Below are 143,532 nucleotides of genomic sequence, written 5' to 3'. Positions count from 1 at the left end.
CTCATTGGGTGTTGTGGTGCTTCAATGAGGAGGGGGAGAACCATGTACACCAAATGGGGGAAAGGTGGGATATAAATGCAATAAGTGAACGAATAATAAATATTGAGGCAAAGCAAGAGCATCTCCCCATGGATTGAGTTCCAACCAAGGATCTGCAGAGAGGGAATGCCCAGTTGCATGCAAGACAAATCCCATGCTCCACCCCTGAGCTATGGTCTCTCTCTGGAAGCAGCTTCACATCAAAGATTTATGTTAGAGGCTGGAGGTGGGGAACCTCAGCCTTGGGTGCTCAATGCAGCCCTTCAGATCTCTCTGCCTGGCTCAAGCCACACCCCCTTCCTAGGCCACACCCCCTTCCTAGGCCACACCCCCTTCCTAGGCCACACCTCCCGCTGCCCAGCTCCACACACTCCTCTTGTGGTTTTCCCTGGCGGGAATGTGCTCTTGAGATGCAATGTTGCCTCGTTCTTGCCTCTGGCCAGAAGACGGAGAAATGTCTGCATCGGCTTGTGGACAGAAAGCAGCCAGTTCACTTTCTCCAGGCCACACCTGATTTTAGGCACCCCTTTCATGCCTCCTCCTAGCAGCCTTTTCTCTAGCTGAAGAAGTCCTGAATGTGGTACCCTTCCCTCCTGAATGAGCTGCTTCCACCCCATGGTCATTTTGTTTGTCCTTTTCTGAACCTTTGCCAGGAACACAACATCCTTTCTGAGGGGAGGTGACCTCCTGTTCTCCTTGCTGTTCTACTGCTAAGCTGTGGCTTCTCCTTAGAAATGCCTCCCAGATCAAAATGCTCTTTGAAGTCCAAATGAGGATCTAGTTTAGACCAAAGACCACCTTCTCTGTGCCATCGCTTTTCCATGGTGCCCACACCACCCCTTTGAGGTCTGTCTTCACCATAAGGACATAAGAAGAGGCTTCTGTTTTTTTTTTTTTTATAATAATTTTTATTGATTTTACAACATAAACAAAAAACAAACAAACATAATGCGACTTCCCCAAACCTCCCCTTCACTGCATCCAAATTTCAAAATTTTTAGCAATTCTTCATCCCATTTTTATATTTAATTCTCTTTAAAAAGAGTTTCTGCTTTATAAATTTCAATTTATAGCTGTAATTCTTTGTGTCCAATCCCCTGACATCTTAACATTCCGAAATTTTACAACAATTTTTAAGATAGATTTTAAATTTTTTCCAGTCCTCCTCCACTGTCTCTTTCCTCTGGTCACGGATTCTGCCGGTCATCTCTGCCAGTCCCATAAATTCAGTCACCTTGGTCTGCCATTCTTCCAGAGTAGGTAATTCTTTAGTCTTCCAATACTTCGCCAAAAGGATTCTTGCTGCTGTTGTTGCGTACATAAAAAAGGTCCTATCTTTCTTTGGTACCAATTGGCCGACCATGCCCAGGAGAAAAGCCTCCGGTTTCTTTACAAATGTCCACTTAAGGATTTTCTTAATTTCATTATAGATCATTTCCCAGTAGGCCTTAATCTTTGGGCAGGTCCACCAAAGGTGATAAAAGGTTCCTTCACATTCATTACACTTCCAGCAATTGTTATTGGGCAAATGATATATCTTTGCAAGCTTGACTGGGGTCATGTACCACCTATAGATCATTTTCATTATGTTCTCTTTCAGGGCACTACATGCCGTAAATTTAATACCTGTGGTCCATAACTGCTCCCAGTCAGCAAACATAATATCATGACCAATATCTTGTGCCCACTTAATCATGGCTGATTTAACCGTTTCATCTTGTGTGTTCCATTTTAGCAGCAGATTATACATTCTAGACAAATTCTTAGTATTGGGTTCTAGCAATTCTGTTTCTAACTTTGACCTCTCCTTCTGAAATCCTAGTTTTCTGTCCTGCTTAAAAGTTTCATTAATCTGGTAGTAATGTAACCAATCTCGGACTTTAGGTTTCAATTTCTCAAAACTCTGTAGTTTCAACTTTTCACCATCATATTCTATAATTTCACAATATTTTGGCCAGTCTGTATCCATGTTCAATCTTTTTACCGCCTTAGCTTCCATTGGTGACAGCCACCTGGGGGTTTTACTTTCAAACAAATCTTTATATCGATTCCATACATTATACAATGCTTTCCTAATAATATGATTTTTAAAATTTCTATGTACCTTTACCTTGTCATACCATAAATATGCATGCCAACCAAAACTATTATCATAACCTTCCAAGTCCAGAATGTCTGTATTCTCAAGAAGTAGCCATGGTTTCAGCCAGCAAAAAGCTGCTGCTTCATAATAAAGTTTTAAGTCCGGCAGGGCAAAGCCCCCTCTATCCTTTGCATCAGTCAAAATCTTAAATTTAATTCTGGGTTTTTTGCCCTGCCAGACAAATTTAGATATATCTTTCTGCCACTTCTTGAAACAGTCCATCTTATCTAAAATTTGCAATGTCTGGAACAAAAACAACAATCTCGGCAATACATTCATCTTAATTACAGCAATTCGGCCTAACAAGGAAAGTCTCAATCTTGACCATATATCGAAATCTTTCTTCACTTCAGCCCAGCATTTCTCATAGTTATCTTTAAATAGGTTCACATTCTTAGATGTTAAATTCACCCCCAGATATTTTACCTTTTTAGTAATTTCCAAACCAGTTTCTCTTTGAAAACTGTCTTTTTCCCCCACCGTAAGATTTTTTTCCAACACCTTTGTCTTATGTTTATTCAATTTAAAACCTGCTACCTGACCAAATATTTCAATAAGTTCCAGAACTCTTTTTGTGCTAGTTTCTGGCTGTTGTAATGTCAAAACTAAGTCATCTGCAAATGCTCTTAGCTTATAATGTTTAGTTCCGACCTGTATACCTTTAACCAGCTGGTCTCTTCTAATCATATTAAGGAAAACCTCCAGTACCGATATAAACAATAGAGGGGAAATTGGGCATCCCTGTCGTGTCCCTTTCTCTATTGGAATTTCATCCATAACCATACCATTTACAATAAGTTTAGCCTTTTGCTCAGAATAAATTGCACTTATACCATTTTCAAAGTTCTTGCCTACCCCCATTCCTTGGAGATTCCTCTTCATAAAGCTCCAACAAATATTGTCAAAGGCTTTCTCTGCATCCACAAAAATCAAAACAGCTTTTCTATTTATATCAGTTTCCAAAAGTTCTAGAATATCTATAATATTCCTCACATTGTCTGACAATTGCCTGCCTGGTAGAAAGCCTGTTTGGTCCCTGTGAATCTCCTCTAACAAAACTTTTTTGAATCTTTTTGCTAGAATGTCTGCAAAAATTTTATAATCCACATTCAAAAGTGATATAGGGCGGTAATTCTTAACTTGATGTTTCTCAGTTTCTGTCTTTGGTATAAGTGAGATGAATGCTTCCTTCCACGATTCGGGAGCCTTTTTCCCCTCCAAAATTTGATTGCAGACTTCTTTCAGTGGTTGTATTAACCAATCCTTCAATACTTTATAATATCTCGCAGTTAGTCCATCTGGTCCTGGTGATTTTCCCAGCTTCATATCCTGGATGGCACTCTCTATTTCTTGATCTGTAATTTTCTCATTTAAACTCCTTCTGTTGTTTTCAGAGATTTTTGATAGTCCGTATTTTCCAATAAATTCTTCTATCTCCTGTTCATTTTTTGGCCCTTGTTTGTATAATTTCTTAAAGAAACTTTGAAAACAATTACTTATCTCATTTGGTTTATTAATAGACTTCCCATCTACTTCGAGTGATGTCACTGTATTCAGTTTTTGTCTCTTTTTCAGTTGCCAAGACAGTAGCTTCCCACATTTATCTGCAGACTCAAAAGTCTTTTGTCTCATTTGTTTAATTTTCCATTCTATTTCCTGGTTCATCAATTCCATATATTGTGTTTGATAGAATTTTATTTCTCTTAATATCTCCTGGGATTTAGGCTTAGATCTCAGTTTCTTCTCCCCTTCTTTTATTAGATTCCAAATTTTCTCTTTCTTCTCATTCTGTTTTTTCCTCTTTATTGAATTCTGTTGTATTAGGAAGCCACGCATCACGGCTTTACTTGCGTCCCAAATGATTCTTTTTTCTGTGTCTGATCTCAAATTGATCTCGAAGTAGTCTTTAAGTGTTTTTTGGGCCTTTTTGCAAATTTCCTCATCTCCAAAGAGGGTGTCATTCATTCTCCATCTAAAGGTTCCAGCTGTTGTCAGTTTCATTTCCATCTTGACAGCATTGTGGTCAGAGCAGGTCTTTGGGCAGATTTCTGTTTTTTTTTAACCTTTGATGCCAGATTACTAGAAATCCATATTTGATCAATTCTAGTCCATGTCATTTTTGCTTCAGAGAAGAAGGTCCCCTCCCTTTCTAGAGGGTTCCTAGTTCTCCAAATATCAATCAGATCCATAGTGTCAGTCAGGTCAAAAAAAAGTCTTTGGTAGTCTTCCATCATTAGATATTGTTTGTCTTTGGGCCTTATCCATATTTGTAGAGACGACTCCATTCATGTCACCCATCATTATAATTTTAAAGTCCAAAAAGTCCATTAAAGTCTCATGCAACTTCAGTCGCATTATGTTTGTTTTGTTTTTTTCTTTATGTTGTAAAATCAATAAAAATTATTATAAAAAAAAAAAAAAAAAATAAAGTCTCATGCAACTTCTTAAAGAATTCAGCCTTCCCCTCATTTGGTGCATAAACTCCAACAATCAATATTTTTTCTCCATGAATTTGGATTTCCACTGCCAGGTATCTTCCTTGATCATCCTTAAAGATCAATTTTGGTTCAAATTTTTCCTTGACATAAATCACAACTCCTCTTTTCTTGACTCTATCTGATGATATAAATTCTTGTCCTAATCTCTTGTTTGTTAAAAGTTTTCTATGTATCCTGGCAATGTGGGTTTCTTGTAAACAGATTACATCTAGATGTTCCTTCTTTAATAAATGAAATACTTGGCCCCTTTTTCGAGGGTGGTTCAAACCATTGCAGTTCCAACTGAAGAGTTGCAGAGACATTTTGGTTACTGGGTAGATCTTCCACCGACTGCACCAAGTTGTTGTTCCTCCTCGGTCGGTGCTCGGTTCAATCCAAAAGATAGATTTGAGATGTCCGGTACTTCCTCCTCACTGACAGTTCCTTTCTGAAGATCCTCTTGATTTCTTTCCAAAAAGAACTCTTTATCCTGGTTTGTTTTTATTTTAATTTTCTTCCCTTTGAAGCTAAAGGACAGCCCTTGTGGAAATTCCCACCTGAATGGGATATTATTCTTCTTAAGTAGATCAACTAGTTCTTTAAATTGAGATCTAACCTCCAAAAAATATTTAGGAATATCCTTGAAGATTTGAATCTGAGAATTTTTAATGACCAAGGCCTTCTGGAAGTGTAGGTTCAATATTTTGTCTCTTTGTTCCTTTGATCCTAAGGTAATTAAACAATCTCTTGGCTTCTTCCCTTGCTTCCTGCCAATCCGAAAGGCTGAAGTTATCATAAATTCATCTTCCTCTCCATCTAGCTCATCATTCCAGAAGTCTTGAAATTTATCTGTGAGGAATTCCCCAAGCTTGTCCTCTTCCTCTTCTGGAACCAGTCTTAATTTCAGATTCTTACTTTTCCTTTCCAGTTCTAGTAGGGCTAATGCTGAATCATGTTCATGTACTTTTTTTACAATAGGCGCAAACTTTCCTTTGGTTTCTTCAGCAGTGGACCTAGCACTCTCAGCTATTCTCCTTGTTTCCGTAGATTCTTGAACCAAACGGTTTATAGAAGAGGCTTCTGAATCAGGCCAATGGCCCAACTTGTCCAGCACCCTCTTCTGTCAGTGGCTGACCAGATACATGTGGAAACCACAAGTGGGATCCAAGCACAAGGGCACTCTTCCCTCCTGGGGTATTCAGAAGCATCTACTGCCTCCAGCTGTGGAGATGGAGCACAGCTAACATGGCCAGTAGCCACTGATAGCCCTCTCTTCCATGAATTTCTGTAATCCTCTTTGAAGACCATCTAGGTTGGTAGCCATCACTGCCTTTCCCATTAAACCCATACCTGTATGTAGTCTGGTGGCTATTACTGCCTTTCCTATGAAACCAATACTTTTCTCTTGAATTCAGGCCAAGGCAGAAGCCCCTTCAGTCTGTCTTATCAAACACAGCCCCTTCTTCCCACCCTGTAGAAGTTTGGTTCATACCTGCAACAGCCATGTCAGCAACAACCAACATCACGATGGCCAAGGCAAGGTAGAGAGCTCTCATGGTGGAGTTCTGGTTGGGTTCTCTGGATGAACACAGAAGGACAGTGGATGAGCTGAGGACTCGGTGGTGCTTGCAGTCAGGGGCTCTGTTCTTTTATAGTGGGAATATCTGGTAGAGATGACATGTGGACATTCATGTGGCTTACGTAGCTTCTGCCCTTTTGGTGCATGCTTTTCTTATCTTCTCTTGCCCAGTACAATGCACACTGATGCAGTCTTTTCAATGGCCCTTGTTCATTGGGTTCATCCACTTTATTCTTTTTGTGATAGCCATGCTCACCTGACCACCAACCTGCCAGACTCCAAAGGAGGAACTCTCTGTCTTTATGATCTGCTGTGAAATGTATGACTCGCTGTTAAATCATAGTCAAGGCAGCCAAATTCAACAACTATTTGGGTGTTGACGGTGTCTCAAGATTAGAGACCCAATGGAGCCCAATGGCTGTGTTTGATAAGGCAGACTGAAGAGGCTTCTATTTTGGCCGTAATTTAGGAGACAAGTATCAGTTTCATAGAAAGGCAGTAATAGCCACCAGCCTAGATGACCTTCAAAGAGGATTATAGAAATTTATGGAGAGGGATATCAATAGCTACTGGCCATGTTAGCTGTGCTCCATCTCCACAGTTGGAGACAGTAAATGCGGGTTTCCCACAGGCATCTGGTCAAGCACTGACCGAAGAGGGTGCTGGACAATATGGACCACTGAACTAATCCAGCAGCCTCTTCTTATGTTCTTATGGTGAAGACAGAACATGCGCCTGCGCTTGTCTGAACTCAAGGGCGTGGTGTTGGCCCCATCGGAAAGCAATGACATAGAGGAGTCGGTTTTGGGTCTTGTTATTTAGAAGTTGGATGTAGTGACACCCTTCAACAATGTGTGTGTGTGTGTGTTTGTGTGTGTGTGTGTGTGTGTGTGTGTGTGTGTATGAGAAAGGTGTCATGGGCTTTGAAGATGCTCAAACTCAGGACGAAAGGGAGAAACATGCTAACAGGAAGGCGCATTTGGCAAACCCTCAACATGATCAACTCCCACCCGGAAACCAATGTTCCCATTGTGGAAGGATGTGTGGATCCAGAATTGGCCTCCACAGTCACTTACAGACTCATTGTTAAAACCGTGTTCATGGAAAACAATCTTACTCAGCTATGAGTGATCGCCAATGAAGAAGGAGAAGACGACGACTGCTCCTTTGCCTCTTAGTACCCCCTGAGTAGATTCCCCATCTCTCTAATGGGCATTACAACCAAACCTTGCAGACCAGTACTCAAAATAATTGGTTGCCTTATTGCTCCCTTTTCATTTCCACAAGGACCTTCAGACCCATTGCTGCTCCAATACCCAAATTCCTTGCTCCATTGGGCTCACTAATCTTGAGACACTGTCAACACCCAAATGGTTGTTGAATTTGGCTGCCTTGACTATGACTTAACAGTGAGTCATACATTTCACAGCAGATCATAAAGACATAGAGTTCCTCCTTTGGAGTCCAGCAGGTGGGGGGTCAGCTGAGCACGGCTATCACAAAAAGAAGAAAGTGGATGAACCCAATGAACAATGGCCATTGAAAAGACTGCATCAATGTGCATTGTACTGGGCAAGAGAAGATAAGAGAAGAATGCACCAAAAGGGCAGAAGGTACGTAAGCCACATGAATGTCCACATGACATCTCTACCAGATATTCCCTCTATAAAAGAGCAGAGCCCCTGACTGGAAGCACCACCAAGTCCTCAGCTCATCCACTCTCCTTCTGTGTTCATCCAGAGAACCCAACCAGAACTCCACGATGAGAGCTCTCTACCTTGCCTTGGCCATCGTGATGTTGGTTGTCACCGACATGGCTGTTGCAGGTATGAACCGGATTTCTACAGGGTGGGAAGAAGGGGCTGTGTTTATAAGAGAGAGTGAAGGGTCTGTTGCCTTGGCCTTAATTCAAAGGAGAGGTATGGGATTCATAGGAAAGGCAGTAATAGCCACCAGCCTACATAGATGACCTTCAAAGAGGATTATAGAAATTCATGGAGAAGAGGGCTATTGATGGCTACTGGCCCTGATAGCTGTGCTCCATCTCCACAGTTGGAGACAGTAAAGGCTTCTGAATATTCCAGGGGGGAAGATTGCCCTTGTGCTTGGATCCCCCTTGTGGGTTTCCCACAGGCATCTGGTCAGCCACTGACAGAAGAGGGTGCTGGATGAGATGGACCATTGACCTGATCCAGCAGCCTCTTCTTATGTTCTTACGGTGAAGACAGAAGGTTCTCCTGACCTGATCTGAACTCAAGGGGTGGTGTGGGCCCCATGGGAAAGGGATAGCATAGAGCAGTCAGTCTTGGGTCTAAACTGGAACCTCATTTTGGCTTCAAAGAGTGTTTTGATCTGGGAGGTATTTCTAAGGCTTAGTGGTAGAACAGTAAGGAGAACAGGAGGTGACCTCCCCTGAAAAAGGATGTTGTGTTCCAGGCAAAAGTTCGGAAAAGGACAAACAAAATGACCACGGGGTGGAAGCAGCTCATTCAGGAGGGAAGGGTACAACATTCGGGACTTCTTCAGCTAGAGAAAAGGCTGCTAGGAGGAGGCATGAAAGGGGTGCCTAAAATCAGGTGTGGCCTGGAGAAAGTGAATAGGCTGCTTTCTGTCCACAACCCGATGCAGACATTTCTCCGTCTTCTGGCCAGAGGCAAGAACGAGGCAACATTGCATCTCAAGAGCACATTCCCGCCAGGGAAAACCACAAGAGGAGTGTGTGGAGCTGGGCAGCGGGAGGTGTGGCCTAGGAAGGGGGTGTGGCCTAGGAAGGTGTGGCCTAGGAAGGGGGTGTGGCTTGAGCCAGGCAGAGAGATCTGAAGGGCTGCATTGAGCACCCAAGACTGAGGTTCCCCACCTCCAGCCTCTAACATAAATCTTTGATGTGAAGCTGCTTCCAGAGAGAGACCATAGCTCAGGGGTGGAGCATGGGATTTGTCTTGCATGCAACTGGGCATTCCCTCTCTGCAGATCCTTGGTTGGAACTCAGTCCACGGGGAGATGCTCTTGCGTTGTCTCAATATTTATTATTTGTTCACTTATTGTATTTATATGCCACCTTTTCCCCATGCTGTGTACATGGTTCTCCCCCTCCTCATTTAAGCACCACAACACCCAGTGAGTTTCATGGCTGACCAGGGATTTGCACCCTGGTCTTCCAGGGCCTAGTCCAGCATTCTAACCACTAAACCACACTGCCTTTCCTTTCCTCCTGCAGGAGCCTGTAAGGGGAAGCCCACCTGCGGGAAGTACAGTGGCACCTGTGGCACTCACTGCCTGAAGACAGGGAACTACGTCCAAACCTGTGACTGCGGTAGTGCCGTCTGCTGTTTACCTTACATGAAAGGCTGAGCAGCAGGCAGGCCGCCTCACGAGGAGGAGCTGGAGACCCTGTCCTTCACCTCTCAGCTGTGTAGAGGGGCCCACCATGGATGCTTCTCCTCAATAAAATGACATGAACGTCCTTGGCGAGTTCTGTGTGCTTCTTGCAGAGGGCAGGCAGGGAGGGAAAAGTGTAGGGCGGTGTCGGTAATATAGTCATTTCAGAAGCCTGGGGTTTCCAGAGCCTTTTCCCAGTGCACAAAGTCCTTTAAGGTAGCGTCCTTTTGCTCCTTTAGCTCTTCCCTAGCTCATAGGACACTCCCACCATATTATCATGGAGTGTGCTGGGCCCAGGGGTAACCCGGCTAATGTGGTCTAGGTCCAGGGCAGAGGCAGGAAACCAGGCAAGGTCAGGCACAGGATCACAGGCATGTTCTGGCAAGCAGCAACATTGCTCCTGCAACCTGCGGTGGGGTCCAGCAGCCTTTTATCTCTGTCGGGGTAACGGCCAGTCCTGATCCCCCGGTGACTCGCCTCCCTGTCTCGCCCGAAAGCGAGCACTTCTCCTGCAAGTACTCAGGTCTCTCCTTCTCTCAGACCTCAGTCTCTGCAGCTCAGGAGATGTCTGTGTTTTACTAGACCCAGAGGCCGTCTCAGCCTCTCTTTACCTAATTGGTAGTGGTGCAGCTTTAAGTGATGGCCCAGCTGAAGGCAACGAGGTCATCCCCGCATCTGGAGCCAGGGCAGGCTCAGGCCCCTGACTCAGCCCAGCTGGTGTTTGTTGCAGGGGAACCTGTGCAGACTGGGGCTCTTCAGGATCAGGACCCAGACTTGGTTCAGCTGCTGCCTGAGGAAAAGGATCCGGTGCGGACTGAGACTCCTCTGGCTCTGAGTCTGAGCCCGAGTCCCAGGCCATCACATGGAGCAGCGGAATGCAGAGGAGTGGGGAGAGGCACCAGCTGGGGAATCCCAGCTAGTCAAGATACCCATACATTATCTTCAGGATCATTGGGCACCCCTGAATGCCAGTCGCTAGGTAACAACACCAGGAAAGGGCTTTTGTGTCAATCAAAACAGGTGATGCTGAGACCCTGAACCTCCCCAACCCCCACAAGAAAAGAAAGGCAGGAATGTTTATCGCTTCCATGAACACAGACAAAATAAGCAACCAATGTATCCTCAAAACTGGACCCCATTTCTTCCCCTGCCCAAAAATAGGAGGTGGAGTTTTTGAGGGTACTGAGGTGCTCCAGATACCATGTTGCCCCCTCCCCCGATTAATAGAACCAGATGTCATGGACTGGCTGGATTCAGATGTGCAGAGATATCAGGGACAGGGCAGAGGAGGAATGGTGGAGACCACCTCCCCAATCTGACCCTTCCAGAGAAGAGGAAGACAGTTCAGAATTAAAACCGAGGTTTGAGGGAGGTCACAGCTCAGAGGCAGATGAGGGGGAAAGCTGGGAAATAAGCATTCCAGACCCCCCCCCGAACCTGGCAAGTCTTGAAAGTAGGAGAGCAAAGAGCTCAGAGACAGAGGACCCTAAGTGTCACCCAATGGGGAGGTGATGACAGTGATGAATGAGGAAGTGTGAGAAAGGGGGGGTTAAGAGTCACTCGGGACAACGCCATTATCCAAGAGGCTGTGTTCCAAAACTTTCTCTGTGAATATTGAATAAAAGCAGATGGTAAGACACATTGCTTGTGAGGGTGGGTCCTCTGCCGCCTGACATACAGTCCCTTGGGGGGGGATGAGGGGACTATTTAGGGGGTACTAAGAGGCAAACGAGCAGCAGGGGTAGCTGGAACTGTAAATGATGGCACACCAAGGCTCTGTGAGCTCCTCACTTCTGATATAGTAAAATAACCAGACAGGACAATGAGTGTAAGTGAAGAAAGGGTCAAATAGGCCACAACTTTATTGTTTATATGTGAGAAGGTTTGGCATTGCCATTGGGTATACCATTTTAAATCTAGCCCTTCTGCTAGATTTATACAATCCGTCTGGGATTGTATTCTAGGGTAAACCAACCGAAGGTGGGGGCCCGTATGATCTACATCAAATAGGGGCATCCCCTAGGGGTCGCCGTTGGAGGGGTGCTATGACCCAAATCCCCACCTGGGCATCTGAACAGAGGCATCTCCTCACAGATACCCCAGGCAGAGGCTACAACCTCCCTTCCATTCAAGACTAAGGCTTACCCAATGCCTAGCCGCACAAAGTTGTGACAAGTATTAAGAGCCAATTTGCTCAGCGGAAAAATGACTGCCCAACCCCAAATACTGCAGCCAAAAATGTCCATAGCAAAGTCAATTACCAGCAAATAGCCAATATTAGACCCAGGGCTGTCTTTAGCAGATGTGGCACCGGGGTGCAAATATCCACTGAGCATCCCCAAATTACCACGGATAGTGCGTGGGGAGGGGAAGCTGCGCACTGTCAGCCATGGGTGGGGGCACAACTCTCCCTCATGCTACTGCGGGAGAGCAATCCCCGCAGAGGCTTGGGAGGGAAGCTGTGCGCCTGCCGGCCATATGGTTGATGGGGCGCAACTGGCAGCCGTGCAGGGAAAGGGGAGGCCGCTGGCAAAGCAGCACTCCCCCACTCGCTGGGGCGCACCTGAGAGGCCGGCGCCCTGGTGCAACGCACCACTAAGCCCTATGGGAAAGACGGCTCTGATTAGACCTCAAAAGCTTGCTCGTTATTTTGTGACTTTTTTTGTTGCTCCTAGCAAACAAAGCAGGGACACAGGTGGCGCTGTGGGTTAAACCACAGTGCCTAGGACTTGCCAATCAGAAGGTCAGCAGTTCGAATCCCTGTGACGGGGTGAGCTCCTGTTGCTTGGTCCATGCTCCTGTCAACCTAGCAGCTCGAAAGCACATCAAAGTGCAAGTAGATAAATAGGTACTGCTCCAGTGGGAAGGCAAACGGTGTTTCCGTGCGCTGCTCTGGTTTGTCAGAAGCGGCTTAGTCCTGCTGGACACATGACCCGGAAGCTGTACGCCGACTCCCTCGGCCAATAAAGCGAGATGAGCGCCGCAACCCCAGAGTCGGTCACGACTGGACTTAATGGTCAGGGATCCCTTTACCCTTTACCTAGCAAACAAAGCACCCAGTGGTAGGGATGGGGCCAAACATTTGATTCAGTTCTCATTGATGACTCTACCCAGTTCAGTTTCTTAAAATGAGGAACTGAATTGGGAGATTCATCGATCCCTACTCAATGGTCAGTTTTTGGGGGGGAATGTTTCTTATGGACCAACATGACTTCCATTGTATTTTCATGTATCAGACATTGTGACTTTGCTATTAATCTCCTGTATGTTTGTTGCTTGTTTTTAAAGTTAATATTGGTGGACTGATTGCTGCCTTTAAAAAATGGAAAATTCTCCCACTTTTTGAGAGTTGCTGGATGCAACTTCCTCCCCAGTTGGAGACTTCTTTTGCTTCTGCCCCAAAGCGCCCACATTTTTTTAAAAAATTAACAAATCCCTTGCAACATTTTCAATGCTTATATGAGCTTGTGCCTTGCAATAAAAGCAGATTAAAATACCCTGTTCCCTTTGTTTCTGATTTTCAGTTGCTTGTAAAGCCAAAAAGGCACAATGAGAAGGCGGTGTCAGCAGGCATGGCTGTGCAGAAGCTCAAAATGTCACTAGGAAAGAAGCCTAAAAGGGGGAGAAAATCTCCAAAAACAATCTAGTGAGGAGGACTGGGCCACAATGGGGAGAAGGAAGAATGCCAAAATATGGGGGATGGAATGAGAGGGAGAGGGAGTTCTGTTCAGTTTGCATTTAAATGACAACCAACCTGATGTGCACTATTTGGAAAAACGCACAAATTGAAACATGGCCATCCTGCCAAATTCACATTTCTATGAATTTTGTGATGCAGTTCTCCAATCAAACAGTGTGTTCTTTGAAAAAAGTGTATGGTGAAGAACATCTGCACAGCTGTGCCGATATTCATGAAAACAACATACCAAAAGGAATAATAACAGGGAATGTGGCTTTGCAAAAAGTTGTGACTTCTTAAGTGCAGCACCAGTCCCTTGGATGTATAATATTTTATTAATTAGTTCAATCAAATTCCCAATAACTTTCAGATCTTGACACACACAACCCTCTCCAGCCTCCTCTTCTGTCACTGGTTCTGGACTGCTCCCTGCCACAGCCTCTCCCTGCTCACTAAACCACATTACAGTGGACCCTCTGGATACGAATGTAATTCGTTCCAGGGGTCCGTACGTACCCCGAAAAATCCGCAAGTAGAGGCACTGCTTCTGCGCACATGCACGGTGCGATAGACCGCTTCTGCGCGTGTGCGTGCGGTGAAACCCGGAAGAATACACTTCCGGGTTTCCACGTTTGCAACCCAAAAGTTATGTTACCCAAAGGTAACGTAACCCGAGGGTCCACTGTACATCTTCAGTTTCCAACAGCTCCTCCTCCCATTCTGCTGCTTTTTCTCCCTCTGACAACTCATCGTCATCCCACCACCGATCCCCTGGCTCTGAACCTTCTTCTCTTGGAGATTCCCCATCTGGTTCTTCCCACTACTCCTCTGAATCCAGCCAGTCCACGACATTTGGTTGTAGGGCCCAAGTACCTACGGGACCGCCTCTCCTGGTATGCCCCGCGGAGGACCTTAAGGTCCACAAATGACAACATTTTGGAGGTCCCAAGTCGCAAGGTGGTTAGATTGGTGTCAACTAGGGCCAAGGCCTTTTCAGTACTGGCCCCGACTTGGTGGAACAGTCTGTCACAAGAGACTAGGGCCCTGCGGGACTTGACATCTTTCCGCAGCGCCTGCAAGACAGAGCTGTTCTGCCTGGCCTTTGGTTTGGACACAATCGGACCCTTATATTTCCCTCCCTGTATGGTTTTGATCTATGAGCTACTATTAAAATGAGGCTGCATTTTAAATTGTATTTTAACCCGTATTTTAAATTGGTTTCCCCTGCCTATTACATTTTTTTTGTAATTTTCCTGTTGTTAGCCGCCCTGAGCCCAACTCTAGCTGGTGAGGGTGGGGTATAAATAAATTATTATTATTATTATTATTATTATTATTATTATTATTATTATTATTATTATTATTATTCCAGGGGGCAACATAGTATCTGGGGCACCTCAGTGCCTTCAAAAACTCCACCTCCTTTCCCCGCCCCCTTTTTTTTTTGCAGAGGATGGTGTTGGGGGACTGTTTTCGGGAGACATTTCCTGCTTTTTTTGTCTGTGTCCTATTTGTTCATGGAGGTGATAGAGATTCTTTGTCTGGTTTTTTTTTGTGGAAGAAAGTTTAGGGGTCTCAGCTTCACCTGTCTTTCTCACGAGAGAACAGAGAACCAGTCTGGTGTAGTGGTTAAGAGCGGTAGTCTCGTAATCTGGGGAACCAGGTTCGTGTCTCCGCTCCTCCACATGCAGCTGCTGGGTGACCTTGGGCTAGACACATTCTTTGAAGTCTCTCAGCCCCACGCACCTCACAGAATGTTTGTTGTGGGGGAGGAAGGGAAAGGAGAATGTTAGCCGCTTTGAGACTCCTTCGGGTAGTGATAAAGCGGGATATCAAAATCAAACACCTTTTCTTCTTCTTCTCCTGTGAAATGGGCATTTTGCAGTGGCCAGGGCAGCTCCTTAAATTTCCAGATGTGTCCCTGGGCCCTAAAAGTTTGATGCAAAGGCCTTCTGCTGGTATTGTTACCTGGCTACTGGCATTCAGGGGTGGCCTCTGAACCTGGAGGTTATCTACAGTCATCATGAATAGTTGGGGTTCCCCAGCTGGTGCCTCTCACCAGACTTCTGCATTCAGATGGTCCATGACAATATGGTAGGAGTGTCCCATGAGCTAGGGAGGAGCTAGAGGACGAAGGCTAGGATAGGCTACCTGGACAGGTGCTATGCAGAGGGGCACAGATGTTGCTTTCAGCCTCAATGTGACAAGTTGGAAACCCTTTTTTCTTTTTGCAGGTGAAAATATTTGCAGAAATCATAACAGGTTTTGGCTTAGTTCCTGTGCGGACAGTCTAGCCACATTAGGCTAAGGGAAGCAGGAATTGTAAAGGACTTTGTACACTGGGAAATGGCTCTGGAAACACCAAACATCAGAACTGAATATGTTGCCCCCACCACCCTATTGTTCTCCCTCCCTGCCTGCCCTCGGCAAGAAGCACACAGAACTCGCCAAGGACATTCATGTCAATTTATTGAGGAGAAGCATCCATGATGAGTACTCGCAGGAGAAGTGCTCGCTTTCAGGCGAGACAGGGAGGCGAGTCACCGGGGGATCAGGACTGGCCGTTACCCCGACAGAGATAAAAGGCTGCTGGACCCCACCCCAGGTTGCAGGAGCAATGTTGCTGTTTGCCAGACCATGCCTGTGATCCTGTGCCTGACCTTGCCTGGTTTCCTGCCTCTGCCCTGGACCTAGACCACATTAGCCGGGTTACCCCTGGGCCCAGCACACTCCATGATAATATGGTGGGAGTGTCCTATGAGCTAGGGAAGAGCTAAAGGAGCAAGCTTGACTGACGCTACCTTAAAGGACTTTGTGCACTGGGAAAAGGCTCTGGAAACCCCAGGCTTCTGAAATGACTATATTACCGACACCGCCCTACACTTTTCCCTCCCTGCCTGCCCTCTGCAAGAAGCACACAGAACTCGCCAAGGACATTCATGTCATTTTATTGAGGAGAAGCATCCATGGTGGGCCCCTCTACACAGCTGAGAGGTGAAGGACAGGGTCTCCAGCTCCTCCTCATGAGGCGGCCTGCCTGCTGCTCAGCCTTTCATGTAAGGTAAACAGCAGACGGCACTACCGCAGTCACAGGTTTGGACGTAGTTCCCTGTCTTCAGGCAGTGAGTGCCACAGGTGCCACTGTACTTCCCGCAGGTGGGCTTCCCCTTACAGGCTCCTGCAGGAGGAAAGGAAAGGCAGTGTGGTTTAGTGGTTAGAATGCTGGACTAGGCCCTGGAAGACCAGGGTGCAAATCCCTGGTCAGCCATGAAACTCACTGGGTGTTGTGGTGCTTAAATGAGGAGGGGGAGAACCATGTACACAGCATGGGGAAAAGGTGGCATATAAATACAATAAGTGAACAAATAATAAATATTGAGACAACGCAAGAGCATCTCCCCGTGGACTGAGTTCCAACCAAGGATCTGCAGAGAGGGAATGCCCAGTTGCATGCAAGACAAATCCCATGCTCCACCCCTGAGCTATGGTCTCTCTCTGGAAGCAGCTTCACATCAAAGATTTATGTTAGAGGCTGGAGGTGGGGAACCTCAGCCTTGGGTGCTCAATGCAGCCCTTCAGATCTCTCTGCCTGGCTCAAGCCACACCCCCTTCCTAGGCCACACCCCCTTCCTAGGCCACACCCCCTTCCTAGGCCACATCTCCCGCTGCCCAGCTCCACACACTCCTCTTGTGGTTTTCCCTGGCGGGAATGTGCTCTTGAGATGCAGTGTTGCCTCTTGTTTGCCTCTGGCTAAAGGATGGAGAAATGTCTGCATCGGCTTGTGGACAGAAAGCAGCCTGTTCACTTTCTCCAGGCCACACCTGATTTTAGGCACCCCTTTCATGCCTCCTCTTAGCAGTCTTTTAACTAGCTGAAGAAGTCCCGAATGTGGTACCCTTCCCTCCTGCATGAGCTGCTTCCACCCCGTGGTCATTTTGTTTGTCCTTTTCTGAACTTTTGCCTGGAACACAACATCCTTTTTCAGGGGAGGTCACCTCCTGTTCTCCTTACTGTTCTACCACTAAGCCTTAGAAATACCTCCCAGACCAAAACACTCTTTGAAGCCCAAATGAGGTTCCAGTTTAGACCCAAGACTGACTGCTCTATGCCATCGCTTTCCCATGGGGCCCACACCACCCCCTTGAGTTCATACCAGGTCAGGAGAACCTTCTGTCTTCACTGTAAGAACATAAGAAGAGGCTGCTGGATCAGGTCAATGGTCCATCTCATCCAGCACCCTCTTCTGTCAGTGGCTGACCAGATGCCTGTGGGAAACCCACAAGGGGGATCCAAGCACAAGGGCAATCTTCCCCCCTGGAATATTCAGAAGCCTTTACTGTCTCCAACTGTGGAGATGGAGCACAGCTATCAGGGCCAGTAGCCACCAATAGCCCTCTTCTCCATGAATTTCTATAATCCTCTTTGAAGGTCATCTATGTAGGCTGGTGGCTATTACTGCCTTTCCTATGAATCCCATACCTCTCCTTTGAATTAAGGCCAAGGCAACGGACCCTTCACTCTCTCTTATAAACACAGCCCCTTCTTCCCACCCTGTAGAAATCCGGTTCATACCTGCAACAGCCATGTCGGTGACAACCAACATCACGATGGCCAAGGCAAGGTAGAGAGCTCTCATGGTGGAGTTCTGGTTGGGTTCTCTGGATGAACACAGAAGGACAGTGGATGAGCTGAGGACTCGGTGGTGCTTGCAGTCAGGGGCTCTGCTCTTTTATAGAGGGAATATCTGGTAGAGATGTCATGTGGACATTCATGTGGCTTACGTATCTTCTGCCCTTTTGGTGCATTCTTCTCTTATCTTCTCTTGCCCAGTACAATGCACATTGATGCAGTCTTTTCCATGGCCATTGTTCATTGGGTTCATGCACTTTCTTCTTTTTGTGATAGCCGTGCTCAGCTGACCACCAACCTGCCAGACTCCAAAGGAGGAACTCTATGTCTTTATGATCTGCTGTGAAATGTATGACTCACTGTTAAGTCATGGACAAGGCAGCCAAATTCAACATCCATTTGGGTGCTGACAGTGTCTCAAGATTAGAGAGCCCAATGGAGCAAGGAATTTGGGTATTGGAGCAGAAATGGGTCTGAAGGTCCTTGTGGAAATGAAAAGGGAGCAATAAGGCAACTGATTCTTTTGAGTACTGGTCTGCAAGGTTTGATTGTGCTGCCCCTGGGCGGGGGGACTACTTAGGTGGTACTAAAGGGCAAACGAGCAGCAGGGGTAGCTGGAACTGTAAATGATGGCACACCAAGGCTCTGTGACCTCCTCCCCTCTGATATAGTAAAATAACCAGACAGGACAATGAGTGTAAGTGAAGAAATAGTCAAATAGGCCACAATTTTATTGTTTATATATGAGAAAGTTTGGCATTGCCATTGGGTATACCATTTTAAATCCGGCCTGTCTGCTAGGAGTATATTCCAGGGTAAACCCAAACTAAGGTGAGGGCCCTTATGACTTACATCAAATAGGGGCATCCCCTAGGGCAGTGGTTCTCAACCTGTGGGTCCCCAGATGTTGTTGGACTACAACTCCCATCATCCCTGAGCTCTGGCCTTGCTAGCTAGGGGTGATGGGAGTTGTAGTTCAACAACAACTGGAGCGGCACAGGTTGAGAAAAACTGTCCTAGGGGATCCCCGTTGGAGGAGTGCTATAACCCAAACCCCCGCCTGGGCAACCCTACAGAAATATGTCTTCACAGATACCCTTTATGTCACATAGAGGAGGAAGAAAGGTTGTTTTCTGCTGCTCCAGAGAAGCAGACACGGAGCAATGGTTCCAAACTACAAGAAAGAAGATTCCACCTAAACATTAGGAAGAACTTCCTGACAGTAAGAGCTGTTCGACAGTGGAATTTGCTGCCAAGGAGTGTGGTGGAGTCTCCTTCTTTGGAGGTCTTTAAGCAGAGGCTTGACAACCATATGTCAGGAGTGCTCTAATGGTGTTTCCTGCTTGGCAGGGCGTTGGACTCGATGGCCCTTGTGGTCTCTTCCAACTCTATGATTCTATGATTCTATGATTCTTTAACGGGATACCATTTCCTAGGGTGGGGCAGGCAGAGGCTACAACCTCCCTTCCATTCAAGACTAAGGTTTACCCAATGCCTAGCCGCACAAAGTTGTGACAATTGTTAAGAGGAAGGCCAAAACCACAGGACCAGAGCCAATTTGCCAAGTGCAAAAATTCCCTACTGGCCCAGAATATTGTAGCCAAAATGGTCCATAGTCAAAAACCAGCAAATAGCCAATATTAGACCTCCAAAGCTTGCTCGTTATTTTGTGACATTTTATGTTGCTCCTAGAAAACAAAAGTTTTTAAGGTTAATATTGGTGGACTGATTGCCGCCTTTGGAGAGAACTCATGAGAGTTCTCTCATGGTGTTCTGGCTGGATTCTGTGGATGAACACAGAAGGAAGGACAGAAGATTGGCTGAAGAATCAATAGTGCTTACAGTCAGGGGTTCAGCTGTGTAATATAAGGGAGGCCTGGAATAGATGTCATGCATGTATCAGCAAGCTGCTTGCATAGATTCTGACATTTTGTAGATGTTGTTTTTCTAGTCCTCAGAACACGGAATATAGAACATAGAATACATGACTTGCTATGAATCTGCAGCCAATGAAGGCCCAAACCAAAATCTATTTGACTTTGATGGTCCATCATGGTTAGAGATAGCCGGTGATAGAAGTTGGGTAGGAATCAGTGCCACAGAAGGATGTGTTAGACAGATAAAAACAAAGGAATAAAGCGACCTGTTTGTCTGAAAAACATGTATGGAATGATGCACCACTCACACTCCATATTTATATTTATATTTATATTTATATTTATATTTATATTTATATTTATATTTATATTTATATTTATATTTATATTTATATTTATATTTATATTTATATTTATATTTATATTTATATTTATATATATTGTCCAATAGCACCTTATAGAACTGGGACGCGGGTGGCGCTGTGGGTTAAACCACAGAGCCTAGGACTTGCCAATCAGAAGGTCGTGGTTCGAATCCCCGTGACGGGGTGAGCTCCCATTGCTCGGTCCCTGCTCCTGCCAACCTAGCAGTTCGAAAGCACGTCAAAGTGCAAGTAGATAAATAGGTACCGCTCTGGCGGGAAGGTAAACGGCATTTCCGTGCGCTGCTGTGGTTCACTAGAAGTGGCTTAGTCATGCTGGCCACATGACCCGGAAGCTGTACACCGGCTCCCTTGGCCAATAAAGTGAGATGAGCACCGCAATCCCAGAGTCGGTCACGACTGGACCTAATGATCAGGGGTCCCTTTACCTTTACCTTATAGACCAAGTAAATTTGTTATAACAAACGCTTTAGTGTGCATGCACACTTCTTCAGAAGAAGTGTCTGAAGAGATCTGAAGAAGTGTGCTTGCACACGAAAGCTTATACCAGAACAAACTTAGTTGGTCTATAAGGTGTAAGGTGCTACTGGACATTTTTTTTAAAAAAATTTTTTTATTATTTATTTCGACTGCGTCAGAGCAACACAGCTACTTACCTGAATCCATATTTATCTATGTTTAGCTCAACAGTTGCCCTCCAGGTGTTTCCTGTCTACAAATTCCATTAAGAAGAGTCCTGATGGATCAGACCGAAGGCACATTGGGGCCAGCATCCTGTTCACGCAGTGGCCAACCAGGTCCTTATATGGGTAACTCACAAGCAGCATCTCAGTCCTGACAACCTGACTATTTCGCCATTTTATCTGGGGCTGGTGGGAGTTGAAGTCAAGCCACATCTGGACCATCACAATCTCTCCATCCCTGGTTTAACACAATCAATGTGCATGGTGGTTCGCAAAGTACAGTGGGAGAAGTTGACACTCCTGGAGAGTTCACAGTCGAAAACTGAATACATTGTAGAACTCTACAGTTCTATGAAATCAGAAAATTAAGTTGACTAAGTCCTGGAGAATAAAATGAACATGGACCCCAGGCCTAGAACGGATCCTTGTGGCACCCCAGAACCAAAACTTTCCTCCTTGTTCTCCCTCCAAGCTGGATATTAAGGAAGAGAAGCGATTTTGTGCAATCAGCTGAGTCATAGTTGAACTAGCAGGGAGAATGTCCCATAAACAGTGGGAGGAGGCAATGAACAATAAGCATTGGAAATGTGGCAACTGGGAGGAAAATGCCTGTGAGCAAGTTCAGTGGGCCAGCATGACAGTTTGGAAGAGCAGGCAGGGAAAACCTGCTGACCCACGATCATCGGTCTTCCTGAACGACTCGGCTTCTGATAACTTTGCCAACTCAACACGTAATGAATCTGCTCCAAGTTCCGTCCAATAGAAATGCATTCTCCCTATTACTCCCATCAGCACTACTAAGAAGACCCCCATTCCCTCAATAAAGAATCTTCTTTTCTCCCTCTCCCTCCCTGCTAGAACTGTGGGGTAGCCAATGAACCTGGGTGTTAGAGGATTCGGTACAGATAAAAGAAAGTATTTATTCAGGCAGTGCATAGGGAAACTATGGGACTCACTCCAGCAGGAAGCAGATGGCTTTAAAAGAGTATTGGAAAAATTCATGGAAGAGAAGGCTATCATTGGCTACTAGGTGCAATGGGTATCTCCAGCTGGATACTCCCTGGTCTTGAATGGGGCAACTGTGCCCCTGAAGGACCAGGTGTGCAGCCTGGGAGTCATTTTGGACTCGCAGCTGTTCATGGAGGCACAGGTCAATTCTGTGTCCAGGGCAGCTGTTTACCAGCTCCACCTGGTACGCAGGCTGAGACCCTATCTGCCCGCAGACTGTCTCACCAGAGTGGTGCATGCTCTGGTTATCTCTCGCTTGGACTACTGCAATGCGCTCTATGTGGTCACCTTTGAAGGTGACCTGGAAACGACAACTAATCCATAATGCGGCAGCTAGACTGGTGACTGGGAGTGGCAGCTGAGACCACATAACACCGGTTCTGAAAGACCTACTTTGGCTCCCAGTACGTTTGTGCTGACCTTTAAAGCCCTAAATGGCCCTAAAGTGTTCGTGTTGACCTTTAAAGTCCTAAATGGCCTCAGTCCAGTATGCCTGAAGGAGCACCTCCACCCCCATTGTTCAGCCTGGACACTGAGGTCCAGATACGAGGGCCTTCTGGCGGTTCCCTCACTGCGAGAAGTGAGGTTACAGGAAACTAGGCAGTGGCACCCGCTCTGTGGAACACCCTCCTGTCAGATGTCAAGGAAATAAACAACTATCTGACTTTTAGAAGACATCTCAAGGCAGCCCTGTTTAGGGAAGTTTTTAATGTTTGTAGTTTGATTCTGTTTTTAGTGTTCTATTGGGAGCTGCCCTGAGTGGCTGGGGAAATCCAGCCTGATGGTCGGGGTATAAAAAATAAAATTATTACAGTATTATTATTATTATTATTATTATTGCCTGCATTGTCAGTATGCCCCTGAATATCAGTTGTTGGGACTCACAGGCAGGGAGAGCACTGTAGTCCTCAGATCTGGCTTAGTGGCATCCCTTTGAGGGAACTGTGAGAACAGGATTCTGGATTAGATATTCGGGACTTATCAAACCATAGGACTCTTCTTAGGTTATTGAAGAGATTTTCACAGTGTTATAATCAAGTGTGCATACACAGGGCTAACTTGCCCGGGGAAATGGGATCGCAGAGAGAAAAATCCACTTTGCGGTGCATTCCCCGCCCCCTCCTTACAACAAACAGTCCGATTTTGGTTGAAATGGGTGTTAGAATTCCTGCTGCATGATTGCAGTCATGAGATTTTTGTCTATCACATGACGGTGTATGTTTTGACTCCACAGAGTGGGAAGTGGCGGAGACAGGATGTTTGTGTTACTGTTTTCCGTGAAGTGGGACTATAGTCCTTTGTTCTTTTTCTTTTTCTCTTTGTTCTTTTTCTCTTTCAGCAAGGCATTTGACAAGGTGCCCCATGATATTCTTGTAAAGAAGCTGGTAAAATGCGGTCTTGACTATGCTACCACTCAGTGGATTTGTAACTGGCTGACTGACCAAACCCAAAGGGTGCTCATCAATGGTTCCTCTTCATCCTGGAGAAGAGTGACTAGTGGGGTGCCACCGGGTTCTGTCTTGGGCCCGGTCTTATTCAACATCTTTATCAACGACTTGGATGATGGACTCAAGGGCATCCTGATCAAATTTGCAGATGACACCAAACTGGGAGGGGTGGCTAACACCCCAGAGGACAGGGTCACACTTCAAAACGACCTTGACAGATTAGAGAACTGGGCCAAAACAAACAAGATGAATTTTAACAGGGAGAAATGTAAAGTATTGCACTTGGGCAAAAAAAATGAGAGGCACAAATACCAGATGGGTGACACCTGGCTTGAGAGCAGTACATGTGAAAAGGATCTAGGAGTCTTGGTTGACCACAAACTTGACATGAGCCAACAGTGTGACGCGGCAGCTAAAAAAGCCAATGCAATTCTGGGCTGCATCAATAGGAGTATAGCATCTAGATCAAGGGAAGTAATAGTGCCACTGTATTCTGCTCTGGTCAGACCTCACCTGGAGTACTGTGTCCAGTTCTGGACACCACAGTTCAAGAAGGACACTGACAAACTGGAACGTGTCCATAGGAAGGCAACCAAAATGGTCAAAGGCCTGGAAACGATATCTTATGAAGAACGGCTAAGGGAGCTGGGCATGTTTAGCCTGGAGAAGAGGAGGTTAAGGGGTGATATGATAGCCATGTTCAAATATATAAAAGGATGTCACATAGAGGAGGGAGAAAGGTTGTTTTCTGCTGCTCCAGAGAAGCGGACACGGAGCAATGGTTCCAAACTGCAAGAAAAAAGATTCCACCTAAACATTAGGAAGAACTTCCTGACAGTAAGAGCTGTTCGACAGTGGAATTTGCTGCCAAGGAGTGTGGTGGAGGCTCCTTCTTTGGAGGTCTTTAAGCAGAGGCTTGACAACCATATGTCAGGAGTGCTCTGATGGTGTTTCCTGCTTGGCAGGGGGTTGGACTCGATGGCCCTTGTGGTCTCTTCCAACTCTATGATTCTATGATTCTATGATTCTTTGCTGTCTGATGCTAGGGAGAGAGGGAGCCATGTTGCAGTGCTCCGTGTGTGTTTATATGTAAATAAAGGTAGATTAGCCAAAATGCTGAGTTGCTGTCACACAAGGGGCGCAAATTCTGTGGATCTCTAAGTGTGCCGGTGTCGGTTGGCATCGGTCGCTGTGATGTTGGGGCTGCAGAAAGCTTATGAAGCTCCCAAACGATCAACCAGGAGGGAGAGAACATGCCAGTCGGGCATGTGTCTCTGCCAGGGTCTTACTCAAGTGTAGGCTGAACTCCTGACAGCGGGTTCATTGGGTGAGAACACCAGCTCTGCCTTAATTGGTGAGCCTGAACTTGCTGTTATGCATTTGAATCCCACCTGTCTAGAAGCAGCTGCAGACACATTCCAGATCACCTGGGATGATCAATTCCCAGTGTACACCTAGAGAGCCCAGTTTGCATCAGCGGGTGTTGGTCTTTGCCTGCTCAGTCTCCTCCTTAAGGTGCAGCTGTGCTTCCTACAGACTCGCCTGACGCCGAGTGAGACTCTAAAGGAGCTCCTGGTTCTTTTGGGACCCCAGTCGTATGCAACACTGCTTGTGCCCCGATTAACCTCTCTGAGGAAGTGAAGTGAGGAAGGAGGGGTTGGGGGGGAGAAGGAGGCTGGTTTGGCAGCTGCCTTCTGCTCCGGAGGGAATGGTTGGAGCAAAGGCACTTTCCTGCCTTGCTCTAGTGAAGCTGAAAGAGCTATCCGTGGCTGTGAGAGAGCATCCTCAGAGGAGAGGAATCCTGGGCCACTGAGTTTTTCAGTGATCATGCCTTACAGAAGGGCAGATCTCCGATGAGATGGAGAAGTCACTGTGGAGACCATAACTGTTCCCATGGAATCTTCTTCTTTTTAACCCTTTACCTAGAGCATGTCTGTCTGTCGGCATATCTATCTATCTCTACATACATCTATCTAGAAGCTCAGCAAAAAATATAACAAGGTGTAACCGGACCATTCTGTGAATGGACACAGAAATCGGACAGCGAGAAATATTCGTACATACAACAACAACAACAAAACAATTTATTATTTATACCCCGCCCATCTGGCTGGGCTTCCCCAGCCACTCTGGGTGGCTACCAACAAAATATTAAAATACAAGAATGCATCAAACATTCAAAGCTTCCCTAAACAGGGCTGCCTTCAGATGTCTTCTAAAAGTCTGGTAGTTGTTTTTCTCTTTGACATCTGGTGGGAGGGTGTTCCACAGGGCGGGTGCCTCTACCAAGAAGGCCTTCTGCCTGGTTCCCAGTAACTTGGCTTCTTGCAGTGAGGCAACCGCCTAAATGGTCTCGGCCTACTATACCTGAAGGAACGTCTCCACCCCCATCATTCTGCCCGGACACTGAGGTCCAGTGCCGAGGGCCTTCTGGCAGTTCCCTTACTGTGAGAAGCAAAGCTAATGTATTAACTTATGTGCACTGCTTTTGTATATATACAATAAACATTTCCCATTCTTCTTTATATTGTTGTCATCTCAATTTCTCAGTTTCCCAATTATCGGTAACTTAACGATTTCAGGGTATTCCATTAATTTACCAGCCTTCTTTAGTTGGGACTGCATTGGGCTAACAGTATCCAAATGGTCGTCGTCGTCTTCTTCTTCTTCTTCTTCTTCTTCTTCTTCTTCTTCTTCTTCTTTTACATTTCCAACATTTAAATGAGGTACAAGCCGTAAACTTTCAACCGTTCTTCCAAAGTCTTTCCCAATAGCAAGTACACCCTTGTGCAAATTAATTGAAACACATATACGTACATTAGTAACGGATATGACCTCCGTTATTTTTAAGCAGCATTTGAACACTGCTTGGCATGCAGTCTACTAGTTTTGAACAGTCACTGTTGATTTTTGGATCCCTGTACCACACTTGAATCAGCACCTGAAGGACCTTCTCCATCGTGGTACAGTCTACAGCACGGAGACGACTTTTCATACACAAGTGGTACCTCTGCTTGCAAATTGGATCCATTCTGGAGCCCCGTTTGCAACATGAGCAGAACGCAACCCGCGTCTGCCTGTCTGTGTGTGCGCGGGTCGCGATTCACCGCTTCTGCGCATGCGTGTGATGTCATTTTGAGTGCCTGCACATGCGTGAGCGGTGAAACTCGGAAGTAACCTGTTGTCGCCGCAGGACATATCCTGAAAGAACGTAACCTGAACCGAACATAACAAGAGGTATGACTGTAGCCCACAAATTCTCAATGGGATTTATGTCTGGGGAATTCCCTGGCCAATCAAGTACCTGTATTTGCTGATCTTTCATGAATTTCTTCACCACTTTCTACGAGGATAGATCCTGCTGCAATATCCCAGTACCACCAGGATACCTCTTTTCCAGCTCTGGAATAACTCTCTTTTGTAGAACCTCAATATATTGTGGCGAGCGCATCACTCCTTCTGTTGGCTGCAGGCTTCCGACACCATAATGATCAACCGACTTTTCATGTTTGTTTTGAGTACAGGATTATGAGTAAGACAGAAAACAAGCTTTGTTTCAATTATTTTGCACAAGGGTGTAGCTTCACTCTCACCCTCCAGGCTCTGTCCTGCCTATGCCTGCCCCACTTCTGATCACTGTCTCCAGTATGTTTAAAGTCAGAGGTTGGCTGCCCTGAATTTGAGCAATGCTACAAGAGCCTTACACATCAATCAGGGCGCCCATCGTTCTCCGAGCTGGTGCACTGGGGTGGAGCGACACTCGAGCATGGAGGAAGGAAGAGTTGGGAGGCCGGAGACTCTGTGTTCCTTCACACACACACCCTGCAGTTTCTCAGGCACATCTCTTTTGTCGTTCACTTTCCTTCTTGGGTGCTGCCAGGCCTCTCACATCCTATCAACTCGCACCCATGGGGCATTCTGTAGTTCTTTTCCCTCTCTTCCTTTTTCTCTCCATTGCTCAGGCAGGTAAGAAAAGCATTTTGTGTATGTGTGTGTATGTGTTGGCGGGGGGGGGGGGGGGGTTATAGCCTTGGTTTGTCTTCTAAGGGCTTATGCACAACTCCATTTCCTCCCACCTCTTTCCCCTGGGAAAACATGAAGTTTAGCACCAAAGGACAATCGGGTTGTCCATGGATTGCTCCAATTTAGCACTAAAGAGCAGTATTTCCAGGGGGGAAACAGTGTAGCAGTGGCAAAACCACTCGGATGCATGCCTAGAAAAGTGCAGGACACGCAGAAAAGTTCTCAGACCCGGGTTTTCTAGCCACGGGACATGCAGAAGTGTGGATGTACCCTAAGTGGAAGGGAGATGTTTTCCTCTCTTTTTCAAACTACTAGATATCCAGAGAAACTGAATGTGCAAATATTCAGGTCAGACAAAAGGAGGGACTTCTTCACGCAGAGAGTGATGATGATGATGATGATGATGATGATGATGATGATTTTATTTGTACCCCACCCATCTGGCTGGGTTTCCCCAGCCACTCTGGGTGGCTTACAGCACATAAAAAATTGTAAAACCCTTCCAAGGGAAAACCTGCTCTTTAGTGATACATCAGAACAAATGGCAATCTGGGGGGAACCCAAATTCCTGTTAGCTCCGATTGAGCACTAAAGAGCAGGGTTTTTTCCAGGAGGATGATGGAAGCAGCAGAACAAGGGGAGGTGTAGATAAGCCAGTGTGTATATACATATGTTTTTATTGTGAAATCAGTTTGGGAAGCTTTATGAGAAGCGATTCGTAAAGGAAATTAAATGAATAAATATTCAACTGAACAGTGCTTTTGGGTTTACATATCTTTGCGGATAAAACATATTTTTGAATCTGCCAATTCAAAAGTAGATTATAAAGCAAAGTGAGTGCTAAATATGGCATTTTTGGTAAAGATTAGCAGAAGGAAATAAGTTAAAAAGTGCAATGGAAGCAGAATATGCCTATTCACAGAACAAGATAAATGTTTACCCACACCAAAGTTGTAAAGATCAGAACGCATGGATGCTCAGAGCGCACAGTTAAACTATGGAACTCAATCCTGCGGAAGGCAGGGATGGCAACCAACTCAGATGACTATAAAAGAGGATAATAATAATAATAATAATAATAATAATAATAATAATAATAATTTATTTATACCCCAGCCACCCTGGGCGGCTTCCAATGGAATATTAAAATACAATAATCTATTAAACATTAAAAGCTTCCCTAAACAGGGCTGCCTTCAGATGTCTTCTAAAGATCTGGTAGTTGCTTTTCTCTTTGACATCTGAAGGGTGTTCCACAGGGTGGGGGCCACTACCGAGAAGGCCCTCTGCCTGGTTCCTTGTAACTTGGCTTCTCACAGCGAGGGAACCATCAGAAGGCCCTCGGCGCTGGACCTCAGTGTCCAGGCAGAACGATGGGGAAAATCCATGGAGGGTAAGACTGTCAATGGCTATGTTCTCCTTCCACTGTGAGACGCAGTGTACCTCTGAATGTCAGTGTACTGCTGGGAAAGTAGGGAGAGTGCTGTGGTGCTCAAGTCTTGTGGACTTCCAAGAGACATCTTGGAGGAACCAAGGACTGAGCTAGGTGGACTTTTGGTCTAACCTATCAGGGTTCCTCGTATATTCACCTTACATTCTCCACTAGGTTGGCTGGGACTAGGAAGGAACCCGCCTGCTCTGTGTCCCCCCGGCTTAAAATGGGAGCCCTGCTCATGGAGGGCAAGCTCCTTGACACTGTAGCCCAGAGGAGAAAAACAAGGGCAGAGCCAATCAGGGATCCAAGTATTCAAAGTTACACCTTCCCCAGTTCCATCTGAACCGTGTACAGTCGTACCTTGGAAGTCGAACGGAATCCGTTCCGAAAGTCCATTTGACTTCCAAAATGTTTGGAAACCAAAGCGCAGCTTCCAAATCGGAAGCCACGGAAGCCCCATCAGATGTTCAGCTTCCAAAATAATGTTTGAAAACAGGAACACTGATCGTTCAGGAGCCAATTTGTTCGGGAGCCAAGTATGACTGCATTGCAATGCACAGGGGATGCCCTCACTGTGGCCCAGTCCTTAAGATTTTAATAATAATAATAATAATAATAATAATAATAATAATAAATTTTTATTTATACCCCGCCCTTCCTGGTTCAAAAACCGGGCTCAGGGCTGCTAACAACAAATTTAAAACACTTAATTATAAAAGCAGCATAAAATACAGTACAGTCATGCCTCTGGTTGAAGTAGCTTCAGGATAAGCGTTTTCAGGTTGCATGCTGCGGCGACCCGGAAGTAACGGTGCGTGTTACTTCTGGGTTTCACCGCTTGCGCATGTGCAGATGGTCAAAATGACATCACACGCATACACAGAAGCGGCGATTCACGACCCGCACATGCGCAGACGCATGGATGCAGGTTGCATTCACTTCTGGATGCGAACGGGGCTCCGAAACCGATCCCGTTCGCATCCAGAGGTACCACTGTATAAAAACATGAATAACAATAAAAATCAAAAATCAATTTAGGGGAAATAAGCATCAGATAATCCCCAGGACTAGCTGGCTGAATTGGTCCTACTTGGGCCAGTGAGGAGGCCAGGGGAGAATTAGCTGTGGGGTCTCAGAGCGGGTAATCTTCATAAAAGGGGAGGGGGAGGGAAGGGAAGGGAAATAAAAGATCAGGCTGAATTCAAATTAAAGGCCAGGTGGAATAGCTCTGTCTTACAGGCCCGACGGAAGGAGGTTAAATCCTGCAGGACCCTAGTCCCATGGGACATAGCATTCCACCGGGTCAGAGCCATCACTGAAAAGGCCCTGGCCCTGGTGGAGGATAGTCTGACTTCCTTAGGGCCCGGGACCTCTAAACTATGGTTATTCACAGACCTTAAGGTTCTCTGAGGAAGAAGAGCCTTCAGCTGGATCAGGCCAATGGCACATCTAGCCCATCGTCTTGTTCTCACAGTGGCCAATCAGATGCTTGTGGGAAACTAGCTAACAGGATCCAAGCATAAGAGCCCTCTCTCTCTCTGCAACTGGTATTCAGAAGCACTGCAGTTGTGGAGGCAGAACAGAGGCACCCAGTCATTGATAACCTCTTCTTCCTCCTCCATGAATTGTCTGGTTCTCTTTTAGAGCCATCCAAGTTGGTGAGCATCACTGCCTCCTGTGGGAGTGAGTTCCATAGTTTTAACGGCACTGTGTGAAGTTCTTTTATCTGTCCTGAATCAGAGGGCACACATGCGCACCCTAGGCTAGGCTAGGGGTGTGCCCAGTAGCAATGGCCACTCCCCTTCTTCTCTTAGCAAACACACACACAGGACACCTGAAGCATAGCTATCAACTGTCCCTTATTTGGCGGGAAACTCCCTTATCCCAGCGCCATTTCCCACTGCTGTCCCGGATTGATGATGTCCCTTAAATTTCCCGGGTTTCATGCTCGCCCAGCTCAGGAGGGAAGCAGGGGCTCGGGTCCTCCACCGCGCGAGAGAGAGAGCGCACGAGCTGCCGCGTCTCCGTCTCTCCCTTTTCTCCCTCAAGGGCGTGTCGTGAGGAGACGGGTGGCAGTGGGCGGGCAGGCAGCCCCTCTCTTGCGAGACTCCCGCCACGCTGCCAGGGGAGGCCGGAGACGGAAGCGGCGCTGAGGAGGCGGCCTGAGGGAGGAGGAAGAGGAGGGGATGGGGAGGGACGCAGAAGGGCGGCACTTCAGCAGTCGTCGCGGTGCTGCAACCACCTCAAGCCAGACTCGCGGGCAGTGTGGGCGAGAGTCTCTCTCCCTCCCTCTCTCTCGGGCGGGGAAGGGCTAATGGAACTCCTCACGCCAGGATGATGTCAGCAGCCCCGACTGCTGCTTAGCATCCCCTCCAACCAGTGCAGCATCTTAATGTAGTGATTTCCCCCTCTGCATCCCTTTCATAACTCCATTTTTATAAATCATTTGTCCATCCATAGTTCAAATTTTTACTACAAGTTTTCTGTCAATCCTACCAATGTATGTAACTCTTTACAATAGCTTTTCAAATAAATTTTAAACTTTCCCCATTCTTTATTAAAGAGGTCCTCTTCCTGGTTTCTAATTCTGCCTGTAAGCTTTGCCATCTCGATGTTGTTCAACAGTTTTGTCTGCCAATCTTCTTTGGTCAGAGTTGTAGACCCTTAGGAGCATCTAGTCCAACCCCCTGCAAAACACAGTCAGTCGCAGCAAAAGCAGCATGGCTCCATCAGTGCCGGATTTCTGTATAAGCTAAGCCAAAATCCCATATTTTGGCTGCTGATCCCTTATTTTCGAGCCTGCTATTCCCTTATTTTCAAATCTGTAAGTTGACAGCTATGACCCGAAGCTGATGCCCAGAACCGTTTTTCCTGGTCTAGGACGGAGAAGGCAAACAGATACGCAGACCTGCATCCTACGGGACGGCTACTGCAGGAGCAAATGCAACGATACCACCTGGGCCATCCCAGAATTAGATCTTGGGACCTGCGCCAATGGGAAGCAGAGGTGTTGCCGACCTGAGGAGCTGGTAAGGGAGCCTGTAGCAGGGACACCAGCAATGTTGTGGCAAATTCAGAACTGCAGGGTCTCTTCGTAGGGTTGCCAGGTGAGGAGCATCCCAGATTCTGAGATTTAAGGCCCAAAGCTGGTGACCTAGTGGGTGGCCCCCCATAGTGTCACAGCCCCTCCAAGTGTCCCTATTTTCCAGGAACAGATCCAGACTTACAGAGTCCATCCCGGTTTCTGATTTGATCCCAGAATGTCCCGCTTTTCCTTAGGACGTCCCTATTTTCGATAAACGTTGGAGGGTATGAAGTTATGCGACTCCTGAGCCAAGGAGATAAGGAACTATAGAACCTTTAGAAGACATCTGAAGGCAGCCCTGTGTAGGGAAGTTTTTAGTTTTTTTCTACTATTTAATGTTTTATTATGTTTTACATATGTTGGAAGCCTCCCAGAGTGCCTGGGGCAACCCAGTCAGATGGGCAGGGTATAATAAATAAATAAATACAACAGCCTTGGTCCAGTATATCTGAAGGAGCGTCTCCACCCCCACTGTTCTACCTGGACACTGAGGTCCGGTGCCGAGGGCTTTCTGGCAGTTCCCTCCCTGTGAGAAGCCAAGTTACAGGGAACCAGGCAGAGGGCCTTCTCGGTAGTGGCCCCTGCCCTGTGGAATGCCCTCCCACCAGATGTCAAAGAGAACAACAACTACCAGACTTTTAGAAGACATCTGAAGGCAGCCCTGTTTAGGGAAGCTTTTAATGTTTAATGCATTACTGTATTTTAATATTTTGCTGGAAGCCGCCCAGAGTGGCTGGGGAAGCCCAGCCAGATGGGCGGGGTATAAATCATTAATAATAATAATAATAATAATAATAATAATAATAATAATAATTAGATTTATACTCTGCTCATCTGGCTGGGTTGCCCCAGGCACTCTGGGAGGCTTCCAACAGAACACTGAAAATACGATAAAACATCAAACATAAATAATAATAATTGAATAGGACGTCCCTATTTTCATCAGAGAAATGTTGGAGGGTATGGTGCCATGGGGGAGACCCCTGCTGATGTCACTGGGCAGGCCCTGGAGACGGAAGTTCATTGGGAAAGGGGAGCAGAAGAGGGCAGACTCACCTCCCTGAGAGTCTATGCTATAATTTTGCATCCAGCTGAAGCTTGCAAGCTACATGCACTTCTTCTTCTTCTTCTTCTTCTTCTTCTTCTTCTTCTTCTTCTTTTGCCTACTTGGAGGTTCAAGCCCTCCACTTGCCACCTGGAGGGGGCCAGGCAAACATGATAGTCACAGCCATGCCTCACTCACATCCACAACCCCCCTAAGATTATACTGCCTTCTAAGACTATACCATACGATAGTCATTGTCCCATACAGAACAACGAAATGGGAAAAATCTACATCAGACATTCAAAACCCAACAAGCCTGCTATCCCAGCTATCCCAGCCTGGTTAACCCCCTAGAAACTCTGATACCCCATAATTAAATACAATATACTCCCATAGAGACTACCTTACACTGCGTTTAAAACCAAAATCGCATTTGGGTTGAAACTGTTTCTCAGGCGGCTAGTCCTAGTCTTTATAACCCTGGACCTTCTTCCAGAAGGCAGAAGCTGAAAGAGATCATTTCCAGGGTGTGCACTATCCTGCGCTATCTCTGCAGCTTTCTCGTGACACCTGGAAGCATAGATTTGATCCAAGGTGGGAAGAGTACACCCAATTATTCTCTCCACAGTCTTTACAACCCTGGACAGCATTGTTTTTTCTCTGACTGCGCAGCTCCCAAACTACACACAGAGACCATAAGTTAATACACTCTCCACAGTACAATGGTAAAATGCCATCAACAGGTCCTTTGAGATTATTTAAACAATATCATTATTTATACAATAGAATTTATACAATTATACAATACACAATTATACAATAATAGGAAAGCATTGCAACAATCAGTGCAGATCTCCTTGCGTTGGCCTTCAGCTTTAGCTAATATTTTCTGTGCACGTACCCGGGCAAACGGTTTGGAGTGCTCCAACATCTTAACTTAATTGGTGTTTTCTTCACCCCATTTCCTCAAAACTAAAGCATATTGGGTTTTTCGGGGTTCCTAAACCCTTCGCCCTGGAGCATACAGTGGCTAAAAGGCTCTCCCTTTATGCTGACTGGGCGCTCATCCACACCTTTGCTTGTGCAGTGCTAAGAAAGCACATGGCTGGGTGACGCTGTGGGTTAAACCACAGAACCTAGGACTTGCCGATCAGAAGGTCGGTGGTTTGAATCCCCGTGACGGGGTGAGCTCCCGTTGCTCGGTCCCTGCTCCTGCCAACCTAGCAGTTCGAAAGCACGTCAAAGTGCAAGTAGATAAATAGGTACCGCTCCGGCGGGAAGGTAAACGATGTTTCGGTGCGCTGCTCTGGTTCGCCAGAAGTGGCTTAGTCATGTGGCCACATGACCCAGAAGCTGTACGTCAGCTCCCTTGGCCAATAAAGCGAGATGAGCGCTGCAACCCCAGAGTCGGTCACGACTAGACCTAATGGTCAGGGGTCCCTTTACCTTTACGCTTTTTGCTTTTTAGGCATAGGTCTGAGTGGTTTCGCACTCAATCAAAGCAAATGACAACCCATGAGAAACCTACTTGCCCATTGTTCCAATTCAGGGCTAAACTGTAGGTTTCTTGGCTGGGGTGGGGGAGCGACAGGGAAAACAGAGATGTGGATGAACCCTGACTCTAGGATACTGGAGACAAAGACCCTGCTATGGAAATAATGACAGGTCATGTGTTGGCTACTCTACTTCTCTGGCCCTATCAGTCCCTATGGTTGCCATACATCCCAGACATAGCCAGAATACTGCAGTTGGAAGCAATGTCTGGGCTGAGATCGTTTAAAAGTCCTAGAAAATCCGGACGTCTGGCAACCACTGTCGGTGGCAACCACTGTCGGAAGTGTAGATTTTGTGGTTTTTTATAATAATAATAATAATAATAATAATAATAATAATAATAATAATAATAATACTTTAGTATTTATACTCTGCCCATCTGGCTGGGTTTCCCCAGCCACTCTGGGTGACTCCCAACAGAATATTAAAAACACGCTAAAACATCAAACATTAAAAACTTCCCTAAACAGGGCTGCCTTCAAGTGTCTTCTAAAAGTCAGATATCTGTTTATTTCCTTGACATCTGGTGGGAGGGCGTTCCACAGGGCGGGCGCCACCACCAAGAAGGCCCTCTGAGATTTTGCAAAGAAAGCTCAACAACTTTTGTGTCTGGGTTTTCACTTTTTGAAATATGGCAACCCTATCAGCCCCCCACTCCACCCAGGGCTCAGGACAACTACAAGGGGGGGGCAACATTCCTTCCTACTCCCTACAGATGGAAAATGACTACAGTGGTACCTCGGGTTAAGAACTTAATTCGTTCTGGAGGTCCGTTCTTAACCTGAAACTGTTCTTAACCTGAAGCACCGCTTTAGCTAATGGGGCCTTCTGCTGCCGCTGCACAATTTGTGTTCTCATCCTGAAGCAAAGTTCTTAACCTGAGGTAATATTTCTGGGTTAGCGGAGTCTGTAACCTGAAGCATATGTAACCTGAAGCGTATGTAACCCAAGGTACCACTGTACAGAGCTGCAAAAGGAGAATTGCTATGCTTTCATAGTCTGACTGCAAACGTTCTCCCTTAGCTTCCCAGCCACCAGGAGATCTCAGATGGACCCCAGCCGTGACAATTGCCTTCCTTTCCTTTGGTGTGTTCTTCATTCGGGAAGGTGAGAAGGGAAGAAGGGCTTTGCCTTAGTGTCTTGGCTCTGCAGACAGAGGGTTTGCATGACAGGACTGGGAAGGTCTCTTCCCTGAAGTCCCACAGAACGACCACTAGAGTCTCTCCAGACACGATTTCTGTTCTCATCCTGAAGCAAAGTTCTTAACCCGAGGTACTCTTCTCCAGGCTAAACATACCCAGCTCCTTCAATCGCTCCTCATAAGGTGTAGTTTCCAGACCATTGATCACCTTGGTTGCCCTCCTCTGCACACATTCCAGCTTGTCGACATCTTAAATTGTGGTGTCCAGAAATGGACACAGCATTCCAGGTGTGGTCTAAGATGGAATAGAGCAAAACCTCTTACTTCCCTTGATCTGGACAATATACTTCTGTTGATGAACCTGGAGTGATACTACAGTGGCTGCTCCAAGGCACTGTGGGTAATTAAAATGACTTCTGGAAGCTAAGTCTGCAAATGCCGCACGTCAAAGCCCCATAGGACCATGAAGGTCATGGGGGGACCTTGAGATGGTCACCATCAATCAGCATAGCCTACCTCACAGGGTTGTTGTGAGGATAAATGGGAGGGGAATGGGGGGGGGAGAACCATGGGTATCACACTGAGCTCCTTGAATGGTGGGAGCGTCTCCACCCCCATCGTTCAGCTGAGATCCAGCGCCGAGGGCCTTCTGGCGGTTCCCTCATTGCGAGATGTGAGGTTACAGGTAACCAGACAGAGGGCCTTCTCGGTAGTGGCGCCCACCCTGTGGAACGCCCTCCCATCAGATGTCAAAGAGATAAGCAACTACCTTACATTCAGAAGACATCTTAAGGCAGCCCTATTCAGGGAAGTTTTTAATATGTAACGGCATATTGTTTTTAACACTTGATTGGAAGCCGCCCAGAGTGGCTGGGGAAACTCAGCCAGATGGGCGGGGTATAAATAATAAATAATAAATTATTATTATTATTATTATTATTATTATTATTATTATTATTATTAGGGTTGCAAGCTGCAGAAATGGCTGCCAGGATTCCCCTAGGACTGGGGAAAACAAGCTTGGCTATCCTATCACCTCTGTGTCTCTTCTTTTCCAGGCTAAACATACCCAAGTCCCTCAACTGTTCCTCATACGGCTTGGTTTCCAAACCCTGGATCATCTTGGTTGACCTCCTCTGAACATCTTCCAGCTTGTCAACATCCTTCTTAAATTGCGGTGCCCAGAACTGGGGCCTGACCAACTCAGAATGCAGCAGGACCATGACTTCCCTTGATCACGACACTATGTTGATGCAGCCTAGAATCACATCAGCTTCTTTTGCTGCTACATCACGCCGTTGACTTGTGTTAAGCTTGTGGTCCACTAAGACCCTTAGGTCTTTTTCAACTGGCAAGCCCAGTTGTGCGTCTGATTATTCCTGCCTAAGTGCAGAACCTTTCGTTTAGCCGTAGTGAGACTGATTTTTTGTAGTTTAATAGTTTTGGCCCAGGACTCCAGTTTGGCACCATTGGCAAATCTGAGAAGTATATTCCTTAATCCCCCCCCCCAAATAAAAAAAATGTCCAGTAGCACCTTGGAGACCAAACTAAGTTTGTTCTTGGTATGAGCTTTCATGTGCATGCACCAGACCTTTATACAGTGGTGCCTTGCAAGACAAAAAGAATCCGTTCCGCAAGTCTCTTCGTCTAGCGGTTTTTTCGTCTTGTGAAGCAAGCCCATTAGCGGCTTAGCGGCTTAGCGCTATTAGCGGTTTAGCGGCTTTTAGCGGCTTATCGGTTTAGCGGATAAGCGGCTTAGAAAAAAGGGGGGGAGGGAAAAAAACCTGCAGGAACACGCAAGACATTTTAGTCTTGCGAAGCAAGCCCATAGGAAATTCGTTTTGCGAAGCACCTCCAAAACGGAAAACTCTTTCGTCTAGCGAGTTTTCCGTCTTGCGAGGCATTTGTCTTGCGGGGCACCACTGTATATAGTGAGAGGGTGGGGAGGGGTATTACTCAGAAGGGTGTTGGGAATGGGTGATTTTGGCTGATAGGTGTGGTAAACCTGTTGACGACTGTTAACGACTGCAATTGGTCTTACAGGAAAAAGCAAGGGATGCAATGGCCAAAAATAGTTTTATCATGTATAATGAGATAAGAATCCAATGTCTCTCCGTGGCTTTAAGTTATAATTCAGCATCTTCTCTTTCCAGTCTATTTTGTTGGATATTTAAAAAAAAAATTATACTGTACAGTGGTACCTCAGGTTAAGAACTTAATTCATTCTAGAGGTCCGTTCTTAACTTGACACTGTTCTTAACCTGAGGTACCGCTTTAGCTAATGGGGCCTCCTGCTGCCACCGCGCGGTTTCTGTTCTCATCCTAAAGCAAAGTTCTTAGCCTGAGGTATTATTTCTGGGTTAGCGGAGTCTGTAACTTGAAGCGTCTGCAACCTGAAGCACCGCTGTATATTTCTACTGCGTCAGACCAACACGGTTACCTACCTGAACCTTTATCCCAAGTTATTGAGGATGACAGCTTACGATGCCAATACAAAATTGTTGCATGGAAGGGAATGGACTTATGTGCTCTGTTTGACCAACACTGGAACAGCAAACTGCTTCCCTCTAGTGTCCCACATCCACAAAAAACCACAAAGCCTTGTTATTTGCTTTAACAGCATTCACATTCCCAATATTGAAGCACCTCATTTATGGGGCTAGTCCTTAAGACAGAGAGCAGCCTACCCATTAATCTCACACACATGGGAAGGTACTCTGCATACACTCAGAGGCACTTCTCTCCCTTCAAATTCTACAAAGGACTGAGCCAAGCCCCCAGGCACAATATATGCATATGTACACATAAAAACAACACACTCACACATATATGCATATTAGTATAGTGGTGCCCACCCTGTGGAGCTCCCTCCCTTCAGATATCAAGGAGATAAAAAACTACACAACTTTTAGAAGACATCTGAAGGCAGCCCCGTATCGGGGAGTTTTTAATGTTTGATGCTTAATAGTTTATTATGTTTTTATATGTGCTGTAAGCTGCCCAGGGAGGCTGGAGAAATCCAGCCAGATGGGTGGGGTATTACAAATAAATAAATATTTTAAATTTTAAAAAATACGCACACATATTCAATGACCAATAAAAGGAAATACAATACACACACACACACATACATGTACAGTGGTACCTCGGGATGCGAATGGGATCTGTTCCGGAGCCCCGTTCGCATCCTGAACATACCGTAAGACGTGACAGCACGTCTACGCATGTTGCCGCTTCCGCGCATTATGTCATTTTGACTGTCTGCGCATGCGCGAGCAGCGAAACCTGGAAGTAACGTGCTCTGTTACTTCTGGGTCGCAACAGAGCACAACCTGAACAGTATTTATCCCGAGGTATGACTGTATATGAGGGATGCGGGTGCTGCTGTGGGTTAAACCAGAGAGCCTAGGACTTGCCGATCAGAAAGTCAGCGGTTCAAATCCCCACGCCGGGGTGAGCTCCCGTTGCTCAGTCCCTGCTCCTGCCAACCTAGCAGTTCGAAAGCACGTCAAAGTGCAAGTAGATAAATAGGTACCTCTCCGGCAGTAAGGTAAATCGTTTCGGTGCGCTGCTCTGGTTCACCAGAAGCGGCTTAGTCATGCTGGCCACATGACTCAGAAGCTGTACGCCGGCTCCCTCAGCCAATAAAGCGAGATGAGCGCCGCAACTCCAGAGTCAGCCACGACTGGAACTAATGGTCAGGGGTCCCTTTACCTTTTATGACTGTGTGTGTGTGTGTGTATATATATATATATATATATGCTTTCGTAGATTTTCACGGGTACAGGAATGCAGGTTTTGGTGTCCTCGGGTGTCTTCCCGTGTAAAAGTTGGGGTGTCTAGGCGACGTTTCGACGAGGTCTCACTCGTCATCTTCAGGCTGGTGCTTTCGGCTTCTTGTTACTGGCTCTGTTCCAGTAACAAGAAGCCGAAAGCACCAGCCTGAAGATGACGAGTGAGACCTCGTCGAAACGTCGCCTAGACACCCCAACTTTTACACGGGAAGACACCCGAGGACACCAAAACCTGCATATATATATATATATATACACACACACGTATACAAGTATGTGTGTGTGTGTATATATATATATATATATACGGTGTATATATATGTATATATATACACACACACATATACACATATGCATATATACACACACACACATATATTTAATATATATATATATATATATATTTGCTTTCGTAGATTTTCACGGGTACAGGAATGCAGGTTTTGGTGTCCTCGGGTGTCTTCCCGTGTAAAAGTTGGGGTGTCTAGGCGACGTTTCGACGAGGTCTCACTCGTCATCTTCAGGCTGGTGCTTTCGGCTTCTTGTTACTGGAACAGAGCTGGATCTCAGTGTTTGAGTTCCTATAAATACTGTAGAGGGGGTGTGGTGTATAGCCTCCAATGTTCTGGGCAGAGAGGAAGTTCCCAGGCTAGTGTGCCTTTTCTTCTTTTGTTCCTTAATTACTTGAGAGATATCTTGAGTGATTTCTTGAGTGATATCCTGAGTACCACTTAGGTGGGTCATTAGGTGTGGATTAGTTGTTAAAGTCTTTGTGTCTTGACCTCTAGAACTTTGTGAAGAGTTTTCCTGAGAAGATGGCTGTACTGTACTTTGTTGTGCTCTGGCTTGGCTTCGTGTATAGGGGCGAGCTGTGGTTTTGTGGCTTGTGTCAGCCAGGTCTGTGTAGGGATTGCAGGGGGGTGCAGCATCCGGAGGTGCCACCATGGATTGGCTACTGGATGGTGTCTGTAATTCATCTGTGGAGAGGGTCTGGGTTTGGGTCTGGTGTGGTTGATTGGTGTTGGCGTTCTGTGTGCCTCTGGATCTGGTGTCAGTTTTTGTGGGGAGGGCTAATTTCCAGATGTCTGGCAAGCGGGATGTGTCGTCACGCTTGTTCATGTTGTGAGGGTGTTTCTCTATCTCGATGGCTTCCATGATTATTCTCTTGTGGTGATGTTCCGTGTTAAAGAGCAATTTGGAATCTGCAAAATTAATTTCGTGTCCTGTTTCTTTCATGTGTTGGAAAAGAGAGGAAGTTTTTTCTTCTTTTTCCCCAAACTCTACGGCCTCCCCAAGATACACAAAGAAGGAACACCACTCAGACCAATAGTCAGCTCCATAGGCTCACCTCTACAAAATCTCGCTAAATTTCTCGCCAAGCAACTTCAGCCCTATGCAGAATCCATCTCTTCACACGTACCAAACTCCTTCCAGTTCATAGAAACAATCAAGAAGCAAAACCTACATCCTAATGACCTACTTGTGAGCTTCGATGTTGTATCTCTCTTCACACAAGTGCCCATTAATGAAGCCTTGACAGCTATTCAAAACAAATACAATCCCCCCGAATACATCTTGGACCTGACCAACCACTGCCTAACCAACACGTACTTCATCCACAATGGACAAAGATACAAACAGATAGAAGGAGCACCTATGGGATCACCCCTCTCACCGGTCATCGCAAACCTGTACATGGAACACTTTGAAACCAATGCTTTAGACAAGTCAGAACACAAACCCAAACTTTGGCTCAGATATGTTGACGACACCTTTGTAATTTGGCCACACGGGAAGGAAAAACTGGATAGCTTCCTCACACATCTCAACAACTTACACCCCAAAATACAATTCACTATGGAAATAGAAGCCAACAACCAACTTCCCTTCCTTGACGTCCTAATCTACAAAAAACCTGATGGCTCCCTAGGACACACTATCTACCGGAAAAAAACACACACCAACCGCTACTTACATGCACAATCACACCACCACCCTGCACAAATAAACTCCGTAGCCAAGACTCTCATCTCCAGAACCAAACGCCTGGCGGACAAAGACCACTTGACAACTGAGTTACAGAATCTCTCAAACGTGTTAATTGCCAATGGATACCAGCAAAACAGGATTACGAAGCTAATCCAAAAGGAAACACCCCCCAAAAACCAAGACACAGAAGAAAACAATGGCATGGCCCTCCTTCCTTATATCAAGGGCACTACAGATAAAATTAGCAAAATCCTCCATAAACACAATATCAAAACAGCCTTTTGCACCAACCAAAAAATAGCCAATATCCTCAGAAACCCCAAGGATAAAATCCAGTTGGAAAACCAAGGGATCTATGAAATACCCTGCAAAGTCTGCCCAGCCACGTACATTGGACAAACAAACAGACGAATAAATGCACGTATCGCAGAACACAAGAATGCCGTCAAAAAAGAAGAAAAAACTTCCTCTCTTTTCCAACACATGAAAGAAACAGGACACGAAATTAATTTTGCAGATTCCAAATTGCTCTTTAACACGGAACATCACCACAAGAGAATAATCATGGAAGCCATCGAGATAGAGAAACACCCTCACAACATGAACAAGCGTGACGACACATCCCGCTTGCCAGACATCTGGAAATTAGCCCTCCCCACAAAAACTGACACCAGATCCAGAGGCACACAGAACGCCAACACCAATCAACCACACCAGACCCAAACCCAGACCCTCTCCACAGATGAATTACAGACACCATCCAGTAGCCAATCCATGGTGGCACCTCCGGATGCTGCACCCCCCTGCAATCCCTACACAGACCTGGCTGACACAAGCCACAAAACCACAGCTCGCCCCTATACACGAAGCCAAGCCAGAGCACAACAAAATACAGTACAGCCATCTTCTCAGGAAAACTCTTCACAAAGTTCAAGAGGTCAAGACACAAAGACTTTAACAACTAATCCACACCTAATGACCCACCTAAGTGGTACTCAGGATATCACTCAAGAAATCACTCAAGATATCTCTCAAGTAATTAAGGAACAAAAGAAGAAAAGGCACACTAGCCTGGGAACTTCCTCTCTGCCCAGAACATTGGAGGCTATACACCACACCCCCTCTACAGTATTTATAGGAACTCAAACACTGAGATCCTGCTCTGTTCCAGTAACAAGAAGCCGAAAGCACCAGCCTGAAGATGACGAGTGAGACTTCGTCGAAACGTCGCCTAGACACCCCAACTTTTACACGGGAAGACACCCGAGGACACCAAAACCTGCATATATATATATATATATACACACAGTACATACATACACACACACACATATATACATACACACATACACACACACATACACACACAAAATATATTTTATATATTACACCCACCCACACCAATATACACGCACATTCACGCCCAGCCACATTCACGCGCACAGCGGCCAATTAAAAGCAAACCCTCGCCTCGCCTCGCCCGATTATGACGGGGCAGGATTTGATACCGGAACCTCCGCGCTGCGGGGCCGAGTTTCCAGCCGGCACCTTTCCTCCCGCGGCCTATTTCCGGTAAGGGCAAAAAGAGAGAGAGAAACACACTAAAGAGCGGTGGGGAAGGAGAAAGGCGAAGGACCCGGAGGCAACTTCCGCTCTTCCCAGCTGCCTCCCCTCATTTCGCCGGATTGGTCGCCGGGGAGCGTCACGTGGGGGCGAGGCGGCCCTGCCTCCCCCCGACCCTCCGCCTCCGGGCAGCGCCGGCCCCGCCTCCCGCCCGTTTCGCGTGTATTAGCATTATTATTACCGCTATTATTATTATTATCATCACTGTTCCTCTCTGTCTCTCTCCTCATTTCCTCTCCCCCCGCCCCCTCCCTCCCCCCAAAATAACGGCCAACCGCCTCAACATCCGGGTACCGGCGGGGAGCTCTTCCTGTCTCCTGGAGCCTCTATAGGGGAGGCAGAGAAGAAGGAAGGAGGGTTGGTTGGGGGCAAAGGAAAAGGGACCCCCCCCTCTAGACTGGGAGAAAGGCGGGGTGTGTATCTATATACCTCTGTCTGTACAATATTGCATATATTGCGTGTGGCATCCAGACTATTATTATTATTATTATTTTAAAAAACAGCCTTTTGTTGCCAGCCCCCCCCACCCCCCAAAATATTCCTCCACTATGGAGTCCAAGACCCCCCTCTGACAGCTGGGGGCCCAGCCCCCCAACCTCCTTCCCCTCTCCAAAAGGTGGGTATTGATTCTTTAATTCTTTCTCTCTCTCTCCCCCTTCCTCACCTCACCTCAACAAGTCCTTCTAAGATTAGGGGGGGGGTTCCCCACCCCACAGCCTTCTGATTTGTAGAAAGGAGTTTTTTTGGGGGGGGTTGTTTGGTTATTGGTTTGTTTTCATTGCACTTTTTGTGTTTGCGGGCGAAGGGCGGTGTGCGGTTTTAATAAATAGTAATAGAGTAATAATTGCTCCCCTTTCTGATGAACTGGGCAGGGGTAGGTGGGAGGCGGTTACCCTTTTCTGTTCTTAGGAGCGGGGAGTTCAGCTGCCTCTCCCTCCCCTGGGTGTGTGGGGTATATGTATGGAGGGGGGAACCATTCTCAGGCAATTGGACCCTCCACTGAATTGGAATCGCTGTTCTGCAAAAGGTCTTCCCTGGCTTCTGTGTTAGGGGAGCGTGGGTTTATTCTGCACCTGTTATCCATGCCTAGGAGCTGGAAATGGATCCACTTCTGGTGGTTTGTGGGTGGGAGGGTCCGAGTGGGTGGGTTTGAGGTGTTCTGACCACACCAGGTGCTGTGATTTTAGTCCTTAGGGGTGGGAGGGCAGGGCCTTTGAATTATCTCCAAAAGTCCTTAAGGCCCTTAATAATGTGCTAAGATTTCTGCTTTACATCCTTTTGCACATTTGCACCTGGAGAGAGCTGTGATTGTGACATCCCCAGATACCTGCCTTTTCATTAGCACCTTGGTTTGTGACATCTTCCCCACCCACTCCCCAGAGAGCTTTCCTCTTTCCTAAAACTTCTCCCATACCTTGTAAGTTATTCTGCCCCTTCCTCAAAACACCCTTAATATTTGCCATCCTTTTCTAAGCTAGAAATGGTTCATGATTTCTCATGTCTTCCCCCAACCAGTAAGAAATTGGATCCTGCAGCGATGACCTCTGCTGGGCCGCTAACTCTCAGCTAGTGCCGTGACCTTGAAGCTTGTGGCCTCCTGTGGAAGCGACCAAGAATTTTGGGTTATATCTTGCTGGAAGATTCGAGTTGGCACCGGTTTGCTTACAGGAACATTGTGCTGGAGCTGAGGGAAACATGGAGTTTGCTGAGCTCATCAAGACGCCACGGGCCGACAACGTGGTCCTTCACCGCCCCTTCTACCCGGCAGTGGAGGGGACGCTGTGCTTGACAGGCCATCACCTCATCTTCTCCTCACGGCGGCAAGACAATGTTGAGGAACTGTGGCTTCTGCATTCCAACATTGATTCCATCGAAAAACGGTGAGGGAGCTTTTATCTTTGTGTTGCAGGCAGTTAACGGAGGAGGAAAATGAGCTACGTACTGCAGAAGAAACATGTAATTTTCATTCAATACCAACATTTGAATGTGTAAGAAAAAAGCATTTGGAGACAGCATGGTAGGCAAGGAAAGCATATACAGTGGTACCTCGGGTTAAGTACTTAATTTGTTCTGGAGGTCCGTTCTTAACCTGAAACTGTTCTTAACCTGAAGCACCACTTTAGTTAATGGGGTCTCCTGCCGCCACCGCGCCACTGCTGCGCGATTTCTGTTCTCATCCTGAAGCAAAGTTCTTAACCCGAGGTACTATTTCTGGGTTAGCAGAGTCTGTAACCTGAAGCGTATATAACCTGAAGTGTATGTAACCCGAGGTACCACTGTACACTCAGGTCATTATTGTGTGCTTCCCAAAGGCATCTGGTTGGCCACTGTGAGAACAGGATGCTGGACTAGAGGGGCCATTGGCGTGATCCAGCAGCAAGTTCTTCTTATGTCCTTCTGAGTTTGTCCCACAAAGCCCTACATAAACTGCTCCCAAGTGACCTGAAAGACTGTTCTCCCATTCCATACTGCCTGAGTTTTGAGATCTTTAGGAGATGCTGTCCTACTGTCCTGCCATCATCTGTAGCCTGTTTGGCTGGAACTCAAGACAAAAAAGGGCCTTCTCAGTGGCTCCTCTCAAGTTCTGGATCTTCTTAAGAACGTAAGAGCCCCACTGGATCAGGCCAAAGGCCCAGCTATTTCAGCATCCCGTTCTCACAGCAGCCAATCTACAGCTTGCCAACTCCTTCTCATAGAATCAATTTTTTAGGGTTGCTGCAGGCAATCCTCCTCTTTGCAGGAAGTCTGGGGCTAGAGTGTCCTTGGCAGAAGGCTGTCCAGCCACTGCTTAGGGACCTCTAGTGAAGGTGAGCCCATCATCTCACTAGCCAATTTCTGCTCTATAATTACCTTCTGCTGGCTTGATTATTCAGACAGGTCTTCAGTCTCATAAGCTGTTTTTTATGACCATTGTAAAGTTTAATTAATGTGTTCCAGCCTGCCTTGTTTTTTTCTGTTAGGTATATTTTCTTTTTCTGTTGCCTTCAACACTGTTTGTTGGGATAATAATTTTTTACAGAACACTGTAGAAATGTATCTATGGACTCAACACCATTCCAAGCAACCCAGTTTAATTATTCTCCATTTTACTGAAAGAGGAGGGGTTGCCGGGGCTGACCACCTAAGTATTATTGAGCTGACATTTAGACATAAGGAATGTACAGATCTTATTGGACAGCGACAGTGGTTACACGCCAGTGTCCTGCTATCCCATGGAAATGAACGTGGGTGTAAGCATGCCTGGTTTTGTGCTGGGTCTTAACCAAGGATGGAATCATAGAATTATAGAGTTGGAAGAGACCCTGAGGATCATCTCATCCAACCCCTAGCAATGCAGGAATATGTATTGTATGTCCTGTCTGGGGATCGAACCTGTGGCCTTGGCATTATCAGCACCATGCCCCAACCAACTGAGCAACTGGTCCATCTATTTTTTTTATTTTTTTTTGTAAAATAATATTTATTACCTTTTCCAACAATTTAAACACTACAAAAAATAAAAACCATGCAATACGATACGATACGATACGATACGATACGATACGATACGATACAATACAATACAATACAATACAATACAATACAATACAATAAAAATTTATACATTACACTAACAAAACACTAACATTAAACTAACAAAACAAAACAAACACAATTTAAAACACATCAAATAATTTCAATATCTTATCTTAAATTCCCTTATTTCCGCGACCTCCTCACACCTCCCTTTTTGTATTCCACTTCTGTTAATTTTTTCAGCAATTCCTTTCCATCTTCCTCTATTTTTAATCCTATAATTATCTTAACACATTCTAACCTTATTTTCCCTTTAATACTCTATTAATCTATTTATCCTTAATTCCTTATAACATTTCTACTAAAGCCATATAACTTCATTCCAACATTTTTCTAACATTCATTAATTTTACAGTATTTCTGTAGATAGTCTAAACTTTTTCCAGTCTTCTTCCACCGACTCTTCTCCCTGGTCTCGGATTCTGCCAGTCATTTCCGCCAATTCTATGTAGTCCATCAACTTCATCTGCCATTCTTCCCGGGTGGGTAAATCTTGTGTCTTCCAATATTTTGCGATGAGTATTCTTGCTGCTGTTGTTGCATACATAAAAAATGTTCTATCCTTCTTTGGCACCAGTTGGCCGACCATGCCCATGAGAAAGGCCTCTGGTTTCTTCAGGAAGGTATATTTAAATACCTTTTTCATTTCGTTATAAATCATCTCCCAGAATGTCTTAATCCTTGGGCATGTCCACCAATGGTGAAAGAATGTACCTTCAATCTCTTTACATTTCCATCATTTATTATCGGGCAAATGGTAAATTTTTGCAAGCTTGACTGGTGTCATGTACCACCTGTAAATCATTTTCATTAAGTTTTCTCTTAGAGCATTACATGCCGTAAATTTCATACCTGTGGTCCATAACTGTTCCCAGTCAGCCATCATTATGTTATGTCCAACATCTTGTGCCCATTTAATCATAACTGATTTCACCATTTCATCCTGAGTGTTCCATCTCAGCAACAAGTTATACATTCTTGACAAATACTTAATTTTTGGATCAAACAATTCTGTTTCCAATTTTGATTTTTCCACCTGGAAGCCAACTTTTTGGTCCGAATTATATGCCTCCATTATTTGGTAATAATGAAGCCAATCTCACACTTTATTTTTCAATTTTTCAAAGCTCTGCAATTTTATTCTGTCTCCATCTTGTTCCAAAATTTCCCAATATTTCGGCCATTTGGCCTCCATATTGAGTTTTTTCTGTGTCTTCGCTTCCATTGGTGACAACCATCTTGGGATTTTCTTTTCTAACAAATCCTTATATCTTATCCAAACATTAAACAATGCTTTTCTAACAATGTGATTTTTAAACACTTTATGTGCTTTTACCTTATCATACCACAAATATGCATGCCAGCCAAATACATTATTAAAACCTTCTAAATCCAACACGTCAGTGTTTTCAAGAAGCAGCCATCAGCCAGCAAAAAGCAGCTGATTCATAATATAGTTTAAGGTCTGGCAGGGCAAATCCACCTCTTTCTTTAGCATCGGTTAATATCTTAAATTTTATTCGAGGCTTCTTGCCCTGCCAGACAAATCTAGAAATATCTTTCTGCCACTTCTTGAAACAATCCATCTTATCCAAAATTTGCAATGTTTGAAACAAAAACAACATCCTTGGCAGCACATTCATTTTTATCACAGCAATTCGGCCTAACAATGATAACTTCAAATTTGTCCATATTTCTAAATCCTTTTTCACTTCAGTCCAACATTTTTCATAATGATCCTTAAATAAATTCACATTTTTGGCTGTCATATTAACCCCTAAATATTTCACTTTCTTAACCAATGTTAATCCTGTCTCCTCCTGAAACTTTTCTCTCTCATTCACAGTTAAATTTTTCTCTAAAACCTTAGTTTTCATCTTGTTCAACTTAAAGCCTGCTACCTGTCCAAATTCTTGAATCAGTTCCAATACCCTTTTAGTACTAGATTCTGGCTCCTGTAAAGTCAACACTAAGTCAGGACCACTGGTCCATCTAGCTCAGTTCTGTGTACGTTAACTGGCAGTGGCTTTCCTGGATTTCGAAAGGGCAGCCTTTCAGCCCTGTCGAGATGCCAGGGATTGAGGCTGGCACATTCTGTGTGCCAAACAGATGCCCTACCACTGATCTGCAGCCCTTCTGCAAGAATGATTGATGGCATGACTTGGCATGCTTGTAATATTTCCCTTAACTGAGTGGGTGGATGCCCTGCCCTGCCAACGCATATGCCTCAGGACTGGATTATTTTTTTCAGTTGTGGTCAGGAAGAAATTTTGCCCTAGTCAGATTAGCTAAGGATCTGTTTTATCCTTTTTACTTTTCCCGCTGGTTAGGAGTGGGGAGCCTGCCACCCTTCAGTTGTCGTTGGACTCCCAACTCCCATCTCCCCCAGCCAGCACGGCCGATGTTGAGGGATGATGGGAACTGTAGTTCTGTATTGTTTTTTGGAAGGACACAGGTTCCCCACCTCTGCTACAGTTCACGATTCTGGGAAAGGCTCAGCCTCTGCCTTTAAATAGAAAGGCCTGCTCATACTCAGCTGAATTTTACTTTATGGCTGTTAGTTTTTATATTTGCACCCTGGAGGGCAGGACTCTGGGGATTAATCACCATATCTAAACTGCTGGGTCAGACTAAAAGGCGCATCTAGTTTAGCAACTTGCTTCCTGGAGCAGCTGGCCAAATGCCCTCAGGTGGCCACAAGTAGAGCTTGAAGGCAGTGGGCCTCTCTGTTTGCATTGCCCCACTCCCCAGCAACTGTTATTTCGTGGTATACTGCCCCTGAGCATGGAGGCTCTGCTTAGCTCCCTTAACTTGTAGGCACTAGGAGACCTAATTGACCTCCATGAATGTGCTTGATCTTTCTTTCAAACACCATTTCCGTAAGGCTCATGGGCACATTGGGATTTTTAAGTCAGCGCCTTTGGATTTTTAAATGGGTGCCTTAGGCACCATACTTCTTGTAGCTTAATTCTCCCCCTGCCTCAGATTAATTCCCAACCCCAAATGAGAGACAGAAAGAACGTGCGTGTGGACACACTTCACTTTCCAAAGGAACTGGATAAAAGTCTGATCAAGTAGAATTAATCTGAGCCTTGAGAAGCACATAAGAGGAAGTGGGGAAGAGCATCAATCTTCCAACTTCCTAGCTCAACTGTAGGGACTTTCCAAAGGAGGCAGGGATGACCACCCTTCACCATCTCATGGCCAAGAGGGGCGGCAAGTGGCAGTGCCGGGGGGAGGTCAGAGGCTTTGTGGGCACCAGGAGAAGCCTGCAAGGGGTATCATTGCACCCACGGGCACCACATTAGCAACCCCTGCCGTAAGGTAATTTTGCAGAAAAAATACCTTCCTTTTGTTTGTCCTGAGCCCACTGCTACTCAGAATGAGGCTGTAAGCGGGGGGGCCACCAGGGGGCGCATCGGAAGATGGCTGACAATAACATCTCTCCGACCCACACGAGGTAATTTGGAGGCTATGATGGGAGTAATTAGCCTCCCTACCCCCCCCCGGATGGTGGGGGGGACTGCCTTGCCTGCTGTGCCCTATACCACCCCCGAATTTGTGGGGATGGGGGCACTAGGCACAAAGCCCTCCTGTGGGATTCCGGTGCTCCTGGACGCCGTCCCTGATCCGCGCCACTAGCTGCAATAACTTCAAAAGAAACAATTTGGATGAAGGAATGCACATATCTCAAGGAAGAAGGGGGAGTAAAGACTGCTAACAGAAGAGATCTCTGATAAAATAAGACGAGTCAGAGGAACAAGAGAAATCATGAGAAGATACGCCAAGACTCGGTATGGCAAATGACTGATGGGGGAGGGGGGGAACTTTCCTTTATTTCCTTATGTGATTCCCCTCCCCTCACGAGTCAGAAATGTCGTTTTAAGGACTTAAGCTGTGGATTTAAGGCTGTGTGGAGATAAGCTTTCGAACCAAAGCATGTTTTAAGAAGAGCGTGGAATGTATAAGAGCTTTGGAATGACGCAGTTAAAAATGCCGTCGCCATATTGGGAAGTTCTGTCGGAGGACTTAAGTCTGAGAGGAGAAATAGAGAAATAGAGCTGTTTTTATATTGTGGGTGAAACTCCTAAGTGGGACTTAAGAGTGACAGTTTTGCGAGATTAATGATGGAAAGAGCGATGTTATCTATGAAGGCGATGATATATGGAAACCATCTCGATTTGAGGATTGGAAGAACGGAAAAATTCACACAGGATTATTATTGGTGTTTATCGGCTTAAGGAGACTATCAGAAGAGGTCATAAAGAAAAAAGAGAAAATATATGAACAAGATGTGATGTGGAAACAGCAAGATAAGACTGGATAGAATTATGAACTCTGTTTGGATTGATTTGGACTGATTTGGACATTAACGCAGTAGCAAGAAGATGATCAGAATCCCCCTTCGGATCTTGAAATATGGGTCCCCCCAACAAAATTTAAAATTCGGCTTTGTAATTCGGAATTTATGTGATGTGATTTAATTTGATTTGATTGGCCGGTTAATAAAAATTATTTTTTAAAAAAACCAGAATGAGGCTGTAAGCTAGATGCAGGTGGGTAGGACCGTACTTTGGGAAAGGCATTGAAGTTTATACGGTTTGGGCCCCTCCTCTGCCTTTTTCTCCATGACTTCTCCCCTGCCGTTTTCAAAATCCCGAGCGAGCAAGAGGCAATTTGCTTGCAAGGGCTCAGCGTTGCTTTTCTCCCGGTAGCCTGGTAGAGAAAGACGAGCTGCAATCTGCAGAGCCTTCATTTTTGTTCTCACATCCTACTCTCTGGCACGCGTTCCTTTCTTGCGAACTAAAGAGCAGCAAGCAGTTTGGAACAGTGTTGAAATGGGACAATTAACCTGCTTGCCCTCCTGCCAGGCTCTTTTGCAATTTCCTTGAATGCGAGTAAATGGGGAACTGGCGCGGCAGAGCTTCTCCTTGTAAGGGCAGCAGTGGCTGGTTGATCTATTTAAAAATATTACCAGGGCCCTTCGGCAGTTCACAGGATTACTTGGAAGGGCGTTAACGTCCCATAGTGGCTGGCAAGTCACTTCTATTGGGTTGTGAAGGCGGGGAGGGGCAGTAGCTCAGGGAATAGCGCATCTGCATTCAGAAGGTTTAAACCAGGCCTAGGCAAACTCAGCCCTCCAGATGATTTGGGACTACAACTCCCATCATCCCTGACCATTGGTCCTGTTAGCTAGGGATGATGGGAGTTGTAGTCCCAAAACATCTGGAGGGCTGAGTTTGCCTACACCTGGTTTAATCCCCGGCATCTTCACTTTGGGCTGGGAAATGATCTCCATCTGAGACCCTGGAGAGCTGCTGCTGGTCAGAGTAGACCACACTGACCAATGGCCTGACTCTGGATAAGGCAGCTTCCTGTGTCCCTTATACAGAGGCTGCATCCACATTGTACATTTAAAATGCCGCAATTCCACTTTATAAACAGTCACAGTTTTCCCCAAAGAACTCGGAGCTGTAGTTTGTTCAGGTTGCCACGAGTTGTTCAGGGACCCCTTTATCCCCCTCACAGAGTTACATTCCCAGCGTTCCCTGGGAAGAGGGATTCCCACTGTGGCAATTGTAGTCCTGGAAGGGGAGCAGCGTGTTGTGCGGATGTGGCCTGGGTTTGAACTGTACGTATTTCCCTAGAAAAGGTTTTAAAATGAACATTCTGTATAGGCTGCTCATTGCGTTTCCATCTCACACCTCCCCAAAGACAGCAGTTTTCAGTAAATCAAAATGCATGCTGTAAAAGTCACAAGGTAACTGGAATACAACTCCCATGGGCCCCTGTGGAAGAGCATTCCTGCTGAGATACGACATGCACTCGCTGTCTGAACCTTCTGGAAACCACTGAAGACATATTTGTTGCAATAGGTGTTCCCAGCTGGATAACCAGGTCCCTGCCATGGGTGTCGCCTTTGTATTTCTTATTTATTTTTATTAATTAGATCACAAGACTCTTAGTCTCAGGGTTGTAGGTTTGAGCCCCACGTTGGGCAAAAAGATTCCTGCCTTACAGGGGGTTGGACTAGATGACCCTCGTGGTCCCTTCCAATTCCACTCCCCTCCCCCCAAAATGTTCAGCGGCCACAGACGTCACCTTGTGCACCTGTCTTAGTTGCCTCTAGGTAAATAACTGGAAAGAGGTGGAAGACAGACACCGTTCCTGTTATCCAAGCTTGGCTAGAACATCAGTAAAACTTGGGTTTTGTAGTACTAACACATGTTCAGCAGGAAATAAGCAAAAAAAACTGCCAATGTAAACACAACACTCCCTTGTTATCGGGTTTCCTCCCTGATAAAATACCTGAAGCAACAGAGAGAGGCTCAGCTGTTTGCAGGAAGGGAGAAAGCTGCCTTTTACTAAATTGAACCTTTGGCCCATTTAGCTCAATATTGTCCACACTGGCTGGCAGCAGCTCTCCAGGGTTTCAGGCAGGCTTTACATGGAGATACCCAGGAACTTCTTCATACACTGAGCAGCATCCTCCTGAGTGGGGAAACTGTTTCCTATTGAGGAAGCATGTGTGCTACATGCAGTATAGGGTCAAAAGTTTTAAGAATCCTTGCATTAGACCAAAGGATTTTTTAGACCTGACAGTGCATAATGTAACCTGCAAATCCCTGGCTGACCTCATCCACTCCTGCTAATTTGGTGCGTCTGCGCCAATGACTTAGCAGTCCCTCGCCATGGAAACCCTGATCTTTTATGTCTGGCCCTTCATGTCTGACTCTCCCTAATCCTTGCTGGTTGCTTGATTGAGCTTAACCTGATCACAACTGTGATCCGCTTTCCTCTTTTTAAGCCCACTTCACTTTCTCTGCTTCTAATGCTTCAAACTGACGGGATCGGAGTCCTCCTCATTCCAGTTTTCTGTATGAGCAAGGGCTCTTCTATGCATCCCCTGCAGAGTTCTCTGTCGTTGCAGTCTCTCTTCTTTCTGCACCACCATCAAATTATAATACCAAGCTCCTAGCCCTCATGGTTTGGGAGGGAAATCTATGTCTTAGGTAAGTGAAGGAACCAAAGAGACCCGCAGGCAGGCTCTGCAGAGGCGAAGGATGGAGCTTCATATTTATTTATTTGCATACCACTTAATTGTAAGAACCTCTAAGCAGGTTACAGAATGTTTAATGTTTTGGACAGTGGTGGGTGGAATACTTGCAGGAACAAACCAGCAGGTGTGGGAAAAGCTGAGCAACCCCCTTCCCACTTGACAATTCTCCTTTACGAATCATATCCTACCCCTTGCTAAGATCACTTGCAGTTCTGTTCTTACCATTTTTCAAACCAGCTACTTCTGCGCATTAAATGAAGGGTGTGTTAGCAGCTACATTGTGATGGGTTATAACCTCTTGTCGGTTGCGCTGCTTGCTGTTGAATGCAGCAGGTTCACTGTAAGCGGCTGCCTTTGCAGGCTTGCAGAGCATCCCTGCAGAGCATCCTTGCATCCTCCTCTTAAACGCACCTGCCTTTTGTGTTGCTGCAGTTTTGTTGGCACCATCGGCACCATCATCATCAAATGCAAAGACCTGCGGATTATCCAGCTTGACATCCCCGGCATGGAGGAGTCTTTGAACATAGCTGGCTCCATTGAGGTAAGCTGATCTGTAGAAGTTGAGAGAAAATGGCAAAAACCTGACCCGGTTTTTCAGGGGTCCTCGTTGGAAGCTAGGGTGGTGCTCAGTTCCACAAGAGCAGTGGGATTTTATTTTTTTTATGATCGTTCAACCTCTGAGAACCAAGAAAATAAAAATGCAAGGATGTGTGTATAAAAATAGCATATATCTGAAGAGTTGGGAGATGTTCTGTTTGCTTATTAGAACACAGGGATCATCTCATTCCATATTCACAGATATAGTCCCCCATCTCGAAGGGTAGCTCTGATGGGCCGAAACCTCACTCTCACCAGCAGCCTTAGCCATTGGCTGAGCTGCTGTGACGTCATGGAATGTTTGCGAACATTCCTCTAAGGCAGCGGTTCTCAACCTGTGGGTCCCCAGATGTTGTTGGACTACAACTCCCATCATCCCTGAGCTCTGGCCTTGCTAGCTAGGGGTGATGGGAGTTGTAGTTCAACAACATCTGGGGACGCACAGGTTGAGAAAGACTGCTCCAAGGGGAAAGCTGTCATCAGTGGAATGTTGATAAAAAAGCGAACCATCAGGAAGGCAAGAGGAAAAGTCAGTCTGGCTGGGCAAAGAAACTTAAGTGCGGACCAGCGGAAAGAGGAGGAGGAGGGCTTCATAAGTGTTCAGGAGATAACACACCTCCCTTAATCCCCATTATTCAGACTGGGCTGCTCTAAGGTGCAGCTTCATTCTCTGTGCACCTCCTACTTGTGATAGCTGCACCACTCCCAGCTATTACATTCCTCTGTGACATTCTGAATGCTGAATATTGTAAGGCGGTCTGGTGTCCAGAACTAGGATATGGTAGGCACTTCTAGTAACAAAGCAAAAAAAAAAAGTGGCAAAGGACAGACCTGTTCCTTCCTGTACCCTGTGTACCATGCACTGGGATAGCCTGCATGTAGCCAGTTCCATCAGGCCTCCCATCCCTACAGCCATTCCAGCAGATTTCCTCAGTGAGAGATGGGAATAATAATAATAATAATTTATTATTTATACCCCGCCCATCTGGCTGAGTTTCCCCAGCCACTCTGGGCGGCTTCCAATCAAATTTTAAAAACAATACAGCATTAAATATTAAAAACTTCCTAAACAGGGCTGCCTTCAGATGTCTTTTAAAGAGAAGATGGCTGCTTATATCCTTCACATCTGAAGGGAGGGCGTTCCACAGGGCGGGCGCCACTACCGAGAAGGCCCTCAGTCTGGTTCCCTGTAACCTCACTTCTCGCAATGAGGGAACCGCCAGAAGGCCCTCTGTGCTGGATCTCAGTGTCTGGGCTGAATGATGGGGGTGGAGATGCTCCTTCAGGTATACAGGACCGAGGCCGTTTAGAGCTTTAAAGGTCAGCACCAACACTTTGAATTGTGCTCAGAAACGTACTGGGAGCCAATGCAGATCTCTCAGGACCGGTGTTATGTGGTCCCGGTGGCCACTCCCAGTCACCAGTCTAGCTGCCGCATTCTGGATTAATTGCAGTTTCCGGGTCACCTTCAAAGGTAGCCCCACGTAGAGTGCATTGCAGTAGTCCAAGCGGGAGATAACTAGAGCATGCACAACTCTGGCAAGACAGTCCGCATGTAGGTAGGGTCTCAGCCTGCGGACCAGATGGAGCTGGTAGACAGCCGCCCTGGACACAGAATTAACCTGCACCTCCATGAACAGTTACCCCTTTGCCAAAAGCCCAGCTCCATTGTGCAGGTTCTGCCCCTGGTCATTATAAGAACAACTGTTTAGAAATTGGTGTCTGAGTTTTGATCCTGGTTTTCCTCTTCCCTCTTTGGCCCTTTCGCCTTGTATGCCATGCTTTTTCTCTGCATGTAAGCTGACACCCACCTGTCTTGTTTTACTTGATTGTGTGTATCTGGGAGCCTTTTTGGCCGAAGAGCGTCGTATAGATGCTTTAAATAAATAATAAACAGAGGCTGCGGAAGCAGCATAGGTCTAAGGGGCCGAGACCCAATGAATCTTCAGGGTCGTTCAATAAAAGTATGTCTCTGCATGTCTGTGTTTTCCGTCCCGCAGGCACTGTCCACCTTGGATTCCATCACCCTGATGTATCCTTTCTTTTACCGGCCCATGTTTGAAGTCATCGAGGATGGCTGGCACTCCTTCTTGCCGGAACGGGAATTTGAGCTTCTCAGTTCAGTTGTAAGTCCCTGTTCTTGGAGCAATGCCTCTCATGCTGCGCTTAGGGAGAGGGAACTTGCATAAAATGGGAACTTGTAGTGGGGATGGGGAGGCGACATGGTTTTCCACGGAATGAGCAGTACCATTTGGAGGGGAAATCACTTCCAACCAACCCTGGGGAAGACCATTCGGTTCATGGGGTGCAGAGTGAAACCCCCACCCCTTCTGGCACAGTGTTTTTTGTTGCAGCCTTGTAAGACTTCTCACGCCCTCAGGCTGGAAAAGCTTAACCAGCCCTGGATTAAGTAAATACAGCTTGTGTTTGGCATTGACCTCTGCACTTGTGGGATTGCAGAATCTGCCAGTCTCCTCCCTGTCTGTGTGTGTCTGATTTTACACACCAGCTTTGTTTAAAGCTCCATAAAGTGGCTGCCTTGTAGGGTGCTAAATTATGTAGCAGTGCTGAGAGGCGGGGAAGGCCAATCGACAAGATGTCTCTTGAAGAGGCAGCTAAGTGGGTGGGTATGTGGCACGATTAGGAGGAAAAATGAGTCAGGAAAACCGGGTTGCAAAGAGGCTGCTCTTAGCCAGCTGAGCATCCTTGGGGACTTTTGTCTGCTCCTGAAATCTGATGGCTTAAAGCCACAGTAGTTTATTATTATTTCTGATCCCCCACCTCTGGAAATCCCATTATATTACCTTCACACTTAGTTAACCATGATTTTTCTCCCCTCCAGACAAACGAATGGCGGTTGAGCTACATCAACAAAGATTTCTCCGTTTGCCCCTCTTACCCGCCCATCGTCACTGTCCCCAAATCAATTGACGACGAATCCCTCTGGAAAGTTTCCACCTTCCGCCACGGTGGGCGCTTCCCGGTCCTCAGCTATTACCACAAGAAAAATGGGATGGTGAGTTGGTCGAGGTGGATGAGTTTCAACTGCAAACGTATACTTGTTTCTTGGACGTGCATATTCTCAGATCTTGACCTTGAGGGCAAATATTAAATCCTCCTTCCCCATCCCTTTGAAAATGAGTATATAGGTTGCACTACATTTTTGGCATTTTGACCTAAAATTGCGCCCTGAGTGTGCATGCCAACTTTCATCCCGCTACCTTTGTGTTCAGGGGAGATGGGGCGCTGTGTTTGCAGAATAACCTCTGCCAAGCAGATGGATTGGCAAGGTAAATGGAAGTCCTTGCTTTCCCACGCCAAGGATTCCTAATGCCCATTTTGCCTTTGGGCTGAGCGGACGTTCTTCTTCAAGTGAGGTGTCAGATCTGTGGGCTGGTGGAAGACTCAGCTGAGGCGTGGCCTGCTCACTGGAAACCATTTGCCCTTCCTAGGTGATGATGCGCAGCAGCCAGCCGCTCACGGGTACCAACGGGAGGCGCTGCAAGGAGGACGAGAAGCTGATTAACGCCACACTGAGAGCCGGCAAGCGGGGCTACATCATTGACACACGCTCTCTGAGCGTCGCACAGCAAGCCCGGGCCAAAGGGGGAGGCTTTGAGCAGGAAGCCCACTATCCCCAGTGGCGAAGAATCCACAAGTCCATTGAGAGGTGAGTTGATGAGTGAGGCATGGTATGAAGGACCTCGTGAGGTTGTTGCTAAGCTCTAAGACAGGGATGGGGAGAATGTGGCCTCCCAGATGTTAAACATAAGAAGAGCCTGCTGAATCAGGTCAATGGCTTATCTAGTTCAAGCATCCTCCCCTCACAGATATCTGTATCTACTCAGATATCTCTTATGGGAACTTGCCTTCTTGGAAGGCCTGTTGGAAGAAAAATGTCTCTAGTCATTTCCAGAAAGTGCAGACAGTGGGTGTGTGCTGTATCTCAACAGGAATGCTATTCCACACAGAAAGTCCTGCTCTGAGTTACCACAGAGCTGGCTTCTGGTTTCTTTGGAACTTGCAGGAGAAATTCTCCTACAGTCTATAAAGAAAATTTTTTAATTTGGGGAAGTAGTGTAAAATTAATGAATATTAGGGAAAATGTTGGAATGAAACTGTCTGGCTTTAGTAGAAATGATATAAAGAGTTATGTATAAATAAGCATTAAGTTTTAAGTTTCAAGGTGTTTTATGGCAAGATAAGGTTAAACAAAGTAACGCAAATTTTTAGCAGTAATGTTACAGAATAAGGTAAAATTGGATTATGAATAGGTGAGAATGTAAAGTTATAATATATTAAGATAAATTATTAGGATAAAAACTAAAATGGAAAGGATTTGCTGAAATTGTTAATTGAATTAGAATACAAAAAAGGGAGGTGTGAGGAGGTCAGGGAAAAAAGTAAATGAAAGACAAGATATTGAAAGATGGAAATGTTTTTAATTGTTTTTATTTTTTCTGTATTTTGTTATTTTTTCTTTTTATTCTTTTTTGCTTTTGTACCTTTGTAATGTTTTTGAAATTATAATAAATATTATTTAAAAAAAAGAGAGAAATTCTGCTACAGACCTGGAGCCCATTGCAGAATCACTGCAGGGTAAAGGTAAAGGTAAAGGATGCCTGGATGGTTAAGTCCAGTCAAAGGTGACTATGGGGTTGCGGCGCTCATCTTGCTTTCAGGCTGAGGGAGCTGGCGTTTGACCACAGATAGCTTTCCGGGTCATGTGGCCAGCAGGACTGTACCGCTTCTGGCGCAACGGAACACCATGACAGAAACCAGAGCGCACGGAAATGCCATTTACCTTCCCGCTATTTACCTATTTATCTACTTGCACTGGTGTGCTTTTAAATTGCTAGGTTGGCAGGAGCTGGGACAGAGCTCACCCCGTTGTGGGGATTCGAACCGCCCACCTTCTGATCGGCAAGCCCAAGAGGCTCAGTGGTTTAGACACAGCACCACCCGCATCCCTTAGAACAGGCATAGGCAAACTTGGTCCTCCAGATGTTTTGGGACTACAATTCCCATCATCCCTGACCACCGGTCCTGTTAGCTAGGGATCATGGGAGTTGTAGTCCTAAATCATCTGGAGGGCCGAGTTTGCCTATGCCTGCCTTTAGAATCACTGCATGAGGCTTAAGGAGATGCAAAGGTGGTGTATGTGTGCACTCCACTCTGAGCTCTTTGGAGGAAGGCTGGGGTAGCAAAATTTTAAGGTGGGATATTTTACAGTCCAATGCTTGCACAGGGCCAGTGAACTCAACCAGAGTGAGTTGTCTCTGTGGTCTACCGAGTTCGTAAAGCAGCCTGTGATGATATCGCAAACACATTTATTTCTCTGTTCAAGGTAGCTGAGAGTACAAAATCTGAAAGTTAAGATCCACTGGGCACCAAAAGAATCATGGCAACATTCCACGTGAACCTCCTTCCCAAAGGATTGCGTCTGATGTCTCTTATTTGACTGGCTTCAAATTTTTTGTAAATTGACAGGCAGTGTGGTGTCTAGGCAACTTCAGCTGCCTGATTGCACATTGCCTGATTGCACTGTGGTGTGGAACTGTTTTTTTAAAAAAAACAGAAACAAAACCCACTTTGTTAGTATGGCACACTGAGAGCTTGGGCTCTCGTTTTTGCTTAAATCAAGCTTCCAGTCCTTAGAACCAGAGGATGGTTTTGCAGGGTTTCAGATAGTGGTTGAGGGAAGCTCTGCACAAAATAGAAAGTAACGGGCCTCTTCATTACTGGATTCCCATGGCCCCAAGAAATATGAATATTTTTTTAAAAAAAATAATATTTATTACTTTTAAACCTTACAAAAAAGAAGAAAAAGAAAAAAACAAAGAAGAAGCAAAAGAAAAAAAATACAATACAATATATAAACAGTACACAAACAACATTAACACATTAGACTAAACAAAACAAAGCAAAAACAATTTAAAAACATACATCATACCATTTCAATGCCTTATCTTTCATTCCCTTGTTTCATTGACCTCCTCTCACCTCCCTTTTTGTATTCCACTTCTATTAATTGTTTCAGCAATTCCTTTCCATCTTTCTATATTTTCTGTCATATAATTATCTTAACTTATTTTAACCTTATTTTCCATTAATACTATAATACTTATTTATGCTTAACTCCTTATAACATTTCTACTAAAGCCATATAATTTCATTCCAACATTTTTCTGACACTCATTAATTTTACAGTATTTCTATAAATAAACTTTAAACTTTTTCCAATCTTCTTCCACCGTCTCTTCTCCCTGGTCTCGGATTCTGCCAATCATTTCCGTCAATTCCATATAGTCCATCAACCTGGTGATCTTCTGTCCGAGGCTCTTAACTCTTTTCCAAGTCCCTTCTGCAGGTCTTCATATTTATACATGCACTTTACTTTGTCTTCTGCTGATCTTGTTCTTAATTTCCTTCCTTTGATGCTGATGAGTAGATCTCGGGGAAGCTCCGACCTAGCAGTGTTTTTATTCCTTCTTGACAGGTCAGCCAAATCTCCGTAATTAAAACTAAAATCCAAAAGATATTTCAGGACGTGTTTCAAAATCCCTCCAAATCTGAAAGTCCCCACAACTCCAGTCTCCTCCTGACCCAGGTCCAGGTCCCAAAGGTCAGTAAATCTCTGCATGAGGTGATCTATCCAACTTTCCTTCTCCAGTCCAAGCAGGGCTGCAATCCTCAAAATCTGACTTTCTCTGAATTCAATCATAGAAGGCAACAACTTATAGTCATCAAATTGCCTCTGTAAGGCTGGGGCTCTCTCCCTCTCCACTTGTATTACTTTAGGTTCAACAACAACAACTTTCTCCCTCGCCTTCTCTACAGTTTGCTATGTCAAAGTAGATTCCTGTATCGATTCCTGAATGGTTTCTGTATAGATGTTCACTTTTTGTCCCAAATTAGTCACTTTTTGTCCCAAGTTATCAATTTTGATAGTCATCAGATCCGTCTTCTTGTGGAGCTGTTCCAATGAATCACTTATCTTACATAATGCAATCACTAAGGCTTCTTCTGTCGACATTCTTAACCTATCCAAGGTCAATCCCTGGTTCTCACGGTTTTTTATCTTGCAGCCGGAGATTCCACCAGCTCAACTCTTGTAACAGTTTCATTTTTTTTTTTTTAATAATAATTTTTATTGGGTTTTCACATTTTTTAGAGACAAACACACGTTACAAAACACAGACACAAAAGTTACAACAAAAACAAAACAAATATCATCACAACACCTTATTTTCTTAACCTTGTTCCCCGGACTCCCCCCCACCCCCTCTTCATACATCCCTATTCCCATAATTCGTTCAGCAAATTTTAGTTTCTTCTTCTTAACCTATAATTGATATTTTTAAATATATCTCTTCATAATTAGCCCGATTTCTCTTGTCCCCAGTTCTTATAAACATTTAAATTTTTCCCTAAGGTCGGCGTAGATTCCCTTCCCTCGATTTCCCATTTTTAAATATAGACCCTATTCACCCAACCCAAAATTTATCATCGTTCTTACCCTTCTGTAACTAAATAGCAATAATAAAGATATTTCCCCCTCCCCCCTTCCCAGGTTCTGATCCCTTTTCAAATAAAAATCAACCATCATTTTCAGCCCGGATTCCTCACGTCGAGAGCCTTTAAGTCCCTTTCAGTTCCTCTCCGTCGATTCTGTTGGAAGTCTCTTATATCGGTCCTCGAATCTCGAAAGAATCCATTCTTCATCACTCCGGTTTTTCTTCCCTCATAGATGCTTGGTAGGAACTGCTGCCAAAGGTCAACCAGTCTTTCATAATCAAAAGGATAGCCCCAATCATATTTCTTATATCCTTCAAGTTCCTGTGTTGCAGATACTTCAGGGGCCCCCTCCTTCATCCTTAACATCTTTTGCAGTGTTGTAATCCAGATAATCCAATAGTCTTTTCCCTTGCGTTCCACCATTATGGACTTTTTGTTGGTATATTTCAATTGTTCTTTCTCCTCTCCTTGCTCTCTTTCCTCCAATTCTTGATGTATCTTTTCTGTTTCGGCTGCAGATTCCTTTCCTGTCAAATCCTTCATGCTTTCAGCAGAGTTGCTTGTTCCTGAAGTCAAGGTCATTAATTGTTTGTTCATACTCAGACTCTGCTCTTGCAGTATTCCCACAAGATAAAACATCCTGTTTATCTCTGCCTGTAGTTTTCCATCTGCCGCCATTGTAGTAGCTTTGGAATCCCCCTAGAGGGATTCTGGTTACTTTGTAAACTTTTTCCAACAGTCCAAATCTTTTTTATTTCTTTCTATCGAGTCTCCAACCACTTTGTTACAATTTAACTTTTAGTTCAGAGAGATATCAGTTAACAAATTTTCAATCTGTCCATTTAACAGTTCTTTTGACAGCTTGTTTTTCTGCACCAGACTTAAACACGGGATTCTCCCTGGTCCCGGGGGGAGGGGGGGGTTCGCAAAAAAAAGAAAAAAAAAGAGGAAAAAAAAGGTTTTCTCCTCACTCTCCAGCACAACACTTCCTTTGTTAAATCGTGGAAGAAGTTTCTTTTATAATGTATAAGTGTATCTTTTCCGCCTTAGTTCTCTGAGCTTTGCTTTAAAATTGTCCGTAGTTAGGGGGGGTGCGGACTCCCTTTTAGCACACCCTCCGATCGTCTCCAATTCAAAGGAAAAATTTCTTAAAGCCAAATTCCATTTACTCACGGGTTAATTCTTTCAGTCCAAATTTCCAGGGAGAAAGTCAGCGCTCTCCGGTCGTGGCTCGCGGCTCCGCTCCACCGAGGTGTCGATCGACTCTCAGCGCCACACCGCCCTCCGTACCCTTTTTCGAGGGTCAGGGGGGGTGCTTAAGGCGCCCACCGAGTCTTCCCGTCCGCAGGCTTCAGCGCCTGCGGTTTCTAAGGGTCCCCGCGTCGCCGGCGCGGCAAGACCCGTCCTCGATGAAGCCGATTCCCTCCGCAGCTCGGAGGAAATCCGCCATTTCCAGATCGCGCTAACCCGGAAGTCCAACTCTTGTAACAGTTTCAAAGGCTCCCTCTAGAGGGAAACAATTTCTATTTGTATCAATCCTTTTAAGCACAGTTCAAGCAATAAAATTAGTTTCAATTTTCAGTTACTTTTACTCCTTTTTAAACGCAGAAGGAGACAATGGAAACAATGTATTTCTCTTATTTAACTAGCTGTCAAGATACGTTTTATTCACAGTCAATGAACTTTCCCAAAACGTCAGTCTTACTAGCAGCCCGTTTCCAGGTTCAGAGCGTTGGTAATTTAACTTTCTTCACTCTCTCCTGCAGGCTTACGCGATCCCAAATTTCCCCCCCTCTTCTCCTGCTTCCAAGGGGGGTTTAATGATTTTAGCCGATGGAAGTTTAATCCTTTACAGAGGACTTTCCAAGACTTTAGCTTGCAAGCTCTTTGCTTCAATCTATTTACAAAAGGGGAAGGTGGACTTCCTGTTTGAAACCTCCCCATTTCGGTGCCAAATTAAGACATTTAAAAATCCAATTTTCCGTTCTACTCACGGGTAGCTGTTTAGGATCAAATTGTCCACAGGAAAAAGTCAGCGCTCTCCAGCAACAGCAGTGCGGCTTCACTCCGTGAAAGAAGCAGTCAAATTGAAGCACCGCGCCGCTCACCCCACGTCGCTCCGTATCCCCGAAACCGGGTCTCCCCGCGAGTAGGGGAGGTGCAAAAGGTGCCAGCCGAATCCCACGTTCACAGGCTTCTCCCGCCTGTGATTTTTAGTGGGTCTCTGCCTTCGCCGTGGCAGCCAGACCCTGATTTCTACAGAGCAAATTCCTCCCGATCAGAGGAATTCCGCCATTGTTGGAGGCGCCAACCCGGAAGTCAAGAAATATGAATATTTTTGCACGGGCTTGAGAATTACTGGCTTATGTAAAAAAACCCTCATACAGTCAAACCTTGGTCCTCGAACAGCTCTGTTTTCAGACATTTCGGTTCCCGAACGCCGAAAACCCGGAAGTAATTGCTCCGGTTTTCAAACGTTCCTTGGAACTCGAACGTCCAACACAGCTTTTGCTTGAGTGCAAGAAGCTCTTGCAACCAATCGGAAGCCACACCTCGGTTGTTGAACGTTTCGGAAGTCGAATGGTCTTCCGGAACGGATTACGTTCAACAACCCAGGTTTGACTGTACTAGTTTTGTTTCGGTTGATTTTGGAAGAGTTAATCTAGCACTGCAGATCTGGTTATTTCTGTATATTTTTTGTTTGCAAACACTGCCCTTAGCCTCCAGCAGGAATTTTTAGATTCTGAAAAGTTGATGCCAGGTTCTTCACTTGTGAAGTAATAATATTTCTAAAAGTATAGAAGATAAATTATTTCTAAATAAAATCACATTTTGTGCAGAGGTGCAGTTTCACTCTTGGAGAAGATGAGTGAGGGCATTTTAAAAACCAGTTTTGCAAATTAAAAACAGGAAGGAAAAATATAAAACAAAACTAATGCAAAATTAATAAAATTCTGGGTGCATATAGAAATTATGCAATTCTTGGTTTATATCTTTTTAAAAAGATTGCCCATTCTTAATTGCAACATTTTCTTTTCTATTTAAAGAAAGGAACTATCCCCGATAAGTTTCCTCAAGTGTGTGGGTAGAGGGGAGAGAATTATCCTCTTTTGTGTTTGGATTGCTGACAGCCATCTGGGTTTGGGGTTTTCTTGGTTATAGTTTTGGGTGAAGCACCTTCGTGGACTCCTCTTTTAATTGGTTTCATCCTAGTAAGCGTGTCCAGTAAAGGAGAGCTCCGAAATCCATTTCCACTGGAGGATCCTGTCAGCTTCCTTTTAAATCCTGCCCCGTAAGCCTTCGTGCCTTACAGTTCATTGCCCCTGTTTCTTGCTGCTGCAGCTGACAAACCTTGAGTTCACCAAGGTTTGCTTCTCTCAATTAAGATCCTTCCTGCTCTGCTTTCTTGTCCTCTCCTCCATCTCCCCCTTCTGCCCTGTGGGCATCCAATCAAAGGACATTAAGTGCCCCAATTCATAACCAATTAAATGTCCTGTGACCAGTCCCTGGACGCAGGAGAGAGGAGGTGGTTTTAGACCTCCGGGCAGAAGTTACAAACCCGTGCTCAGCCATGGAACGTGCTGGGTCGACTGGATGCAGTGGTCTCTGTCTAAACCACAGGCCATTGGCTTAAGGGGGGGCGGGGGGAATGTCACCCACAAAAGCCAAAATTCTATGATTTTTATTTTTATTTATTAAATCTGTATACTGCTTTTGTAGATCTCAGGATGTTGCACAACATAAAATTGCAATATAAAAAAGACGAGATGCATAATAAAAATAAGAACAAAAGCAAACCAGTAATTCCACACACACCCTTCCAAAACACATTTAAAAGGGCATCAGACGTCAGTCAGCCAAAGGCCTGGCTGAATGGGAATGTTCTTGCCTAGCGCCTAAAGGCGTATAAGGAAGGCACCAGTTGAACCTCCCTGGGGAGAGCATTCCACAAACGGAGCCACCGCAGAAAAGGCCCTTTTTGGTTTGCTGATTTGTATCAGTTACATAAAATGAAGTTACAGATAGGTAGCCGTGTTGGTCTGCCATAGTCAAAACAAAACAAATTCCTTCCAGTAGCACCTTAAAGACCAACTAAGTCAGTTCTTGGTATGAGCTTTCGTGTGCATGCACACTTCTTCAGATAAAATGAAGTGTAATTGAATGTTTCTGCTTGTATTTGCGTAATACAAGCTTCTGCCAGTCAAGGGGAGGTGCCGTGCATTCTGTCCCTTATAAATCCCCCTTATGCGGAGCCCCTTGAGGACTAGTAGCTGAAATTGTCAGGTTGATGAGTCTGCTGCCCAGTTCCCAATTTGTCTGCATGTGTGATGTGAATGTGAACCTAGCCAAAGCTCAGCCCCATGGATTGTCACAGTGTTCATTCTCACTGCCATGAAATACTTTTTTGAACGTTCCGTTATAAAGACCTAATGGGTCTGCAAAGAGGGTATCCTAAGCCCAGGCCGTTGCACATCTTTCTTCCCCGAAATCCCTCCTTGACCACCCCTTTCTTGTGAAGTCTTTGACCCCCCAGCCCCAAGTCAACGTTGTTGTTGTTTAGTCGTTTAGTCATGTTCGACTTTTCGTGACCCCATGGACCAGAGCACGCCAGGCACTCCTGTCTTCCACTGCCTCCCGCAGTTTGGTCAAACTCATGCTGGTAGCTTCAAGAATACTATCCAACCATCTCGTCATCTGTCATCCCCTTCTCTTTGTGCCCTCCATCCTTCCCAACATCAGGGTCTTTTCCAGGGAGTCTTCTCTTCTCATGAGGTGGCTAAAGTCTTGGAGGCTCAGCTTCAGGATCTGTCCTTCCAATGAGCACTCAGGGCTGATTTCCTTCAGAATGGAGAGGTTTGATCTTCTTGCAGTCCATGGGACTCTCAAGAGTCTCCTCCAGCACCAGAATTCAAAAGCATCAGTTCTTCGGCGATCAGCCTTCTTTATGGTCCAGCTCTCACTTCCATACATCACTACTGGGGAAACCATAGCTTTAACTATATGGACCTTTGCATCCTCTAGCTAATAAGAATAAGTCCACGCAACAAATAATTGCATCTTTGTAGTGCATGCCACACCTCACATACCCTCTTCCAAGCTTCTTCCCTTCCCGTTGCTGGGGGGTGTATTGGGAGGGAGGACCCATTGCGACCGCCAGGATCCCATTTGGTTTGCTGTGTTTCCACGTGGGCCTTGGAGACTGGTGCCCCTTGGAACTGGTAGGGCAGAAGGCAAGGAGACTGGCAGTTGATGAAGCCAGAGCTGACTAAGAGTTGTTGTGCCCCTGTCCTCCTCCTCTTAATAATAATAATAATAATAATAATAATAATAATAATAATAATAAAATTTTATTTATATCCTGCCCTCCCCAGCTGAAGCTGGGCTCAGAGCAGCTAACAACAGTAAAAATAACACTATTTACATAAAATCACAATCAATCAATTGAAATACGTTCTAAAATCAATTCATTCTAAAATCAATTCAAAATCAAATTAATGGCAACCATTGGGCTAGAGTGCTATGAGGATTACAGAAGAAGGGGTCAGACTGTGCCTTGGCTAAAGGCCTGGTGGAACAGCTGTGTCTTGCAGGCCCTGCGGAAATATGTCAAGTCCCGCAGGGCCCTAGTCTCTTGCGACAGAGTGTTCCACCAGATCGGGGCCACGGCCGAAAAAGCCCTGGCTCAGTTCTGCAAAGGCAACACTGAGGCAGGGGAAGAGGAAGCTGCCAGGCAGTTCCACCCTCTTAGACTGGTTGTCAATAAGAAGGCAGGCTGCCCCATTCGTCCTAATGGACGAACCACTGATGTGTATTATATATGCATTCACACACAGAATCAAAGGTAAGCATAGTCCCCAGACACAAACAGCAAGGCTGTGCATCTTGCCATGCTTTGGCTGATGACATGGCACAATACAATGTTAGCTCCACTTGGGGATAAGCTGTGGCATTGCTGTCGTTGTTCTGTAGACTGCTATCCAGCCTATCTCCAGCTCTTGTCCTGCTTGCAAGGGCGGAGCCATGTAAACATACTCTCCCCACACACCCCGCCTTTCTTTCTGTAAATTCAGTGCATAGATAAGATGGCATTGCCCGGAGTTAGTAGACCAGTGACCAAAGCCAGGTGGTATAGATCAGGGTGTACTTGGAAAACGCAGAGTTGCCACAGAGTCACTCCCTGGGCTCTTTCTGCTCCACCTGATGTCAGCCCTGCAGGTCAGAGGGAGCAGGTCTCAAAGCAAAACTTTGTTGCTATAACAAGGAAGGCCAGAGATCCCTGGGGCATTTGAGCACTCCAGGTACAACCAGATACCTCCGCAGGCTCATTGTGGTCATTCTTGTTCCTTCACCTGGTGCAACATTCCCCACAGGTACAACATTCTGCAAGAGAGCCTCATCAAGCTTGTGGAGGCCTGCAATGACCAGTCGCATAACATGGACCGCTGGCTGAGCAAACTGGAGGCTTCCAACTGGCTGACTCACATCAAGGAGATCCTGACCACTGCCTGCTTGGCTGCTCAGTGCATTGACAGGTGGGACCCACTTTCTGGTTATCTATTTATTTATTTGCAGGTTTATAAGCAGTGTCACTGTCACCAAAGCGGTATGCAATAAGATAAGATCCAAGAGGTTGCAGACCCATTAAACATAAAGAAACAAACATGCTTCTACAATTTCAAAATTATTATTCCATAAAATGGGTCACACTTCGGGGAGAGCATTTTCAAACAAAAAAGGGCTTCAGTGGTTGCCTGAATATCAAAACGCTAGGTGCTTGTCTAACTTAGGTTTGCAGCTGATTCCAGAAGGCTGGAGATGGAACACAAAAAGCCCTGTTTCTGGTGCATGCTCTAAAAACGTGCACAGGGAGCATGTTGTACGCTTAGCAGTGCCCCGTTTGAGGAGTGCAGTTGCTGGGCAGGAATGTATAAGGCCTCCAGTCCTCAGGTCTGAAGTTGTTTGGGGCTTTCGAGATGAACTGCAGTTTAACGGAATGAACCGCTCCAAACAGCTTTGCTTGTTTAGAACGTTATTAAAGAACATAAGAAGAGGATTGCTGCTGGATCCGATCAAAGGTCCATCTAGTCCTCTTATTGCATTCATAGCAGAGTTTTCCAGGAAACTCGCTGGCGGCCACGGCCCCTGTTGTTTTTCTCCAAGAAACTGATATCCAGAGGTACGCTGGAATGTGGAAGCTCTGTCCACCTATTGTGGCCAACAGCCCTTGAGAAACCAAAACGTCTCCTCAATAAATTTGGCTAACAACCACTGGGGGTTGTTATTCTGGGGCAGCCGGTAAGATCTTGCCCACCTCTGGCCTCCAGAAGGTTTCCTGCCAGAGAACATGGACCTTGGGCTGAAAAAGTGTTCCCGCCCCTGCAATATGTTGTCTATGCATACGCCAGCTCAGTATGTTTGCCTCCCTTTCTCAACCTTCCTCTGGCCCCTTCCTAGGGAGGGAGCATCTGTCCTGGTCCATGGGACTGAAGGCACAGATTCGACACTACAGGTGACCTCGCTGGCTCAGATCATCCTAGATCCCAGATGCAGGACCATCCGCGGTTTTGAAGCTCTGGTTGAGAGGGAGTGGCTGCAGGTAAGAGCTGACAAATTGCTAGCTCCTGGATGCAGTGAGGAGCCCACAGTAAGAAGTACTCTGCTCAGAAACAAAAGGGCAAATTCATGGTGTAGAGGTTCTGCCAGTGGCTGTTGGTTGGGACAGCTGCTGCCCCCTTCCCTCTTAGCAACCCTATAGGTAATCCTGATCAAATCCGGATTTGATTTAGATCAAATCGATTTAAATCACAGTTTAAATCACTAGTCAGTAAGACTTGATTTAAACCATCTTTTTACAGAAGGACTCATTCTTGCTGGTATAATATTAATATTTACAACCAGAGGAAGGTTTCATTTTTGGAATAATAAATTTTCAGAGTAGTTTTTACAGTTACAGTCAAAAATTACTGATTTGGTTATACTATTAGAAAGGCATAGATAATTATGAAATTATTGTGAGGTTTAATAAGTTAACTGTTTACATTTGGGAAACTTTTCTGCTGTACTTTATTGGAAGGAGAAGAGTAATCATTTCCTTAATAACAATTTAAACAATTTATTTTACTAAAACAATAACATTCTAGCATATGTATCCATGTTTGTTAACTGATGGGGTTGAACAATTTTTTATTTTTATTTTTAAAAACTTAGACTGAGTTTTAGCACACATGAAAAACTTAAAACAAATCCTTATTTCCTGATGGGTAGCCTTTGGACTATAATGTAACGTAAACAGAAAACTATAGAAATCTGATTTAAATTTTAAAAATCTGTGTGTGTGTTTAAATCACTGATTTTTATCCACCCTGATCCTGATGCCCCCCCCCCAGGAAATGGTACCACCCACTTTAGGAACCATTGCTTCAGATTATTTATGCGAAAGGTAAAAGACGCATGTGTCAACACCGATCCTTTGGGGACTCCACTTTTTGTGCCCATCCTGCCAAATGGGAGAAGAGTCCATTTATCCCCATCCTGGGCTTCCTGCTTCTTAACCAGCCCCTGATCCCGAAGAGTTACTGGCGTTTGAATTCAACATGCCACATTCACCTCCCTCCTGCCCGCTTGGCAGTTTTGCGCTTGACTGTACCCCCTCCGGTGCATTCGCCCGTGGTGAGATGTGCTGTGACATTTCTTGCAAAACAATCACCAGCTGGAAAACCGTGGCCTGCATCCCTGCGCTGGCCCTCCTTTCCGAGCAACTGCCGACTCGCGGCAGTCAGCTCGAAGCGCCTCGCTTTTTGCCCCTTGTAACAAAACATTAAGCGACCCGCACGAGACGCATCCATGCACGTCTGGGTTGACGTTTTAATCTGTCAAAATGGAGGCTTGTAAGGGGAAATGACTCGGATGCATATAAGCGCACGTTTAGCTAGCAAGTGCACGACCTGCTTCAGAAAATTGAAAAGACGTGTGCGGCACAGCGGGGACCTACTAGTGTGTGGACAGGAAGCGCTAACTGCAGAAGACTAGCAAGAGAAGCCCGACGGCAGGATCAGATCGAAGGTTCAGCTAGTCCAGCTTCCCATTGCCACCCAGTGGCCAACCAGATGCCCTGATGAAAGCCTGAATGCAACAGGACTCTTCACCACTTGGCACTCCTAGTAGTTGGCATTCAGGGGCATACTGCCCCCAACAGAGGAGGAAGAACACATCCATTGTGGCTAGTGGCCATTGTCGACATGCGGAGGGCCGGAAAGCCAGTTGACAAGCCCCAGCTGTGCCATCTCCATCCATCGGCCCGTGCTCCTACGTAAATCAGCGACCCGGACTTCAAAAGCCAGGGCACGCTGTTAGCAGAGTGTTCTGCGCACGCAGAATAGGCGTGAGGCTTGTGAAGTCATACTTTAACTACATATTTATTAAACATAAATCAGAACATAGAAACATGTCGTCTCTCTCATGTCGTCTCAGAGAAAACTGCAAAAGCAAAAGATATACACAAACGGAAGTTCCCAGCAAGCTGTGCTGGAATGTAAACAGACATGTGACATGCAACAATCTCATGCCTGTTCCTTAAGGTGGAATGGAAATGTCAACAGCAGGCGGGTGTGGGGGACTCCCTGGTCCTGAATGGGGTAACTGTGCCCCTGAAGGACCAGGTGCGCAGCCTGGGAGTCATTCTGGACTCACAGCTGTCCATGGAGGCGCAGGTCAATTCTGTGTCCAAGGCAGCTGTTTATCATCTCCATCTGGGACGCAGGCTGAGACCCTACCTGCGCATGGACTGTCTCACCAGAGTGGTGCATGCTCTAGTTATCTCCCGCTTGGACGACTGCAATGCGCTCTACGTGGGGCTACCTTTGAAGGTGACCTGGAAACTGCAACTAATCCAGAATGCGGCAGCTAGACTGGTGACTTGGAGCGGCTGCCAAGACCATATAACACCGGTCTTGAAAGACCTACACTGGCTCCCAGTACGTTTCTGAGCACAATTCAAAGTGTTGGTGCTGACCTTTAAAGCCCTAAACGGCCTCGGTCCAGTATACCTGAAGGAGCGTCTCCACCCCCATCATTCTACCCAGACACTGAGGTCCAGCGCCGAGGGCCTTCTGGCAGTTCCCTCACTGCGAGAAGCCAAGTTACAGGGAACCAGGCAGAGGGCCTCCTCGGTAGTGGCACCTGCCCTGTGGAACGCCCTCCCACTAGATGTCAAAGAGAAAAATAACTATCAAACTTTTAGAAGACATCTGAAGGCAGCCCTGTTCAGGGAAGCTTTTAATGTTTAATAGGTTATTGTATTTTAGTATTTTGTTGGAAGCCGCCCAGAGTGGCTGGGGAAGCCCAGCCAGATGGGCGGGGTATAAATAAATTATTATTATTATTATTATTATTATTATTACATCCATGAATTTGCCTAATCCTTCTTCCAAACCCATCCTTGTTTTTCGCCATGACTGCAGCAAGTTGGAGCGAGTTCCACTCTTTAAATAGCTCCACCTGTAAGCTGCCTCTGAGAAGTTCACAAAGGGGGAGGGACTAAGAGCCCTTCCTGTTTGATCCCCAGTAGTTGGTATTCTGTGGTACACTGGTTCTTGCTCTGGAAGTTCCACTTAGCTGTCACCATCCCTTTTGATTTTGAATAAACCTTACAGGTATTTCCACTTCTGGGGCATTTTTCCATTAAGGGTGATATCCAACAAAGTCACTCTACTAGCAGAAGGACTTCTGGCTGCAGCATCAAACTCCTCCACCCTTTTCCACCCATGCACCTCTTAAATCTATTCTGGTTGTTCACCCAGTTCTGCAGAGCAGATCTGCGGAGGGTGCATGGAGAGAGGGCGGAGAAGTTCCATGATGAAGGCAGAAATCCTTGCACTTCTAGCAGAATGACTGTGGCCACCTTAACGATCAACCATCACATAACCCCTACTGTATCCTACTGTAACTAAGCCTGCAATTGAAATAAATGCACATTCTTCCTCCAGTTACTTACGACTCCATACCTGGCCTCTGTTTGCTCCCCGGACTTAAATTGTAAGCTCCTTGTGGGCAGGGACCTGACCCATTACTGTGATTTGGAAAGTGCCACACACTTTTCTGCTTATGCATAGAATTTCCTCTCTGCAGCCCAGCAAAAAGACTTACTATACGGTGCCTCTTTCCATCAGAATTCTTTGTTTTTTACGCTTGCCATGTTGTTGTCGTTTAGTCGTGTCCGACTCTTCGTGACCCCGTGGACCAGAGCACGCCAGGCACTCCTGTCTTCCACTGCCTCCCACAGTTTGGTCAAACTCATGCTGGTAGCTTTGAGAACACTGTCCAACCATCTCGTCCTCTGTCATCCCCTTCTCCTTGTGCCCTCCATCTTTCCCAACATCAGGGTCTTTTTTTCCAGGGAGTCTTCTCTTCTCATGAGGTGGCCAAAGTCTTGGAGCCTCAGCTTCAGGATCTGTCCTTCCCGTGAGCACTCAGGGCTGATTTCCTTCAGAATGGAGAGGTTTGATCTTCTTGCAGTCCATGGGACTCTCAAGAGTCTCCTCCAGCAACATCATTCAAAAGCATCAGTTCTTCGGCGATCAGCCTTCTTTATGGTCCAGCTCTCACTTCCATACATCACTACTGGGAAAACCATAGCTTTAACTATACAGACCTTTGTTTGAATAACTCAGAGAAGCTATGAGCTACACCATGCAGGGCCACCCAAGTCAGACAGGTGATAGTGGAGAGTTTTGACCAAAGGTGATCCACCTAGAGCAGGAACCGGCAAGCCACTTCAGTATCCCTGCCAAGAAAACTCCATGGACAAAGACAACAGGCTTGCTATGTTACAGATTTTTAAAATAACTGTTTTCTAGCTGTGCCCTTTGGTCTGCCTAACGGAAAACCCTCTCTCTATTTTTTTATATATATATATTTTGCCCCTGCAGGCCGGCCACCCATTCCAGCAGCGCTGTGCCCAGTCCGCCTACTCCAACAGCAAGCAGAAGTGGGAGGCCCCCGTCTTCCTTCTCTTCCTGGACTGCGTCTGGCAGATCCTCCGCCAGTTCCCCTGCTCCTTCGAGTTCAACTACCACTTCCTGATCATGCTCTTTGAGCATTCGTACGCCTCCCAGTTCGGCACTTTCCTGGGCAACAATGAAAGCGAAAGGTAGGTGAGCTTTTTGCTTCTGGGGTTCCCTGAGGCAAAGAGGGAGGGCTGTCGGCATCCTAGGCAGTCTCAGTCGCGCTCTGCATCATGGATGAGAAAACACGGAGGGATGTAGGGGTCTAGGCAGTCTCAGTTGCACTGTGCAATGTGGATGAGGCGCATAATGAGGAATCTACAAGCCTCTTGGCAGTGGCATAAAAGGCAATCAATAAGTCAATACAGTGGTACCTCAGGTTACATACGCTTCAGGTTACAGACTCCGCTAACCCAGAAATAGTACCTCGGGTTAAGAACTTTGCTTCAGGATGAGAACAGAAATCTCGCAACGGAGGCAGCAGGAGGCCCCATTAGCTAAAGTGGTGCTTCAGGTTAAGAACAGTTTCAGGTTAAGAACGGACCTCCGGAACGAATTAAGTACTTAACCCGAGGTACCACTGTAATTATGATCATCACTGATTTATTAATCAATTGCTTACATCCAGTAATCTTCCTTTTTTATTTTTACTGAGCTTCTGATCTAGTTTAGAGTTTTGCTTTGTAGGATATCGGGTGACTAGCAGGTAGTGAACCGCCAAGTGGTATACAAATGAAATAAATAATCATAACTGTGTGTGAGTCTGGATTTTTGTGCAAAGCCTCCGTATTTATATCTCGGAGGTGACCTTGAACTGTATAATAACAACCCGCTAATCCACACGCAGTTATGTTTCCCACCACAAGGGGGAAGCCGAGCATCATGTTGCTGGGCAGCGTTGCTGAAACATCGCTTTTATTTGCACAGAGTAGCAAAGAGGCACATTTTCTAAATTTCTACATTTGCAAAACAGGCTTTACTGGCCTGCTCTTCATTGGCCCCTGTGAGAGTTCCCTCACACCTGCCTTTGGCTTATTCCACTGTTTTCCCTGGGGTCAGTGTTGGTATCCAGAGTTTGGTTCCCCCTTGATTCCATGGGAATTTAGTCAAAGGCAGCATGAAGGTCTCTTGTTTCTGCCTTCTCACATGCCCTGTACAGTGTGTGTGTGTGTGTGTGTGTGAGAGAGAGAGAGAGAGAGAGAGATCCATCTTCCTCTAGGTTGTTTGCAAATTTGCAGAGAAATTAGAGGAAAGATTTGGCAACAAGCCGGTGACTCCCATGCTTTCTGAACCCTTAGGCTTGACTTAGTGAAGGGAGTTGATGTTTTTTATGCTCAAAAGAGACATGTGGCTGACAGCTGGTCTCTTTGCCAGGTGTAAGCTCAAGCTGCCCCAGAAGACAATGTCCCTGTGGTCCTGGGTGAATCGGCCGGAAGAGCTCAACAGATTCAGGAACCCCCTCTTTGAGGCCAACAGCCTGGTCATCTGGCCTTCTGTGGCACCACAGAGCCTGCAGCTCTGGGAAGGTAGGTCGTTCCCAAGGTGGCTTAGAGAGGTTCTAGTCAGGTACCCGTGCTTTAACATCATCACAGAAACATCTGCCTTTGGTCATTCTCTAAGTTGGTGAGGCTCATTTGACAACAGTGAGAAACGAGTCTTTTGTGTCATCGGCCCAGTCCTCTGGAACTCTGTGCCACTAGATATTCAGCAGGTGCCTTCTGTTCCTGCTTTTAAACACCTGCTTAAAACTCGTCTATCCTGCCAGGCCTATGCAGGCAGTTAATAATACACAACGGTTCATTGATGTCTATTTTAAGCTTTTTATGGTTTTATTGTTTGCTTTTGTTGCTTTAAACTGCTCCAATATGTGTGGTTTTTTTAATGACACAGTACTATACAATTTTTTTTGTAAATAAATAAGATGCCAGCATGTTGCCCCTGGGCACTAGTGTGCCTGCCTTTGCCCGCAGAGGATCTCGGGAAGTATCCTCTCAAAAATCCACAATGCGTGAGAAACCTGCCCAGTTCCTGTTTGCACTCCCTCAGCCTCTCCTGCGTTGAGCACCCAGTCAACACGGTCACGTTTCATTGGATGTCGGGATTAGATGCCCACCCAGCCTTCTATTCCGAACGGTGTAGAGGTGCAAAGCGCTTCTCACTTCAAGGATTTCCTCCTCTTGGAGTCCCATTCCCATACGTTCACCACCAGAGGTCCTACTCCATTTCCTCCTCTCATCACAGGTTTGGCAACAGGGCACAGCGTGTTTCAATGATTACGTGGCCTTTCTTTTCTTGGACTGCGGGAGAAAATTTGCATGACCTTTTCACCCTCTGCTAGCGGGAAAACCAGCTGTGCAAAGGGGATTTTGAGCAGATAAAAGTGCCTGGGAGGACATTGTGGTTAGACATTGTGGAGACCCGAGTTCAAATCCCCAATCAGGCATAATGTTCACTGGGTGACCTTGCACCAATCACTGTCTCTCACCCTTACAGGGTTATTGTTAAAGGCGAAATGTGGATAGAATACAATTAAAAAGCCACAACCCGTTAAAACACACACACAAATCACTAAATGCCATTTGTTAGTAGCAATAGCAATCTGGTCTCCTGAAATAAAATTACTTTCCCAAGTACAGGAAACTGATCCTACTTTAGTCTCCAACCTTTTGGTCTTCCAGATTGCTGTTTCTACATCTTACCTATTTTTTTGTGTCCTCCAGTTGCTTCCATTCCCTCACCCCTGTGCCCCAAGACACAGTACAACATAGCTGTCAACGTTTCCCTTTTCTTGCGAGGAATCCTATTCGGAATAAGGGAATTTCCCTTTAAAAAAGGGAAACGTTGACCGCTATGCAGTACAAAGACTTAAGTTCACAGTCTAAAGTTTTGGCATGTTACATTTTGTGTGTTATTCCATATCTCTCAATTGTCTGAGGGAAAAAAAATCTCTCCCACACCAGGTGTCTTCCTCCGCTGGAACCGGTCGTCCAAATTCCTGGATGAATCCTACGAAGAAATGATCAACATCATCAAGTACAATAAGGAGCTGCAGGTGAAAGTCAACCTGCTGAGGCGGCAGCTGGCTGAGCTGGAGACGGACGACACCACGCAGGAAGACGGGGTGCCGGAGAGCCCCTGAGGCTGCGCCAGGCTCCCTGCCGTGGGCCAGATTGTCCCCCTTTCTCTGTCGGGCAAGTCGCCCCCACACACTATAAAGCACTAAACCCTCCAAGACTTGCATGCGCTCGAGCTCCTTTCTGGTGCAGTCGAGTCGAACATTCCTCCCCCTCCACACACCCTCCGATGTCTTTATTATTATTATTATTGCATCTCAGTTCCTCACTTGACACTGTTTTCTCCCCCTCTCTCACCTCCCCCTTCTGTTTGGAATGGCGACATTTCTCTTTTGTTTACAGGAGAAGACTCTTGATTTAATTCAGCTGACTGTCCTCTCCCGGCAGCTCTTGCCACCTCTAACAAATGGTGTGTACAGTTCCAATGTCAGCGCTAGCCGCTCCCAAACCTCATCCCCCTGTGGCATTCAGCAGGGGTGCCTTTTGGTCTTCTGGCTTGAGAGAGGTTTCGTTCATTCAGGACTTGGTGGGCGTCTTGCGCTCTTTGCCTGGCCTGAGAAAGGCCGTCTTGATGACGCGTCTATCCTTCTCCCAAACGCATGGGTTTTGATTTTTGATTTTGTTCCTGGGCTAGACAGCTTGCTTCAGCTTCATCCCAAATCCAAATAGCATCTTTCCGTGCTTGGCATTGAGGCACACAGACGGTAAACGTGGAGAGGATCTCTTGCAAAAGGCAGGGACTCCTTTCCACCACTTTCCTTGGGTGCCTCCTACACCATCCTGAAATCTTAATTTGGATATCTGAATGGGCGCAAGATAAAATGTATGGTAGAGCCCTTTAAGGACTGTACCACTTCACACTATTGAGGGGGGCGGTGTTTTTGGAAGGTTGCCCATTGTGTTTGTGGGAGAGTTTGTTCTTAAGTCCTGCATGTGGAAAGTGAGAATGGCTTGCCAGCTTTGCATAAACGCATGAGTGGAGAAGACCAAAGACCCACCTAGTCCAGCATCCCGTTTTCTCACAATCTGATGCCTCCGGGAAGCCCCCAAGTAGGAGGTGAGGCTAACAGCCCTTCCTGCTGTCCTCCCAAAGCAAGTGACATTCAGAATCCTTCTTGCTGGCCTCCCACGGGCCCCTGGGTGGCCACTGAGAACAGGATGTGGGACTAGATGGGCCATTGGCCTGGTCCAGCAGACACTTACAGGATAGGTGCTAAGCAAATCATTCCTCGAGTGCATCTTCGGCTATCAGCTTACGTTGCAGAACTTTCCTGCATGCCCCCCTGAATCTTTCCTAGGAGTTCCCCAAACCTTGGGATCCGATTCAGGGAGGGCTCAGGGAGGGAGGTTCCTGTTGCACAAGCAGGAAACCTTGCTCCAAAGCGACGGGGCAGCTGAACAAGCCCCAGAGAATGTTTCTGCTGCGGAGGAAACATCCAAACTGGTGGTCCTCTTGCTTGTTCCCAGGAGCGGCTGATCTACCTGCCTCAAGCCAGCCTTCACCAACCTGGTGTCCTCCAGATATTTTGGACTCCCATCATACCCCCAAGGAATTATATAACACCAGGTTTGTGAATGCTGGTGAGGCTCTCGGCTCTGAGGATCAGCAGGTGTCACATGTAGGAAGAAGCATGCCAAAACCATGGCTCCATAATCTCCCGAACGTGGTTGTTGCATATGTTATTTAATAGGAAGAAAACGTAGGTTAAGCCATGATGGCAAGTGTGCTTTGCAAAGCCTTATCCTAATGCCATGAAATCTTAAGACTTGCTCTGTCGGCCATGAAGCCCAGGATTTAAAAGCTTCCAAGTGGAGTAATGGAATTCCAGCCCACCCAACTGAACAGGGAAGCCCCTGTGTTTGCTGTCTGGGATAGATTCCGAATAGGATAGATTCTGAATATCTGCTAGGCTTGCCGTTCCCAGCTGGTCACCTGTATTCAGCTTAGCTCGCACGTGCAGTCAGTTTGGTGTGGGTTGAGCTCTCTTTGATCCTGTGGATCTAAGGCCTGCTCATGGAATCAGGATCTCCAGATAACCATCTCCTCTGCTGTGTGTGTCTTTGCACCTGCTCATCGTTTGGTAATGGGTGACTAACGCTTGGTGTGGCCGCTGCCGTTGCGTCTTATTGTGGAACCTCGATTGAGTCAAAGCCTTTTGGAGAACGTTGCTGTGCTTTTTGGCTGTGCGGTTTGAATATATATATATATATATTATAGCTCCTCCTGTGGCTTAAAATCTTTGCCACCCTTTTCAGGTGGCTGTGGCCTAGATGCTTTTTTCTGACTACCATCTATACAGCTGTTTTGCCTCCTAGTATTGAAATGCTTTTATGGCCTGCTTCCACCCCACTTCCTGCAGACTCCCGATCTCTTAACCCTCTCCTCCTCTCATACAGCCCCTCCTCATCTGAAGTGGTGTGAAATTCCTCAAGCCCCCTCTCTGGATAGTTGCCTCCTCTTGCCATGGGTCCCAGCCAAACTGACAACTCTCGCTTCCCTCACAGAACCAGGACACCAAATGTTTGCTGGGCAGCTGAACACGTCACCGCATCAGCTCAGCCATTTGCTGTCAGGGCTTCCCTCCCACCCCAACAGATGCAAAAGATGATTGGATCTAACAAGAGGCGCTTTTGCGAAACCAGTGGTTCATTGCCAACCAATATTTTTATGATGCTGAAATACAGGTTCCGCTGTCGCTTACTGAGCTTGGCAAAGTGCTTCCTGGAGAGGTTACAACTTGTTCCTCCTTAGAACTTGCCGCCGCCCAGGAGGGCGGATATTCTAAATCTGAAATGGGCAATCGACGGTTGTTACCTGACTCGCATATCTCCCCCATTCTGTCTCTTGGGGGTGGGGAGGAATCCCTGCACTAAGGGACAGTGTCATTGCCATTCCCAATAGCACACATTTCTGTCCTTCTTGGAGAGGGCAAGCACATCCTGGGCTAACCAGCTACAGCCCCTGTCGGTGCTTGCAATGAACACTCCATCCCAGGTCTTTTGGCATGGACAGAGCACTGGGCGGAGAGGCAGGGATTTCTCTTATTTGGGTTGGTGCAAGGAGAAGGCAGTCCTACCTTCCCCCAAGCCGCAGGGGGGAGCTCAGAGCTGCTGGGCACCCTCAAAGTCTTTGGCAAGTAGGCCTGTAGACACCTTACCTTGGCTTTGCATCACATTGCAGTGTAAAAGGGACAGAGCTGGTTGAAAATGTGCCGTGTTAGTGGTTTGCTTCCTCCTCGGGCGTTTCCAGGGGAAAGAGTAAAATCTCAGGGTAAAAGGATGCTCAGTTTGAGTGCATTTGCTGTTAGCTTCAGCTTGTGTTCTCTTCCGTTAGACCCCCCCCCCAAGGATGGGGGTTCCTGTGACTTTCCAGGGGGACTCCCCAAGCCCCATTAGCTCTAGCCAGCATGTCCAATGGTCAGGGGTGAAGGGAGCTGTATCCCAAAAACCTTTGGAGGGCCATAGGTTCCTTGCCCCTGCCCTAGTTGCATCCTAGCTCTGTCCCCACTCGGCTTCAGCCCTGATCTAGGAGAATTGGAGCACTTATAGACACAGGTTTCTCTTCAGATCATATAAATCTTTCGCCTTTTACTTATAGAAACAGTTCAGTTTCTGGAGGCCTAAGAAAGATCAAACCTAATTCCAGAACTGGTTTCAGTTTCAGTCCCTTCTCAAATTTGCTTGGTTTTGAAATTCTTCTTCTTCTTCTTCCTCCTCCTCCTCCTCCTGCTTATTCTTAAAGGATTTTTTAAAAGCTCGTTCATAATCTTTGAAGGCTGGCACTGTATGGTTCTTAATCTCGATTGCACTGTTTGAAAACAGCTAATCTTTTGGTGCTTTTATGTTTTTTTAAGTATCTGGTTAAAGGGAGTTGTACATACAGTCTGTAATATTATTATTATTTTATTTTATTTTTATTATTTCATGTTGTTTGCTTGGTTTTGAAACTGTTTGGTGAATGTTGCCAGCCAAAGCATTAATCATGTTGATTCCAGTTGTTAGAAGCCCATGTGAGTTTCATTGGGGCAAAGGATCTTGGGATTGCCTGGGACTCCCCTGAAGGCATCTTTTCCAAGTGCATTTCTACACTACAAAGAATTCTGGGAATTGTAGTCCTGGGAGATGGTTGGGAATTCTTCCAGATGTATTCCAAAAAGCCTTCACAGAATCAAAGTTCCTAATGATTGGACCTGTCATAAATCACCTCTCCCATTTTTATTTTTCTGTATATATACATAGGTGTTGGTTAAAAATTGGTGTGAGGACACCAAAATCTGCTTGGCTGCTTGTTTTTGGAAGTTATTATTTCTCACCCAGCTAAAGCAGTAAAGCTGCATTTTCTTCCTTTCTTTCTTTGATGCTGTTGCAACGGGTGACATGAAATTATGCTACTGATAATTTTTTCCCTCAAGTTCACTACTGTACCAAGAATGATATTCAGCTACATTTGCTCAGAGTAGGCCCACTGAAATGAATGAACACGGCCAAGTTAAGACCATTAATTTCAATAGGTCTGCTCTTGAGTAAAGCATAGCTTAATACCACCCCAAATCTTCAACCTATTTCTGATGGATGATATGAGTTATGGGCTCGGTGAGTTACTGTGAAAACAGAGAAAAGCTATTTTTGAGTAGTCAAATTCCTAACTGTCTAGCTGTACATCTCCCTCCTTGAATGCTTGCATCTGAAGAAATTGGTGAGCTTGCTGTGATTGATAGGTGTCAGATTCTTGTCATGTTGCAGATGTGTTCCTGTTCCGATTTCCACTTTGTCGGGTCCCCCTCTTTAAATGTTTTGAAGTTACGGCTTCATCCTGGCATTCAAGAAGACTCTGCTACCTTGATTTTTGAAATTAGCACACGTTTCGGAAACAACTTGTTCCCTTGTTGGATCAATCCATATTCTTCTACCACGTGGTTCTCTGAACCTCTGCTGTTCCAAAGTAAGAGGCCCAGGTAGCTGCTTACTTTTCAAGTACTTGGCATTGTGATGTGCCCTTGCAGGACATATAACCCGCCACCATAATTAATGTGCTTAGCAGAAATGCTCAAGAGCTTTAAATTTGGCCCACGTTGCTTTGCTATAGTTGTATCAGCTTGGATGCATCCCTGCTGGTGTGGCTAACACTTGAAATTGTGTGAGGTTGCACAAATGCCCAGACCCGAATGTTGATGGAGAACTCGCCAAATTCACTGCGTCACCAACTGTACTTTGCCAGAGGGAGATCAGGATAGCAGAGGGGGAAGGCAAAGTCTCACATTGGGTTCCTGGGACCGTGGAAGAAGGAAAGACTTCAGCAATGATGGAGCCAATCACTTATTCCACTTGTGTCCATGGGTGATATGAGTTATGGGCTCAGTGAGTTACTGTGAAAACAGAGAAAAGGGATGCCTTCCGAAAGCTTTGCTCGAGGCTTCCCAAACTGCTGGTGCCAGTCCTCCTCTTAAATTTGGGAGCTTGTGCAACCTTCAAAACGCAAAGCCTTTTAAGTAATCCTACTCGCCAGAGCATGAGCCAGGTGGAAACCTATAGCTACCCCTGCTACCCTTACCTCCAGCCAATATCTCTCATATCTTAATTCTTCTGTTGGATGCTCTTGAGAAAGGTAGAATGTAGGAAGCCATGGTCGACCTTCCAAAGGGAAACACTTTTGTCGTAGATTGTTTGCATCGAACGCTGAACATTTCTGATTGTACCCAAGCTTTACTGTCTCCCATGCAGCTTGGGGTGCCTGGATGTAGTGACCCTGCCCTTCAGCAGCACATAGGACAGCCCCACAAGTGTGTACACAGTTTGCCAAAAATGACTTGATTTTGCACGTACAGTAGTGGGCATTGCACCTTTTACGGGGAGGGCTGCAGTTTGATTGTATTTGGGACTGAGCGTTTTCTTGAATGTGGCAATCTTGTTTTCAAGTGCACTACTGTCTATTGTCTCTGCCATCTCTGTTATTTAATGGCATATTGGCGCCTTGATGCTTTCTTAAGCCTTGCAAAAAAAGAAAAAAGAAAAAGCAGTGCTTTTCTTTATGAAGCAGGAAAACTCCAGTATATCAGCAGATCTTTGTGCAGCGGAGTAGAACCATTGTAGCCTACTGTACCACACCGTGTCTGTTAACGATTTACAAACTAAGTTGTAACTGCATCTCAGTCCTAAATGTGGGCCTTCTGCTGCTTCCGAGTTTTCATTTTTCAAGCGAACCAAACCTGGGAGCATCTGGGGGAAATCGTGCGCTCGCATGCTGGAGAATGTTTGCCGTTTTCTGTACAGAATCTGGAAACGCTGTTACACAGCCTTTTGTCAGAGAGGGGAATAAATTTTAAAAAGAGAGTGGGGAAGGGGTTGAAGTTTATTCGTCTGTTTTAGGAAAGCTGCAGTGGAAAAATAGCTATCAAACTTTGCTTTTAGATTTGTGGGTGTAGCGTAAATGATCTCAATTAAAATATTTAAAGACTTTTTTTGCTACACTTGTATCTTTTTTGTCTGCCTTTCCAGTGTCATTTATTTTACGAAATTTGCGAGGAATTCGCATTCAAACTGATGTATGCATGCAGATTAGATCATTGTGTTACCAATTACTGGAGATTCACTCCCTCCCTCGCTACACTTTCTAAATATATCCTGCCTTCTGGGAGAAACCATTTGGATCAGTATTTTTATACTGCTTTTTAGCCATAAGTGTCTCTAAGCCAAGCATAGGCAGACTCGGCCTTCCAGATGTTTTTGGCCTACAACTTCCATCATCCCTAGCTATCAGGAGCAGTGGTCAGGGATGATAGGAATTGTAGTCCCAGAACATCTGGAGGGCCGAGTTTGGCTATGCCTGCTCTAAGCGGTTCACATCAACAAGGCCAGAAGTATAGGTAGGGTTGCCATATTTCAGAAAGTAAAACCAGGACACCCTGAAAGTTGTTGAGCTTTTTTTTTTTTTTCTAGGCAAACCACAAAACTATTGTGCTTTTAAAGGAAATCAATGGGAAATCCAAATATAAGGCAACCCTAGTAATATTGCCCTCAATAGTAATGGATCCAGGATACCAGGTGCTGATGCTGGCATTCAACAATGGTACCTTTTGGCTCCTGCCTCTGCTCCCCTGAAAGGTGGTGGTAACAAAAGCCAATCCAGGATACTTCAAGAAGGACACTGACAAACTGGAATGTGTCCAGAGGAGGGCAACCAAAATGGTCAAAGGCCTGGAAACGATATCTTATGAAGAACGGCTAAGGGAGCTGGGCATGTTTAGCCTGGAGAAGAGGAGGTTAAGGGGTGATATGATAGCCATGTTCAAATATATAAAAGGATGTCACATAGAGGAGGGAGAAAGGTTGTTTTCTGCTGCTCCAGAGAAGCGGACATGGAGCAATGGTTCCAAACTACAAGAAAGAAGATTCCACCTAAACATTAGGAAGAACTTCCTGACAGTAAGAGCTGTTCGACAGTGGAATTTGCTGCCCAGGAGTGTGGTGGAGTCTCCTTCTTTGGAGGTCTTTAAGCAGAGGCTTGACAACCATATGTCAGGAGTGCTCTGATGGTGTTTCCTGCTTGGCAGGGGGTTGGACTCGATGGCCCTTGTGGTCTCTTCCAACTCTATGATTCTATGATTCAATATTGGGGGCAGATGGTGCTCAGAGTCCTCTCCTAAGTAATGGATCATTACTTAAGTAACATTAGGAAGAACTTCCTGACAGTAAGAGCTGTTCGACAGTGGAATTTGCTGCCAAGGAGTGTGGTGGAGTCTCCTTCTTTGGAGGTCTTTAAGCAGAGGCTTGACAACCATATGTCAGGAGTGCTCTGATGGTGTTTCCTGCTTGGCAGGGGGTTGGACTCGATGGCCCTTGTGGTCTCTTCCAACTCTATGATTCTATGATTCAATATTGGGGGCAGATGGTGCTCAGAGTCCTCTCCTAAGCCCAACAAATGTTCCTCAAGCTGCTATAAGCAAGAGAGAGAGAGAGAGCTATGAACCAGGAAGTCCCTGGTTGCAAATCTCAGTACACCCATGAACCCATTAGTGGTGTAGGAGAGCTGAAAAAAACAACATCATTGGCAACCAATGCACTCCTTTGGTTTTGGATAGTAAAAGGTAAAGGGACCCCAACCATTAGGTCCAGTTGTGGCCGATTCTGGGGTTGTGGTGCTCATCTCGCTTTACTGGCCGAGGGAGCCAGTGTACAGCTTCCAGATCATGTGGCCAGCATGACTGAGCCGCTTCTGGCGAACCAGAGCAGCGCACGGAAACACCGTTTACCTTCCCGCTGGAGCGGTACCTATTTATCTACTTGCACTTTGACGTGCTTTCGAACTGCTAGGTTGGCAGGAGCAGGGACCGAGCAACAGGAGCTCACCCCGTTATGGGGATTCCAACCGCGACCTTCTGATCAGCAAGTCCTAGGCTCTGTGGTTTACCGCACAGCGCCACCTGCGTCCCAGTACATGGGTAGATGACATCTAAAAATTCCTGGACACAAATTTTCATGGCCTCCTTGAGCTATGACAGCTCATTTCCCATAAGTAATGTGTTTAGCATTAATTCTGGAAGTGTATACTCGATTCTGACCAAAACGAAGCCTGCTATAGTGTAACATACATCAGGAAGCTGTGCCTTGGAATAGATGATAGGAGAAACGAACCTGGGCTTGATCTTAAGTGGCACCCAAGACCTGATGCAAAATGCTGAACCAATTGGGTATGGTGAATACAGTGCTATCAAGTTCAGCACAGCTTGGTGGACTGTATACTCTTTGACTTGCATATCAATATACCGTATTTTTTGCACCATAACACTCACTTTTTTCCTCCTAGAAAGTAAGGGGAAATGTCTGTGCGTGTTATGGAGGGAATGCCTACGGGTGGCATGCCTACAGATTTTCCTCCTCTAAAAACTACGTGCGTGTTATAGAGCGAAAAATATGGTACCTCCGGCATGCCCTTCTCTGTCTCTTCCTCTAGGATTTGTATCTTCCTCTAGGATTTGTATCTGGAAATAAACATACCCCACCAAGTCTCTCCATTTCCACCAGGTTTCTGTTACATTCACCAAAATCTCCCTTGAAATCAAGCTCACTCATTTTGGCTTATAGGTTTCTAAGTATTTGCACAGTAGAACCTATACCGTACATGATGTGTTGTTTCCCAATGTCTCTACCACCTCTGTTTTTGCTCCTGAGCATAAGCATCTGGGAAGTGTGGTCTTTTCCAAAGACAATTCTCCAGGGAGTATGGGAGAAACGAAAGCAAGCGATTGAAACAAATGCAGTGATGGTGCAAGAGCAAGCCCAAAACATCTGTGTCGGGAAATTCAGCAGCATCCCTTTATGATACTGGCTTGGTTGCAAGCTGAACTTTCTTCCCCCACTCCCAAAAGAGAAATTGTCTGTGCAAACAAAGAAGTTGGTAGACCTGCTGACTCCCGCTTCAAAAGTGACAACTGACTAGATCAGTAAGGTAGGTTGTATAAAAGAGTATTGGGAAATGCTTCATAATGAATGTTTAAAATTACTTTCTAAAAAAAACCCAGAGTCCTTTCTGTTGGGGGTAACTCAGACTGAAATCCCCAGGTGTCAGAAAAGGTTATTTATTTAGGTATGCAACAACTGCAGCCTGTGTTTTGTTAGCCCAGAAATGGAAAGTGAGCGAGGTCCCAACTAAAGAAGATTGGCAACTTAAATTGACAGAATATGCACAACTTGCAGACTTAACATATAGAATAAGAGAACAAGAAGAACATATGTTTAAAGAAGATTGGAAAACGTTTATTGAATATATGGAAAATAGCTGTGTACAGCTCAAAATGCTGCAAACATTAAGATAAGTTCAACAGTGTAAGTAATCTTTGACGGATGCAAACCAATTGGAATAGTTTTTGTAAAATATGGAGGGATGGAAGAGATGCAAAATGAACCATGGAAAGAGAAGTAGAGTCACTGATATGTATGTACAGTAAAATGTTTATTTGAAATCGTAAAACAAAATTTAATAATACATTATATATATATATATATCCCTCACAGTGAGGGAACTGCCAGAAGGCCCTCAAAGCTAGACCTCAGTGTCCGGGTTGAACGATGTGGGTGGAGACGCTCCTTCAGGTATACTGGGCCGAGGCCGTTTATGGCTTTAAAGGTCAGCACTAACACTTTGAATTGTGCTTGGAAAAGTACTGGGAGCCAGTGTAGGTCTTTCAGGACCAATGTTATATGGTCTTGGCGGCCACTCCCAGTCACCAGTCTGGCTGCCACATTATGGATTAGTTGTCGTTTCCGGGTCACCTTCAAAGGTAGACCCACATAGAGCACATTGCTGTAGTCCAAGCGGGAGATAACCAGAGCATGCACCACTCTGGCAAGATAGTCTGTGGGCAGGTAGGGTCTCAGCCTGCGTACCAGGTGGAGCTGGTAAACAGCTGCCCTGGACACAGAATTGACCTGTGCCTCCATGGACAACTGTAAGTCCAAAATGACTCCCAGGCTGCACACCTGGTCCTTCAGGGGCACAGTTGCCCCATTCAAGACCAGGGAGTCCTCCACACCCGCCCGCCATCAGCCCTTGTCTTTGTGAGAACCCAAGCCTGTGGAGCATAGGAAGCAGCCTCCTACCAAGTCATACCACTGGTCCACCGAGGTTAGTATTGTCTACACTGACCTGCAGCAGCTCTCTGGTCTTTTCCAACCTTCCCTGGAGATGCCCAGGACTGAGCATGCGAAGCTTTTTGCATGCGAAGTGGATGATCTGCCACTAGGCTATGGCCCTCCCCTGAGCTGTGAACATTTTCTGCATTTGGTGGGGAAGGGAAAATGATATTCAATGGTTAGCAGTGAGAGCAAGCAGGTTTTAAGGTACAGTCATACCTCGGGTTACAGACGCTTCGGGTTCCGCAATTTCGGGTTGCGCACCGCGCCGAATCCGGAAGTACCGGAATGGGTTACTTCTGCGTTTTGGCGCTTTGCGCGTGTGCAGAAGCACCGAATCGCAACCCGCATGTGCGCACAAGTGGAGCTGTGGGTTGCGAACATGCTTCCCGCATGGATCATGTTCGCAACCCGAGCATCCACTGTAGTCTGGAAAAGTGTGCCTTTGTAACACATATCTTCCATACTTCTGTGTGTGAGAGGGAGTTGCGTTCAATCTATCGTAGCACCAGTATTCTCTGTGTCCAGAACACTGCTATTCTTCCATCTCATCAACAAACCATTAGGTCCATGAAATTTGGAAAATACTACTTGGCACAGAATTGTAAATCCTCTACTGTTTTGTTGCCCGTGCAAAGTCAGTTCCAGGCAGGTCTGAAATAAAAATGGGTAGAGAGGAGAATTAATTAGCTCTCTGAAAAGGTTTTTAATTCCTCCCCTAAAACAAGGAGAGAAATGTAGCAGAAAGCCTGGGGAAGGCATAAAACGACTGCCTTCTGGAATGATTCTGCAATGTTTCCTTTTGTCTAGTTCAAAAGGCTCATTAAGGTAATTCCTGTTTTTGCTTCTGGCTCTCAGACTTGCTTTTCCTCCTAGCCAATGCAAGTCATTACTTCCTCCCCCTGAAGGGAAAATCGGGACTTGTGAACTCTTGCACCGCCTTAAATTGCAGGAGCATCTCTTATCGGACAAATCTAGTTTGCAATGCCCTTTTTGGGTGAAGAAGGTGGCAACGCCCAACATCTTCCCAAAGGGTGTGTGAGAACTTCAGAGCTTGTGAAGGCTTCGTTTACAAAGACTTTTATTTATTATTCATTTGCAGCAGCTTCCCAGGGTGGTAGCAGTGTTAGACCACATCAGCACCATATATTTATAGTATTATAATGCCAATTTAAACAGTCATGGCTTCCCCCAAAGAATTCTGGGAGCTGTGGTGTGTTAAAGGTGTGTGGAGAGTTGTTAGGAGGACCCCTAAATTCCCCTCACTGAGCTATAATTCCCAAGCGTGGTTCAACATTCAATCCCTCTTCACAACTCTGGAAATTGTAGCTCTCTAAAGGGAATAGGGTTCTCTTAAGATCTTAAGAGAGAGGCAGTGAGAGATTTTACTTTCTTGGGCTCCATGATCACTGCAGATGGTGACAGCAGTCACGAAATTAAAAGATGCCTGCTCCTTGGGAGAAAGGCGATGGCAAACCTAGACAGCGTCTTAAAAAGCAGAGACATCACCTTGCCAACAAAGGTCCGTATAGTTAAAGCCATGGTTTTCCCAGTAGTGATGTATGGAAGTGAGAGCTGGACCATCAAGAAGGCTGATCGCCAAAGAATTGATGCTTTTGAATTATGGTGCTGGAGGAGACTCTTGAGAGTCCCATGGACTGCAAGAAGATCAAACCTCTCCATTCTGAAGGAAATCAGCCCTGAGTGCTCACTGGAAGGACAGATCGTGAAGCTGAGGCTCCAATACTTTGGCCACCTCATGAGAAGAGAAGACTCCCTGGAAAAAAAGACCCTGATGTTGGGAAAGATGGAGGGCACAAGGAGAAGGGGACGACAGAGGATGAGATGGTTGGACAGTGTTCTCGAAGCTACAAACATGAGTCTGACCAAACTGCGGGAGGCAGTGGAAGACAGGAGTGCCTGGCATGCTCTGGTCCAGGGGGTCACGAAGAGTCGGACACGACTAAACGACTAAACAACAACAAGATCTCTCAGCACTCTTAACAAACAAGAGTTCCCATAATTATTTGGATGAAACTTTATTCATGTCTATGCTATGGCCATTTGAACTGCCTACTGTAAGTAAATGAATTGCCCTTTCCTGATCTTTCTTTATTACTATTTCTGTGATATACCCAAATCATACAATTTGGGAGTCATCTGGGACCTCCCTCTTTCTCTGACACACATAGAGACTAAATTGATATCTTCTAGTGACTGAGATTGCTTTTAGCAGTGAAACGAAGGCTATACGTGTATATATACAGTGGTACCTCGGGATATGAACGGGATCCGTTCCAGAGCCCTGTTCACATCCTGAACGCAACATAAGCCGTGACGGCGCGTCTGCACATGCGTGGGTCATGTTTTGCCGCTTCCGAGCATGCGCGTGACATCATTTTGAGCGTCTGCGCATGTACGAGCGGCGAAACCTGGAAGTAACACGCTCTGTTACTTCCGGGTTGCCGCGGAGCGCAACTCGAACGCGCTCAACCCGAAGCACATTCAACCCGAGGTATGACTGTATATGCCCTTATTTCATAAAAAAAAATCAATGCAGTGTATGACAAAAATACATAAAACCATACAAAAAATTAAGGACACATCAATTATCCATTGTGGCAATATAGTACAGTGGACGCTCAGGTTGCAAACGTGATCCGTGCGGGAGGCATGTTCGCAACACGCAGCGCCGCGTCTGTGCACGAGTGGGTTGCGATTCGGCGCTTCTGCGCATGTGCAAAACGTGACTTAGTGCTTCTGTGCATGCGCGAGCACTGAAACCCGGAAGTAACCCGTTCTGGTACTTCTGGGTTCAGTGCAGTGCGCAACCCAAAAACAGACAACCTGAAGGGTGTGTAACCCGAGGTATGACTGTATTCTTAATTACATATATAGGCCTGGCTGAATAGATAGGTTTTCAAGTGGTTAAAAGGAGGAACAAATGGTGCCTGTTGAAGCACCAGTGGCAGAGAGTTCTACAAGACTTGCCTGATGACACCAAGGCTTTGTTCCTTGTTGTGAAATGAGCCTCACCAACTTGGAAAATGACCAGAGGCGCTCTTGCAGATAATCTCAGTGTTCGGTCTTTTAAGACCACACCTGCCATGATGCACAATACTTTCTGCCCCTGATCTTACTATATACGCAAAGCATTTCTAAACTGCTGCATATTTAAAATATCAAAGCACCATACAAAAGCACAAACATAAAAACTGTGTGATAAAAGCAGAAATCTTGTATCAACAGATATTTCTGTAATCTGCATGCATACATGCATAATTAGGTTGCATTCCTAGCCCCGCTTTCCCAAGAGTAGGCTAAATACCAAACTCTGGGATTTAATTGTGAGCAGACACAGTCAGGACTGCACTTGTTAATCAGTTTAAACTAATCAGATTCATTTAAGATTTCTTTAATTGAGTGACAGCTCTTCCAAGACCTCGCCCTCTGTTAGATGAGGGTGATGCCTCATGCTTCTAATGACACACTTGTCTCCAAAAGCCTCTTGCCACAATAAATCTGCTATTTTATTATCAATACAGATGCTGCTGTAGTCTTCAAAGCGCTGGAAAATACTGCTTTTTTTCTTCTTCTATTGCTCAGCAAGTATTTTAACAACTCAGTCCTGCAGATGTCTGCTTAGAAGGCAGTGCGATAGGTTAACATTTGGCCTCGCCCTCAGTTTCCGCACTTTTGCAATAGGGGGTTAATCATACTGTTCGGTGTCACAGGATCTCTGTACGGCTTACAACGATGTTTGTGAAGCAATCCTGGCGCTCTGAATTGCTGCATCAGTGTGAAGTATTGTATCCATGATGCAAAAGTTAAAAGGAAAATGTGCTGAGGTAAGAAGCGGCTGGGTCTCTCTACTGGTTTCCATTTTGTGTGTGTGTGTGTGTGTGTGTGCGTGTGTCTTTTGTATTGAATTATGCTAGTGTCGTTTCTGATGGATGAGGTAGGGTGTTTGAATGTGTGGTCACATCTGGCAAAATACGCTGCTTTCTTCCCATTTGCTTTCAACCTTTTATTGTTTGGGTGCTCCCCTCCCGGCCCACAAAATGCAACGGTGAGACAAGCACTAAGGCACAGACAAACTCAAGCCCTCCAAATGTTTTGGGACTACAAATCCCATCATCCCTAGCTAACAGGACCAGTGGTCAGGGATGGATGGGAGTTGTAGTCCCAAAACATCTGGAGGGCACTAAAATGTCTAAACTATAGGACAACACAGAAATGTTAATCTGAGAGGGGAAGGAAGAGTAGGAGGAGAAGGCGGCTGGATCGGGTCCAAAGCCCATCTCGTCCACCACCCCATGTGGCTCAGGACCCTAATTCCCTGAGGACCGCCTGCAGTAGTGAAGTGTGGGTTGCCAGGGCAAGGCAAGTATTGCATCCCTTAAGGCAAGCATAGGCAAACTCGGCCCTCCAGATGTTTTGAGACTACAACTCCCATCATCCCTGACCACTGGTCCTGTTAGCTAGGGATCATGGGAGTTGTAGTCCCAAAACATCTGGAGGGCCGAGTTTGCCTATACCTGCCTTAAGGCAGTGTTTCTCAACCTTGGGTCCTCAGATGTTTTGACACTACAACTCCCATCATCCCTGACCACTGGTCCTGCTAGCTAGGGATCATGGGAGTTGTAGTCCCAAAACATCTGGGGGCCCAAGGTTGAGAAAGGCTGCCTTAAGGCAACTATTGCACCCCTTAACCAAAGAGTCCATGCAGTGCTGCTGCTGGACAGATCTGTGGAGCAGCGGTGGGGCACATGAGTGCATCTCCTTGGGCTGGGGTACAGCCGCAAGCCCTGCCATCTGCCTGCCTCCCCTGCATGGCCAAGAGATGCAAGGGCACATCTTCTCCCAGCTCCTGTTCAGGTAAGGTACATTGGATGGACAGCGCCTCCAGTCAAGGCAGCAACTGTAGAGGTGCGCCTCTAAAAAAATTTGTGCCTGGGACAATTGCCATGGTAACACGCCCCCCTCCCATGCCTCTGACTGCCTCTCCATATATGATCCAACCTGGACCTGCGATTGTCACCTGAGGTCCTTCTTTGTGTTGCTGTTCCACAGGAGGTATGGAGGGTTGCAGCTCAAGAACCAGCCTTTTCTGTAGTGTCTCTGCTCCTGTGGAATGCTGTATCCAGGGAGGCTCACTTGGCACTCATCATTATCTTCAGGCTTGAGATGGAAACTGTTAGAATTCCTGCTCCATGATTGCAGTCATGGAATTGTTGTCTTTCGCATGATGGTATATGTTTAGACTCCACAGAGTGGGAAGTGACAGAGACAGGATGTTTGTGTTACTGTGTTCCGTGAAGTGGGACTATTGTCCTTTGTTTTTTCTCTTTGCTGTCTGATGCTAGAGAGAGAGGGAGCCATGTTGCAGTGCTCCATGTCTGTTTATATGTAAATAAAGTAGATTAGCCAAAATGCTGAGTTGCTGGGGTTCTGTTACGCAAGCTGCGAAGACTCTGCAGATCCCTAAGTGTGCCGATGTCTGTTGGCATCGGTCGCTGTGATGTTCGGGCTGAAGAAAGCTTTTGAAGCTCCCGAACGATTGACCAGGAGGGAGAGAACATGCCAGTCGGGCATGTATCTCTGCTAGGGTTCTACTCAAGAGATCTTCCTCATCTGTGTGAAATCTGGTTCTTGCTTACTGGCAGTTGATAAACTGGATCTTTCTGGCAAATACAGCAATTGGTGCAGTAACAATATACAAGACCTTTTTTTAAAGCAGCAGAGTTTGCTAACCAGGAAGAATATTTAGAAAGCCGTGCATGGCAAAATGCTCTTGGACCTGTACTACCATGCCTGAAGTCTTAGCTTTCTTTAATGGCTCAACATAGTGTAAGGAGCTCAAATTTCAAATCTACAGTGGTGCCCCGCAAGACGAATGCCTCGCAAGATGAAAAACTCGCTAGACGAAAGAGTTTTCCGTTTTTTGAGTCGTTCTGCAAGACGAATTTCCCTATGGGCTTGCTTCGCAAGACGAAACGTCTTTCGAGTTCTTGCGAGTTTGTTTCCTTTTTCTTAAAGCCGCTAAGCCGTTAATAGCCGCTAAGCCGCTAAGAGCCGCTAAGCGGCTAATAGCCGTGCTTCGCAAGACGAAAAAACCGCAAGACGAAGAGACTCGCGGAACAGATTAATTTCGTCTTGCGAGGCACCACTGTATTAGAAGTTTTACTTTCAGTATGAAAGTTCTTGTATCCAGGTTTTTTTCTTCCTGTTGCTCAAGTTGTACATTTACGGGTACTTGGATATTTCCTGTCTCTTTTGAGGCAATCAAATACCAGCATGGTGTTTGATGAAGCAATTGCAGATCCTAATAGCTAAACAAACAGGATAGCTCTGATTCTTTGCTTTCTCTTTCAACATTAAAACTGCTATGCCTCTCTCTCAACCTTCAACTAGAAAAAACAAATTGCACAAGGTTCCTGTTTCCAAGAAACGGATGCTTTCTGGGAAAGTTGTCTGCACTGTGGATTCCTGTTCTTCTGGGTTCCTTTTGGTTTCTGTTCTTTGCAAACTCCCCCACCTGCCCATCAAAAAGTAGGCCCACATCCAGAATCAGCCCCCAGCTCCTCACCTGTTCACAAAAGTTCACCACAATTCCTATGTTTATATTAGCATGGTATTTATATGGTTTGTGACATTTCAATGGTTTGCAACAGTGTGGTTTGCAACATCTGCAGAAGCATTAAATTGGTAGCAGCAGCACTCATCTCACTCAATAAAGCATGAGACTCAATCTCAGGGTTTGGGGTTCGATTCCCATGTTGGGTGAAAGATTCCTGTATTTCAGGGCGTTGGACTAGATGACCCTGTGGTCCCTTCCAACTCTACAAATCTGTGATTCTGTGATCTGCGCTGGCCCAGAAAGTCTCTCTTGCAGAAAGGTGCAGAGAATCTGATTCTGGCAGCTGCTGTCAAAAGGAGTGGCCTCAGAGATCATTCTAAACCAGTCCCACAGAGTTCTGTCCTGGGCCCTGTCCTGGTTGTTCAAAGTCTTTATAAATAACCTGGATGACGGAACTGAGACAATGCTTATCAAATCTGCAGATGACAACAAACTGGGAGGGGGAGCTAATGAAGGCAGAATCCAGATTCAATATGACCTCAACAGACTGGAGAACTGGGCACAAGCTAACAAGCTAATGAATTTCAATAGGGACAAATGTAAGGTTCTGCACTTAGGCAGGAAAAACTAGCTGTACAAATATAAGATGAGGTACACCTGGCTTCTCCTTCATGGATCACTGCTTTGTCCTTGCCGACAAAGCGATGATAAACCTAGACGTGAAAAAGCGATGATAAACCTAGACAGCATCTTAAAAAGCAGAAACATCACCTTGCCAACAAAGGCCCGTATAGTTGAAGCTATAGTTTTCCCAGTAGTGATGAATGGTAGTGAGGGCTGGACCATAAAGAAGGCTGATTGCCGAAGAATGGATGCTTTTGAATTGTGGTGCTGGAGGAGACTCTTGAGAGTCCCATGGACTGCAAGAAGATCAAACCTCTCCATTCTGAAGGAAATCAGCCCTGAGTGCTCATTGGAAGGACAGATCCTGAAGCTGAGGCTCCAATACTTTGGCCACCTCATGAGAAGAGAAGACTCCCTGGAAAAAAAGACCCTGATGTTGGGAAAGATGGAGGGCACAAGGAGAAGGGGACGACAGAGGATGAGATGGTGGGACAGTGTTCTCAAAGCTACCAGCATGAGTTTGACCAAACTGTGGGAGGCGGTGGAAGACAGGAGTGCCTGGCGTGCTCTGGTCCAGGGGGCCACAAAGAGTCAGATACGACTAAACAACAACACCTGGCTTGGCAGTATTACTTGCAAAAAGGATCTAGGGGCCTTGGTAGACCACAAGCTTAACATGAGTCAACAGTGTGATGCAGCAGCAAAAAAGGCTAATGCTATTGTAGATGTTCAAGGGTCTGGAAACCAAACCTTATGAGGAACGGTTGAGGGAGTTGGGGTTTTGGAACGAGGAGACTGGGAGGAGATATGAAAGCCATCTTCAAATATCGCAAGGGCTGCCTCATGCAGGATGGAGCATGCTTGTTGCACCAGAGGGTTGGACCAGAAGCAATGGCTTCAAGTTACAAGGAAAGAGATTCCCTTCTGTCAGGACTTTTCCATCATTGCAGGGGGTCGACTAGATGACCCTTTGTGGAGGAGGCACTTGTCCTTCCTAAATGCTGAGCTTCTAGGCTGTAAGAAATGCTAAACTTGGATCCACTTCAGTTTTGCTCTTTGTCTGCCACCCACCCAAGCAGCATCCCTTTCCTTTCCATGTATTCCTGCCTTTATAAACCTTCACAAATGACGTCATGAGAAGGCGCTGACGCGGCAGGTGCGGGGGGTGACGTCACTCCCGCCCCGGCCTTCGCTTTAGCTTAGCAGCTTGTTCTCTGCTAGGCCGCCGCCAAGCGGTTTCCATAGTAACCCCGCGCGGCTCGGCAGTTGCCGGCGCGGCGCCCCTCATTGGCCGAGGCCGCTTTGCCTCCGCTACGTCGAGGGAGGCGCGGCGGGGGAGGGAGGCGGCGGCCCGACACCAGCCTATCAGGAGGCGGGAGCCGGAGGGCGGGTCGCCGCGAGCCGGCGCTAGGCTATATAAGGGCAGGTGCCGGAGCCGTTGCGTCAGGTGGGTCGTGAGGCGGCGGAAGAGGAGCGGGAAGGATTTGGTCGCGTGTGAGGGGGGGAAAAATTAAAAGAAAGAAAGCAGGTGAGTGAGGGAGCGCGTATTTATTTCTTCTCCTCAGAACCGTCCTTTGTCCTCCTTTCTCTCCTTTTATTTTATTTTATTTTATTTTATTTTATTTTATTTTATTTTATTTTATTTTATTTTATTTTATTTTATTTTATTTTATTTTATTTTATTTTGTTGTTATGGCGGTTGGCAACAGAAAAAAAAATACAAAACGAGAACACAATAATGAAAAACCCGAATACCCGAGTTTTCAAAATACCTTATTTTCTTAACCAGCGACGTGGTGGGACCCCAGAGGATCCACCTCAATTAATTTTAAGGGGTTTTTTTTTGGGGGGGGGGAGTTAGAAGAGGGTCTCTGCACATGCTCAGAGGAAAGCCTCATCTCTTCCACCCGCTGCTCTGGTTTCCATCGAACCTCCACTGTCTCCTGGGCATTTATTGGATACATTTATGTGTTTTTCTTTAAACACGCACACACAGAACAAGAATGCATTTTGCATGTATGCGTTATACTTGACTTTCTTCTGTAATGTTTTATCCTGGGTTGTTTTATTAGATGCTTTAATGTAGATTGTAAAATGCTTTGATGCCAGGGTTTTGTTTTGTTTTTAATTAGAAGTGGTATCGACATGAAATTAATAATAATTGTAAAGTATTTCTAGGGTGGCTAACAACAAAGATCAGTGTAAAGTGGTAAGTTTCAAAAAGGAAAGAACAAAGGGTTTTTGTTTTCTTGGCTGGCTTTTTTTGTGGTGTAATCTTATTAAACTCCTCTGTTTTTCCCTCCCAATGGAATGACTAAGATTTTTCAGCAATCTCAATCTCTCTGTCTCAGCAGCAAATGTACTGAAATAGCATTTTATTTAAATTTATTATCTATGCTGTTTTGTTTTGGTTGAAAAATCTTAGCCCTCCCTTAAAAAAACCCAACAATCAGCAAACCCCTTTCTTCCCTGATATATGTTTCTAGGTGGCATTTTATTTTATCTTCTATGCTGATTTATTTTGGTTATCATTTTTAAGCAGACCTACCTTGCTTGCTGAATAGCACTCCCAGCCCTTCATGTTGCAATCCTCCTTATTCCTGGTGCTTTACAGAGCAGAGGCAAAAAGTGTGGGTCCCTGCCCTGAGGCGCTCAGTCTTGAAAATTTAATATGTTAGGGGCTGGAGGTGGCAGAAGGCATGTGTGTTCCATTAACATTTAAAACACATCACTTTCCTCCAAAGAATATTGGGGAACTGTAGTTTCCCTCTCAGAGCTGCAGTTCCCAGCACCCTTAAACTAAAGTTCCCAGAACACATGTGCTTTAAATTTATGTTGTGGAACTGGCTTTAGGCTCTGTTTCAGTAGGGGATGAGGCTTAAGCCAGAGGCTTAGAAGATTATTCATACCAAATCAATAGTGAGATAATTGTAAAGTGCAGAAACGCTGTACAAGTGCATGCACTTGTCTAGCCCTTATTTTCCCTGCCCCATGATAGACCTTCCCAGACAGGTTAGCCTCTCTCTCCCTCTCCCGTACCTGTCACTGAAAGTCCTTCTGCCACTTTTGCAGGGCCACAGTTCTTGTTCCCTAATGGTGTCCCATGAGGGACGCGGGTGGCGCTGTGGGTTAAACCACAGTGCCTAGGACTTGCCGATCAGAAGGTCGGCGGTTCGAATCCCCGCAACGGGGTGAGCTCCCATTGCTCAGTCCCTGCTCCTGCCAACCTAGCAGTTCGAAAGCACATCAAAGTGCAAGTAGATAAATAGGTACCGCTCCGGCGGAAAGGTAAACGGCATTTCCGTGCGCTGCTCTGGTTCTCCAGAAGCAGCTTAGTCATGCTGGCCACATGACCCGGAAGCTGTACACCGGCTCCCTTGGCCAGTAAAGCGAGATGAGCGCCGCAACCCCAGAGTCGGTCATGACTGGACCTAAAGGTCAGGGGTCCCTTTACCTTTAATGGTGTCCCAGAAGGGGAGACACCAAATCGATATATTTGAGGTGACCCCCACAGACACCAGTGCATCCCTGGTGTTTGCAGCATGCTCAGTTTCTCTCTTCACATCCTGAAACACACGCTTGGACTGAGTAGAATCTGTTTGCCTGCCTCTACACAGCAGCAGTTAATGAGGACTGACCCATGCACCAAATTGCTGTTAAATTAGTGCAAAAAGTTAAAAGGTCTCAGAGAGTAGCTTAAAGGGCAAATGGTAACCTGTTTTAAGTTCACTTCCTTTTTCTCAATAACCTGGCGGCCAAGATGTTTTGTTATCACCACCTGCATCATGCCTGACTTTGTCTCTGCAGCTGGTCCACCTCTGCACACGGGTAGCTAAGTAGCACCATCCCATGTGGTCAAATTGCTTCTATGCTTGAACAGAGAAAAAGTCTTGTACATTGGCTGCAGATGTTAAGGGCAGCAAGCAAGATGTGTGAAGCTCATCTCCCTTTGAAACCTTTGGCTAATTTATTTCCCTTGCCGCTGTGGGTCCTGCCTGCCCAGTTGGATGCATGGACTATTCCTTGCTCACATTCTCCTCCTCCTCCTCCATAGCAGCCAGCCCTTGAAAGATGAGGCTGCAGGAAATCTAGTGTTATCTTTCCTGGGGAGGGAATTGGTCCAGGGATGTGGGAGTACATTTGAAAGCATGCTTCCCCAAAAGCTTTTCTCACCTCCCAGAGCCTTTTAAACTGGTGTGTGTGTGTGTGTGTGTGTGTGTGTGTGTGTGTGTGCGTGCAAGTGTGTGTGCGTGCAAGTGTGTGTGTAAGTGCCCATGGGTCCCCTTGGAGCTTTAAGAATCCAATGGAGTCAGGGGCTTGGGCACAGGTCTCATACGTTCCCATCAGCTGGACTCTTCTCCTGCACTGCCCCAGGCTGAAGGCAGGCAAGCAGTAAAGGTAAAGGGACCCCTAACGATTAGGTCCAGTCGTGACCAACTCTGGGGTTGCGGCGCTAATCTCACTTTATTGGCGGAGGGAGCCGGCATACAGCTTCTGAGTCATGTGGCTAGCATGACTAAGCTGCTTCTGGGGAACCAGAGCAATGCATGGAAACGCCGTTTACCTTCCCGCCGGAGCAGTACCTATTTATCTACTTGCACTTTGACGTGCTTTTGAACTGCTTGGTTGGCAGGAGCAGGGACCGAGCAACGGGAACTCACCCCATCACAGGGATTTGAACTGCTGACCTTCTGATCAGCAAGTCCTAGGCTCTGTGGTTTAACCCACAGCGCCACCCGCGTCAACTTCTTTCCCTATACAGTAGTCTAAACTTGATCCATAAGGGTTGCCTGCATGGTGCTTTATGGTGCTTTTTGCTGCTGAGGCAGCATGATCACAGGAGAGCAATGTACATGAGTAGTCTGTTTGGGCATTTTGGGAAAGCTATTGCTTTTTCTCTTCATGTTTTTTTTTTTAAGAAAGAGAGGAAACCACCTTTATTTCTCCCTGGCCTATTTGGGCACCCAGTGTAGAAAGAGGATTATTTCTGTAATACTATTCCGTTTACACAATACCTTACAATTTTCATCTCGTGTCCTCAAGGTGAGGTGAGGCAATGACTTAACAAGGCCATGAGGGTCACTCCTCATGTTGGTGAAACTTTTGTTTTCAGAGGGAGTTGCATAATGCTAATAGCAACTTTCCTCAGCTCCCCCCCCCCCCAACTGCAAACATATGCCTTAAGAATCTAGGGCAAATTGTAGCTTCCCAACTAGAATATACTGCAAGTGCAGAGGAGAGGGAGTTTTCTTCTTACATTCCAGAGTTTGCCATTAAAATGTGCAAAAAATATGTGTGTGCTGTAGTTAATTGTGTTGAAGTCCCACTTTATCAAGTTGCTAGTTAATAATTTAAGTTACGCTCATTTTAATGGGAAGAGAGCACAACCACCTTTCTCTGGATTGCATTCAACGTGGCATCCTGTTCTGCTGTAGGAGGCTGATGCCTTTAATGGAAAGGCGAGGTGGCAACTGTCTGTCCCAAGAGACAATGGGAGAGTGCACCAATGGGGATGAAGTCAAACTGTTGGAAGGGAGAGGCATGTTTTGTTGCAGCTGGGGCAGATCAAGATGGCGTTTCTTCTCTCTGCAATCATCCCTGCGGTCACTTCTCCTGGTCCCTGCCGTGGATACACAACCTGACTGTCTGTCTCCAGGCACTGCGGTTGTCTGCAAGGGATTCCCACATGGCAGGGTTTATGCTGCCAGCCTTCATGTCATGTTCGCTTACATCTTTGTAACACAGAGTTGGTCTGCCAACAGGCCTACTCCCTGAAGCCAGCTCCCTGCAGAGCATGTCCTTGTGGATCCTGCCACCTTCCGTTCTGTGTACATGACTAAGCCAGTGAAGACTTGTTGAGATAGAAGTGCGAACGTTCTGGGAATGTGGGCTTAAAAAGAGAAAGCAAACTATAGTGGTACCTCTCATTACAGACGCTTCAGGTTACAGACGCTTCAGGTTACAGACTCCGCTAATCCAGAAACAGTACCTCGGGTTAAGAACTTTGCTTCAGGATGAGAACAGAAATTGTGCCGTGGCAGCAGGAGGCCCCATGAGCTAAAGTGGTACCTCAGGTTAAGAACAGTTTCTGGTTAAGAACAGACCTCCAGAACGAATTAAGTTCTTAACCCGACGTACCACTGTATGCTTGAGTTCTGCAAAGTTCAGGTATCAAATTGCATGGAAATTAATGGTAAAGGTGCTGCCTGCCGTCTTCCAGAAATAAAACGCATCACAGTCTTCATTTCAGTGCCACTTAATGCTGAATTCCAACGTTTGTCTTTCACTTTCCTCTGAACTTCTATTTCATCAGCATTTTTTTTTTAAAAGCCCTTGCACGTGTTGCTGCAGTAGCTGAAGAGGCAATGGGAGACCCATAAATCGTCCACTAACTGTGCTGCAGGCAGTGCGTAGTAACTGCTACACAAGCTATATTGCTCAATGCAGTGTGTGAGCCAGAGGTTAACCAAGCACTTGGCTGTCATGAGCTAAGAGTTATGGGTTGTAATTTAAGAGCGCCTTGAAATCAAAATGGGCATTGCAGTGTTAAAAGCAATTCCAGGAAAGGAACTTGCTGTAATAGACCTAGAGACGTAAAAGTGAGAATCTGCGTAAACATGGGAGTGACGTTGCACACTGTTCAGTGCTGCCAAGAAGTTAAAAATGAAATCCTCTTATTAAATGGATATGTCTAGTCTAAAATTGCCTTGCAACAATAACAACATGGGTAAAAGGTATAGGACCACTGGACGGTTAAGTCTAGTCAAAGGTGACTATGGGGTGCGGCACGCATCTCAATTCAGATCGAGAAAGCCGGTGTTTGTCCACAGCTTTCCAGGTCATGTGACCAGCATGACTAAACCGCTTCTGGCGCAACAGGACATGATGACGAATGCCAGAGAGCATGGAAATGCCGTTTACCTTCCCACCACAGCAGTACCTATATATCTATTTGCACTGGTATGCTTTTGAACTGCTACATTGGCAGGAGCTGGGAAAGATCAATGGGAACTCACCCCGTTGTGAAGATTTGAACCCACCAACCAGCAAACCCACCAACCAACCAGCAAACCCACCAATCAGCAAACCCAAGAGGCTCAGTGGTTTAGACCACAGCGCCACCCGCTCCCCCGAATAATGTAGGGTACAATTCAGCCCAAGTAAATACTTTTGAATCTCATTGATTGCAGTTGGGAAGAGTTAATTTGTAGGTTTTTTGATAAAGAGATCCCCACACAGTCCCATGCAGGCTTTGTTTGTTTACAAAAAGGGCGGTGCACAAAATATTTTATTTTGCTTGAGGAAAAAGCCATTGAACAACGTTCTTGCATTCTCTGATCATTTACAGCATGTTGGGTGGGGTGGGTTTGGCAACACTTCTCCATCAGTTAAGGAGAAAAGAATTTGCATTTGGAAATTATATTTCCCTTGTAAAAGAACATAGAAGAGAAGGTTGGCTACTGTCTACTGTCATCCCTACGTCTCTGCAAGTCGAATGAAATGCATCCTGTCAGTTCCTCTCCACTCCTCCTCCTCTAAATTTTTTGATCCCCAGGAAGTGCAAAATATGGAGATTCCAAGGACTACTAGAAAATGGAAAAGGGCAGTAAAGCAGAGGGGGAAACAGCTCTTTAAAGTCCCAGGGATTCCTGTTGCCTGGGATGAATACAGTTCATCAATCACTGCATTGGCTTCACTCATTGGCTAAAAACATGGATAGGTGGGAGCAGCCAGGCTGGGTCGTTTCACCAATTTTTTTATTTTTAAATTAGATGAGTGCTTGCACAATTTGCTTAATTTTCATTCTAGGAGGGCTATGATTTTTTTTAATGATAGCTCAGAGTTTGGATTTTTTGTACAGTACAGTGGTACCTTGGGTTAAGTACTTAATTCGTTCCGGAGGTCCGTACTTAACCTGAAACTGTTCTTATCTAATGGGGCCTCCTGCTGCTGCCGGAGCCCGATTTCTGTTCTTATCCTGAAGCAAAGTTCTTAACCTGAAGCACTATTTCTAGGTTAGCGGAGTGTGTAACCTGAAGCGTATGTAACCCGAGGTACCACTGTAGTAGAGTCTGCACAAATTGCGAACTTCTTCCTGACTGCCAATCCATTCTTAGCAGAAACGGCACCGTCCAGGCACAAGAGGGAGGTATTGGCATGTTCAGGGGAGCCCTGATGCTTGCAGAAATAGCAAGCGGAATGGAAAAAAGTGGAAACCCCTAACAGGAGAGACCTCCTAAAACAACTCAGTGAGCACTGAACATACTGTGTGTAAGAGGAGGTGCTTGTTTTTTTCGGGGGGGGGGGGATGCCAGGTGGGGAGTTGGATATATGGAACCCTGAAAAGGACTTCTTCACACTGCAACATTTTGTTGCAAGACTAACTTGCAGTTTTCTAGTGCTGAAAACTTTGGGTGTGAATCTTGTCCCTTTGGATGGCTTCTCCAAATAGCAGTGTGTTTAACTTTAATTGGACAGCTATTAAGTACATCGGTGAAAGAATTACAGTAGATTGATATAACATAATCTCCATTTTGTTCACTGCAATCTACAGCTCTTAAAAGCTTCAATTCAGCTTACCTAAGGACCAAACAGTGGCGTAGCGTGGGGGGTGCAGGGGGGGCCGGCCGCACCGGGCGCAACATCTGGGGGGGTGCGTGCTCGCCGCCTCCGGAGTCGCCGAAGAGCCTCGGGCGCAGGCTGTAGCAGAGCCCCATGTTTCGCGGAACCGGCGAGCTGTGCTCGCGTCCGGGCTGAAGGCGTCTGGCAGGCAGCGGCTCTCAGCGGTCCCCGCGTGTCAGGGCCGCGGAGGGCGCGCCAGGCAGCCCCTCCTCACAGCTCTGCCGCTGCTGCAGCGGCAGGGCCATGTTGCATTTTCCTCGCCTCTCTGCCCTCCTCCGGGCAAGCGGTGTCGTTTGGGCGGCAGCGCCAGCAGCAACTCGCCTCAGATCACCTGACACGGACCCGCCGCCGCCGCCGCCGTGGCTACCTTACCGTAAATACCCCAGCCCAGGCAGCAGCAAGAAGAAGCTGGCAGTGGCGGCAGGTTAGGGGTTAGGGGCGCAAATTACTTGCCTTGCCCTGGGTTAGGGGGCGCAAATTACTTGCCTTGCCCCGGGTGCTGACAACCCACGCTACGCCGCTGGGACCAAATTATGCGGTACATTAACTTACTCTTCATAAAAGCATGCTTATTGCTACCAGTTTTCTTCTGTAGAAAACCAGCTGGTGGGTCATAGTCCAGTTCCTCAGTTTTCTTTAGAGGCCTTCTATTGATTTCATGCTTCAAGTTGCTACCCTCTTCCCTAAATTTGTTAATTACAGCAAAATAAGACCTCCAGGGTTCCTAACTCTCTGAATAGCCTTATTGTTGCTGAATGAACCTGAGGGCTGCCAATTTATGCAAAATGTTCTTGATTTCTGTGTGCAGGTGCCTAGGTTACGTTATCACTCTGGAGATCTGTCACGCTGCAGCCAGAGAGTATTATTTCTATTACCTATCTGCCAGCAGTAAGGCTTACATAACTTTGTTTTTAGAACATAGGAAACTGCCTGGTACTGATGAATCACACCATTGGTCCATCAAGTTTGCGTTAATAAATTTAAGTATTAAGCATAAAAAAAATGTCCCACCATTCATACTTTGTGATCCATCTTATATTCTTATATATACCGTGTGTATGTATATATATGTGTGTGTGCGTGTGTATATGTTTAGGGATGCTTTTAATACTGGATGAATCATTGTATTTTAATATTCTGCTGGAAGCCACCCAGAGTGGCTGGGGAAAGCCAGCCAGATGGGTGGGGTATAAATAATAAATTATTATTATTAAATAATAAATTATTATCACCATCATCATCATCATTTCAGACTAAACCTTAGAGGCTTTTTAGTTTACCAGTTGTGTAAATTGAAGTACTATTGGAGAGTTTTTAATCTTTCTTTTTAAGCCAAACAAATCCAGTTTATAGTACCATTGCTTCAGTTTCCATTAAAACAATAGTCGGCAGGTGTTAATTTAGGATAAAGTATTAATCCAGTGAGCCAGGCAAGCAGGCCCTGTATTATTAGAAAAGCAGCATTGCTGTTGCTTCTTGTCTTCAAAGTTCTGTACCCATTGTGTGGTGACGCTATTTTTAAATCAAACAACCTGGATTATGATGTGTGTTTTGTGCTGATATCATGTGTTCTCTCGCACACCCTTTTTCTGTGTAATGGACAACTCCCACTCTTTCAAGAACTCCAATTGGCTTGACGGAGAGAGGCTGTGCCCTATAAATGTCTCTCCCCTCTTCTTTTCCTTCTTGCTTTGCAAAGCCACTGGCAAAAAAGGGGAAGGTAAGCTGAGAAAAAAAGTCTTATTGTATGGGAAGAAGGAAGACACTGTTTAAAGATTTGCTTTTTAGAATTTTTTTTCCAGTTGCATTTAGAATAAATGAATTATCTCTAGTTTGATGGCTTCTCTTAGATGCTAAATGGGACCCAGTCAGGATAATTTTAATAACCAGACACAGGTATTATTTTTCCTTCCAGTGCTAAGGCTTAGCACTATTACTGATCTACATGAAAAATAGTAGTTTCCGTCAGTTGGTGATGTGAGGATTTATGTAAGTTCTGAGAGTATAATGTGTGTTCTTATATTCATGTATATCAACTTTAGAAGGTGTGTAGCTTTTAATCTTAATGAAGCACTGGAATGCCCTTTTCTATTATTCTAATCTTTTAATACCCCAATATAATGTAATCAATTATGAACTGGGTGAGTGTGAAGAATGGATTTGAAATAGCCATCATTAGCTCTCGTCCTCTCCAAGGTCCCAGGGCGGATTACAACAATTAAAATAGGATGTTTAATACACTTTAAACAACACAGAAACAAAGCAAGTCCTAAAAATATGAAGCTCAGGTATCAAAAGCTAGAGTAAAGAGATGTTTAGGATCTTAGGTCAGTAGGGCATTAGAACTCTGCCTTTTACAACAAAGAAAAACATGGGATAAGAGCAACCTTTCTTGAAAGTCACATTCAGTATTAGAAAACTCCAGAGGCATAATGAATGGAAATTAGACTTCCAGGGCACCCGGTGCACAGTCTCCCCAAAAAGACAAGCAACATCATGATATGCATTTGCAAACAGATGAAGAAGGTCAAATGATCAATTTCTTTTAACAGCTGGGGGATACTAAGGTATTAAGAACTCCAGACTGACAGTCATCATGGGGGAAGAACTTGACACCCCAAGATGACTGTGAAGCTTTCACCCTAGCCTGACTTCAGCTGTCAATTACCCTTTACTTCTAGACTGGCCATCTAGCTAGATGGAACACTTGTTGACTAGGTAAGGGTAAAAAGGTAAAGGACCCCTGGACAGCTATATCCTTGCAGTGTGAGGTGTGGGGGGGGGAGGGAATCTTTATTATTTATTAATTTTTTAAATGTGTCAATAAGTGTGAGGTCTGGCCTTTTACCTCCCCACCCCCACAATGTATGCGTCTCACTAATTTATTTCTGGCTGAGCTTTATTAACCGTAAGCTTTGGGAACTTATTAAAGTGAAGTTAGGCTGAGCAAGATTCTACTTTGTGGTTGGGGGTGTGTTGGGTGTACAGGATAATGGTATATATTTTGTAATAGGTGTGTTCTCTCTAATCGAATCCCTATTTCCTTGCATGGTTGTGAGGAAAGCTACTGCAAATTTAATGAATTGCATGAGCCCGCAGTCAGACTTCTTAACCCCTCTGCACTAGATTTATAGACAACAGGTGTAGCTAGGATCTTGTTGATTCTGGCTGCCTTCAAGAAGCTGTAACATTAGGTAGCAAGCCAGCAGGCATGGTACTTAATACTGTGTTGTGCGTGCGTTTATTTGTTACTTAGAAGTTTCAAAAATATGCCTCATACTGAACAGCAGGAATTTATGATAGAAATATGATTAGTATGCAATATGATTTCTATTTTTACTGCAGTGATGTATTGTGATTTTTTTAAAAAAGTGTCTATGCTATTATATTACATCAGGGAAGATTTATTATTGGTCTTCATTCTGGTCTTAACATTATACAGTGTTCTCTTACAATCAGAGCTAATATTAACTGATTCAAAAAAATCATAGAATTGTAGAGTTGGGAGGGACCACAAAGGGTCATCTAGTCTAACCCCTGCAATGCAGGAATCCTTTGCCCAATATGGATCTCAAATCCACAACCCTGAGATTAAGAGTCTCATGCTCTACTGAGTTAAGTAGGGTGTGCAGAACTTGATGGTTGCGGAAAAGCATGGTACAAATTTAATGGTACAAATTTAACCAGTAGTCCCTGAAATGGAAGACAGGAGTGCCTGGCGTGCTCTGGTCCACGAAGAGTCGGACACGACTAAACGACTAAACAACAAAGTCCCTGAAATAATATGTTCTTCTGTAGCATCTGTTCATTTCAATGGGTCTTGTGCAAGAGAAGTTCATTGCATGCTGTGTTGTTAATATAGTGTAGACCAGAGCTTTCCAAACTGTGTGTCATGACACATTAATGTGCTGGCTGCAGTGTGTAGGTGTGTTTCGTAAATGCTCCCCGTGCTCTTCCCAGGGCTGCAAAGAGGTTAGTTTAACCTGTGGTTTGTTAGTAAAACTGAATTACTGTGTGGCAAAATGATGCATGTGTAAAAAGTGCGTCACCAACATGAAAAAATTTGGAAAGCCCTGGTGTTGATTTTGGCCGTGTAGACCAGCAGACATGACAATTTAGCTGTCAGAATTGACTATTTGTTTTATAATAAACAGTTATAACAAGGGAGGCCCCTCAAGCAAATTGCCATATTGGGATAGCAAATTTTTGCTGGCCCTGTGTTGATTCAGGCACTTCCCTTTCTGACAGTGGCATGCCAGTGTTCTGGGCGCATAGTAAACTGTGTTGCAGAGTCGAACTGTTCCAACTACATGAGTATTGTCTGTGACTGGCAGCATTTTCCTATGGTTTCCTGGAAAGACTCCTGTGTGAAGATGCAAAGCACATGCTAAGAACATAAGAGTTGCCATCTTGAATCAGAACCAAAAGCCCATCTAGTTCTGCAGTCTGTTCCCGTGGGAAGTCAACAAGCAGGGCCTGAATGCAATAACACTCCCTAACAACTGTTATTCAGAGACATGCTGCCTTCAATACAAGACATAGATCAGGCATCCCCAACCTGCGGCCCTCCAGATGTTTTGGCCTACAACTCCCATGATCTCTAGCTAACAGGGCCAGTGGTCAGGGATGATGGGAATTGTAGTCCAAAACATCTGGAGGGCCGAAGGTTGGGGATGCCTGACATAGTACACAGCAGTCATGGCTAGTATCTATCAACCAGCAGCTTTACCATTGAGCGTACAGTGGTACCTCGGGTTACATATGCTTCAGGTTACATACGCTTCAGGTTACAGACTCTGCTAACCCAGAAATAGTATCTCAGGTTAAGAACTTTGCTTCAGGATGAGAACAGAAATCATGCTCCGGTGGCACAGCTGCAGCAGGAGGCCCCATTGGCTAAAGTGGTGCTTCAGGTTAAGAACAGTTTCAGGTTAAGAACGGACCTCCGGAACGAATTAAGTACTTAACCTGAGGTACCACTGTATATGAGTACTCCCACTGTAGCTAATGAATTGTTGGGTAATTCAGGCAGAGCTGGTTTTTCTGAAGCACTTATGAAAAATGACTGCTTGTAGAACCTCTTATTAGTGACCGTAAAATATTTCCTTTTCTTCCAACAGCCTTGAAAAATGCCAGCCATGAGGAGCTTGAGCCGAGCTGTCAAGCAGGTGCTGCAGAAACCTGGCTGTGGCTGTCAAGTTGCTGTTGTGCCGGTTAGGTGTCTTGGTTTCTCACCACGGCAAGTAGCTTCAGACGCCAGCTTTCACTCAGTGTCGTTCTCAGAATCGGACCATCCACGGGTGTTAATTACAGGTCAGTCTGCTGTTAAGCAGTACTCTGCAGTTGATTTCCTCTTTTTGGTTTGTATTTCTTTGTATCAGGCCACCTGTATTGATAGTCATCTGATTATATGTAAATACTCGTTTAGAGAAACACTGTGAACCATCTTGGAGCCCTTATCCCCTTGTACACATAGGCCTGTCCATTCTACCTCACTCCAGACCACTGAGAACAGGAGCATTGCTCCAAATGTAGGCCTGGAAAAAGAGGGTTCAGCTTCCATCTGATTATTGTAGATGATGGATCATCTGCCACTTCTTTCTTGAACCCAAGCCCTCTTGAAATGCCAATGTTTTGTGAGGTAGTAATTTTGAGGTTTGAGGATTTAGTACGCTACAGGTCATTCTTGTGCAGGTCAAAGTCACTAAAGTAAATAACCCATCTGTAGCTTCCTTTGATGGCTTCTGTTAATTGAGTTTATGTCTAAAGTTCTCAGTCTCTGCAGAACAAAAAGTATTTTTATTTGTGTTGTTATAAGGCATAACATTTCAGGTGCTGTAAACATTTAATCTTGTTTTGTAGGGGGACTTGGCCAACTTGGAGTAGGACTTGCTAAGCTCTTGAGGTAAGCTGTAATTTCTATTTACAACTAGAAGTTCTGGTGCCCTTTTTGAAGATACAGGTTAAGATTTCCCATGAATGATCACATTTACTTGTAGTTAGAAGGTGAAAATCAGGCACACCTCATTCACAATCCTAAAGTTGTGCCCGGGGAAGAAAAGCAGGGAGGCAATGGAGATTGCATTGTACAGTGATCTGGGTTGATCACAAAACTGAATCCATATGTTGTCGGCTGATGTTTTCTGATGCAGGAGGGTTGTCGATGCTGCTGTTTCAGAGTGCAGGAACTTTGGGCTAGAAGGCACATCACCTAGCAAAACTAGTTCTGTTCAAAGAGTCTTGTCCAGAACCTATCGTTCTAATTAAAATGAATTCAGAAGAGCTGTTCTGAGTCTAATCTTTCTGTCTTCTCTAGAAAACGCTTTGGAAAGAACAATGTAATCCTATCAGATATTAGGAAGCCCCCTGATAATGTCTTTCATAGCGGTAAGTGACCAGATTATGATGAGAGAGCCACACTATGATTACATTCCAGCAGCAGTGATCCTCTTTGACAAAGGATCTTGAAAACTTAGTTATATGCTATATCTCACCTTCCTGTTTCTTCCAGTTCACCTGAATTTGCTGACCTAAGCCTAAAAATAGGCATTTGGCATATTAAAATAATGGTATATGCATTTTGAAAGAATCTTTGCCCAACCGTTTTCATATTTTCCATAAAACAAAGCCAACATGTATGTGGTATAGCTAGACAGGGTTTGTGTTGATGCTAGTGCAACAGCAATTGAACTGACTCGCTTATTTCTTTGTGAACATAAATGGTAAACGAACCAAAGGACACCTGTACATTAAATGTATGCCATATCTAATCATGCTGAACAGGCAACAGTGTGATGTTCTGCTTTGAAGAGAGGCAATAGAGTTGAAAAGTGGAATGAAGAGACATCCTAATTTGTGGTGTACTCACTCATTCCACTGCTGCTTTTGGTTCACAGGGTATTGCAGTACTTCAAAACCTTGTAAATCCTGTTTGACAGTTGCCAATGGCAGGAAAAATAAATGAGTGTGTATTCCAGTGGAAAACAATGTTTTTATCATCCTTTTACCTTTCTTAAAAGCTATTGTCTGGTTCCAGCTTAGGGCATATTGTAAACCTTTATCATAGTGACCCCAGGCATGTAAGAAAATCCTGTGTGGTATTCCATGCATGCAGCTCTATATTTTAACCAACTCTTCAGCATACTCTTCATAACTCTTCAGTTATACAAGCAGCATTGACAGGCCAGCTTAGTGCTAGCTATAGATCCCTTGCATGCTTATCACAGCACACAAAAAATGAAGTAACCAGTTTAACCAAGCTTCTAGTTTTGTATACGGTGTGGTGGGAAACTTTTTCCTCATATGCCTGATACATTTTTTTCTAAATCTCGCCATGCAATTTGCCTTGTCAGTGGTATTTTCCTGGTACAGAAGGAAACTGATCAAAGCAAAAAGATCTTCCAAATGGATGCTCAAACAAAGCAAAATGCTTGCATCAAATGAGATCTGGGTCTGTGAACAGTGCATAGCTTTTCAAGAGCTGAAGATGCTGTAGTTATGTCGTCCTTAGCTTTGTTGTGCATGCACTCATCTTTTTTTATACTTTGAAGGTCTCTGGTGAAATCAGTTTTGCAGTTCTTGTGCTGTTTCAAACAGTGCCTTGGTCAACTGAAACGAGTGTCAAATTTGGCCTAGCTGCTATGCAGTAGATGTATGTATGTTTGGGGGTGACTGCCATGGACACCTGCTGATTAATGTGCACAACTGATGGTGCACAACATCATGGTCAAAACATTTTTGCGCCTGTTTGTAATGGATCGTTCTGTATGTACATGAAAGGATGCACAGACGTGTATGAAGTTCGTTACACATGCAGTGTTCTGCAGAGAACATGAGAATGGAATTCCTTGAGATTCTGTTTTCCATCAACAGGCTTTTGTCCAAAAGGCAGGTGACCCTCTCCAGTTTGTAGGTTCTTACGCTGCTTCTTACCTTCATGCTTTCACCTTCCTCCTCCTCTTAGGTCCTTTCATCTACTCTGACATTTTGGACTACAAGAACCTCCGTGAGATAGTGGTGAACAACCGGATTACGTGGCTCTTTCATTACAGCGCTTTGCTCAGCGCCGTTGGAGAAGCCAATGTCCCTTTGGCAAGATCTGTGAATATCACCGGTAGATGTCAGCTTGCTTCATATTGTTTGTTTAGCTGTTCCTGCCTCCCTCTGGGAGTGTTAACGCTTGGTTTCAAGCCTGATAACTCTGTTTGCTGTTCCCAGGATTGCACAACATTCTTGATATTGCTGCTGAGCACAGCTTGAGACTCTTTGTCCCCAGCACAATTGGAGCATTTGGACCCACGTCCCCTAGAAACCCAACTCCCGATCTCTGCATCCAGAGGCCAAGGACAATCTATGGTGTTTCCAAAGTTCATGCTGAGCTCATGGGAGAAGTAAGAGTTGCCCTTTCCTTATGCAGATGCCTCCAGCCCTCTTCAATATGTGGTGGTGGTTCCCCTTTCATGAGCATTTGTCTGTGGTGCTTGGATGGACAGTGAATGCTGCTAAAAGCACAGAAAGTGCTTGTTGTTGTTTAGTCGTTTAGTCGTGTCTGACTCTTCGTGGCCCCATGGACCAGAGCACGCAGGGCACCCCTGTCTTCTACTGCCTCCCGCAGTTTGGTCAAATTCATGCTGGTAGCTTCAAGAACACTGTCCCACCATCTCGTCCTCTGTCCTCCCCTTCTCCTTGTGCCCTCAATCTTTCCCAATATCAGGGTCTTTTCCAGGGAGTCTTCTCTTCACATGAGGCAGCCAAAGTGTTGTAGCCTCAGCTTCAGGATCTGTCCTTCCAGTGAGCACTCAGGGCTGATTAAGCAGAAAGTGCTTAAAGTTGCTTAAATGAATTTCTTGTACAGTGGTGCCCCGCAAGACAAAAGCCTCGCAAGACGGAAAACCCGCTAGACGAAAGGGTTTTCCGTTTTGGAGGCGCTTCGCAAAACGAATTTCCCTATGGGCTTGCTTCTCAAGACGAAAATGTCTTGCGAGTTCCTGCAGGGTTTTTTCCCTCCCCCCCCTTTTCCTAAGCCCTAAGCCGCTTATCAGCTGATCCGCTGATAAGCCGCTTATCAGCTGATCCGCTAAAAGCCGCTAAACCGCTAATAGCGCTAATCCGCTAAGCTGTCAATGGGCTTGCTTCGCAAGACGAAAAAACCGCTATACGAAGAGCCTCACGGAACGGATTAATTTCGTCTTGCGAGGCGCCACTGTATTTTGTTTCTTACCTGTACAAATGGCATCTTAACCCAAGAGAATTCATCAGATGCCAGTACAGTCATACCTTGGATCTCAAACGCCTTGGCTCGCAAACAAATTGGCTCCCGAATGATCGAAACCCGAAAGTGAGGTTTTCGGATTCTGTACATACTCTGCAGTTTCCAATTGGCTGCAGGAGCTTCCTGCAGCCAATCGGAAGCCACGCTTTGGTTTCCAAATGTTTTGGAAGTTGAACGGACTTCCGGAACAGATTCCATTCAACTTCCAAGGTACAACATGCACTGTGGAACATTCCCTCTCTCCTCCCACTCCATGAAAACTGGATTGACACTCTTAACTTTTTAGGCTTTTTTCCTTCTAAGAGAGAGAATGTAAACAACAAACTCCTGTCAAAACAAAACAAATTCCTTCCAGTAGCACCTTAAAGACCAACTAAGTCAGTTCTTGGTATGAGCTTTCGTGTGCATGCACACTTCTTCAGATACACTGAAACAGAAGTTTCCAGACCATTCTATATAGTGAGAAGGTGGGGAGGGGTATTACTCTGAGTAATACCCCTCCCCACCTTCTCACTATATAGAATGGTCTGGAAACTTCTGTTTCAGTGTATCTGAAGAAGTGTGCATGCACACGAAAGCTCATACCAAGAACTGACTTAGTTGGTCTTTAAGGTGCTACTGGAAGGAATTTGTTTTGTTTTGACTATGGCAGACCAACACGGCTACCTATCTGTAACAAACTCCTGTATTACCAATGACACTAGATATGTTTATGAAGGTACATGAGGCCACCACCTTGCTGAATAGGTCTGACTCTGGTTGGTTTGTGGATGGACTGCCTGCCTGAGAGCCACATGTACATGCAAGTCCCGCTTTCTGGACACAATGCGTTCCCAGGAAATGGTTCGCTAGGCAAGTGTTTCCATAGCAAGCTGATGATTTCCAATATTTCCTATGGGAACATTTCTAATCCGTGATTAGTCCAGTCTCTCTCCCTGCTCCCTCCATGGTTTCTTCCTGAAATGGCTGCAGCCAAACAGCAAAGAAGAGATAAAGGAAAAACTGATTTGTCCAATCTCCCTGCATGGTTGTTTCCCTCCCATATGGCTGCCACAATTTAGCATAACATAAACAAGTAAGAAAGTGAGAAAACTCCATCTGCTCTGATAGCTGAATCTGTGGTTTGCATAGCGAGGTTTAGGTACCAGTTCTTCACGTTGGATAATTGCTTTTTCACATCGTGAGCATTCAGAAAGTGGTGCCCCGCAAGACGAATGCCTCGCAAGATGAAAAACTCGCTAGACGAAAGAGTTTTCCGTCTTTTGAGGTGCTTCGCAAGACAAATTCCCCTATGGGCTTGCTTCGCAAGACAAAACGTCTTGCAAGTTCTTGCGAGTTTTTTTCCTTTTTCCCCTTTTTCTAAGCCGCTAATAGCCGCTAAGCCGCTAATAGCGCTAAGCCGCTAATAGCCGTGCTTCGCAAGACGAAAAACCGCAAGACGAAGAGACTCGCGGAACGAATTAATTTCGTCTTGCGAGGCACCACTGTATGCTGCTTTGGGTTCCTTGATGGAGGAAAGGCAGGGATATAAATTTAATTAATTAAACAAAAATAGCTGATAGGTTGTGAAATGCTGTCATCAGCCACAATTAATTTCTCAGTTTTGAAGGTGCCACAAGACTTTGTTGCAGCAAACGTCCCTTTTTTGCTCCTAAAATCAGTCTGTTTCCCTAATTTCCTCTATAAACATTTTAAGAAGCCACTAACACCAGGTAGCTAGAGTTGCTACTGTAGAAGAATTAGTAGCTAATTGTATCTTTTTTTTCCCTTGTTCAGTATTACCATTACAGGTATGGACTAGACTTCCGGTGCCTAAGATACCCTGGTATTATCTCAGCTGATTCCCAGCCTGGTGGGGGAACAACTGGTAAGGGGGCCAATGCTGCCTGGACAGATTAAGTTAGCCTATAAAATACAATAGTGATATTAAGAGGGAGGGGGAAAATGGGGGTCTTGCCTTAGATCATGACAGAACATTTCATGTGCTGTAGGAGAAGGGAACGATGGAGGGAATAGGTATCTCTCACACATAAACACTCCAGCCGTTGTTTATCATCCTTTATTTCTTTCTCTAGTGCAGGAATAGCCAGTGTGATACCTTCTGTGGATTCCAACTCCCATTGGCCCCAGCCAGCATGGTCAGTGACCAGAGATTATGGGAAGAGTAGTCCACAATATCTGGAGGTCCTCATGTTAATAATAATAATTAATAATAATGTATTCCCCTGTCCATCTGGCCAGACCTTCTCAGCCAATCTGGGTGGCTCCCAACAGAATATTAAAAACACAATAAAAGATCAAACATTAAAAACATCCCTAAACAGGGCTGCCTTCAGATGTCTTCTAAAAGTCAGATAGTTTATTTCCTTGATCCTTGACATCTGGTGGGAGAGCTTTCCACAGGGCGTGGGTGCCACTACCGAAAAGGCCCTTTGCCTGGTTATCCTTGCCCTAGTCAGTAACTTTACTTCTCAACTGTTAGGGGAAATGGTATGTAAGGGAAGATGAACATCAAGGAGAGAGAGGCATTCAGCAGCTCCTTCTTCGCTGTGTGTGACAGAGATGGCCGTCTACTTGGATGGCTTTACAGGAGGAGTAGACAAATTCATGCAGGTGACTGCTGCCAGTGGCTACTAGCCACGGTGGCTATGCTCTGCTTCTACAGTTGGAGGCAGAATGCATCCGAATACCATTTATTGGAAACGGCAGGAAGAAATAGTGCTCTTATTGCTTGGGTCCTGCTTGCCAGCTTCCCGTAGGTATCTGGCCAGCTACTGTTGTTGTTGTTTAGTCGTTTAGTCGTGTCCGACTCTTCGTGACCCCCTGGACCAGAGCACGCCAGGCACTTCTGTCTTCCACTGCCTCCCACAGTTTGGTCAAACTCATGTTGGTACCTTCAAGAACACTGTCCAACCATCTCGTCCTCTGTCGTCCCCTTCTCCTTGTGCCCTCCATCTTTCCCAACATCAGGGTCTTTTCCAGGGAGTCTTGCCTTCTCATGAGGTGGCCAAAGTATTGGAGCCTCAGCTTCAGGATCTGTCCTTCCAGTGAGCACTCAGAGCTGATTTCCTTCAGAATGGAGAGGTTTGATCTTCTTGTAGTCCATGGAACTCTCAAAAGTCTTTTCCAGCACCATAATTCAAAAGCATCCATTCTTTGGCAATCAGCCTTCTTTATGGTCCAGCTCTCACTTCCATACATCACCACTGGGAAAACCATAGCTTTACCTATACGGACCTTTGTCGGCAAGGTGATGTCTCTGCTTTTTAAGATGCTGTCTAGGTTTGCCAGCTACTGTAAGATGGGCCATTGGCCTCATCCGAAAGGCTCTTTTTATATTCTTACAGCTGCATTACCAGTTAACATTGTTTAACTTTCCTCGTCTCCAGATTATGCCGTCCAAATCTTCCACGATGCGATGAAGACGGGCAAGTTCCAGTGCAACCTCAAACCCGATACCCGCCTCCCAATGATGTACATTGATGACTGCCTGAGAGCTACCTTGGAGATCATGGAAGCCCCTGCCGAAGGGCTGAGCATGAGGACATACAACATCAGCGCTTTGAGTTTTACTCCCGAAGAGCTGGTTCAAGAGGTCCAGAAGCATATTCCAGAACTTGAAGTTTCCTACAAAGTAGATGCTGTCAGACAAGCCATAGGTCAGTACTGGGCTCTGATCTTTCGCTGCAATGTGTGTTCGTCTTGTTGCTGGGTCTTAAAATAGGCTAGATGTAGTTGGGTCTGGGTGTTCCTCTCGGCTCTATCCCATTGTTTCTTTTCATCATCATCATCATCATCATCATCATTTATTATTTATACCCCGCCCATCTGGCTGGGCTTCCCCAGCCACTCTGGGCAGCTTCCAACAAAGTACTAAAATACAGTGGTCTGTTAAACATTAAAAGCTTCCCTAAAGAGGGATGCCTTCAGATGTCTTCTAAAAGTCTGGTAGTTGTTCTTCTCTTTGACATCTGGTGGGAGGGTGTTCCACAGGACAGGTGCAACTACTGAGAATGCCCTCTGCTTGGTTCCCTGTAACTTGGCTTCTCGCAGTGAGGGAACCGCCAGAAGGCCCTCAGCGCTAGACCTCAGTGTCCGGGCAGAACGATGGGGATGGAGACGCTCCTTCATATGAATGGCACCGGGCTTTGGGCCAAGGCATGATAGATGTAACTAGCCTTCACTAACCTGGTGCCTTCCAGAACTTTTGGACTATAGCTTCCATTGGCCCCAGCCAACATGGCTGTAACCCACAACTTCTGAAGGCTGTCAGGTTGGTTAAGGCTGATCTAAGTAGTACTTAAAAGTTGTGAAGTGAAGGTGGGGGACTTGGATAGCAAGGCTGCGCCTGGAAAAACACATTTCAGCTGGTAGACTCCTGTCAATTGGCATACAGTTGGTTTGGCAGATCCAAAGGTCTGACTTTGTAAGGCATCTTGATAACAAGAAAGGAGTCTTACAGGTGGATTATGTCGCATTTTATCCGTAGTGAGCAATGTAGGAGTCAGATCAATCAGAGGAGCATTCGTTCCTGCTAAGAAGAGTTGGTGGGTGGTGTTCTGCAGTGGTCTGGTGCTATATAGGCAATGGGGATGCTCAAATTTGCTCTTGGGAGACAGGAAAGCATTAAAAGATGTACTGGGTTGCGTGGGAAGCAGAGCCTCAAAATGGTATGGCAAAAACCACTGGGTTTTATAAAATAGTAAAATGTCCTCATAAAATGCGCAACACATTCCATTGAAAACCTTGCAGGGCCACAAGAATCTTGTCTTCCTCCCCGCACCCCAAAGGCAACATCTCTCAGTTAATGCCAGGTGAAAATTGCTTTACCTTGGGCCAAGTGGGGAAATGTGTGCATTGAAACCTAGGCAGAAGCTTTTCCTACTTCATGAAGGAGGTGACTTCAAATGAAGGAGGGGGGGGGCTGTGTTCCATAGCCATTTACCATCACAAACAGACCAGATACCTTGTATATAATATATAGATCCCAGTGAAAGAAGGAAACGCCTCCCTTTGGAACAATATTTTTTGGTAAAGAGATGAGAGAAGATTTGTGCCCTCTCCCCTCCCTAATGCTTTCCTGTTTCAAAACTTCTCCCTCCTGAAGCTGCTGTTCCTTTTCTTTTTTCTTTTAAAAGTAGAAAAGCAAACCTGGGGTTTTTTGTGGGGTTGGGGAGAGCCACTGAAGTTATTGAATTAAGCATAAAGCGAGGAAAAATTAGCTTATGACACAATCTGTTTTGTCTCTCCCCCCCCCCCCCCGTGCTACAGCTGACAGTTGGCCAATGATTTTTGACGACAGCAATGCTCGCCAAGATTGGGGATGGAAACACGATTATGATCTACCGGACCTGGTGAACACCATGTTCACCTTCCTCGACTCGGCCCGCTCCATTTCCAGGGTTGCCCAGGTCAACTGACTCTCCAGGTGTGATGCAGCCTCAAGTGATCAGCTGGCAAGACCTGGGCAGAGCCATACTGAGTGTTCATCTGTTTTGAAGTCTTGAAGCAGCACAGCACCAGAATACCATCTTCTAGGAAGGGTTGCTCATATCTCCGTTCATCTTTCTTCCTGTTTGCCCCTCATCTCCTGTGCACCCACATAGATAATTTCAAAAGCACTTCTGGGCGCTGTGTAGCTCCTGGGTTTCACAGAAAAACATCATTCCTGTCTCATAATGTGCAACTTGTTTGCCTCAGGCTCCAACAAATGTTCACAGGGACAGTCTCCTCTCCCTCTTGAGTATCTCTTCCATATGATAAAATATTTGACTTAGTTACTGGATAATATTCTGTGGAATTGTATTCACATAGAGATATTACAGGCTCTCACTGTCCGCACTTTCTGGAAATAATTGGGGATATTTCTATTCTGATAGGCTTTCCCACCTGGATAAATGAGTCTTTACTTTGTCCTGTTTTCACCTTGTTTTAAATGTGTTTGCGTTCTTGACTTTTAAATTATTTTATGTGCACATCTCCTTGAGACCTTATTCCAGGTTGCAGTTGATACATTGATTGAGGGTGTTGAGGATGACATGTACAGTGTGGTCTTAACCCTGAAGCTGCTACGATAATGGGAATAGACAGTGGGTGATCATTATGGGGAGAATGGACTCAATCTATGGGGTGAACAGGTCATCTGTGGGGCTCACCTTAAGCACACATTGCCCGTCAGCTGAGCGTCCAGTTGTGTTGATCATGGGGTGCAATCTTAAACATTAGATCCATCTGCCCTTGCAAAATAAAGAACAATGTTTATTCACTTCATCTTTTGGATAACATGGCTGCGGGTATAGGATGGTATACAGATTTAAGTGGTAGTAATAATAATAATGGCTGATGCCAACTCCAGGTGTTCTAGGCTGATGCAGATTATCTTGGCCGTTTAGAGGGATTAAACTTTCCTTGAGAGTTAGAAATATAGTTATATTAGCATCTTTCACTTGACAATCCTTTTGGACCATGTCTGTAGGCTTGATATTTTAGACACTCAAAATATGGGGTGGGGAGAAGCTGGCATGGGAGAGGTATTTTTAACCGAGCTGGATCACACAGATGTGTTTGGCCTGATCCAGTAGGCTTCCTGCATTCAGCATCTTCATATAAGAAGTACATAACGGGCTATCTACTGCAACCCCCTCTCCCTTTCTCAGTTAGGTACCAGGATGCACTTCTTTCATTCGTTTCTTACCCAAAGTACCTTCATCTGAAAAAACTATGTGTTGCCATGTTCAGATTTTGCCCGTAATATTTACAGTTCCAAGAGAAATTTGAACTTCTGGTCAATTCTTTGTTGCCAAACAGTTCAAATTTTAAAAGATTTGGCCCAGTGGGTCTTACAAAGTTGAACTTGATCAAATACGTTTCTTGTTTTGCTTTCTCCATTTCCTTTAACTACGTTCAATGAACAATATAAATAAGAAGCAGTAATTCATGAGCAAAATGTTTCCCAGTGTCCTTTATCCTGTGATGGTGAGAGGTGAATAAGAGGAGGTGTCTATGTTAAGATTTGGGCTGTAGAGGCAGTTACTATTCATATGACGACACATTTAAGAGGGTTCTGTCATTTGGGTTTTGCCCCCAGTGTGCAGTGCAACTAAATCCTGTTGGTTTACAGCTTGATGTATTTAGTTGGAAGTAAGCAAACCACCTCATTTTGCATCTTTCCAAGTTCTGCAGTTTTGTTTTAACAAAAATAAATTCCTGTTTCTGAGAAGAGCTTTGCTACTTGGCTTCTGTATCACTCATGTGCCAGTTTTTAGGATTTTGTCTTCTCTCTCCACCGCGCCCCCCCCCAATCTATTGTAAGACATCAATAATGGTTACTTGAATAAAATCCTAAATGCAAAGGTGACTGTGTTGGCTTCTATTTACCCTGCAACCCAGATGTTAACTAGAGTCACCTGCTACCAGTGCTGTCTGCATTATTTAATTTCTATAGCTGCCCATAGGTGAATATTCTCTTGGTGGCTTATAAGAAGAGCAATGCTAAGTTACAATATATTGAAATCAAAACAGGAATAACTTCCTGATAGGAAGAGCTGCTCAACATGGAGTGGACTCCATCTGAAGGTACTGGACTCTACTTCATTTGAGGCTTTTAAACAGGTTGGATGGCGATCTGTCAGGGGCCCTTCAGCTGTGATTGCAGGGGGTCAGACTAGCTGACCCTGGGTGTTCCTTGCATCACATCTAGGATATTCATGACTACAGACTTTACATATTGATCCACAGCAAATCCAGTGTGTGGCTGCCTGCTGGGAAAGGCTTACCTGGGTCAGGTGTTCAGGCAGAGTAATAATAATGTATTATTTATACCCCTCCCCCCATCTGGCTGGTTTCCCCAGCCACTCTGGGCAGCTCCCAACAGAATACAGTGGTACCTCTGGTTGCGAATGGGATCCATTCCGGAGGCCCGTTCGCAACATGAAAAGAGCGCAACCTGCAGCGGCAAGTCTGCACGCACGGGTTGCGATTTCCTGCTTCTGCGCAAGCGTGTGATGCCATTTTGCATTCTGCGCATGCACGAGCGGCGAAACCCGGAAGTAACCCTTTCCAGTACTTCCGTGTTGCCGCGGGACGTAACCTGAAAGAACGTAATATGAAGCAAACGTAACATGAGGTATGACTGTATTAAAATCACGATAAAATGTCAAACATTAAAAACTTCTCTAAACAGGGCTGCCTTCGGATGTCTTCTAAAAGTCAGATAGTTGTTTATCTCCTTGACACCTGATGGGAAGGCGTTCCACAGGGCGGAAGCTACTACCAAGAAGGCCCTCTGCCTGGTTCCCTATCACCTCGCTTCTCACAGGCAGGGAACCGCCAGAAGGCCCTCGGAGCTGGACCTCAGTATCTGGGCTGAGCGATGGGGGTGGAGACGCTCCTTCAGGTATACTGGGCCAAGGCCATTTAGGGCTTTAAAGGTCAGCACCAACACTTTGCATTTTGTCAGCAGCAGAATGAATTATATTTGTATATCACACTTTAAATTGTGCTCAGAAACGTACTGGAAGTGCATTCCATGCTCCCACACTATATATAAGGTCTCTACACTTGAGTTCTCATTTGAAACATTCCTATTTTTGTAGTTTTTTTTATAGCCCTTCATCTGTAATTTTAGGGAAACAACAAAAGGAACAGCACTTTAAAGGCTAAAAGGTTTGGTGCAGTTGCATCATTTGTGGTAATTCACCAAGGTTTAGGTGGTAATACAGTTGGTAGCCTTTAGAGTAAGATAAAGGTAAAGGGACCCCTGACCATTAGGTCCAGTCGTGAACGACTCTGGGGTTACGGCGCTCATCTCGCTTTTCTGGCCGAGGGAGCCGGCATACAGCTTCCGGGTCATGTGGCCAGCATGACTAAGCTGCTTCTGGCGAACCAGAGCAGCGCACGGAAACGCCGTTTACCTTCCTGCCGGAGCAGTACCTATTTATCTACTTGCACTTTGACATGCTTTTGAACTGCTGGGTTGGCAGGAGCAGGGACCAAGCAACGGGAGCTCACCCCGTCGCAGGGATTCGAACCGCCGACCTTCTGATCAGCAAGTCCTAGGCTCTGTGGTTTAACCCACAGCGCCACCCGCGTCCCTTTTTGACATGTTACCAGGAGTAATTTACCCAATATTATAAGGTGAGCTTGTGGCAGAAAGGGGGAATTTTAAGTTAGCTTTCTAGATCTGGGAGGCTGACGTAGATATGAAAAGAAATTGTGAGCCCCAGAAATAAATGACATGAGCATGCACAGAGTGCACCTGTCTGACCAAATCTCAGTATCTATAAGGATGATACCACAACATCCAAAAAATAAATAGCTTTGAGGATGTCGTTGAGGAGCTCACCCCCTGTACTGTTCTGGGAGTTCCCTGACCCTCCAGAGCAGATTTGGGGGGGGGGGGGGGCTAGGCCAGAGGGGAGCCCTAGTGTGCTAGCAGCAGTCCTTGTGCTGGTTTTTGCTGCTGGAATGTGGTAGCTGAATGTGGCCCATCAAAATTAATGGACACTACCACTGTAATTGATTTCGGTGGGTCTGCTCTGAGTAACAGCTAGTTGAACACCACCCTTTGTGGCTAGCCAATAAATTTCTTTCCAAGTAAGTCAGGCAAGAATATCTCTTGTTGGTTGTATAGTCTGTTTTCTGATACCCAGTGTGGTCAGCCGTTCCTGAAGCCGCAAGATGGTTTCCCTTCCAAATGCGTATTGCGTTGCTATGGAGCTGTGTGACCGTTGGTGGCGGCGAGACATTGGTTTGCTCAGAATTCCAGTCTCGTAGTTGCGTCATCAGTTCAGAAGAACTGGAGTCTGAGAAAGTTTCTGTGTGTGTCCAGAGTTTGGGAACGACGAAAGCCAGGTGGTTTCTGGTAAGTTCTTCTTATCTAGGACTGGTGTTTTCTAATAGCTGAAAACATGCCAAGGATGTTCAGTGACACTGTATTCATTAAGGACCAGGGATGTGGAGAAAACTGCAAGATTCATCTTTCATCTGTATCTGTAGCATTTGGAAGCAGCCCAATCTGTTAAGCATCTGCCTTGTGTAACTCCAGTTCATTATTCAGATCTGAATCTGTTCAACCCAAAACTCTGTTTTGACCACATTGACTACAACGGGGAATCTAAAAATGGCTATATATTTCCCCCTCTTTTTACATAAGTGGGTGAAATTTGCAGGCAAAGAGTGGATCAAGACTGCCAAATTTGAGGCAGAATCCAAGAGAGTTTGGTTAAGTAACTTTTGGTTATTATTTTTTAAAAAAACAGGAATGTTTTTATTTTCTGCCAGAATGGGCCGCCACTTCTGAGGGGATAACGCAGAAACCGATAGTTTTGGGAAGGCCAAATCTAGGGAAGTCCTTGTTAAAATGAGATCTTTAAAACATGGTGCTTAAAATATGAACTGAACTGAATTTCCCCCTGCCCCTTATTAGGTACACTGTGCCTATGTCCCAAGTCACTTTTTGCCACCTTAAAACTGGAGGCACACATTCCTCATCCACCCAATGAGGGTAGCTCCAAAAGCAGGTTTTAACAAAATCATTAGGTTAATGTGCACCTTGGGACCAAAGGAGTTTGCAAGGAACATAGCCAGTATTGTGCGATCTTTTCTATGTTTAGACAATGGCAGACAACCTTCTGCAGGAGAGCATTTACCAGCTACAGAGAGACTGGGACTGGTGAGTGTACACCCTTTCTGATGTGCGTGTTATTGAGCAGGGGATACGATATAAAGGTGGGTTCTAGACCTTTGAGCAGTGGAATTGGCCATGCATAATACTGTTTGCAGGTGTGCCTGTTGCAGAGATGCTCCAAATCCCCCTGTTGATACTCCGATGGACTTATTTGTAACTCATCTGTTTTGGCAGCTTCTCTCTTGCTGCTTCCTTCTGCTAGGGACAGTCCCTATTGGCTAGTTCCCGATAAGTCACAAAATTTAATATTGTGTTATGGGGAGATTGGGGGCTCTCAGTGCCAACCAATTGTATGCCCCACGGAGGACCTTAAGGTCCATAAATAGCAACACCCTAGTGGTCCTGGGCCCTAAAGAAGTTAGATTAGCGTCAACCAGAGCCAGGTCTTTTTCAACACTGGCTCCGGTCTGGTGGAACACTCTGTCTCATGAGGCCAGGGCCCTGCAGGATCTGATTTCTTTCTGCAGGGCCTGTAAGACAAAGTTGTTACGCCTGGCTTGGAGCCAATTTGATTCCCTCCCCCTCTTTCTTTTTCCTTCTCCTGTGATGAGGCTGCATTTTAACATTTTAATATTTTAATGTTTCAATATTTTAATGTTGTATTTTAATCTTGTTTTTAAGTTGTATTCATTCAAGTTATTTTTATTATTGCTTGTTAGCCGCCCTGAGCCCGGTCTTGACGGGGGAGGGCGGGGTATAAATAAAAATTATTATCATTATTATATTAGTATTATTATTCATTGTGCGCAGGATATGTGTGTACAATCACCCTTAACTCTACCGGTTTAAGTCTAGCTTTAAAGGCCAGCTGAATCAAAAGTACTTCAGAGACGTACACCCGAGCCATTTTCAAAATCCAGGAATAATGCCGTTGTCCTTAACATGAATTCCTGTGGGGAAAAGAGCACAGGGAGCCTTTCTAACATTTTGAGGAATGCAATTAGACTCTGGTCCATCACATGCAGAAACAAGTGGCCTTCATGGGGATTCACAACTGGGCCTTATTTATTTATTTATTTATTTATTTATTTTGAATATTTATTGAATTTCATAACAATTAATGATGCAAATCTCATTCATCATGTTATTTACAATTATTCTCCCTCCCCTCCTCTGGACTTCCCTCAACTCCCCCTCTGCTGAGTTAGTTTTCTCTATCGTATATTGCTTTTCCTAGACAAAAATAAAATCCCTTATCATTTCTCTGAATTATCTGTTACTGAAATGAAATTGTGAAAGTTTATTCAAATCCTGCCAGTGAATCCAGTCCATTCTGTTGTTTCTGCAGATAAACTATAAATGGTTCCCAGACTCTTTTGAAGTCCTTTTTGTCCTTCTCTCGTAGATTGTCTGTTAGCTTAGCCAAAAGCTAAGATAACACAACTGGGCCTTATGATTTCAGCACATCTGGGTGCACCTCTGCACATGGAAGCATGATGGACCCAAACTGCTTTCTCTGCAGAGGGGAGAATGCTTCATTCTATCTATTTATCTATCATCTATCTATCTATCTATCTATCTATCTATCTATCTATCTATCTACCTATCATCTATCAGTTTTTTTAACATATCATTTTGAACAACAATCATAACTTCTTATCTTATACAATGTTTTAGACTTCCATCAATACCTCTGATGATTTTCCGTTCTTTATCTTATTCTGCATTTCTTAGTTTCTCTATTACACTTAATTATCATTAACTAATAATTCTCCTCAAGGTCTTTCTTGCAATATTTCAAAAAGTCCTCTTTACAAAACTTCTTGCAATCCTACTAGCGTAATCTATTCATTACAATTGCTTTTCAAATAGTTCATATATTTACTCCAGTCTTCTCTGGTCCCGCAGGTTTTGAATCCTTCCTGTTAGTTTATCCAGTTCTGCATAGTCCATCAATTTCATCCTCCATTCTTCTTTCGTCGGTAATTCTTCTTGCATCTATTTTTGTGCCAATAATATTCTTGCTGCCGTCATTGCATATAAAAACAACTTACAATCCTGTCTATTAATATCATCTCTTACAATGCCTAGTAAAAATGCTTCTGGTTTCTTAATAAATGTATATTTCAACATCTTTTCCATCTCATATATCATTTCCCAGACGTTTTTCACTTTTTTTACAGGGAATGCTCCATGCTAAAGGGAATTTTGTCCTCTGCAGAGATCCCTGAGGGGCTCATTATAACTGCTAATCAGTGATTGAAGCAACAGCCCCCTCTTGGAATTTTGACAGGTGTCAGTCATCTGGTGTCATGATGTCAGGTGATTGACAGGTGTTGTGGTCCCTCTCACCTCCGAGAGTTGGCCCATGGGAGGACGGGGAGGGAAGAGAAGAATCTGACCTGACAGCTGGATCCAGTCCCCACCCCCCCATATACAATGAGGGATTCTATATGCACACACACACACACCTCCCGCAAAGGATTTCTGGGACTCCGTTGTGTATGGATTTCCCACTCACCAGCTGCACAAGGAAACTCACTTAGACTGCAATACGTTACACACTACTTTCAGAGTAAGTCTAAATTGAACTCGTTTGGGATTAGAGGGCATGGAAGTGTCGTTTCACCCAAATCCATGTGTCTTCTTTGGCGATCCCTCGTGGCCGAGTAAGATTGTCTTCCATGAACACGGTCTTAACAGTGAGTCTGTAAGTGACTGTGGAGGCCAATTCTGGATCCACACGTCCTTCCAGAGTGGGGACATTGGTTTCTGGGCAGGAGTTGATCACGGTGAGGGTGGAATGTTAGAAGGAGGCTGGAATGAAGTTATGTGGCTTTAGCAGAAATATTATAAAGGATTAAGTAAAAATAGACTGTTAATGGATGAAAGGAGGAAAGGTAAAGTTACATTATATTAAGATAAATTATAGGATAAAAATTGGGAAGGATGGAAAGGATTTGTTGAAATAGCTAACCGAACTAGAATACAAAAAAGGGAGGTGTGAGGAGGTCAAGGAAACAAGCAAATGAAAGATAAGTTATGGGAAGGTTTGTTGTGGTTTTTTTCTGTTTTTTTAATTGTTTCTATTTTTCTATTTTTCTGGTTTTTTTACAAGTTTGTGTTTAACTTGGTGTGTTTTCTTTTTCTTTTTGTAACCTTTAAAACCTTAATAAATATTATTATTATTATTTTAAAAAAAGATCACGGTGAGGGTTTGCCAAGTGTGCCTTCCTCTTAGCACGTTTCTCCCTTGCGTCCTGAGTTCAATGTCTTTAAAGACCAGAACACCTTTGGGAAAGGCTGTTCTCTAGTGAACGCTCACAGGCTAGTGTTTCCCAATTTTCGGTGTTTATACTACATTTTTTAAAAATTGCCTTGAGAGAGTCTTTAAACCTCTTTTGTTGACCACCAGCATTATGCTTTCCATTTCTAAGTTTGGAATAGGGTAGTTGCTTTGGAAGACGATCATCAGGCAGCCAGGCCAAAGAAGTTGATGTTGAAGAATCATTGCTTCGGCACTGGTGATCTTTGCTTCTTCCAGTACACTGGCATTAGTTCGTCTGTCTTCCCAAGCAATGTGTAATTTTTTTTGGGAGACACCGCTGATGGAATCTTTCAAGGAGTTGGGGATGGCGTTTATAAATTTAAAAATAGCATTTAAAATCCTTGTGTGTGAGGGTCCTAACGTCTCTTTTTCATTCTTATCTTCCCTTCTCCAGTCAGCTATTTGAAAAAATGGAAAGTGCGGTGAGTAGAGAAATCTCTTGGTGTCTGACTTGGGCTGCAGGGAATTGTCTGAATTGTTAATTCACTGTAGGTTGTCATAAGAACAGGTGGGAGGGAATGTCCAAATCGGAGGAAGATTGGGAGGGGCAGGATCTGAACTTCATTTGCCAGGCCTTAGGGGCTCCTTGTGATGTCACCAACCCTAGACACTCAAGGCAACCTTCTCTGTTTCTTCTCCTTTCACCCCAGAACTGGCCCTACTAAAGCTCTTCCAAGATGACAAAATTAATATTTTCTTGTACGCGACAACAGCAGCGAGAATGTTGATAGCCAATAATTGGAAAGGAAATTATGTTCCAACCAAAGAAGAATGGTTGAATAAATTATGCAATTAATACTTGGAATTAGCAAAGTTGACTGATTTGATAAGACAAAAACCGAAAAATATAATCCAGAAACAATGGAAATGTTTAAATGACTATTTATGTAGACAAGGATTAAATGTAAGGTATTGGTTGTGTATAGAATAGATTTATGAAAGATTTAGAAAACATTGATTAGAATATTTGTGTGAGATTGAATGGGAAAAATACGGAATAACAGATACAATCTTGCTTAAAATGTATATCGGAAGTGCAGTGTAAGCGATGGAAGTCAATCAATGAAATTTTATTATTATTTTCATATTGAGATATTTGTAGAATAAACTTGGAAGAAAATCTTCCAACTTTTCTTCTTTTCTCTTTATTTTTTCTTCTTTTTTCTTTTCTTCTTCTTTTCTCTTTTGTTCCCTTTTCAAATATATGTGCTTATTTTAAATATATATGTATGTATTTGCAATATTTTGCTTATATTTTGTAACAATTATGTTAAATAATTTTTTTCTAAAAAAAATAATCTTCCAAGATAATAATGCCCTCTCTCATCACAAAGAGCTCATAACCCACTTCCACTCAGTAGCCCGAAACACTATAGCCAGACACTGGAGAGACCTGTCAGGAGTAAGCATGGGCCAATGGTACCAAATAGTATGGGAAATAACCTTCTTAGAAAAAAAACTAACCAATAAACTGAAACTGACATGGGGACATGGAAGAAGACGCCTTCATACACAGAAGAAGACTGACATGGAAGAAGACGCCTTCATACACAGCCCAACAAGACAACGACAAGAATCTGCCAACAGCATACAAAATCAATCTGGCTAACCTGATACAAAAACACCCACCCGCCACACTCACACATGAAAACAAAGTTTCTTCTCCTTTCTAAACCAATATTCTGTTTCCTGCCAGCCACTTTTTGGGGGGTGAAATAGGGGAGGAATCTTATACTTTAGTCATGTGAGATAGATGACTGTGGCTTTCAAAATGGTAAACTGCGCTGGGGGGAAAAATACCGTATTTTTAGCTCTATAAGACACACCAGACCACAAGACGCACCTAGTTTTTGGAGGAGGAAAAAAACAAGAAAAAAAATATTCTGAATCCCAGAAGCCAGAACAGCAAGAGGGATCGCTGCGCAGCGAAAGCAGCAATCCCTCTTGCTGTTCTGGCTCCTGGGATAGCTGCACAGCCTGCATTCGCTCCATAAGATGCACACACATTTCCCCTTACTTTTTAGGAGGGAAAAAGTGAGTCTTATAGAGCAAAACCCACTCTCAGGTTTCCAGCTCTCCTTCATCTCCTGTTTAGGCTACAATTTGCTTCTAAAAAGCATTACAGATATAGAATGCTGAATCATGCAGAGTTCATCTTTTAAGGGTTGGGTGTTTTGTGGGTGGTTTTTTTTTTGCAATTTTGACTGCTGAATAATGTATTTCTTATGAATCTAGGATTGATGGTGACTTACTCATGTGGCTAATTCTCCCTCTCTCCCCGCCGCTGCCTCCTCCAAATCCAGTTGCTTGAATTCACCCATTTGAAGGCTGAAATGGAAAATGCTCCACCAACTTTCCAGGCAAGTGTCTTGCCCTTTCTGGGGATTTTTAAAAAATATATATTTTGAAATGCAGAAAGATGACTTAATAGCTGCAACCTCTTGCCCGCCTCCACCTGGACAAATCTTAGAATCATCTAGTCCAGGCCCCTTCAATGCAGGAATCTCAGCTAAAGCATCCATGACAGATGGCCATCCAAACTCTGCTTGAAAACTTCCAAGGAAGGAGAGTCCACCACCTCCCGAGGAAGCCCATTCCACTGCTAAACAGCTCTTACCCTCAGAAGGTTTTTTCGTGTGTTTAGTTGGAATCTCCTTTCTTGTAACTTGAAGCCATTGGTCTGAGTACTATCCTCAAATGCAGGAGAAAACAAGCTTGTTCCCTCTTCCATGGGACAGCCATTGAGATTTTTGAATATGGCTATCACATCTCCACTCAGTCTCCTCTTTTCCAGGCTAAACATACCCAACTCCTCCAACTGATCCTCATAAGCCTTGGTTTCCAGGTCTCTTTTAACTTCCAGGCATCTTTTAACAGTTTCCAAGAATAATTCAAAGTGTTGGTCCTGATCTTTAAAGCCCTAAATGGCCTTCAACCCAGTATACCTGAAGGAGCGTCTCCATCTCCAGTGTTCAGTTTGGGCACTGAGGTCCAGCTCCAAGGGCCTTCTGGCGCTTCCTTCCCTGCAAGAAGTGAAGCCACAGGGAACCAGGCAGGGGGTCTCCTTGGTAGTGGTGCTCGTTCTGCGGAACGCCCTCCCATCAGATGTCAATGAAATAAACAACTATCTGACATCTGAAGGCAGCCCTGTTTAGGGAAGTTTTTAATGTTTAATGCTGTATTGTGTTTTTAATATTCTGTTGGGAACCCCCCAGAGTGGCTGGGGAAACCCAGCCAGATGGGTGGGGTATAAATAAATTATTATCATTATCATTATCATTATCATTATCATTATCATTATCATTATTCGCTAGTCAGGCCCAGACACACTTTACCAGGGGTCGCCAAGGTGCTGCCAATATCCCTTTTGGCCTCCATGAAAGGTCTCACTGAATACCCCCTCAAAAATCCACAGTGCCTGAGAGACTGTTTGCTCTTCCCATTCAGTTCCTGTTTACACTGACGTGGCATCTCTTACACCAGGCCTAGGCAAACTTGGCCCTCCAGATGCTTTGGGACTACAACTCCCATCATCCCTGACCATGCTCCTGTTAGCTAGGGATGATGGGAGTTGTAGTCCCAAAACATCTGGAGGGCCGAGTTTGCCTATGCCTGTCTTACACTGAACACCCCCCCCCTTCCAAGTCCCCACATTTTCTTTGAATCCAGGATTGGACATCCATGTTCTTCTTGTGAACAGAGGAGGGGTACAAAGAGCTTCTCCCCGTTAGCAAGTCCAGCAGGGGCTGAATGCAGGGAAACCCAGCTAGATGGGCAGGGTATAAATAAATTACTACTACTACTAAGGGATGCGGGTGACGCTGTGGGTTAAACCACAGAGCCTAGGGCTTGCCGATCAGAAGGTTGGCGGTTTGAATCCCTGCCAACCTAGCAGTTTGAAAGCATGTCAAAGAAGTGCAAGTAGATAAATAGTTACCGCTCCGGCGGGAAGGTAAACGGCGTTTCCATGCGCTGCTCTGGTTTGCCAGAAGCGGCTTAGTCATGCTGGCCACATGACCCGGAAGCTGTACGCTGGCTCTCTTGGCCAATAAAGCAAGATGAGCGCCGCAACCCCAGAGTCAGTCACGACTGGACCTAATAGTCAGGGGTCCCTTTACCTTTACCTTTACTACTACTACTATTATTATTTCTTATGTGTTATAGCATGTACTCATGGTATCCATGTCAGGACTGTCCCCCACAATGCTTTCACAAAATTTCACATCTATCCAGCACACAAAGTTTACCAAACCCCTGCTCTTGGAGTTGAATTTGGTGGTACGGAAGAATAAAGCCTACAGACACTAGGTGTCATGTGTCAAACAGGAAAGCAGGCAGTGCAGTATTTGCCATGAAAGATGTTTGGTTTTGGATTTTTCTCCCCTAGAACCTTCAAGGTGCCAGACCTGAGGAAGGAGCTGTGGAAGATAGAGAGGCAAAAGGCAACCGAGACAGTTGAGTGGACACTGAACGCTGCCTTTCTTTTATCAGAGCAGGGAATGAAGGGCTCTCGGCGATGCCTTAGCAAGTGCAGGCGGCTGTTTTCTTGAAATTTAAATTCGTTGTGGCAGGTTGCTATTAAATGGAGTGCTTTTGTTGTGTTTCCATTGTGCTGCCTTTCCTTTAAAAAAAATGTGTGTATTGCGGAATCCCAACCCTGGGCTGGTATCTTGAGACAGGTGTCCAAGGCATCAATTCTCTGGCGATTAGCCTTCTTTATGGTCCAGCTCTCACTTCCATACATCACTACTGGGAAAATCATAGCTTTAACTATACAGACCTTTGTCGGCAAGGACAAGGCAGTGATCCATGGAGGAGAAGCCAGGTGTACCTCATCTTATATTTGTACAGCTAGTTCTTCCTGCCTAAGTGCAGAACCTTACATTTGTCCCTATTGAAATTCATTTCATTAGCTTGCGCCCAGTTCTCCAGTCTGGGGTCATATTGAATCCGAATTCTGCCTTCATTAGCGACCCCTCCCAGTTTGTTGTCATCTGCACATCTGATGAGCATCACCTCAATTCCTTCATCCAAGTTATTTATAAAGACTTTGAACAACCAGGACAGGGCCCAGGACAGAACTCTGTGGGACTGGTTTAGAATGATCTCAGAGGCCACTCCTTTTGAGAGCAGCTGCCAGAATCAGATTCTCTGCACCTTTCTGCAAGAGAGACTTTCTGGGCCAGCGCAGATCACAGAATCACACAGGGGCCATCTAGTCCAACCCCCTGCAATGCAGGAATCTTTCACCCAACATGGGAATTGAAACCACAACCCTGAGATTGAGTCTCATGCTTTATTGAGTGAGATAAGTGCTGCTGCTACCAATTTAATGTTTCTGCAGATGCTACAAACCATACTGTTGCAAACCATTGAAATGCCATGCTAATACTGTATACACATAGGACTTGTGGTGAACTTTTGTGAACAGGTGAGGAGCTGGGGGCTGATGCTGGATCTGGGCCGACTTTTTGATGGGCAGGTGGGGGAGTTTGCAAAGAACAGAAACCAAAAGGAACCCAGAAGAACAGGAATCCACAGTGCAGACAACTTTCCCAGAAAGCATCCGTTTCTTGGAAACAGGAACCTTGTGCAATTAGTTTTTTTCTAGTTGAAGGTTGAAAGAGAAGGCAAAGAATCAGAGCTATCCTGTTTGTTTAGCTATTAGGGTCGGCAATTGCTTCATCAAACACCATGCTGGTATTTGACTGCCTCAAATGAGGCAGGAAATATCCAAGTACCCGTAAATGTACAACTTGAGCAACAGGAAGAAAAAAACCTGGATACAAGAACTTTCATACTGAAAGCAAAACTTCTACCAGAGTTGAAATTTGAGCTCCTTACACTATGTTGGGCCCTTAAAGAAAGCTAAGACTTCAGTTATGGTAGTACAGGTCCAAGAGCATTTTGCCATGCACAGCTTTCTAAATATTCTTCCTGGTTAGCATATTCTGCTGCTTTGAAAAACGGTCCTGTATATTGTTACTGCATCCCATCCGACTCTGCAATTCTCTAAGTCTATGAAAATGCAGTAGGCATTGTGATGATAGGTGCCAGTCTGAACTTTATGCATGGTTTATTTCTAAGGATCGTGGCCTTAGAACAGCTGGCATAAGTTCAATATAAAATATTCCCCTCGGGAACTATCTGTGACCTGCTCCAATCGCATACATGATCTAGATGGAGCAGAGTATATTTGCGGAAAAGATTGGAGCACCAATTAGTGTATTTGCCAACGGAGCTGGTTTATTAACCTCCAGGAAGCAAAAACAATAAAATACAGTGGTTCCCCGCAAGAACGGGGTTCGAGTTTCTGCTCCTCCACATGCAGCTGCTGGGTGACCTTGGGCTAGTCACACTTCTCTGGTCTCTCAGCCTCACTCACCTCACAGAGTGTTTGTTGTGGGTGAGGAAGGGAGTCGCTTTGAGACTCCTTTGGGTAGTGGTAAGCGGGATATGAAATCCAAACTCCTCCTCTTCTTCCCATCTCTCCAGCTTTTGTATCCTTCCAGTGCATAACTTCCCTCTCCTCCAACTCTCCTTCCCAGTCCAGGCTGTTTGCACCAATAGCTCAGCTGATGCAGCTCACACCCCTGCCTGGGCTGGATTTCCCTGGCAGGGCTGGGTTTCTGGGACTCAGATTACACCAGTTCCTGACAGACGGTGAAGAGGTCAGGGGCACAGCTGCATGGCAGGTCAAGCTAGTAAATAACCACCCCAGGAGTGTCTGCTTGACAGGCCACGCTCTGTGTCTTTGCAGGCAGCCCCTGCTCAGGTCATGCAACAGTCATGGCTCTTCTCCTTGCCGGCTTGAATATATCGCGTCTGGGTTTCTCCCTGCTTCTTTAGAAAGAATGCCTCCACAAAGTCCTGAGCAAGGCGGGGTTGCTGGCCCACCCAAAACCACACTGGCCTAACCGGAATCAGAGATAAGAAGTTTGGGCATGCAGCCAGAACTGGAGGATGCAAGGCCAGGGAAAAGCACTGAGCTGAGCTGCCGATTGTGCCTTCGAATACCCAAGAGAAATAGAAAATTATGCACATCATGGAAACAGTGGTGGATCTGCATTTTTAAGGTCCTGAAGCCTGAACTGTCACAGACCCTCCAAGTGTCCCAGAATCAGTGCCGGATTTACGTATAAGCTAAACAAGCTATAGCTTAGGGCCCCACTCTCTTGGGGCCCCCCAAAAAAATTTAAAGGAAAAAAACACCTGGATGTACATTACCAAAATACAGTGGTACCTTGGGTTACATATGCTTCAGGTTACCGACTCCACAAACCCAGAAATAGTGCTTCAGATTAAGAACTTTGCTTCAGGATGAGAACAGAAATCGTGTTCCCACGGCGCAGCGGCAGCAGGAGGCCCCATTAGCTAAAGTGGTACTTCAGGTTAAGAACAGTTTCAGGTTAAGAATGGACCTCCGGAACGAATTAAGTACTTAACCCGAGGTACCACTGTATAAGATAAAAAACAAATAAAATAAAACCTACATACAGCAACAGTGTTTTGCGTTGCGTTGGCTCATATGATGTAAGCCAGTCATGTCCAAAGTCTGGCCCGGGGGCCAATTGTGGCTCGCTGGTTGGTTTAATACGGCCCCACAGCTCGCTCAGCTGCCCACCGTGCGCCTTGCGGTGCAAGCGCAGTCACGCGGTGATCAGATCGAGCAGCTGCCCAGCGGGTTTGCCGCGCGCGCATCCCGAGGTTTACGTAACCAGAGCGTTAGGTAAACGGAGGTACGGCTGTATATGTTAGTACCAACACCTTGAACTTGGCCCAGTAGCAGATTGGTGGCCTGTGCGAATCCCGTGAGCTGAAGATAGTCTCCAGAACACATCTTGTTTGGCAGGGTGAAAGGCTGAATTATGGTGTTGTGGACTTGAGAGGGGTGGTTTTGTTTTGTTTTTGTATAAGGCTGCAGTTGTTGGAGGTTGTGGGCATTTGTACACTTCAGTCCTATGAGAATTCTTTGTGGGTAGAAAATGTATGTTGTTTCAAAGGCCAAGATATCAGGCTTTGGGTCAGGCTGTTTGGATGGTGCTGTGTGGAAGGGATTGGAAATAAATATTCCTGCATTGCAGGGGTCCCATGCAGCTCTACTATTTTGTGATTCTATTTCCCCCCCAATTTTTTAAAATAGTTTTCGCAAAATTATAAACAAACAAACAAACAAACAAACAAAAATCATAACCTTATTAAAATTATGCTTATTAACATTCTTAAGTGGCTTCCTCGCTCTCCCTTGGTTGGACTTCAATGCATATCTTTTTAACGGCTTTCCAAATCAAAGTTCTTATAAACTTAACTTAATCTCTTAACATCATTCTATCTTTTCAATTCAGGATTAAACATAATAATTCATCACTTAACTTACATAAAATCCTAGGCCGCTCTAGTATTTGCAAGCTAATTCCAATTAGTTTAACTTAACGTATTTAACGAAATAATCATTAAATTTCGTCCATTCTTCCTGGTACTCCTCCTCCTTCTGGTCGCGGACTCTCCCGGTCAGGTTCGAAAAGCTCCGAAAAGTCCATCAACTTCATCTGCCATTCTTCTACAGTTGGTAGTTCTTGCGTTTTCCACTTCTTAGCTGACCATTTTGTGATTCTAAGCAACCTAGCTCGTCCATTCTGCTGGCATTTTGAAGTGGCGCCATCCGCTGAATTAACAGGTCTGTTCCAAAAATCTCGATTCAACCCCCCCCCCCCCTTGAAACAGATCACACACAGCGGCTAGTTTTGCAAGCAGATTTTGACATGTCTGTGAAGAAATGTCCTCCGCCTTCGCTCATTACGGGCTTTGTTAACCCACATTGACTCTTTGTCCCCGGTGACCTGGGCTATGTTATTTTGCAACTGTGGGCATTACCCTTCTCGAGTTTCACAACGCTTTCTCCAAATACTGCAGTGACAAAAATTACAAAATCGATGAGCTCTGGAGCTGTTGCAGCCAGAAATCAAGGTTGCTGTTTGGTTCGTCTCCCGTGCCCTGTGTCTGCCACATTTACGGAAGCACCATAGCTCATTGGTAGAGCATCAGGTTTGTGTACAGGAAGCCCAAGGTTTAATCTCTGATAGGGATGGGAATCGTCCTGGTCTGAAACACTGGAGAGGTTGCTGCCAGACAAAACTGAGATAGGTGGACCACTGGCTCCTAATAATAATAATAATAATAATAATAATAATAATAATAATAATGGGATAATGCACACAGTGACTTGCGATCTCGATCACACGCAGTCTGTAGTCCACTGGCAGTAGGAGTACAATATGGGCATGTCTTTAAGTTAACATCTTACATTAAAAACCTGACAGTACCAAATTATCGAAGGCTTTTCACTAAAGCCAGACTAAACGTCTTTCCTTCTGCAGTGTTGGATGGCAGGTTGAGAGGAGTTCCCTACCAGGACAGACTTTGCTCGTGTGCTCAAGACATTGATTCTATAAAACATATTTTGTTGCACTGTGCGAAATATGAGCAAGCCTGGTTCGCCAGAAGCGGCTTAGTCATGCTGGCCACATAACTCGGAAGCTGTACGCCGGCTCCCTCGGTCAATAAAGCGAGATGAGCGCCGCAACCCCAGAGCCATCTGCGACTGGACCTAATGGTCAGGGGTCCCTTTACCTTTACCTTTATGGTTGGAGAAATGTGCCACAAAATTCAGAGAACTGTGAATTTTGAAAGATGGCTGTGTTTCCCTCCGTCGACATGTTTGTTTCAGGAAGTGCCAGTTAGGTTGGTTCTCCATTAAAACCAAATCAAATTTCTTCTCCCTCCCTCCCATAGAAGCCAACTCCTTGGGACTGAGTTCCTTTTGCCCCTCCCTGCAATAAAATGTTTTAGGGGCCCAGCTCCAAGTTGATGTGCATTGCCATTCAAATGGGTGTGTGTGTGTGTGGTATGCTGTGTATTGTGATCGATTATGTTACCTGCCTCCCCCATATATTATTCCAGCTGGCCCCTTGCTCCCTCACATTCCTTCCTTCTCATTTTCTCTTTCCTCATCCTAACTCAGGCTTCCTCAACCTTGGCCCTCCAGATGTTTTTGGCCTACAACTCCCATGATCCCTAGCTAACAGGACCAGTGGTCAGGGATGATGGGAATTGTAGTCTCAAAACATCTGGAAGGCCAAGGTTGAGGAAGCCTGTCCTAACTGCTGCTCAGCCTTCCTCATTGGATTGTTTTGGGGATCTTCTCCCTGTTATGTACTGAGTTGAATAGGATCCAAAATGCAGCAGTCTGATTGGTCCTAGAACAATAGGATCCAAAATGCAGCAGTCTGATTGGTCCGCAGGAGCCACCCAATCCAGCTCCAAGTTGAATCCACAACCTGATTGAATCCACAACCTGATTGGCCTACAGGAGAATCCCGGATTTAACCAATCACATGCAGCCCATTGTGTAAATAATGTATATAAAGCAGATATTTTGGGGAAACATTGATTCCTCCTCACCACTATGAGCTGAATAAAGAGCATGAAATCCACTCTTGACTCCGAGTATATTTCGCTCCCCCTTTTAGGCTTTCCCCCCTCATTACATTTTGGACTTCCGCACAACCATGCCTGGTAACACCTCCCTCTTATGGCTGTAAGGTGGCATTTGGGCTAGATAACCAACAGCACTCAGGCCTGAAAACCTCAAACCAAGGAGACAAATCTCTTGAATTTGCTTTTATTGCAAGGGAACAAGCTCATACTCTCATTGTAAATGTTGCAAAAGCCCCTTCATTTTGAGCCAGATTCTCTGGTGAATAAATGGACGGGATCTCCAGCTGGGGGGTGATGCAGGATGCAGTAGCTCTCAAAGTTGAAGGAACATCTCCCATTTTTCAAAGGATCTTGAGTCAGCAGGCAGCAATTAGTCTTCTATCACATTGGGCTTAAAAGCAAACAACAATAATTATTTCAATTTCATTGCCAAGTCACAATCTTTGAGAGGTGGAAAAAGCAAAGGAAGCAATGTTGCCCCATCAGAAACATACCAAAACCCCATTGGATGACTCTGCCAATCTCAGTTTCTCACTTTCACCATTTTAAGTTCAGTTCTCGCCATTGGTATGCAAATTTTGTTTTTAAAAAGTTCCTCGTGAACTTTTGCAAGCCTCGTGACATTAACTGGGCCACCAATTGTGCAATTAAAAGACTACATATATAGTGCAATGTGCCTTTCATACTCTGAGCAGCTAACAAGTTACATACTTGATACCCTGTGCGTAACTAATGGGATATGCAAATAGCACTCATTGGTCCATTAAACTGAAATTGCATGTATTTCGTAAGCTGTCTTAGTTATACTTAGCACAACCAGTGCCTGTTCAATTAACACACTACATAATGAAGGTAATTATAAATCTAGCAAGCTGCATAATCAGTAATTCCCTTCAAGAACAACAATGAAAGTGTACACGCTTCTGAGGTTTTTTTTTGTCTTCTAGATTTGGGAAGAAATAGAATGATTGTTACAAGTCGAAGGAAGGAAGGAAGGAAGGAAGGAAGGAAGGAAGGAAGGAAGGGAGTTTTTGTATGGATCAAGTTTTTCAGTAATAGAGGAATTTAAATGGAAAAATTAAATGGATTTTAACAGAGGATAAATGCTAAATTAGAGGATGCTAAACTTGAATCCGATGTAAAAATTATAAAGGAAGCGCTCAAGAAGATAACAGTGCAGGGCAGAATAAATGGGCAATTAATATTGAAAGGTAACGTAAAAAACTTGGAGACAAGAATAAATAACTTGGCATTGTTTTATGCATTTATTTATATAGCAGGGGTCCCAACTCACCTTCACACTAAGTAAAAACCACACACCAATTCCTTAAAAGAGTTAACTGGGAGATATGGATAATAAGTGTAAACAATATAGGATTCCCATCGTAGGTATAAAAGAAAAAGTAGAAGGTTACTTTTAATCTTCTTAAGACCTTAAAGGCCTTTGGGATTTACTTTGTTTTGTTTTTTTAATTAGAATCCCAAGATCCACTGAGCAGGGATCAGTGCAAAAGCCTGCAGATCCTGAGCTATCTTTTGCCTACTTCTGAGCAAGAGGCTGCTGGGCATCCGCTAAGACGATGGATATGGTATTTGAGGCTCCTTAGTTGTGCTAACCTTGGTCACACCCACAAAGCACATTCAAAGAAATCTTATGCCTCTGTATAATAATAATAAAGTGAAACCACCCCCTCAAAAATCGAATGGCAGACCAAATTGTTAGAATACCTAGAGTTAGCAAGGATAACCAGGTTAGTGAGCGGAAACTCGATACAAGATGTTAATAAAGAATGGATAGTAATCAAAAAATATCTCAGAGGTTACTGTGATCACAAAAGCTTTATGGCAGAGACTGAATGAGTCTTGTAACATAAGGTGATATCAGAGGAAACCAGAATCAAAAAGGAGGAAAATATTTTCAGGAAACTGTGTAAAAAAATTAATCTCAAAATAGTACAACGGGTATAGTCGGAAGGTCCCCCCCCCCTTTTAAATAAAATCATATTCTGTCTCTTTTCCTATTTCTTTTCTCTCTTCTTCTTCTTCTTCTTCTTCTTCTTCTTCTTCTTCTTCTTCTTCTTCTATATTCTTTTGTATGTCTATAATTTGTAATGTCTGAAATGTGATGCTTCAAATTGTATGTATTTTAAGATTTATGTATAATAAAGGTTGATTTAAAGAAAAAGAAACTTCCCTAAACAGGGCTGCCTTCAGATGTCTTCTAAGAGTAAGATAGTTGATGATTTCCTTGACATCTGATGGGAGGGCATTCCACAGGGCGGGCGCCACCACCGAGAAGGCCCTCTGCCTGGTTCCCAGAGTTCTTGACATGTGTGTTGTTGATGTGACCTAGATGTGTACAACTGGAATGTGGTCTCCACCCAGTGTTGCCTATGTCTCTTGGGTGTGAAAGCCCTGAGCTGCACCTTTAACCATGTTGTTTGGGCACCTATTGAATTCCCCTTTCAGCAAAGCCTTCCAGGTGAAGATCTTTATCTCAGCCTGCACCTGCAATGGGAGCATTTTGAACCAGTGACATCAGCTGAGTGTTGGGAACCAGGTGTGGGAACCAAACAGTCGACTGATTCCAGTTGTGTTTGCATGCTCCTTGAGTTCTGCAAAGGCAACGTGAAAGAGGACAGCCAGGACTAATCTCTGGACTGGGTGCAAGGAAGAAAGCAGACTGCTGGGGATTTGTCGAATTCAGACTGAGCTTAGTGAGACATTGCCCCATTTGCTCCAGTAGGCTAGCCTCCACTTAAAATAATAATAATAATCATCATGGAATAGTTTTTAAACATTTGCATTGTTTTTATATGTGGAGTTGTCCTTGGTTTGTACAAATGCAACAGATATACAGTGGTACCTCAGGTTAAGTACTTAATTTGTTCCGGAGGTCCGTTCTTAACCTGAAACTGTTCTTAACCTGAAGCACCACTTTAGCTAATGGGGCCTCCTGCTGCTGCCACACCACCAGAGCACAATTTCTGTTCTCATCCTGAAGCAAAGTTCTTAACCTGAGGCACTATTTCTGGGTTAGCGGAGTCTGTAACCTGAAGCGTATGTAACCCGAGATACCACTCTATGGAGATAAATACACTAGCGGAGACATCACCTTGCCAACAAAGGTCCATATTGTTAAAGCTATGGTTTTCCCAGTAGTGATGCTTTTGAATTATAGTGTTGGAGGAGACTCTTGAGAGTTCCATGGACTGCAAGAAGATCAAACCTCTCCATTCTGAAGGAAATCAGCCCTGAGTGCTCAGGACAGATCATGAAGCTGAGGCTCCAATACTTTGGCCACCTCATGAGAAGAGAAGACTCCCTGGAAAAGACCCTGATGTTTGGAAAGATGGAGGGCACAAGGAAAAGGGGACGACAGAGGACGAGATGGTGGGACAGTGTTCTCGAAGCTACCAGCATGAGTTTGACCAAGCTGTGGGAGGCAGTAGAAGACAGGAGTGCCTCGTGTGCTCTGGTCCATGGGGTCCGGAAGAGTCAGACACGGCTAAACGACTAAACAACAACAATACACTAGCGGCCAAATTTTAGAAACCTTTTGGGAAAAAGTGTATTTCTGTTGTTTCATAAGATCACTTTTTCGGTGAGTAATACCATAAAATTATATATCAATGGAAAGATAATTTAATGAAGAATGTAATGCAATAAAGGTTGTTCAATTATCTGCATTCCATCAAAAGTTATAGCCAGATAACCAGAAAAAGGAAGCACAACTTGCTCAGGCTGATTTGCAGTCGCTTTCCTTCAGTTGAATGTAGCCAATGAGCAGGAGTGTTTAGAGAGCCAATCAGGTGTTATGAACCATCAAACTTTGGGAACACACTTTCCCCAAAAGGTTTCCACAATTTTGGCCCCTAGTGTAGCTATAGGTTTGTCTACCCAAGTTGCACAGTTAACCTAAATAAGCATTGCACTTTAAGTCATTTTCATCTTTTATCCATAGAAGCCCTGGAGAATGGCTTTTTGATGTGCAAACTATAAATCTTATAACAAAGCATACAAATACACTTAACGTACAAATTATGGTAAACATGCAAAAAAAATTGTATAGTTAACTCTAGCAAGCATCTCAAAACTTTTGTTATTGCTCCTCTCCTGCACACAAAGGTATCAGAGATATACAATTAAGCTGCTTTCTCAGTTCAGTAGATCCCTTTGGCTGAATCCAGACTGGGAAATTACTGCTCAAGTAAAATACCAACTTAAAAACACTGGGGAGGGTAAGTAGGTCATCATGAACACTGAGATAGAAATCAGTTTAGTTCAGTAATATACTCTGGATTTCACGGCGACTTTCATTGTGGAAGGTTGTACAGGGTTTCATTTAAGCTTTGATCTGGACTTCTGGAATTCAGAGTACTGGAGGTGGTGGGCAGGGAACCAAATGTGTTTCCTAGGAAGCGAGTTCCATTAAATTTGATGGAAATGATGGACTCGTGCTTAGGATGGCAGCTCAAATCAGGGGCTTCTTACAGGTGCAAAACTAGGCTTTATTTCACCCGGGACAAAGACCCAGTTTGGCACGCCCCACAAACATTTGCGTACACACACACAGGCTGAGAACCTCAATGGCACTCCTTGGAGGCTTCACCTGGGGCAAAAAACCCCCCCAAACCCCCCAGCTAACTCCCCCACAGCTTTGTCTCTGTCTTCTCAGCATGCTCAGTTCAGAAGGTGCTGGGGAGGGAAGAACCTCAGCAACTTGTAGGACCTCTCCTTTGGCGAGCTGAAGTTACCTTTTGCAACATTTTCTCAGGATTCCACATTTCCCGATCTGAAGCATGGGAGAGGGGCACTTGAAAAGTTTGCAAGCACCGTTGGCTTCATAGCATTGCCGTCTGGTGTGTGGTTTGAAAAAGGCAAATCCTGCGGAAAGTGGGGAGAGAGAGAGAGAAAGAGAGAGAGAGAGATTACTGTCCACTGCATAAGACGCACCTGACCATAAGACGCACCTAGTTTTTAGAGGAGGAAAAGGGGAAAGCCCTGTTTTTTGAGGATCAGCTCACAGTTGTGCAGCTTCTTTTGCAAAGGGGAAAAGCCCCATTTTTTGAGGATCAGCTCAAAGTTGTTGAGCTTACTTTGCAAAGGGAAAAAATCCTGTTTTTGGGGGTTCAACTCACAGTTCTGCAGCTTCTTTAGGAAAGGAAAGGGAGCCGTTTCTACAGTTTCCAGACAGATAATCTAATCAGTCACATGTCACCGGGAAAACAAACAGCCTCCTTCTGCAGAACATTCAACAATGGAGGCCTGGGCAAGGGGCCGGAAAGGGAGCCAGCGATCGACCACACATTCACTCCATAAGACGCACAGACATTTTCCCTAACTTTTTAGGAGGAAAAAAGTGCGTCTTATGGAGTGAAAAATACGGTAAATTAGGAGGAGGAAGAAAAGGAGGCACAAGTTTTCAAGCTTTATGAGAGGAGTGGGGAACCCCAGAAATATCTGGATAACTGCTGCATTCCAACTTCCCGGAAAGCTACTGCTGTTCAGTTTCCAGTCTTTCCCAACCTTGTGCCCCCAGAAATTGTTGGACTACAATTCCCATCGTCCCTGACCACTGGACCTAGCTGTCTGGGAAACCTTGGAGGCTTTTAAGCAGAGGTTGGGTGGCCATCTCTCTTGGATGCTTTAGCTGAGATTCCTGCATTTCAAGGGGGTGGGACTAGATGAAGAAGAAGAAGAAGAAGAGTTTGGATTTGATATCCCGCTTTATCACTACCCAAAGGAGTCTCAAAGCGGCTCACATTCTCCTTTCCCTTCCTCCCCCACAACAAACACTCTGTGAGGTTAGTGAGGCTGAGAGACTTCAGAGAAGTGTGACTGGCCCAAGGTCACCCAGCAGCTGCATGTGGAGGAGAGGAGACGCGAACCCGGTTCACCAGATTACGAGTCCACCGCTCTTAACCACTACACCACACTGACCCTTGGGTCCCTTCCAACTCTACGATTCTATCCTTCTATGGCAGAAAAGCTAGAGAGAAATGCTCCTTTCCTTTTTGAGGAAATAGAACATCTCAATTCCTTTCTCCCTTCCACTCGGCTATTGGCTGAGCAGCCCCTTTCTCCCTTCTTTACTCTCTATCCCTTACCTGAGGAAGCCAGGAGCAGCACAGACAAAGCAGCCCAGAACAGGTGAAGGATCTTCATGGCTCCGTTGGGGTGGACTGATGCAGCGAAGGTGAATGCAGCGTTACAAGCCAGACGGGTGTCCAGTGTTTATTGGAGGAGGGCTGGGCTGCCTATATTTGTAGGCTCCTTGGGAAGTGGTTCCCTCCTCCTGGCTTGGAAAGTCCAGCATGCCATCACCATGACCTGAGACAAGGTGCGGCTGCTGTCCAACCCATAAGCACACTGGCTTAACCAGGCAGAGATGTGGGGATAAGTGGTTTTGTCCTGTTGGAAGACCTGGCAGAGAAGCAAAACCCAGAACAAATCACTGGAGGCGAATATCCCTCTGAATACCAGAGAGAGGGAAGAGAAAGAAAGGGGGAAA

The 143,532-nt window shown here is 45.2% G+C and overlaps 2 protein-coding genes and 2 long non-coding RNA genes across 8 annotated transcripts; 3 read left to right on the top strand and 1 right to left on the bottom strand.

Annotated features, from left to right (window-relative positions):
- Positions 1 to 42,893: 42,893 nt before the first annotated feature.
- On the top strand, positions 42,894 to 76,998 carry MTMR9 (myotubularin related protein 9). 3 transcript variants are annotated; one of them, XM_081854769.1, is made up of 11 exons: positions 42,894 to 42,962; positions 44,529 to 44,893; positions 54,082 to 54,190; positions 56,247 to 56,372; positions 57,089 to 57,262; positions 57,699 to 57,916; positions 68,136 to 68,297; positions 69,220 to 69,361; positions 73,692 to 73,912; positions 75,141 to 75,292; positions 76,727 to 76,998. In XM_081854769.1, exons 2-11 carry the CDS (start codon positions 44,709 to 44,711, stop codon positions 76,903 to 76,905), a joined length of 1,668 nt encoding a protein of 555 aa, XP_081710895.1. In that variant the 5' UTR covers positions 42,894 to 42,962; positions 44,529 to 44,708; the 3' UTR covers positions 76,906 to 76,998. The 3 variants fall into 3 exon arrangements, with proteins under 3 accessions (XP_081710895.1, XP_081710896.1, XP_081710894.1); XM_081854770.1 differs by lacking the exon at positions 42,894 to 42,962 and adding an exon at positions 43,083 to 43,175 and having other exon boundaries at positions 44,533 to 44,893; XM_081854768.1 differs by lacking the exon at positions 42,894 to 42,962 and adding an exon at positions 43,247 to 43,629.
- Positions 76,594 to 119,918, top strand: LOC309337912 (L-threonine 3-dehydrogenase, mitochondrial-like). 3 transcript variants are annotated; one of them, XM_081854934.1, is made up of 9 exons: positions 76,594 to 76,606; positions 108,416 to 108,608; positions 109,158 to 109,200; positions 109,612 to 109,682; positions 111,259 to 111,408; positions 111,513 to 111,685; positions 114,343 to 114,433; positions 115,956 to 116,225; positions 117,838 to 119,918. In XM_081854934.1, the coding sequence occupies exons 2-9, from the start codon at positions 108,425 to 108,427 to the stop codon at positions 117,984 to 117,986; spliced, it is 1,131 nt and encodes a 376-aa protein (XP_081711060.1). In that variant the 5' UTR covers positions 76,594 to 76,606; positions 108,416 to 108,424; the 3' UTR covers positions 117,987 to 119,918. The 3 variants fall into 3 exon arrangements, with proteins under 3 accessions (XP_081711060.1, XP_081711058.1, XP_081711059.1); XM_081854932.1 differs by lacking the exon at positions 76,594 to 76,606 and adding an exon at positions 104,879 to 105,015; XM_081854933.1 differs by lacking the exon at positions 76,594 to 76,606 and adding an exon at positions 106,004 to 106,027.
- A 2,468-nt stretch (positions 119,919 to 122,386) lies between these two features.
- On the top strand, positions 122,387 to 129,210 carry LOC309338027. Its single transcript, XR_014154590.1, has 4 exons — positions 122,387 to 122,428; positions 123,180 to 123,238; positions 126,916 to 126,943; positions 128,825 to 129,210. It is a non-coding gene; the product is annotated as an uncharacterized lncRNA (long non-coding RNA).
- A 7,976-nt stretch (positions 129,211 to 137,186) lies between these two features.
- Positions 137,187 to 143,356, bottom strand: LOC309338017. Its single transcript, XR_014154575.1, has 3 exons — positions 143,129 to 143,356; positions 141,776 to 141,905; positions 137,187 to 137,409 (listed from the first exon to the last, which is right to left on the bottom strand). It is a non-coding gene; the product is annotated as an uncharacterized lncRNA (long non-coding RNA).
- Positions 143,357 to 143,532: the final 176 nt, after the last annotated feature.

The sequence above is a fragment of the Podarcis erhardii genome (genome assembly GCF_964252035.2).
Source record: "Podarcis erhardii genome assembly, chromosome: 3".
NCBI classification, from domain to species: Eukaryota; Metazoa; Chordata; class Lepidosauria; order Squamata; family Lacertidae; genus Podarcis; species Podarcis erhardii.
This window is presented reverse-complemented; position numbering and strand designations above follow the sequence as displayed.

Coding starts and splice junctions, on each gene's coding strand:
- MTMR9 (XM_081854769.1), top strand. CDS start 44,709: ATGGAGTTTGCTGAGCTCATCAAGACGCCACGGGCCGACAACGTGGTC. Junction 54,191..56,246: donor ACATAGCTGGCTCCATTGAG/GTAAGCTGATCT, acceptor TCCGTCCCGCAG/GCACTGTCCACCTTGGATTC. Junction 73,913..75,140: donor GGCAACAATGAAAGCGAAAG/GTAGGTGAGCTT, acceptor TCTCTTTGCCAG/GTGTAAGCTCAAGCTGCCCC.
- LOC309337912 (XM_081854934.1), top strand. CDS start 108,425: ATGCCAGCCATGAGGAGCTTGAGCCGAGCTGTCAAGCAGGTGCTGCAG. Junction 108,609..109,157: donor TCCACGGGTGTTAATTACAG/GTCAGTCTGCTG, acceptor CTTGTTTTGTAG/GGGGACTTGGCCAACTTGGA. Junction 114,434..115,955: donor GCCTGGTGGGGGAACAACTG/GTAAGGGGGCCA, acceptor CCTCGTCTCCAG/ATTATGCCGTCCAAATCTTC.